At 51.9% G+C, this 134,759-nt stretch overlaps 5 protein-coding genes, 1 non-coding gene and 1 pseudogene across 6 annotated transcripts; 4 read left to right on the forward strand and 3 right to left on the reverse strand.

Annotated features, from left to right (window-relative positions):
• Positions 1 to 17,606: 17,606 nt before the first annotated feature.
• Positions 17,607 to 17,713, forward strand: LOC128057138 (U6 spliceosomal RNA). The gene has a single exon (XR_008200311.1). It is a non-coding gene; the product is annotated as a U6 spliceosomal RNA (small nuclear RNA).
• Positions 17,714 to 18,481: 768 nt separating this feature from the next.
• Positions 18,482 to 20,951, forward strand: CRIP3 (cysteine rich protein 3). The gene is made up of 8 exons (XM_052649312.1): positions 18,482 to 18,524; positions 18,784 to 18,878; positions 19,299 to 19,356; positions 19,452 to 19,583; positions 20,319 to 20,390; positions 20,483 to 20,577; positions 20,666 to 20,723; positions 20,890 to 20,951. Exons 1-8 carry the CDS (start codon positions 18,482 to 18,484, stop codon positions 20,949 to 20,951), a joined length of 615 nt encoding a protein of 204 aa, XP_052505272.1.
• A 1,034-nt stretch (positions 20,952 to 21,985) lies between these two features.
• On the reverse strand, positions 21,986 to 27,613 carry SLC22A7 (solute carrier family 22 member 7). The gene is made up of 10 exons (XM_052649522.1): positions 27,218 to 27,613; positions 26,462 to 26,565; positions 26,191 to 26,345; positions 25,918 to 26,086; positions 24,778 to 24,901; positions 24,336 to 24,445; positions 23,648 to 23,862; positions 23,358 to 23,466; positions 22,432 to 22,638; positions 21,986 to 22,040 (listed from the first exon to the last, which is right to left on the reverse strand). Exons 1-10 carry the CDS (start codon positions 27,611 to 27,613, stop codon positions 21,986 to 21,988), a joined length of 1,644 nt encoding a protein of 547 aa, XP_052505482.1.
• A 6,832-nt stretch (positions 27,614 to 34,445) lies between these two features.
• Positions 34,446 to 69,849, reverse strand: TTBK1 (tau tubulin kinase 1). Its single transcript, XM_052649208.1, has 14 exons — positions 69,742 to 69,849; positions 64,563 to 64,710; positions 64,243 to 64,316; positions 63,908 to 64,048; positions 62,856 to 62,960; positions 62,373 to 62,438; positions 61,864 to 61,956; positions 61,653 to 61,778; positions 60,188 to 60,342; positions 58,825 to 59,056; positions 58,415 to 58,593; positions 55,245 to 55,806; positions 35,484 to 37,027; positions 34,446 to 34,836 (listed from the first exon to the last, which is right to left on the reverse strand). The coding sequence occupies exons 1-14, from the start codon at positions 69,847 to 69,849 to the stop codon at positions 34,446 to 34,448; spliced, it is 3,924 nt and encodes a 1,307-aa protein (XP_052505168.1).
• Positions 69,850 to 84,415: 14,566 nt separating this feature from the next.
• Positions 84,416 to 87,096, forward strand: LOC128055616 (2'-deoxynucleoside 5'-phosphate N-hydrolase 1-like; annotated as a pseudogene).
• Positions 87,097 to 93,896: 6,800 nt separating this feature from the next.
• Positions 93,897 to 96,281, forward strand: LOC128056378 (2'-deoxynucleoside 5'-phosphate N-hydrolase 1-like). The gene is made up of 4 exons (XM_052649140.1): positions 93,897 to 94,090; positions 95,577 to 95,645; positions 95,816 to 95,926; positions 96,102 to 96,281. Exons 1-4 carry the CDS (start codon positions 93,907 to 93,909, stop codon positions 96,248 to 96,250), a joined length of 513 nt encoding a protein of 170 aa, XP_052505100.1. The 5' UTR covers positions 93,897 to 93,906; the 3' UTR covers positions 96,251 to 96,281.
• A 523-nt stretch (positions 96,282 to 96,804) lies between these two features.
• CUL9 (cullin 9) lies at positions 96,805 to 132,837 on the reverse strand. The gene is made up of 40 exons (XM_052648321.1): positions 132,243 to 132,837; positions 131,544 to 131,698; positions 130,698 to 131,210; positions 130,063 to 130,198; positions 129,719 to 129,912; positions 126,833 to 127,238; positions 126,219 to 126,411; positions 122,483 to 122,690; positions 120,477 to 120,673; positions 119,861 to 120,078; positions 118,643 to 118,892; positions 118,441 to 118,546; positions 117,686 to 117,913; positions 117,345 to 117,435; positions 117,051 to 117,222; positions 115,571 to 115,676; positions 115,203 to 115,298; positions 114,826 to 115,001; positions 114,465 to 114,598; positions 113,975 to 114,154; positions 113,683 to 113,792; positions 113,424 to 113,606; positions 113,138 to 113,298; positions 112,668 to 112,896; positions 112,383 to 112,572; positions 106,994 to 107,139; positions 106,738 to 106,867; positions 106,386 to 106,585; positions 105,741 to 105,991; positions 104,427 to 104,772; positions 100,359 to 100,499; positions 100,081 to 100,245; positions 99,771 to 99,934; positions 99,343 to 99,436; positions 98,768 to 98,842; positions 98,537 to 98,647; positions 98,332 to 98,449; positions 97,904 to 98,037; positions 97,169 to 97,242; positions 96,805 to 97,081 (listed from the first exon to the last, which is right to left on the reverse strand). Exons 1-40 carry the CDS (start codon positions 132,835 to 132,837, stop codon positions 96,880 to 96,882), a joined length of 7,578 nt encoding a protein of 2,525 aa, XP_052504281.1. The 3' UTR covers positions 96,805 to 96,879.
• Between the last annotated feature and the right edge of the window lie 1,922 nt (positions 132,838 to 134,759).

Below are 134,759 nucleotides of genomic sequence, written 5' to 3' on the forward strand. Positions count from 1 at the left end.
GGACTTGGGTGGCAGTTCAAGACTTTACCTTCCAGTGCAGGGGGTGTGGGTTTGATCCCTCATTAGGGAGCTAAGATCCCACATGCCTGTGGCTGAAATCCCAAAACATAATCCAGAAGCAGTATTGTAACAAATTCAATAAAGACTTAAAAAATATATTCACAGCTATAGTTTCCCTTTGAGCACTGTTTTCACTGTACTTCATACATTTTGATATATGTTGTGTTTTTATTTTCACTCATCTCAAAGTACTTTATAATTTCTCTTGTGAGTCCTTTGAACTGTTGGTTCTTTAAGAGTGTGCTGTTTAACTTCCACATTTTGTGAGTTTTCCTCCTGTTACTGATTTTCAGCTTTATTCCATTGTGGTTGGAGAAGATACTTTGTATAATTTTAATCTTTTTTTTTTCTTTTTTCTTTTTACTTTATTTTACTTTACAACACTGTATTGGTTTTGCCATACATTGACTTGAATCCACCACGGGTGTACATGCATTCCCAAACATGAACCCCCCTCCCACCTCCCTCCCCCTAACATCTCTCTGGGTCATCCCCGTGCACCAGCCCCAAGCATGCTGTATCCTGCATCGGACATAGACTGGCAGTTCGATTCTTACATGATAGTATACATGTTTCAATGCCGTTCTCCCAAATCATCCCACCCTCTCCCTCTCCCTCTGAGTCCAAAAGTCTGCTATACACATCTGTGTCTTTTTTGCTGTCTTGCATACAGGGTCATCATTGCCATCTTTCTAAATTCCATATATATGTGTTAGTATACTGTATTACTGTTTTTCTCTCTGGCTTACTTCACTCTGTATAATCGGCTCCAGTTTCATCCATCTCATCAGAACTGGTTCAAATGTATTCTTTTTAACGGCTGAGTAATACTCCATTGTGTATATGTACCACAGCTTTCTTATCCATTCATCTGCTGATGGACATCTAGGTTGTTTTCATGTCCTGGTTATTATAAACAGTGCTGCGATGAACATTGGGGTACATGTGTCTCTTTCTATTCTGGTTTCCTCGGTGTGTATGCCCAGCAGTGGGATTGCTGGGTCATAAGGCAGTTCTATTTGCAATTTTTTAAGGAATCTCCACACTGTTCTCCATAGTGGCTGTACTAGTTTGCATTCCCACCAACAGTGTAGGAGGGTTCCCTTTTCTCCACACCCTCTCCAGCATTTATTGCTTGCAGATTTTTTTCTTTTTTTTCTTTGCTTGCAGATTTTTGGATCACAGACATTCTGACTGGTATGAAGTGGTACCTCATTGTGGTTTTGATTTGCATTTCTCTAATAATGAGTGATGTTGAGCATCTTTTCATGTGTTTGTTAGCCATCTGTATGTCTTCTTTGGAGAAATGTCTATTTAGTTCTTTGGCCCATTTTTTGATTGGGTCATTTATTTTTCTGGAATTGAGCTGCATAAGTTGCTTGTATATTTTTGAGATTAGTTGTTTGTCAGTTGCTTCATTTGCTATTATTTTCTCCCATTCAGAAGGCTGTCTTTTCACCTTGCTTATAGTTTCCTTTGTTGTGCAGAAGCTTTTAATTTTAATTAGATCCCATTTGTTTATTTTTGCTTTTATTTCCAAAATTCTGGGAGGTGGATCATAGAGGATCCTGCTGTGATTTATGTCGGAGAGTGTTTTGCCTATGTTCTCCTCTAGGAGTTTTATAGTTTCTGGTCTTACATTTAGATCTTTAACCCATTTTGAGTTTATTTTTGTGTGTGGTGTTAGAAAGTGATCTAGTTTCATTCTTTTACAAGTGTTTGACCAGTTTTCCCAGCACCACTTCTTAAAGAGATTGTCTTTACTCCATTGTATATTCTTGCCTCCTTTGTCAAAGATAAGGTGTCCATATGTGTGTGGATTTATCTCTGGGCTTTCTATTTTGTTCCATTGATCTATATTTCTGTCTTTGTGCCAGTACCATACTGTCTTGATGACTGTGGCTTTGTAGTAGAGCCTGAAGTCAGGCAAGTTGATTCCTCCAGTTCCATTCTTCTTTCTCAAGATTGCTTTGGCTATTCGAGGTTTTTTGTATTTCCATACAAATCTTGAAATTATTTGTTGTAGTTCTGTGAAAAATATCGCTGGTAGCTTGATAGGGATTGCATTGAATTTGTAAATTGCTTTGGGTAGTATACTCATTTTCACTATATTGATTCTTCTGATCCATGAACATGGTATATTTCTCCATCTATTAGTGTCCTCTTTGATTTCTTTCATCAGTCTTTTATAGTTTCCTATATATAGGTCTTTAGTTTCTTTAGGTAGATATATTCCTAAGTATTTTATTCTTTTCATTGCAATGGTGAATGGAATTGTTTCCTTAATTTCTTTTTCTACTTTCTCATTATTAGTGTATAGGAATGCAAGGGATTTCTGTGTGTTGATTTTATATCCTGCAACTTTACTATATTCATTGATTAGCTCTAGTAATTTTCTGGTGGAGTTTTTAGGGTTTTCTATGTAGAGGATCATGTCATCTGCAAACAGTGAGAGTTTTACTTCTTCTTTTCCAATTTGGATTCCTTTTATTTCTTTTTCTGCTCTGATTGCTGTGGCCAAAACTTCCAGAACTATGTTGAATAGTAGTGGTGAAAGTGGGCACCCTTGTCTTGTTCCTGACTTTAGGGGAAATGCTTTCAATTTTTCACCATTGAGGATAATGTTTGCTCTGGGTTTGTCATATATAGCTTTTATTATGTTGAGGTATGTTCCTTCTATTCCTGCTTTCTGGAGAGTTTTTATCATAAATGGATGTTGAATTTTGTCAAAGGCCTTCTCTGCATCTATTGAGATAATCATATGTCTTTTATTTTTCAATTTGTTAATGTGGTGAATTACATTGATTGATTTGAGGATATTGAAGAATCCTTGCATCCCTGGGATAAAGCCCACTTGGTCATGGTGTATGATCTTTTTAATGTGTTGTTGGATTCTGATTGCTAGAATTTTGTTGAGGATTTTTGCATCTATGTTCATCAGTGATATTGGCCTGTAGTTTTCTTTTTTTGTAGTATCTTTGTCAGGTTTTGGTATTAGGGTGATGGTGGCCTCATAGAATGAGTTTGGAAGTTTACCTTCCTCTGCAATTTTCTGGAAGAGTTTCAGTAGGATAGGTGTTAGCTCTTCTCGAAATTTTTGGTAGAATTCAGCTGTGAAGCCGTCTGGACCTGGGCTTTTGTTTGCTGAAAGATTTCTGATTACAGTTTCAGTTTCCGTGCTTGTGATGGGTCTGTTAAGATTTTCTCTTTCTTCCTGGTTCAGTTTTGGAAAATTGTACTTTTCTAAGAATTTGTCCATTTCTTCCACGTTGTCCATTTTATTGGCATATAATTGCTGATAGTAGTCTCTTATGATCCTTTGTATTTCTGTGTTAATTTTAATCTTTTTAAATGTACTGAGACTTGTTTTGTGACCTAACATATAATCTATCCTGGAAAATGTTTTATGTGAGCTTGAGAAGATTGTGTATTCTGCTGTTTTTGGATATTCTGTGTATATCTGTAAGATCTAGTTAATTTAGTATTGTTCAAGTCCTCTATTTCCTTAGTGAACTTCTGTCTAGATGTTCTGTTCATTATTGGAGTATTGGAATCTCCCAGTCTCCCACTATTGTTGTAGAACTGTTTCTCTGTTCAATTGTGTCAATATTTGATTCATATATTTTGGGTTTCTGTTTGACATGTATGCATTTATAGTTTCTATATCATCTTAATGAGCTGACTCTGTCAATGTATAATGACTTTCTTAGCCCTTTAACAATTTTTTATTTTTTAATTTAAAGTCTACTTTTTATTTAAAGTTTAATTTTAACATGGCTACCTCAGCTCTCTTTTGGTTACTATTTGCATGGAATGTCTTCTTCCATCCTTTCAACTTATATGTGTGTTAGGATCTAAAGTGAGTTTAAAGTGAGTCTCTTGTAGACAGCATATAGTTGGATTTTTTTTTCCATCCATCTGCCAGTTCTTGTCTTTTAATTGACGGGTTTAATTTCTTTATATTTAAGGTGATTATTGGTAAGAAAGTACTTATGATATCTTGCTATTTATTTTCTTCTATCTTATGTCTTATCTCGTATCTTTTTCATTCCTCAGTTCCTTCAATACTGAATTTTGTTTAATTTATTTTCAATGTATTGTTTTGATCCTCTCTTTATTTCCTTTTCTATATATATTTTAGATTTCCTCAGTGGTTACTGAGTGGGATTATAATTAACATCTTAAATTTTATAACAGTCTCATTTGAATTGATACCAACTTAGCTTCAATACTGTACAAAAAATTCTTATTTTGCTCCTATATAGCTCCATCTCTCTCCTTATGTTTTGGCACAGATTACATCTTGATATATAATGTGTTGATTAACTAGTTTCATAATTATTGTTTTGTGTGTTTTTCTTTTTAAAATTAACCAATTAATTTTAATTGGAGGCTAATTACTTTACAATATTATAGTGGTTTTTCCATACATTGACATGAATCAGCCTGTGTGTTTGTCTTTTAAATCATATAGAAAACAAGGAGAGTGGTCACAAACCAGATAATACTGGCTTTTATATTTACTATGTTACCTTTCCCAGATTTCTTTCTCCTTTGTATGGCTCTGAGTTATTGAGTTACTGTCTGTTGTCCTTTTATTTCAACCTAAAGACTTCCCTTTAGCATTTCTTGTAGTCTAGCATTGTCTAATAGTGATAAACTCCCTCAGGTTTCACTCTCTAGGAAGGCTTAAGGTTTTAATTTCCTCTTTGTTGTGAAGGATAGTTTTGTTGGATTCTTGGTTGAGAGTTTCTTCTTTTAGCATTTTATGCCACCCCAGTCTTCTGACCTCCATGACTTTTGATGAGAAATCAGCTGTTAATCTTATTGAAGATCCCTTGTACATGATGAGTCACTTCTCTTGTGCTGCTTTCAATATACTCTCTTTGTCTTTTGTCACTTTGATTGTAAAGTGACTTGGTTTGGATCTCTTTGAGTTTGCTCTGTTTGGAGTTTGTTCTACTTCTTGGATGTGTAGATTCATGTCTTTTGATGAATTTGGAGAGTTTTTAACCGTTATTTTTTGCCACTTTTCACTCTCTCCTCTTTCTGTAACTCCCATAATGCATATGTTGGTCTGTTTGTTGGTGTCCTATGCGTCCTTTAGGCTCTGTTTATTTTTCCTAACCATCTTTTCTTTCTGATACTCACATAATTTCAGTAGTTCTCTCTTCCAGTTTACTCATTTCTCTCCTGCCAACTTGAATCTAAAGCTGTTGAACCCCCATAGTGAGTTTTTCATGTCAGCCACTGTACTTTTCAGTTCTAGAATTTTATTTGGTTCTTTTTATATCTTTATATTGATATTTGTTCATTCTCCTGGGGGTTTTTTTGTCCATTATTTTCTTTAGCTCTTTGAGCATATCCAAGACAGTTGGTTGAAAATATTTGCCTAGAAAGTACAGTGTCTGGGCTTCCTTGGTGATGGTTTCTATAAATTTCTTTTTCTCCTATGAATGAACCATATTTTCTTTATTCTTTTTAAACCTTGTGATTTTTTAGTTTAAAACTGGACATTTTGACTGTTATAACTTGTCAGCCTGGGAATCAAATCCCCTTCCCAGGGTTTGCTATTGATTATTGAAGTCTGTAGCCATCATTTGTTTATTGAATTTTCCAAAATGTTTTTAAGACTGTATGTTTGTGTGTCGTCGTTAAATCTCTGTTCCATTATCACAGCAGTCAGTGACCTGATGGAAATTTCTTTAAATGCCTGGAGTGGAAAATCGAATAAAAACAGACTAAAACCCCACCTCTCCTGGTCTTTGCAGACACTGACCTGGGGGGGTGCTAAGTACTTCAGTGCTAAGCCAATTTTCCTAGAACTCTGCCTTAACCTTCACTTTCTGGCTGCATGAAGCCCAAAGTTTAGCTGAACATGCAAGCCTCAGGTCCTCTCAGGTCTTTTCTGAACCTTTATCTGTCCCTGGGCATGTATTTTTCATCCGGAATTTCCCCATACACCTGGTAGCCATCTAGAGTTCTTATTTCCCTGTGTCTTCCTCATCAGTCTTCTCAACTTTTAGATTTGTCTCCTGGTTGTTCCATTCACTGTTTCTTTATCTAGGCAGCCACTGGTAGTATATGTCTTTAAATGGTTTCAGTGAATGTTTTGAAAGCTGCTCCAGCTTGAGGGAAGCAAAACAGGGTCGGCCTTAGCACAGATCCTTCAGGGAACCACCAAACAAGGCAAAATCCACAGCTACAATCTTTTGAGAACAAGGTGCATATTGCCATATTGCTTTCTCCTGGTACTAGCAAGCTATACCAGGAATGTGGACTGCTATCCCAATGGCCACCTCCAAGCTGTGGAATAAGACATGTTAGATAGGTAAGCAAAAATGCTGCAATGCTTTTTTACTGAAATTTTGCAGCTACTTTTTTCATTAAGCACACCACTGGTTGGACTCCATTGTAAAATTTTTATTAGATTCCAAAGTTCTCAAGAAGATGATTCTGTCAGTTTTTGCCAGCTTGATGATAACTTCAGTGGAGGAACTGATTCTTGGAGCTCTCTGCTCTGCCATTTCTGTGACATTACAGTATATTACTTTTTGAGGAACTGTCAATCTGTTTTCCACAGCAGCTGTACCACTTTACATTCCTACCAGAAATGTGAGGTTTAATTTTTTCCACATCTTTCCAACACTTTTTAAAAATACATATTTATTTTTTAATTTTTTAAATCTATTTGTTTATTTTTGTCTATGCTGGGCCTTCATTGCTGTGCATGGGCTTTCTCTAGTTGTGACAAGTGGGAGCTACTCTCTAGTCATGATGTGTGGGCTTCTCATTGCGGTAGCTTCTCTTTTTACAGAGCATTGGCTCTAAGGCGCACAGGCTTCATTAGTTGTGGCACATGGGCTTAGTTACCTCATGGCACATAGAATCTTCCCAGACCAGGGATCAAACCCTTGTTCCTTGCATTGACAGGAGGATTCTTAACCACTGGACCTCCAACACTTGTTACTTTCTGTTTTACTTTTTTAGTTATAGCCATCCTAGTGGGTATGAAGTGGTATCCTTATTGTTTTGATTTGCATTTCTTTAATGATTAATGATGTCAAGCATCTCTTTATGCGCTTATCAGCCATTTGTGTATCTTCTTTGGAGAACTGTCCAAATCCTTAATTAGGACTGTTTTGGTTGTAACAGAAACTGAACTCATACCGCTTAAGAAAAAAGAAAAAAAAATGAATAGATGGTAATTTGTGGTTTGGTAACTAGGAAACCAAATCAGAGTTAGATCCAGGATGTCAAAGGTGTCATTGGGCCTCTTTGTTCCCCATTTCCTCACCTCTGCTTAACTTCTCATTTTCTCTTCACTAAGGGGCAAGTTAAGCCCTGCAGTCTCAAGTTACCATTGTTTTTACAGGCTTCTATGTAGGAAATGAGAGTGTATCTTTCCTTATAGCTCCAAAAAAATCTCAGGGAGGATGTTGATTCATGTGAATTGGGCTACATTTCTATCTTTGAACAATTACTGTGGCCAAGTGGATGAAGTATCCAGACCAAGCCCCAGTCATTAGCTCACCCTGGGAAGGCAGGGTCTACCTTGCTGAGGAATCTAGACTAAGTTGAATTAATGTGCACTAAGGAAAATGAGATTCTCCAAAAGAAATGCTTCTAAGTAGAAAATAAAATGTTCATTTAGTACCTTCTTTGTTTAGCCTTCTTCTTTGTGGCTTTTTATCAAAAGATGGGTGCTCAGGTTTTTATCTCCACTAAGATACTAGTAAATTGCTGCCCTTTTTTGGCTGGTGAGGTGTGGGGTATACGAGATTAGAAGTAAAGACCTTATAGCTCTACATGTTCCAAAAGCTCAGGAGAAGAGGAGAAAGAACCCAATCATTTTGGAGTTGGGAAGAGGGTAGAACTTGGCTTCTGATTCTGTGAACTTGAACTTCATAGAGGAACTGAAAGACTTCTCTATAAAAAGGTAAGCATTTGCATTTGTCGAAATTCATAAGATTAAACTGTTTTAGTCTCATTACAAAGTCTCATGACCTGAAAGGACTATTCTTGTACATTATAAAATAAAATAAAAAATTACCCCCAGACCTTAGTGAGAAGATGAGGAAGTTGCAGATAGTTTCCACCAAGGAGCACTGTCACCATCTATCAGATTTGTAAGTAAGCTGACCACCAAGTTTTACTCCTCTGTTTCCAGTATATGGATATATTTTTCATGCTGCTGATTATTTGGAGGTCATTTTTAAATATACACTTTAAGATGAAATGCACATTCCCAAGTAATACTTGAGAAGCCAAATCCATCTTTGCATGGAAAACCAGCATTTAAAGCTGTTATTGATTTCTTCACAAGTGTATGTTTTGGGCTTCCTTGGTGGCCCAGCAGTAAAGAATCCACCTGCAATGCAGGAGATGCAGGAGACATAAGTTCGATTCATTGGGAAGACCCCCTGGAGGAGGGTATGGCAACCTACTCCAGTATTCTTGCCTGGGAATTCCCTTGGGCAGAGGAGCCTGGTGGGTTACAGTCCACAAGCATATGTTTGAAGGCAGCCATGGTAAAGGGTCAAGAAGTCCTTTCTGACAGTCTTGATTCTGAATTAGTCCAACTGGTGCCACTGAATCACAAAATGTAGTTCTCTCAGTTGCCCTAAGCAGCTAACCACAAGTAGCTAATACAGAGTGCTCTCAACAGGTTCATCTGATGGCAAGTTGATGCTGAGAAACAAAGGAAAAATTGGACAGACTCTTGAAAGCTTCATAAATAATGTTGATTATGCAGCAGCAATTATCTACAAGTGGGAGGATTAGTGTATTTTAAGAAAGTATTTCAGTTTTGTGTGTATGTTTCTATTTTTGTGTGTGTGTGTTTTTTTTTTTTTTCACTTTTCATTTATAAAAAGTACAGCTTTCTAGTTGGAGGGGATATTCAAAACATGGAATGAGAAAGCACAGGGTTATGGGTAATAAAGGTTGAAAAACACAATGATAAAGAGATAAGACTGATTTTTCGATAATATACAGAACTGAGTGAAACCTTTTAAAGGAGTCATTGTAGATACAAATTTTGATAATGCCTTAAAAGTAACAAGCATATGACCATGTACTTGAAAAAGTCTACAATAGTATAAAATAAGTGATTTATAGTTGTAATTGAAACTCATTGCAGCACTAACCTGACATATGATAACATATCAGTAAGGTGCTTTATAGTTTATATAACACTTTCCTGCACTCTCTCCTTTGCCATATATTTAGTGATGGCATAATTGTGCTACCTGCTAATTTGACTTAATTAGTAAGTTCTTGTGAATGACTGTAATTAGAGGGACTGACTTACTGCCCAAGCAAATTTTCAGTTCTCTTTTTACTTTATTAGTTATAATCACAATCAGTTTAAATCGTATTCCATTTTGCATCATACATGCTGATCCTTATGTATATTAAGAAACAACTACTGATTCTTATTCCTTGACAGCTGAACTCCTCTTGCTCCAGGGCTTTTGTTATAACAAAACTTTCAACCCCTACCAGTCCACTGATAACTGCACATATCTCCCACTGATCCTCATCTACTCACACTGGAGGGATACTTGTGTGCAACATTTAACATTCATTCACCAAAAAATATTTATTGAGCACCATGTGCCAGAAATTGAGCAAGACACTGGAAGCATACATAGTCCTGGGTCCTGCCTTCACAGGGTCACAGACTAATGGGGTAGACAGAGCCTAGATTGTGGCAGGAGAGGTGGGCAGAAAGTTGGCAGACTTCTTTTTCCTCATTTGATTCAGCACTCAGGAAGGGAAAACATAGCTATCATAGGTTGCACTCCCTCTACCCTCAGCACAGGATGCTGTAGGAGGGAGTGCCTGGGGCCAATAGCCTGGTACTAAATAGGTGAGGGGGAGAGCTGAGGTTAGGCAGGAATTAGTGAGGTGAAGATATTGGAGAAGCAAGTTCCCAGAAAAGAGGTAGCATTGGCAAAGGCCCTAATGCAGGAAATAACTTGGCAGATTTAAGAAGCTCGTTTAGTATAATTACAGAAATTGAGGCAACAGGAGAAATGGCTTAGAAGACTGGAAAGGTGGAGAATCCTAGAACCAAGTTAAAAATTTTATCTTGAGGGACTTCCCAGGTGAGCCAGTGGTTGAGAATCTGCCTGTCAGTGCAGGGGACACAAGTTTGATCTCTGGTCTAGGAAGATCCCACATACTGCAGGGCACCTGAGCCCATGCACCACAACTACTGAAGCCAGCATGCCTATAGCCTGTGCTGTGCAACAAGAGAAGCCACCACAATGAGAAGCCTGTGCACCACAATGAAGATTATCCCCAATGCCGCAACTACAGAAGCCCTGCACACAGCAACGAAGACCCAATACTGCCAAAAATACATTAATTAAGACAATACTTTATCTTGGTGCTAAGAAGCCATGGAAAAGTTTTAATGACATTTCCCTGCCTCTTGTATCTCAACCCATTAGTTACCTGGATAGGCCCTCTTATCTTCAGGTACAGAGATGCTGTGCAGACAAGTGTAGTATCCTTTCAGACTGAAACACATGGATAGCTTAGCAGAAACCATACTTAGGAGCATCAGGTAGGAAAATATGAACTCAAGAGTCAGATGCATGAAGGTCTATTCATGTATAATGTTGAACACATTTCTTAACCTCTCCAAGCCACTTTCCTTTTCTGTACAGTTGGTAATGTAACATTGAAATCCATTACCACATTGTTGTTAGATCAGAAATAACAAGTACAGTACCTGTGATTGGCATTCCGTAGGTGTTAGCTGCCACTGTTTTAGCAATGCTCCCTTGCTAGCACAAATTTCAAACCCTCTTGGGGAATGGAATCACAAAATAATATATCATCAAATTGTGAAGAAACCTTAAAGATGTCGGTATATGATGCTTGGATTTTTTTGCAACACTGATGAACAGTTGGTTTGTTCTCCAGCATTACTTGTAACATCCAAAGACAGGAAGCTCACTACTGTCCGAAGCAGCCACTCCATGTTTGGCTGTATTAGCAGGTTCTTTTCTTGGACTGAATCCACATCTGCTCCCCTATGACTTCTGTTCAGGGACCTCAGTAGTAGTAACACCTCTCCCCTGTGACAGTCCTCCAGGTGCTGGAGGTCATTATCTCCATTTACCACTCACCTAGAGTTGAAAAGCTTGTTTTTTCACCTAACAACAATGATAAAAGGGTCAATTAATCAAGAAAACAATTACAAAACATATATATACCTAACAATACAGCGTAAAGTGTTAATGGGAGATTTTAATAGTAGCTTACTCCTTGGAAGGAAAGTTATGACCAACCTAGATAACATATTCAAAAGCAGAGACATTACTTTGCCAACAGAGGTCCGTCTAGACAAGGCTATGGTTTTTCCAGTGGTCACGTATGGATGTGAGAGTTGGACTGTGAAGAAAGCTGAGCACCGAAGAATTGATGTTTTTGAACTGTGGTGTTGGAGAAGACTCTTGAGAGTCCCTTGGACTGCAAGGAGATCCAACCAGTCCATTCTAAAGGAGATCAGTCCTGGGTGTTCTTTGGAAGGACTGATGCTAAAGCTGAAACTCCAGTACTTTGTCCACCTCATGCGAAGAGTTGACTCATTGGAAAAGACTCTGATGCTGGGAGGGATTGGGGGCAGGAGGAGAAGGGGATGACAGACGATGAGATGGCTGGATGGCATCACTGACTCGACGGACATGAGTTTGAGTGAACTCCGGGAGTTGGTGATGGACAGAGAGGCCTGGCGTGCTGTGATTCATGGGGTCACAAAGAGTCGGACACAACTGAGTGACTGAACTGACTGACTGAGTAGTTGTTCAGTTGCTTAGTGATGTCCAACTCTGATCCCATGGACTGCAGCATGCCAGGCTTCCCTGTCCTTCACTGTTTCCTGGAGTTTGCTTAAACTGATGTTCCATTGAGTCAGTGATGCCATCCAACCATCTCATCCTCTGTCTTCCCCGTCTCTTGCCTTCAATCTTTCCCAGCATCAAGGTCTTTTCCAGTCAGTCGGCTCTTCCCATCAGGTGGCCAAAGTGTTGGAGTTTCAGCTTCAGCATCAGTCCTTCCAATGAATATGCAAGATTGATTTCCTTTAGGATTGACTGATTTGAGCGCCTTGCAGTCCAAGGGACTCTCAAGAGTTTTATCCAGTGCCACAGTTCAAAAGCATCAGTTCTTCAGCACTCAGCCTTCTTTGTGGTCCAACTCTCACATCTATACATGACTACTGGAAAAGCCATAGCTTTGACTGTATGGATTGTCGGCAAAGTAATGTCTCTGCTTTTTAATATGCTGTCTAGGTTGGTCATAGCTTTTCTTCCAAGGAGCAAGTGTCTTTTAATTTCATGGCGGCAGTCACTGCCCACAGTGATTTTGGAGCCTAAGAAAGTCTGTCACCGTTTCCATTGTTTCCTCATCTATGCCATGAAGTGATGGGACCAGATGCCATGATCTTTGTTTTTTAAACATTGAGTTTTAAGCCAGCCTTTTCACTCTCCTAGTAGTTCAGTTCAGTTCAGTCGCTCAGTCGTGTCCGACTCTTTGAGACCCCATGAATCGCAGCACACCAGGCCTCTCTGTTCATCACCATCTCCCAGAGTGCACTCAGACTCATGTCCATCAAGTCAGTGATGCCATCCAGCCATCTCATCCTCGGTCGTCCCCTTCTCCTCCTGCCCCCAATCCCTCCCAGCATCAGAGTCTTTTCCAATGAGTCAACTCTTCGCATGAGGTGGCCAAAGTCCTGGAGTTTCAGCTTTAGCATCATTCCTTCCAAAGAAATCCCAGGGTTGATCTCCTTTAGAATGGACTGGCTGGATCTCCTTGCAGTCCAAGGGACTCTCAAGAGTCTTCTCTAACACCACAGTTCAAAAGCATCAATTCTTCGGCGCTCAGCCTTCTTCACAGTCCAACTCTCACATCCATACATGACCACAGAAAAAACCATAGCCTTGACTAGACGGACCTTAGTCAGCAAAGTAATGTCTCTGCTTTTGAATATACTATCTAGGTTGGTCATAACTTTTCTTCCAAGGAGTAAGCGTCTTTTAATTTCATGGCTGCAATCACCATCTGCAGTGATTTTGGAGCCCCCCAAAATAAAGTCTGACACTGTTTCCCCATCTATTTCCCATGAAGTGATGGGACTAGATGCCATGATCTTTGTTTTCTGAATGTTGAGCCTTAAGCCAACTTTTTCTCTCTCCTCTTTCACTTTCATCAAGAGGCTTTTGAGTTCCTCTTCACTTTCTGCCATAAGGGTGGTGTCATCTGCATATCTGAGGTTATTGATATTTCTCCTGGCAATCTTGATTCCAGCTGGTATTTCTTCCAGTCCAGCGTTTCTCATGATATACTCTGCATAGAAGTTAAATAAGCAGGGTGACAATATACAGCCTTGGCGTACTCCTTTTCCTATTTGGAACCAGTCTGTTGTTCCATGTCCAGTTCTAACTGTTGCTTCCTGACCTGCATACAGATTTCTCAAGAGGCAGGTTAGGTGGTCTGGTATTCTCATCTCTTTCAGAATTTTCCACAGTTTCTTGTGATCCACACAGTCAAAGGCTTTGGCATAGTCAATAAAGCAGAAATATATGTTTTTCTGGAACTCTCTTGCTTTTTCCACGATCCAGCAGATGTTGGCAATTTGATCTCTGGTTCCTCTGCCTTTTCTAAAACCAGCTTGAACATCAGGGAGTTCACGGTTCACGTATTGCTGAAGCCTAGTAGTAGTGTACTAGTAATAATAACTATCATTTGCTGAATACCCCCACTAAACTTGGTACTATAGATACACTTATAAGGAAGTCTCAACCTGTCAACTGAAGAAAGTTAGAAAAGTAAACAAGTGTAAAACAACATTACAGATACTATGACAGGAATGTGTAGGAAAAAGCAGGGGGCAATTAGGGGAATAGTCATCTTGATAAAAGAGGGGCCTGCCCTTAGATGATACAAACTATACCCTCTCAGTTGAGTAGGTAATACTTAGACTCAACTGGACTTATTTGTGGTATTTGATACAATATTTTAGAGGCTTTAGTCACATAAAGTATTCAAAACAACCGCTGTCAGTAACTGCAAATGCATTCTTACAAGAGATGTTAATTTGCCCTGTTAATATTCTTTACAAAGACTCTTGGGTTAGAGTCAGAATAATGGAAGCCAGGCAAGGAAGAAGAGTGGAATACTGTGATTTGCTGTACCTGTACATGATGGCAAATACTTGGAAAGGAATATTTGAAAATATTTGAAAGACTAGACTTGGCTAGTCTTTCATAAGCACTGAAATAGAAAAGATGAGGCATATTATATTTGTTGTGGCCATTCAATATAGGAAGGCCACAGAAGATGCGGAGCAGTAAAGGACCTGCCCCCTGACTCCTTGCAAGTTGTATGAACACAGCATGGTAGTCACAGTTCAATGCTTGTTTCTCTGTGTGGCGCCCTATACTGGAAGCCAGGGTAAAGATAACCCAACCAGGAGCCTGAGGCATGGGCACAAGGTGATCCAATGCAGGAAGAGGTAGGGAACCTTAAAAAAGGATTATTTGATGTGCCCTGGAAATTCTGAGGACAGATCCTTGGACTGATGAAGTTAGCCTTCCTGAAGGAGGCAGCATGTCCAGGAATAAAACAATGAAGTCCTCCCAAACTCCTAATGGACTTTCTTCAGAAAGCCATAGAGTGCAAAAGGCAGTGAACCTCGAACTGCCTTTTTGAAGAAGAAATACATGAAAGAGGCAGAAACATGACAGTACAATATCAGTGGAGCGTAATTTTTCAAGTTTATTGAATCCTTTCAGAAAACAATTACAAAACTAAGGATCTTGAATATTCCCCCAAACAAGAAACGATGAGAAAGCATAGAAAAGTTTATTTCACAATGTGTAAGTCTTCCACCTGTAGAAGTCACTAAGGAGGGTAAAATAAGTGTTGTTAGAAGCAGAAAATACTCACAGAGACAAATGAGGAAACAGGAGTGTGGAATAGAGTTCAGACACCAGTCATATCCCCATTGCCCAGATGAGGGGACTGAAGTTCAGAGACATTCTCCAACTCCTAAGACACAAATAGAACTCCTTTTCCCCCAACAGGGCAGTTGCAGCCCAGTGATGAATTTAGCACACATGCCCCCTTCAGCCTTTTCTGAACTGACTTGACAAAACAGAAGCATTTACTCCCCAAAACTTTAAATGATATTTCATTAGGGGACTGTCTCCTCAGCTGGGGCCCTGGTGCAAAGTAATCTCTCTTCTGCCCCTCATTTGCCGAACTAATGTTTTTGGTTTTTTTTTTTTTAAGTAGTTCCCTTCAGGCATTATTATTATTAAGACATTATCCACATACCGTAAATGTCACCCTTTTAAAGGTGTCACCCTTTTAAAGGTACACACCTATGATCTTTAGTATATTCACAAGATATCACCACTGTCTAATGCCAGATCATTTTCATTTCCCCATAAGGAGACCTGGTCCTCACTAGTAGATACTTCCAACTGTCCCTCCCCTAAACCCCTGGGAACAACTAATCTGTTTTCTGTCTTTATGGATTTTCCTATTCTGGATGTTTCATATAAATGAAATCATACAATACATGGTGTTATGCATCCAGCTTCTTACCAGTGTTTTTATGGTTCACTCATGTTGTAGCTTGAATCAGTGCTTCATTTCTTTCTATGGCCAAAGAATAGTCTATCACAGATAGTCTATCATAGAGTGTGTTTTGTTTATCCATTCATCAGTTGATGGACTTTGGGTTTTTCCACCTTTTGGCTATTGTGAACAGCAGTTAGTATAGTACTATGAATATTCATGTTCAAGTTTTTGTGTGGACAAATGCTTTTCGTGTTTGTGTAGTCAGTTGCACCTAGGGCTGCGATTGCTGGGTCATATGGTAACTCTGAGTTTAACTTTTTGAAGAATTGCCTATTTTACATTTTATATTCCCATCAACACTGTATGAGGATTCCAATTTTGCCACATCCTCACTAACACTCATTTTTTTTAATGATAGCCATTTAGTAGGTATAAAATAATATCTCCTTGTGGTACTGATTTCATTTCCCTAATGACAGACGATGTAGAGTGTCATTTCATGTGTTGTTAACCTTTGTATATCTTCTTTGGAAAAATGTCTATTCAAAACTTTTCCCAGTTTTTAATTGGGTTGTCTTTTTATCGTTAGGTCATCAGTTCAGTTCAGTTCAGTCGCTCAGTCATGTCTGACTCTTTGTGACCCCATGAATTGCAGCACGCCAGGCCTCCCTGTCCATCACCAACTCCCGGAGTTCATTCAAACTCACATCCATCGAGTCGGTGATGCCATCCAGTCATCTCGTCTGTCATCCCCTTCTCCTCCTGCCCCCAGTCCCTCCCAGCATCAGGGTTTTTTCTAGTGAATCAACTCTTCGCATGAGGTGGCCAAAGTACTGGATTTTCAGCTTCAGCATCATTCCTTCCACAGATCACCCAGGACTGATCTCCTTTAGAATGGACTGGTTGGATCTCTTTGCAGTCCAGGGGACTCTCAAGAGTCTTCTCCAACACCACAGTTCAAAAACATCAATTCTTCAGCACTCAGCCTTCTTCACAGTCCAACTCTCACATCCATACATGACCACAGGAAAAACCATAGCCTTGACTAGACGGACCTCTGTTGGCAAAGTAATGTCTCTGCTTTTGAATATACTATCTAGGTTGGTCATAACTTTTCTTCCAAGGAGTAAGCGTCTTTTAATTTCATGGCTGCAATCACCATCTGCAGTGATTTTGGAGCCCCCCAAAATAAAGTCTGACACTTTCCACTGTTCCTCATCTATTTCCCATGAAGTGATGGGACCAGATGCCATGATCTTCGTTTTCTGAATGTTGAGCCTTAAGCCAACTTTTTCTCTCTCCTCTTTCACTTTCATCAAGAGGCTTTTGAGTTCCTCTTCACTTTCTGCCATAAGGGTGGTGTCATCTGCATATCTGAGGTTATTGATATTTCTCCTGGCAATCTTGATTCCAGCTTGTGCTTCTTCCAGTCCAGCGTTTCTCATGATATACTCTGCATAGAAGTTAAATAAGCAGGGTGACAATATACAGCCTTGACGTACTCCTTTTCCTATTTGGAACCAGTCTGTTAGGTCATAAAAGTCCTTTATTCTGATTACAATATCCTTATCAGATATATGTTTGCAAATACTTACTCTCATTTTGTGGGTTTATATTTCTTTGAAATGTCCTTTGAAGCATTGCTGGACTACTTTTAATACTAAAATAGGAATATGTAGTTGTTCGAAATTATACTTTCAAATTTAATAAGCATTATAATTTTCTGAGCAAACCATGTTTTGACCACGTTTTGGGGCTTCCAAACTAAGAGTTTTGAATTCATTATGGGATCTATCATAATGATAGTTATCACTTTATAGCATTTAGGTGCCAGGTGCTGTTTGAGCACTTTGCACGTATTAACTTATGTAATTCTCACCACAATCCTATGAGGAAGAAATTTATTTCACTACTCATTGTACAGATAAGAATAGAGGCAGGTGCTCACTTTGGCAGCACAAACACTAAAACTGGAACAATACAGAGAAGATTAGTATGGTCCCTGCACAAGGATGACACGCAAATTGGAGAACCCTTCCATATTTTTACAAATTGAAAGAGTAGCATCGAAACATTTACATTACTGTATGTAAAATTAGACAGCCAGTGGAAATTTGCTGTATGAGGCAGGAATTCAAATCCGGTGCTCTGTGATAGCTCAGAGGTGTGGGATGGGGTGGGAGGTTGGAGAGGGAGATTCCAGAGGGAGGGGGCATATGTATACCTACCCGACGGCTGATTCACGGTGATTTATGGCAGCAACCAACACAATATTGTCAAGCAATTATCTTCCAATTTTTTAAAAAAAGAATGGAGGCAGAAGAAAGTTAAGTAATTTGCCTGAAGGAAAGTAAGTTGAGTAATTTGCTCAGCAGAGATGAGCTCCGGATTCCGTTCTTAACCGTCTGCTACTAATGAGGCGAAATTAAACCATTTCAAAGAATGCCTAACTCCTCACATCGGGGAAATAATAGTGTTTTCCTGGCGTCTACACTGTGAAGTTTTCCCCTCTTTACCAACCAGAAACTATTGCCACCTTTCCAGGCGTCCTCGTTACTCCGTCCCCTCCCAGTCTAGCCTCAGGGCCTTCTCTCCTGTCCACTGGTCCGAGACAGTTGTTGGAAGTAAAAGTCGCCTGCGTTCCCCAGGTGGAGTGGGTCTAAATTTCTGCCGGCCGATTGGAACCAAGAAGCAGCTGATTCCGCCCTAAGAGGCTCGGGGCCAAGCCATGGGCGGGGCCAGCAGAGGGGGCGGGAACTGAGCCAAGGCTGACTCGCCTCTGCACTGTGCGGCACCTGCAGCTCAGAGCGGAGCCATGAGCTGGACCTGCCCGCGTTGTCAGCAACCAGTTTTCTTTGGTGAGGCCTGGGTGGGAAAGGGGAGAAGACGGGGCAAGTGAGAGCTACTGGGTTCCCTGAGGACGCAAGGAGCTGGCGACTAGTTCCGGACCTTCTTTCCACCTGTGGGTTGCTGGGCACTCGGGCGGAATGGAGCTGGACTCCCGGAGACACTCCCCTCGCCTCTAGGAGCCAGGGTGGGCGGGAACAAGAGGGGAAAGGAGGGCGCCTTCTGCTTGGCCTGGCTCCCCTCTGCCCGATTCCACCTTGTCCTCCACAGCAGAGAAAGTGAGCTCCCTGGGCAAGAACTGGCACCCATTCTGCCTGAAATGTGAGCACTGCCACAGCGTCCTGTCCCCAGGAGGGCATGCAGAGGTGAGGCCTGGCTAGGGCGCACGGCTCTGTATCTGTCACTATCCCTGAGATACCAGCCCCCGCGCCCCGTTTCAGTCCCATCTGCCCACCAAAGGCAGCTTCAGTAGCCAACTCCCAAGATCACCTACCCAATAGGCACCATACAAGCCAGGATGTGGGGAGCCTGAATTGTGCTGATAGATCCCGAGGCTTTTGTGGGGTAGGGGAGGGAAGCAGCTGCGCTTCCTGACCTGCTCTTTCCCTTTTTCCCTGGCCACTGTGGCAATTCTAGCATGCCAGCTCACCCCTCACTCCTCCCATTCCCTCCAGCCCAGGCCAGTAGACAGCCACACCTGGCAGCTGTCTTGGGGAAAAGCCTGTGGGGCACAGGAGAGGCCCTGTTGAGCCCTAAGCAGTCCTCTTTCCTCTGCTTGTACCTAGCACAACGGAAGGCCGTATTGCCACAAACCATGCTATGGGGCTCTCTTTGGACCCAGAGGTAAGTACCAGTCTGGAAAGGGCCAGGGGATAGCAGAACCCTCTGTGTGCCTGGGAGCTGGAGACTCAAGCCTACCTCCCCTCTTCTCTCTGCAGGGGTGAACATTGGTGGTGTGGGCTCCTATCTCTACAAACCTCCCACTCCCACACCTGCCAGCATCACTCGCCTTAGCCCCAGCAGCTTCAGCCCCCCCAGGCCCAGGACTGGCCTCCCTCAGGGCAAGAAAAGTAAGTGAGATTGGGAGGTGGGGCCAGGTGGCAGTATTCCACCTAGTCCTCCGCTTCACATGCCTACAACTTTGTTCACGGCAAAGTCTTCTCCGTGGCTCCTTTTCTAATATTTCCTCATGTCAGCTACTGGGTAAGAGGTAAATTGGGCAGATGGCATTATCACTCCCACTTTACAGGTGAGGAAACTATGGTCTGTAGAGGGCAAGTGAACTTGTGCAGTCACACAGTTAATCAGAGGCAAAGCTGGCCTAGAACTCAGGCCTCTCCCAGGTCAGGGCCGTGGAAGGAATAACCTAGTGTGAAGGGTCACTGAGATGGGCCAGCCCCTCACATTCTTTCATTTCTCTCCCTCCCTGTTCCTTCATCCCCTGAGTGGACAGTGACACTGTGCTCCCCAACACCTGACACCCCTGCCCTGGCCAGCTCCTGTATCAGCTCAGGTTTCCTGAGGATTGGGTTGCTGACAGAGTTGGGCTGGTGGGCACCTGAGGCCCTGGGAGGATGAGAAGGGAGCAGGTGGTCCCTCCTGCAGACAGGGATGAGGCAGGAGATGGAGTCAGAGGGGACTCAGCTCTGCCTGAGAAAAGCAGGCTCATGTCCATGTGGGTGGGAGGCTGTGGGATGAGCCTGGCTTTTGGAAGAGCACAGTGCCATATACAAGTCAGGGCTGATGGGCCCTGATTAGGCTTGGCTCCCACCTTAGCCCTAGCTGGGGGCCTCTTCCTCTTAAAGGCCCTCCCCACATGAAGACATTCACTGGGGAGACCTCGTTGTGCCCGGGCTGTGAGGAACCCGTCTATTTTGGTAAGTGACAACAGAAGCTGGCGGGGGGAGGTGGTGCCAGGCAAGTGGGCCTCCCTGCTCTGTCCCTGGAACTACCACCTCTCCTCCACCAGCTGAGACAGTGATGTCTTTGGGCAGAAATTGGCACCGACCCTGTCTGAGGTGCCAGCGGTGCCGGAAGACCCTGACTGCTGGGAGTCACGCTGAGGTGAGCAGGGCAGGGGTGGGTGACTATGCTGGGAGGGAGGCTGGAAAAGAGCCAAGCTGAGACGTCTCTCTTTTTCTCTGTGTCCCAGCATGACGGCGCCCCCTACTGCCACATTCCCTGCTATGGCTACCTGTTTGGCCCCAAAGGTGGGCAGCCCCACCCCAGACACTGGGCCTGAAGTATGGCATGTGGGTCTGTGTGGACAATTTCCCCTGTGGTCAAACACACTGCAGGCCCCTCCCAGTTCCCTCCAGCCTTCAGCCCAGCACCCCCCAACCCCAAGGCCCTTGGTAATGGGGTTCTCTCCTTCAGGTGTGAACATTGGTGATGTGGGCTGCTACATCTATGACCCCGTGGAGATAAAATCTAAATGAAATACTCACAGGAAAGGTCACACTAACCCGGGTCTTCCATCAACCCCTCCATGGTCCAGTGGAAGCTACAGAATTTTCTAGTTCCAAGAGAGTGGGAAAAGGTGGGATTCTGGTGGCCTGGGCCTAGGCTCTATGGTAGACCAGAATCTAGACTTTCTCTGCCAGCTCCTCCCTCTCCCATTCCTATCTGGTCAGGGACACAGGCCACCTCACTTGAAGGGTAGCCTCTTGGTCTTTCCAATCGCTTGACCCAGCAAATTCTGTAACTTCAAGGTACTCATAAAATGTGTGTTTATTTTTGCTTCTCCAATAAAATGTTAGCTCCCATGCCTTCAATTCTTCTTTAGACATGAGGCCTAGACAGTGGGTTGCAGGGTGGGGAGTGTAGGGGTGAGGGGGTGCATTAACCTGCAGAGTGCCTGGGAGGTAGCAAAGTCAGCCACAGGAACAAAGAGCTCTGTTCTCCTGGCTCCCTGGCTCTGGCACCCGGCAGCCCCAGCCCCACACAGTGGACAGCATGCCCACCAGACCTACTGGTACCAGAAGTATCATAGGACAGTTATTTAGCACCATGTCTAGAAGAAGCACCTTAGCATCTCATTTGAGCATGAGAGGAGATAGATCCTGTGGTGAGGTCTGCTAAGAGGCTTCATTATCCATTTGAGAGATGACCAGAAAGGTAAAGTCACAAGCCCAAGGTCACCCAGAAGTCAGTGACAAAGCTGGGACCAGAACCCAGGGCCAGACTCAGTGGCTTTTCATCCAGGGCTTATCCCACAGCTCCAGGGGCACCTCTATTTACAAAATCCTCCCAGCCATGAGAGGGGTGCCAGACTTCTCCAGCAGCCCACTGCATTCTGGGAAGCTGCTGTTTTACCGGAGGCCAAATAGTCAGACTGGATGAGAACAGAGAGAGAGCAACTGCAGCCCCAGGCAGAGGGCTCGCTGCCCCCAGCCCCAGTCCCAGGGCCTGCCCTTCTGTTCTCTTAGCCCCTGCTGCAGAACTTCTGTAGAGGGCCTGGCCTCAATACCACTCAGTCTTGGACCTGCTTCATGGGCATCTCTTCCTCCTGAAGACTGGATGGGGCACTGGGGAGGAAGGAGTCATGAGCAATGGTGGGGTTTAGCCTCTCAGCCAACCACCCCAGCCTGCCCCTGAGGGCTGGCCTGGGGCTCCCCCCAGCTCTTGACATGCAAACACATGCACTCCCACAAGTGACTCCCACACATGCCTGACACATCCCTGACATGTAGGCATACTTGAGTGTGTGTACACATCCTCTTCTTCCTGGACACACACACAGGTATGGACTCACGGACACTTTTCTACACACTGCAGGTCATGCTCCCATGCACACTTGCACACATGACTGGATACACATGTGCTAACATGGCTCCCTCTCTGAATCTTAGATGTCAGGGACCTGGGCACCCATACCCACATGCACGTGCTCACACAGACACAGTCCTGTGCACACACCTCTTCCTCTCCACATCTTGGATGGTCTCTGGCAACTGTGCCTGCTTTGTCTCTGGTAGCAGGAGGGCAGTGCAGGCAGCCAGCAGGGCGATCCCCCCATAAGCGAGCTTGGGCAATGACAGCCATACTCCGTCCAGCAAGGCTGCCAGTGGGGCCAAAGACCCCCCTAGCCGGCCCACCAGTGCAGTCAGCCCCATCCCCGTCTGTCTGTTCAGAAAGAGGACGGAGGAGAGGGCTGGTACTTGAAATTACTTGCAGTCATGCCTCACGGGGCTCCCCTTCTGGGCTGGCAGGCCCTGGTGCCCCCTTCTCCCCAGACAGCTAAGAAAACTGGGGCTTCTTTCAGGTGGTCTTCCCACCCACCCCCAAGCCCAGGGGCCCTCGAGCCAGCACCCACAGGAGGATGGGCTCCTGTTCTGATAGTACCAGTCAGGTACTGCAGAAGGAAAATAAAGGTCATTAGAAAGAAGATGGGGAGAGGGTGGTGTGAAAGGAAGAGGTCAGCAGCTGGAACAGATTGCTGTGCTAGAGAAGACAGAGGGTTTTCTGAACATGCCCAGCTGTCTGCCCACTTCCTCTCCACCTGTCAGTAGCTACCTGAAAGAGCCTTATGTCCAGAGACAACCCCTCAAGGGCAGCTTTGCTTAGGCTGTAGTGAGTAGGATGGGATGGGTTGAACAGATGGGGCCTTTTGCGACTGTTTTCTTTTAAAGGAGCCCCAGAGAAGTTGTCTGACTTTGCTCAGGGTCACTCTGTAAAGATTAAATGCCCCACCTCTTCCCAGATTTAGACAAACGCAGAAGGCTCAGATTAGGTCTGTAAGGAATGGATGACAGGGACCGGGGTACGGTGTACGTGTCTAGGATGTTAGTAAGAGATGTGACTAACAAGCCCTCCCTCCAGGTGTCTTGCCTGGGACCCCTCACCTGAGCACGGTAGGGTACAACTCCGACGTGAACAGGTAGGCAGTGGTGAAGGCAGCTTCAGAAAAACCTTTCCCCATCACCGCCAGGGCGGTGCTCCACGACTTCATCTCTGGAGGGAAAGGGGTTCAGGCAGTGAGCCGGCCTTGCCGGATAACCGAGGTTCTCCCAGGATAGGAGGTGCAGTCTCGGGTGAGGGCGGGACTTAACTGGCCTTGAGTCAGGGCTTCCGGGATGGGATGGGGCGGGTTCTCGGCCAGGGGGCGGGGCCTACAGGAATGGGCGGGGCTCACCGGGGGACACCAGTATCCTGAAGCCCAAGGCGAGCGCGGAGCCAAGCAGCGTTCCCGCCATCGTGAGGCGGCGTCCCACGTGGCGCACCGACAGATAGACCAGCAGCTTGGAGGGCAACTCCACGGCCCCGAACACCAGCTGCGTCAGGTATACGTTCAGGCCTAGTCCCGACACGTCCAGGCTCACGCCGTAGTAAGAGAAGTTCACTCCAAACCTGAGAAGGTCGCGATGCCGCTCAGGGGCCCTCCTTCGCGCCCCATTGTCCTCTCAGGAGCCTTAGGCCTTTTAGAGGGACCATCTCTCCCCACCTTCGGAGCCCACTGCCCATGACCTTCCCAGTCCCCATAATCCCTTCTGGTGGCCCAAACGCCCTTACCTAATCTTCACAACAACCCCGTGAGATAGGAACTAATAGCGTCCTGTCGTACAGCAGAGGCACTGAGGCTCAGGGTGCTAAGTGACCTACCTGTCCAAGGGCTCACTAGGAAGCGGCAGAGCTTGCATTTGACCCCACGTATCTCTTGCACCGGCTCCAACCTGACCTTCCAGAGTCCAGTCCCTCCAGAAGCTGACCCTCCTGCCACCCGCAGTTACAGTTTCACTTGTCCCGTGTCCTCTCACACTCAGCACCAGCTGGAGCCCGCCCCTCCCCCACCCCACCTGGCCCAGGTCAGGCTCCCTCCTCACCACACCACCATGCAGCACAGTGAGATGTGTCGCAGCCGTGGTGTCCGGAACAGGTCTAAATACGAGGGTCTTTGGACCGTCCGCTCCGCGGCAGCCACTTTGTTCAGGGACTGGTGGGGGGAGGAGGAGGGTTTATGATGCTGGAGTCGGCTGTGAGGCCTGAGCAAGGTACCTTGTTCTCCCTGGATCTCTATCCTTCTCTGCTGCAGTAGAGGGGGAGGGGATGCAGGTGGGAGCTGAGTAGGGTGGGCCCTGAGCAAAGGGTGTGGCCCACCAGGGCCAGTAGGACATCCTAAAGAGTTTGGGACGTTCTACTGGAGTCCAGGAGCTTTTCTTGCATAGTGTGGACCCCAGGAAGGGGACCCTTGACACAACCTGCTGACCCCCACACTCACACACAAGCATGCACTTGCACACAAACACAACATGCATTCACTCTCACCTCCTGGCTCAGGCTGTCCTCACCCACAGGCCGCCCATTGAGCCTGGCACAGTGGAGCAGGTACCTGTGGGCCTCTTCCACACGGCCCTGGGTCAGAAGCCAGCGGGCAGATTCAGGCACCCACCTGGGGGACAGGAGGAGGCCCTTCAGTCAGAGTCGCCGCCCTAAGCCACATCTCCCTCCTGGGCACACCTGTCTGCCTCCAGGCTCTTCCCCACACAGTACCCTCAGCCTGGAACATGTTCCCTTCCCAAGCCCTCCTCATCTGATGAACTATTCATCTGTTAAGGCCCAATTTCATAGCCACCTCTGCCCACTCTTCTTTGCCGAGGCCTAGGTACCCCACAGCCTGGGATTCCCTGCTCTGCTCAAATGAATTGGTCTCACTCCCAAAACCTCAGCCCCCAGCACTAGCTATCATTTCTCCCACAGGTGGCCAGGAGGGCAGAGGATGAAAGAGAGACAGACACACAGACATACCCAGAGGGATCATCCAAAACCAGTTCACTTGGGGGAGGCAGTGAAGTGGCCACCTCACCCAGCCTCTCACCCTCCTGTCTGGACTCCTGTGCTGGCTTTGCCCCAGCCCCACTCGTCCCGGGCACCAGCCTGTTTGTGCTTCGCTCTGTCTCTCCATCCCCAGCTCCCCTGTCGCTCTGTCTGTGCCTCTAAATCTGCCTTTCAGTCCTGGTCTCTCACTGTCTCTCAGCAGTTCGGCCTCTGTCATTCCATCTCTATCTATATTTTGTTCTCTCTGTCTCTCCTTCACATGCCCAATGCCATCCTCTTTATACCGATGTTTGTCTCTCTTTCTCTTTCTTGGTCACTGACTGTTTCTCTTCATCCCAGTTTCTCTTTCAAATCTCGTCCATGCGTGTGTGTTCAGTCACTCGGCCGTGTCTGACTCTTTGCAACCCCATGGACTGTAGCCCACCAGGCTCCTCTGTACATGGGAATCTCCAGGCAAGAATACTGAAGTGGGTTGCCATTTCCTCCTCCAGGGAATCTTCCTGACCCAGGGATCAAACCCGTGTCTCCTGCATTGGCAGGAGGATTCTTTACCTCTGAGACACCTGGGAAGTGATTCATTCTGTCTCTGGCTTCTGTGTCTCCCACTCCCCAGCTGCCCACAAGTCTCACCAGAGGGTAAGGATGCCTGGGGCACAAGGCAGGGTGACAGTCAGCAGGAGCCATCGCCAATCCCGTATCAGGTAGCCGATCAGTCCCAACAGCATCACACCCCCTGTCCAGAAGGTGCTGCTCAGGACACCTGCCACAGTCCGGTGTCTCACGTCCAGCCACTCCAGTTCTGGGCCAGGGCAGGGGTTGGAGGCAGGAAGACAGTTAGCAAGGGCCAGATGGGCTCAGTCTCACCTTTGACTGTAGGTCCTACCCATTCTTTGCATGCCTTACCCAGTGGCATCACAATGATGGTGAAGCCAGCCAGAGCCATGCCAGTGAGGGTTCGAGTGATGGCAAACATGATGTAGCTGACCGAGGCTGCAGACGCCAGGCCCAGCACCAGGGAGCTCACGTAGGCCACCAGCAGCAGGCGGCGCCGCCCAAACCTGCACAGGGGTCACGCAGGGTCAGCACCCTGTAGACGGGAAGTCCCATACTACAGTTAGTGGAAGACGGTTCCCCACCCCACTCCGCCGTACTGGCCCCCTCTACCTCACCCGACCTGTCAGACAGATATCCGTAGGCCACGGCCCCCACCAGCACACCGGCGAAGAAGAAGGTGGAAGTGGCTTTGTTCAGGCCTTTCTGCTCACACACAAGGTCCCACTGCAGGAACAGGCAGGGAGGGGCCTCCTATGGGCATAGGCCCCTTCCAGCTGGTACCAATCCCTCTTCTCCCAGACCCTGGGGCTTTCTGAGGTCAACTGTGCCATCCTGGTACCTCCATGTAAGATAATAAGTCCCCAACTATTCCCTCCAGCTTGTGGGTAGAAAACTTTGCCCCCCACCCCAGTCCTGCAACCTCAGTTTTTTCCCATGGAAGGCCTTGACTATGACGACAAGAGTTCTGCTCCTTCCCAGACAGACTGTCCCCCACCTCCTCCTCCATCCTCCAGATGAATTACATAAATCCTAGACCTGGGGCCTGGAAAAAAGAAGGGAGAGAAGGAGTCTTCTATTGTTTTTCCACCTCTTAGAACAGAAAAACCCTTCTCAAACCTCTGCCCCAGCTCCCTGGAGCCAACTTACTCCTGCCTTGCCCTAATCACCTCCCAAGTGGTAATAGCAGTTCTTACACAGGGCCTTTACCACAAGCCAGGAACTAAGCTCAGTGCTTTAAAGTTATAGACCCCATCTACAGATTGGTAAATGGTGACTCTCAAAGGTAAAGTAATGTATCTAATGCCCACATGGTAATCACCCAAGGCAATGGCAGACCCATTCACTCACATGTCCCCCAACCTCCCAGCTCGGGTACCTCGGTTGCAATGGTGGAGGAGAATTCCGAGTGGTTGTACTCCCAGCCCTGAGGACAGGACACTGTGGAGGGCTCACCCTCTGGTTGCTCCCCAGGGTCCTGCCCCTCTCCCCACAACGTGCTGTTGGGGAGGGCCTGCGGATGGGTGAAGCGGAGGCAGGCGCTGAGCCTGCCGTCAGGCTCCCGGGGCAGGTGGGCCTCCAGCCATGCATCCTGGTTGCTGAAGTTGTCCGGGGCCCCAGGCAGGGCACAGTGGTGGGATGGCACGGCAGCCAGGAAGATGGGCAAGAGGAAGTGCATGGGCAGCAGCACCCGGGGCAGGGCCAGCAGGGCCACATTCCGCAGCTGGAAGGGCCCAAAGCCGCCCACCTTCTCTAGCAGCTCCTCGAATCCCATGCTGCTTACCCACCAAACTTCTTCTGCGTGGACTCCCTCTATAGTGCCCAGCACAGCTCAAACCACCCACCACTTGAACCCTTGGACTCTGGAGGCGGGAGAGACAGACTGATGAGCAGAAAGCCTTCAGTCAGAATCCAGCCCTCAGGGGCTGGCCCAGGATGGGGCCCTCCCAGGTCTCCAGGGATCCCTGCCTGTCTGGCTTAGTTCCCTGGGGGAGGGGGGAAGAGGGGGGAGGGGCTGCCATCCACTCAGAAGTCACTGACATTGTGGCTCTGTGACTTACATATTGGTGCTCAAGGACCAAGTGGGGTAACCTTGAGCTGCCAGGGGGTAGCTGGGTGTGTGGGAGATGAGGCCCTAGCCCCTTGGTCAGCAGCACTTCCAAGGGTCCCTAAAAGGAGAAGTCCCCTGGAGCACAGTGCCAGCTCTCCCTGGATGCCCTTTGTCCTATGAAGCCTTAGTTCATCTGTGTCTATTTGTAGCCACAGCCTGGCTGGCAGCTCGATATTCAAGACCGAGATCTAGGTCCTAACCAGGTGAAGGGTTCTTCCGGCTGAGAACCCTTCCCGTACACAGGAAGGGAACACGAGGCCTTCCTGTACTCCTACCTGGAGCGTATGTCCCAGGCAGAAACACACCTGAAACCACACCAGACAGTCTGGCTGACCTGGGGATCCCAGACCCATTACCCTTCCATTTTTTCACTCAGGGTCTCTTCCCATACACACAGTCCCATCTGCCTCCCCTCTGACTCTATTTCAGGAGCTTCCCAGATTACCCTGTGGTGAATGGGGGGTGATGGTAGGGAAGGAAGGAGTTTGCCAAGGTCTTGACCTAGTTGCCTGCAGTGAATGCCTAAGACTCAGAATTTGTCTGATCTCCCCCCTCAGTTCTCATTCATGGCCCCTGCCACGAAAGCACAGTGGAAGCCAGCAATGTCAGACTCGTTCTGATCTGATTCTACCAGGTTGGCAAAGCTGGGAGATTGTCACATCGTATTCCAAGGGCTCTAGATTTCTAAGCAAATAAGCTTCTCAAGGGCCTAAGCTGAAAAAACAATTTTCTTTGAAAATCTCTCATTTAATCTAGCCCCCTCTTTGAACAGATAAGGAGAACAATTTGGGAGGCTGAGAACACCTCTGCCTGGGGTCACCAGCCACTGACTCAGCAGCAGAGAGAAGACCTGGACCCCTGACTCTGGCCCCAGTCTTCAACCCAAGCTGCTGAGCTGGAGATGTTCCAGTCTGCGCTAGGCTGGACTCCCTGAGAAAGCTCTGGGGAAAGAGCTACATTGTTGATATGGTGATGCTAGTAGACTTGGGAGTGATTTGGTGGTGATGACGGGTGATAGTAGTATTAACAAGAGCTGTTGAGTCTCTAATGCAACCTCAGCATTTTGTAAGGTAGAAAGATGCCTCTGCCACAGTCCCTGCCCTCACTGAACATGCAGTCTGGCAGGAGGGTTAAAACAAGTGATACAAGCCCCTCCCACTGGCTCCAGTCTCACCCCTCTCAAACCTGCCCCACCCCCTACCCCCACCCCACCCCCCACCCCCCACCCCACCCCCCCCACCCCCGCCCCGACACACCCACTGTAATGAACATTTTAAAACACAGATCCAACAGGGTAATGTCTGTTTAAAACCCTTTATCAGGGACTTCCCTGGTGGTCCAATGGCTAAGACTCCATGTTCCCAAAGAAGGGAGTCCAAGTTCGATCCCTGGTCAGGGAACTAGATTCCATATGCCACAGCTAAGATCCCACAACATGCAACTAAGGGTTCACATGCCACAGCTTAAAGATCCTATGTGTTACAACTAAGACCTGACATAAATAAATAAGTATTAAGGAAATAATCATAGTAGCCAAAAGGTAGAAGCAACCCAAAGTCTATCAGTCGATGAATGTATAAACAAAATGTGGTCTATCCCTACAACAGAATATCATTCAGCCTTAAAAAGGAATGAAGTACTGATAAGATCTAAACATGGGTCAACCTTGGAAACGTGCTGGGTAAGGAAGGCAGTCACAAAGAGCCACGTATGGTGCAATTCCAATGATATGAAATGTCCAAAATAGGCAAATGATACAGACACAGAAAATAGACTAGTGGTTGCCTCGGGCTTGCGGGGTTGGGGAGAAATGGGAGTGATTGCTGATGAGTATGGTGTTTCTTTCTGGAGCTGATGGAAATATTCTAACTTTGATTGTGATGACTGGTTGTACAACTCTATGAATATACTAAAAACAAGGAAGATCTGTATTTTAAGATGTTGGGTGTAAAAATCGTTTTTCAGAATAGTAGGTATAATGTGCTCCTCTATTTATAAGAAATACATATGGAAAGAGTGCTATTATTATAAACCTAAAAGGTCTGAGATGGTACACACCAAGGGGTTCACAAGGATTGCCTCTAGATGGTCAGGTTTGTGGATGGGAGCCTTTTGTGTTTTATTTTACATGCCTTTAGCACTTGCCTGTTTATTACAAACATGACCTGCTTTTGACATTTTTGAACAAGAAGGAAGGTAAAAGCATGTGGGGGTCCCACTGAAAGCTAGTGAATCAGGCCCTAGAGCTCCCTTGCATCATGTCAAAAGAAAGAAACAGGAGATGGTTACACAGGCTCTGGGATGTCAGAGCTGTGGTGGGGTGGTCTTCTCAGAGGGAGAGCAGGACATCAAAGCCTGCGTCCTTTTCCCTCGGATCCCAGGCAGTGCTGGGAGTCTGCCCTGGGACAGAAGTTGTTCATGTATTGTCTAGGTGAAAGATTCACACATACTGAACCTAGGGTCCAAAATGCAGAAAGTATAGCAAGTACACTCCACTGCAGCCTCCCTCCCCCCACCCCCCTGGCCTCCCAAAGCAACCAGAGGCCTCTGACTCATCTAAATAGGTGGACATTACACACACAGTCCTTTTACTAGATACAAAAAGCCCCCTCCTTCATGGCAGAGCTTCACAGCACCCTACAACATCACATGCTCTATTAACAGGCCCCCATTAAATGGACATTTAGATTGTTTCTCAGCGCTTGCTTTTTACAGGTTTACAGTCTCTGATCCAAACAGTTGAAAATCTTTTAGAATTCAGAATACATTTAGAGTTAGAAAGGCAACTCAGTGTATAGTCCATATATTGGGAAACACCCCAATAGGACCTAAGGCAGCATCCCATAACCAAACACATTAATACTTCACTGCAAATATGTATGGTAAGTGGAATTAATAAAGACTATAAATGGTCTTGTCAGGTTTGTATATCAAATGAGTTGATGCTGATCTAATGGGATGTCTGTCTCCCAGTTTTCAGAACTTTCTGGCTTTTGGAATTGTAGATGAGGCTTTGTGGAGCTCAAAGGATGCTGCCATGAATTACTTAGGACATATAATTTGGTGAGTTTACAGGTATATCCTTAAAGATACATTTCTAGGAGTGGAGATGCTGGGTCAGAGGCTCTGTTCATTTGTGATTTTCATAGATTTTGCTAGAATACTGATCATTATTCTTCCTTGTCTATAAGCTGCTGTACTTTCTGGTTTTCCAAACACTTGTGCTTTTGTCTGTAAACTTGGGGGCAATGAAAATTCCCCCTTCCCTCTCTGCACAAAGCTACACTTAGAAGTCTCTTGGAGCCAGGGGAGCAGAGAGAGCCCGAGCTTTGCTATCAGAGACAGCAGGGCCATCCCCTTCCACCCGTGTGACTCTGCGCAAATTACCTGTATGCACCCTGAGCTTCCATGTCCTCTTCTGCAGACAACCAACCTCCAGGACAGTCCCTCCTCACATTCCCACCAGCCTGCTCTCTCCCCGCTGCCTACTCCCAGCCCCAAGGCCTGGGCTTTGTCCTATCCCCCAAAGGAAAAAGAGTCCAGGCCAACAGAAAGAAAGGTCCACAGGCTTTTTAATGGTGTGATGGCTACTTCCCTTCCGAGACCCGATCTAATCATGACAGCGGCTTCCAGGGTGCTGGGGTGGGGATGTACAGGTGCAAGGTGGGCAGAGGCCATGCAGTGACTAGGAGGGGTGGGGGAGGGTGTTACATTCTGTTTGGCATGTAAACATTCTTCAGTGGCTTCCCCAGGGAGGGGAAGGGCAACTCCCTGCCCCTCACCCCATGCTCACCAGGGCGGATTCCCCCTGACCCCACCCCAGCTGAGAAGACTGCACAAGCCAGGCCCCTGTGAGAAGCTGGGAAGGGGGCAGCCCACATATTGGGGGCACAGCTCCTCACCTGCACCCTCTTCGTGCACAGTGCAGCTGGGGAGGGGAGGCATGTTCTGGGGTGAGCAGACCTGCATCTGAGCCAGTGACACAGGCGGTGGCAATGGGGAAATGCTGGAGGGTGTGGTGGTGGTGTAACACTCTTTTATAGAGAAGGGGCTCAGGACTGGGAGGGCTTGGTGGGCAGGAATGGGTGCCCAAGGGGGAGGAGACTGCAGTGGGAGGTGGGGGCACTGGAAGGTGGTGTTTTCCTCTGCCCTAGACCCTTCCGGGGCGGGGAGGGGCAGAGTCAGTACCCTAGCTCCCCCACACACTTGCCCCCTCCTCTCCTCCCCCACCTCGGTGACATTCAATGACGCAGAGGCCTGAGGTCAGTTGGGAGCCCTAGGGAGGTCCGGAATCCCAAGGGCAGACAGGGTTTTGTGTCTCTGCCCAGCTCGAGTGCTGGATGAAGCTAGAGTGTGGGATGGGTTTGGGGCTTTCTCAGGCCGCCCCTTTTTTCCTCCCAACACCAAACCAGGGTGTTGTTGGTCCTGGGGCAGGGGTGAGGCTGGGGGGCCCTACATTCACAGTTCGGTTGGTGGCAAGGAACAGGCCCAGGACCTGGGCACCAGGGGTCATGCCCTGGTCCCCACCTGGCACGAGCTGATTGTCATTCGAAGAAGCTCTAGGTGGGAAGGAGTGGCCCCTCCTCCACCCCCTCTGCTGGACCCAGAGGGCAGTAGAGGCCTTGGGATGGGTCTCGGGTTGACAAAGAGGGCTCTGTCCGTAGAGGTTTCCTGAGTGTTCTGGGAGCTTCTGCGTCAGTGAAGGGTGAACCTTGAAGGCCATCCACCCTGGAGTCCTCCCCTGGGCTGGTCTGCAGAGAAGCCACCACCTCGACATAGAAGCAGCTGCCCAAGCCTGCCAACTCTCCATCAGGGGCTTCAGCTGGCACCACCAGGCTTCTCTCAGGGCCGATTTCCTCACGGGCATCCTTCTAAGTGATGGAGGCTGGATGCTGCCAGACCACTAGGGCAGGCTGGGGCCTTAATTCCTCTTCCCCAGGTTGTCTTGCCCTGCTCTCTGTGACCCAGGGAAGAACAGGGACCATGCCAGGGGACAGAGGCTGTGGGTGCCGAGGATGGAGGAAGAGCGCAGGGGACCTGTCCCAAATGGGCAGGTTGACTATCCCCTCTGCAGCCCCTTGGCCCAGATGTAGGCAGTTGAGGCTGATGATCAGTGGGGATGAGCTATGCAGGAGCCAGACCCAGGAGGAGGCCCCATATCCATTCATGGAGCAGCGCAGGCCTCACCCTCTGCAGGGACTGCTCAGCTGCATGGGCTGGCTTAGAACAAGAGGGGACAGGCTGAAGGGTGAGCTAGAGGCGGAGGGCACTGGGGCTGGACCCATCATAGAAACGTACAGAAGTGAGAAGGGCCTTTCTGCCTCGAGTCCAGGGGCCAGCTGTCTGTCAGTCTGTCTGCCTATTTCTGCTCTCTCCTGTAGGGGAGATGATGGTCTGATCCAGCCCACTCTTCAGCGCCAGGAGGACAGAGAGGGTGATGCAGCCAGAACTGGGTCCCTGAATCTCCAAAGGGCCAGTGCAGAGAAGATGATAACCAGTCATTCTCCACCCCCACTGATTTCAGGAGAGAGAGAAGTTGGCTGAAACTGCAGTAGGCAAGATTGAGGTTAGATGGCAAGAAGGAATTCCTGATGGTGAGGCGTCCTCAGCACTAGATCAGGGGACCACGGGAAGGGGGGAAACGTTTTTTTAAAGCCCCACACCCCCCACCCCCGCAACTTCCCACTGGGAAACTCTTGCCCAGGAAAGCAGCCCCTGCACACTTGGTGGTTCCCACACAAACTTAGGGGAAGGGGGTCGTTGTACCCTAGGGGTGTGAGGGAGCACCCTTCTCCCATCACCTGCCCACTGCTTCCCACAGGGGTGTCAAGGACAGTGCTGACTCTGGGGCAGGTCACACCTGCCCCCTCACACCTGAGTAGACCAATGGCTCCTAGGTTTCACCTCTCCAACTCCAGTCTGGCAGCTGAGAAGAGGCTTTCAACCACCTGAGCTCCCAAGGGATGGTGGGATTAGCCCCTAGTGGGAGGCTGGAGCCTCCATTTCTGGAATTTGAGGCTGCCTTTCCAAAATGGGGGGCAGTGGGAGGGGGGGGGCTTTGGCTGGAAGAGGGTCAGGAGGAGGAAAAGACGCCGCAGGATGTGTAAGCAGAGTTCCCTAGGGGGGCATGGGGAACAGCAGAGGCCTGGTGGGTGAGCAGGGGTCCCCATTAGTGGAGTCCTTGGTGAAAAGTCGCTGAGCCTTCCCCGGGGCGGAGGGTGAGCCTGCCCCACCTGAAGGGCAGCGGGAGGAGAGGCGGGGAAGGGGAAGGGTGGGGAGGTGGGCGCTCCCCCGGGGCCCGGGGCCCCAGTCGGCAGGGCTGGCGGGTGGTCGCTGTGTGTGCTGGCGCGCGTCCTCGCGGGTGCAGGCGGGAAGCTGGGTGCACGGGTGGCGCGCGTCAGGCGCCTAAGGCTGTGCTGGGAGCTGTTTCAGTGTGGCCGGCTGCGGGTGGGGGGCCGGGGTGAGGGTGGGGGGCCGCAGAGAGCCGCGCGCATCATTATCTGGCCCCCGCCCGACTCTCCGCGACCCCCGCCCGGCCTTTGGTTGCTGCGCGCTGAGTCTGGACTTTCCCTCTGGGTCCTTTCTTGGGGCCCCCCAAAGGGGAGGGGGTGCCTTCAGGCTGCGCCCGGGCCTGCGGGGCGCCCCGGGGTGGGGCGGGCCCGGGCCGGGCCTGGTGCGAAGGGGAGGGGCTCTCTTTTCGGGACAAGGACCGGCTCCGCGGGGACGCGCTGGGATGGTGCGCGGAGGAGGCGGGAAGGCCGGGACTGCGCGGGGCTGGGGGCCTGGTGCCGGCGGGGGCTCGCCCGGGGCCCGGGCCTCGGCCGGAGGGCTGTTTGGGACGGAGGTCAGCAGCAATGGCCGTCCCTAGGGGCTTCTGCAGCTGGAGCCTGCGGAAGATGCGGAAGGAGGGCAAAGAAACAAAAAGAGAGACAGTTTCAGAATCTCCCTGGGCACTGAGCCCGAGTCGTGCATCCTCAGAGGTGGTTGAGCCTGAGGATGAGACAGACCTTGGCACAATCAAACCGAGGCAGACAAACTGACGCATGGTGCCCCGTCCTTCAGGACGGCGCCTCTAAGGGCCACCCTCCCCCACCCCGTGCCCCCACCCCCCACCCGGGCTGCTGACAAAAGGGCTTGCTGCATGCTTTCTCTGATGTCTCTGTTTCATCTTTACATTCTACTGTATCATATACGCGTGCTTATATTAATATGGGCCATGTTTTCTCCCAACTGTTCTAGCCTTTACCTTTGAGCCTTAAATGCCCCGTGGCACACCAGAGACTGTGTGTGGACCCCGCTATCCCCCATCAACCTTTCCCAAGCCTGCCTTCTTGACATCCCTCCAGACACTTCCTTGAGCCCAGTGCCAGGGCTGGGACCCAAGTCAGGAGAGAGACTTGGCCGGGGAGGTGTGGCTGAATTACCAGTATCCCTTGCCTCCAGGAAAGCCTCCCCTGGAGGAAGCTTTCTGTGGTCACCCTCTGCCACCCCACCACCACCACCCACCCCCCTGGGACTGGCAGCGGTTTCTCACCTGCTGGTGATGGCTGTGTCAGATGCTGGGGCCGCACCTTGGGGTCTGTCGGGGGGCTGCTGGGCTGTGGCAGGCGTGGGCATGCGGACGCTAATGGGGCGGGGGATCCGGCTCCGGGTGGCAGCTGCCCGCCCGGCTTTCCTGGGCACCGCAGGCTCGGAGGCAGGCGTGTCCTCCTCGGAGCCTGTGCCTGAGAGAGTCTCAGAGGCACGGCGTTGCTCCTCGCTGGAAGAAGACGAGGCCCCAGAGGCCAGGCGCAGTAGCAGGCGGCCCTGCCTCTTTTCCATCACCAGCCGCGCCAGGTCTTGCTGCGGTCGGGCCCGCTTGCCCCACCGCTCTTTGGCCGACAGTGAGCCGGAGGGCTCCGAGCCCGTGTCCTCCTCAGACAGCAGGACAGGGATTCGGCTCCTGGGGCGGGGGCCTGGCACGGCGTGGCGACTAGGAGAGATGGTGGCCAGTTTTTCGGGGCCTGGCTCCAGCAGGGACACGGGAGTGGGCCCATCAGCCAGGGCTGGGCCGTTGGGCAGTGAGTCTGTGGCCACCTCCAAGGGGCTGCTCCCTGGGAGTGCTGACGGGACACAGCTCTCCAGCCCTGACAGGGCAATGCCATTCTCCAGGTGTGCGGAGGCCCCTTCCTCCGCCACCCTCCCATCAGAGGGCACCTCCAGGCCCAGCTCGCCCCCAGAGCTGAGCTCCTCAGACCGGGAGGCTTGTCCACCGGAAGACATGACATTGAGGTGGGTTTTCTCCGCAATGTGCACAAAGGTCCTCTCGACTTTGGTGAAGGGTGAGGAGGTGACTGCCACTCCCCCTGCCCCCATGGCCACCGCTCCTGTCCCCTGCCCTGCCCCAGGCCCGGGGGGCTTGGGCTCGGACTTGAGGACGGAGGACAGGGTGCCTGGCTCCGACACATCCAGCTGGCTGCCAGTGGGCTGGGGCCGCTCCTGCTGTGGGGTGAGGGCGGCCAGAGTGCCCAGGTCGGGGTCAGGGGCCAGGTCAGCAGTGACGGGCGACTTCTTCATGTCACCAGGGGAGACGAGCACCAGCGTTTTGGAGCCCTCCTCAGGCTCCAGGTCCCCGTCAGCCATCGAGGCCCGGCCCCTGGACTCTTTCTGGTCGTCGGCCAGCAGCGTGGAAGGCGCGCCCTCCTGGCTCCGGTCTGTGCTCCTCTCACTGCCCTCGCTGCTGGAGCCGCTGTGTGGCCCCAGAACCTCTCCCAGGGCCACTGCCTCCTCCTCCTCCTCCTCTTCATCTTCCTCCTCCTCCTCCTCCTCTTCTTCTTCCTCCTCTTCCTCCTCCTCCTCCTCCTCCTCCTCCTCCTCCTCCTCTTCTTCCTTCCCATTTGTTTGAGGCTGAGCAGGAGCCAGTGGGACCTGGGGGGGTGTGAGTAGCATGTGCGAGAAGCCTACCCTCCGGACCCTGTTGAGCAGCCGAGCCCTTTCACGGTAATCGGAGAGATCCTTCTTGAAGTCCTGGTAGGGCAGGCTCAGGGGCACAGCTCGTGGGAGACCATTCACCTCAAACGGGGGTGCCACAGAGAATACCTGCAAGGGGCACACACAGGGACCCACTGAGGTCACAGCCCTGCTCCTGGACCTGGCTGCACCCCCAGTCTTGGAGGCTCGCCAGAGTGGGAGTTCCACTAGAGCAGGCACGGAGGCTTGTTTTGTTCATTGTTCCATCCCCGGAGCTTAGGCTGGTCCCTGGGACCTAGTAACTGCTCAATAAATCTCTGATGACTGTTTCCATGCTCCAGGTCCCCTGGAAGTCCCAGGCCTTTATCCCGGTGGCTTTTCCATCTCCCAGTCTCCCCTTTACCCCTACTCCTCTCCTGTATCCCATGTGTACCCTGAAACCCAGAGCCAACTGTAGTTCAGTCAACAGAAGAAAATGACAACTGCAAGCCATCATAGCCACCATGTAGATCAACCCTTCCTTTTGCAGGTGAGGAAACCAGGTCCAGAGAGGAGCAGCAAGTGTCTGGGTTGCCCTCACTGCCTCCTCATAGAGTACAGCTCCTCTGTAGCCAGGGAGTTGGCTGTGGGGCCACCAGAACCTGTCAGGGCAAAGTTTGGGCCATCCTCCACCCCGTGAAGTGCAGGCTGGGTCCCTGGAGCTCCAGCCCCCTTCCCACCTGCCTGTCAGCCAGGAATTTTCCAGCCCTCTGTAGGTGCATTTTGAGTCCACACTTCTCCAGAAAGTCACAGCCAGCCTATGAAAGACAGTTCCTTTTCACTTGATTACTTTTGTCCCTTGGAAGTTTTGGCCATGCGATAGCATGTCCTTAGCTTTCTAGACTCTTACCACATCTCTCCTGAGCCTTCTTCCTTCCAGACTCAAAAGACCTGAGCGTCTTACCAGGGCCTCCGCTGCTATGTCTTCTTGCCAATCACACACATCCCTGGGCACCCACACAGCACCAGGCCCCATCAGGGCTGACATGGCTTTGTTCCTGGGGGGATGGTACCGATGGTATCCAGAACTTTGTTAGCCTTTTGAACACACAGGGCTTCTGTTTTCTGAAACACAGCCCTTGCAGACCCAAAGCCCTGGAAGGGCTCCAACACCTTCAGGGGCCATCCAGACTCAGGGAGTCCTGCCAGGCATTCCTCTTGAACATCTGTGTCTGCTGTCCTATCCCCATGGGCACAGCCCTGTGCTGCCTGGTGGTTCCCCAGCCACGAGCCTGATTTTTTTTTTTCCATTCTGCATTGCCCATCCGTTCTTCCTACAGCTGCCCAAGTGATCTTCCTGAAACTTAAATCGGATCTCATTTCCCACTGTTTCAAACCTGCAGAAACCTGTGGTGGGCCCCACAGTCCTCTGGAGATAGTCCCAACCCTTGGCTCGGCATATGAGCATCCTCTCTCCTCCCCACCCCTCCCTACCTCACCCCACCCCAGCCCAGCCCATGATCTGGCTCCTACCTTCGGCTCTAACCTCACTTTGCTCCCCTGCTTATGTTCTAGCAGTTCTCAAAATGCAGTTTTCTCATACTTCTGATCCTTCCCTAGACAGCTTCCTCTGCCCAGGGGTCCGTCCCTTTCTCTCTACTGACACGACAAATTCCTCTTCTTCTTCCAGCACCCAGCTCAAACAGCTCATTTTCCCTAAAGTTTCTTGTCCACCCACCAAGCAGATTTCACCACTCTCCTTGTTTTCCCACATCCTTCCTTCACAGAACCTTCCACCCTCTATTTGACAGGCACGCCTTTACATGGTTCTCTCTCCTGATAAATGGTGAGCCTCTTAAGGGTTTTTCATTCATTCATGCATGCGTAAAGTCCTTGAATGTCTTATTGTCTTGAGCACTGTGTTAGAGGCTGTAAATTTGTGGATCAACAAGACAGACCTGGTTCTTGTTTTCATGGAGTGTGCAGTCTCTAGATTAGGAAGTGAGATGGGGATAATGCATACTCCACAAAGGCTGTGACCAGAAACAAGGTCATATAAGCAGTGGGTCTGGCTTATAGCAGTGGATTGATAAATGTTAGCTCCCTCCCAACCCCATCCCACCCTCGCCTCCTACCCGCTGCTCTGGCTTACCCTAGTTTGAAGATCATTACCTCCCTCCTCAATCCCAGAAACTCCTGGTTGCCATACCTATGGAGGCAGGGAAAGAATAGGCTCTCCAGCTGAGGTCTCTGTGCTCAGCCCATAGGCAGGTGAGGAGAAGGAATCTGCAAGGCCAAGATTCACGCAAGGCTGTGACTTCTCCCCTCCTTAACTGTCATAACCTTCCTCATGCAAGACAAGATAGTGTCAGACACCAGACAGGACCCCAGCACACTCCGGAGTGTGTTCTGATTATGTGTTTCTCCTGTCTGGCTCAAAACCCACCCACCCAGTACCAGATACATCCTACTCAGCAGGGGTATCCTTCAACCCCACCAAACCACTCTTTCTCAGCAGAATCTCAGCCTATTTTCCTGCCCATCTCTGACTCTTTGGGCATCCCTGTTAGAATGATCTTTGCCCCTGCCATCTGGCCAGTTCTTGGATCTCTCTGGAAAAGCCTCATCCAAAGGATGGATCCTCTGCTCACAGTGCCCACGTTAGATGCTCATAGGTGGAATCCTCTCCCTTTCCATCTCAAAGCCCTCCCCTTCCATTACATGGGAGGGATGAGGGATCCCCACTGGAAATCAGGCATCACTGACAATATCAGACTAGGAAACTGAGGCCTGGAGAGAGGCATCAATAGGCCTGAGTAACAAAGGCACACCAGTCAGGCCAGCCCAGAACTCAGAATTCTTTCCACTGCCTCCTTGGCTTCTCACCGTCCCAGGTGGCGAAACTCAGGACCTTCTGCCCTTCAGCAGAGCCGTGAACCTCAGAGAAGACACAGATTTACCCTAAGGGTCACCCTGGCCTGGGCATGCTTGGTTTTATGTTTCATAGCCCCTTTCCATCTGGCTCCAATTTGGGGAGCACCAGGCCTGGAGGCACCCCTCCTCCTCCTCAGTGAGCAGGAAGCCCTCCCTCACCTTTTCTGGCCTCTCCTGGATGCCCAAGTCCAGTGAGTATTCACCCATTCACCCAGGTGATCCTGTGCCTGTTCAATCAGCCAGCGATCCCTGGACAGCCCTGTGCGATTGGCCCTCCAGGCCTGAGGACACCACGGGAGGGGACAGCAGCAACACTCCCCTGTTCTACCTCAGAGGGAAGAGACAGTGCTGGGTGTCAGCGAGGGAAAGCCAGCGTCCGGGGCAGCTCACACCTTCCTGCTCCCTTCTCAGGGTAGGGACACGGTATGACTTCAATTTGCTTTCTATGGTTCTCCAGCCTGCTTGGCACAGCGGTATTTGAGGATGCTTTTTAAAAATACGGAGCCCCAAGTCCTACTCCGCAGATTCTGCTAGGTCAGAGATAAGGCCCAGAAATCTGTTTCACAGCTCCCTGGTGACTTGGATGGAGTTTGGCCAAAGGCAGATGCGCTGAGGGTGTGGGAGGAGGGGAGGCAGGCCTTTGGGGCTGAGACACTCAGAGAGAATGAAAGCCTCAGCCCTCCCCCTGCATCCGCTGAGCCCCCGAGCAGAGGCATGTGGCCTTGTCAGCTTCAGAGCTCAGCCCAAGTCCATGTTTACTCCAGTCAGCCAGAAAAGTGAACAGAGGCAGACGGACCAGACTCCAAACTGACCCTGCCGCCAGCGAAACCAGGCTCTCTTCAGCCTTGACTCCCCTGCTATTGACACTGGAGACAGGTTACTCCCCACACCCCCCATCCGCACACAGCACCCATTGAGCAAGTCTCTGACCTGGACCCAGGCCAAAGCCCAGACTCATCAGTCCACAGTCCCAAGGTCAAACAAGGCGGGCTGTCCGGGGACAAGAGGACTATGAGCTCTGACACCCCCACCCCACCCTCACTGCCCAGTGGGGAGGGCTTTGTGACTCTCACAGCAGTGCCCCCCCAGCCCCAGAGCAGCTGCCCAGCACATACCTCCCAGCCCCCGCCACAGGAACCCACACTCCCATTGCCAAAACTGCCTAGACTGACAGAGATGAGAGGTCAGCATGGTACCTTCTCTGCTGGACTCTGCCTTTCCCAGTCTTTGCCCCATCTGTCTGGTCTCTACACTCAAACCACATCTGCCAGGCCAAGAGCCCTCCCTCTGCTCTTCACCCTCCATCCAGGGGTGCCACCCACATCCGGCACCCTGGCCCATGGCAGTCATCTGGGTGAAAGGGGTAAGATGACCTGGGAAGACAGCTGCTACCCTAAGTCTCTACAGATCCTCATACACTTGACCCCAGATCTCAGTGCCTGCCCCAGCTGCCCCAGGGCAAGGACCTCTCAATGCCCTGGGGGGTCAAAACCGCAGCTGTAGCTTGCCCTTTCTCGCCCCCACACTTGCTTTAGGCCCCAAGGGGAAACATATTAGTATCTTCCTCTTTGGGCGCTATGGCTGCAGGCCTGTGGGGGTGGGGTGGGGGACAGTGAGACGGTGAGCCCCCTCCCCTTTAACCCCCTCTCTCTGCACTCTCTACAGTCTCTGCCACTCTCTTCTCTGGTCCCACCCTCTCCTTGACCTAGTTCTCCCTCAACAGGCATTCTACCCCTGAGTTCCCTGGGTTCTGCACAATCCAGTCTCTCACTGATTCCCCTCAACAGACCATTCTCCCCCATGCCGGGGCTCCTTCAGATCCCCCATCAGGGCAGGGGACAGGGAGCAGGGGAAGGCTCCCTGAGGTCTCCTCACAGGGTTCTCTGCTATTCTGGCTTCCCGCCCCCACCATGCACTTGGCCATAATTGTCTGATCCACTGAGAACTGATTACCACCTTTCATCTCCCCATCCCCCCTCCAGCAAGCTGGCCATTTCCAGTCAGGACAGAGACCAGAGTCCACCCCCAAAGCCCTCCTCGGGATGAAACGAGACCGCTAGCCAGCCGCAGCAGTAAGTGTTGCTCAAGTCCAACTAGGTTGAAACTTTCTAGGGTTCCCTCCCTCTCCCTACTTTGGCCTGTCTTAGCTGCTGGCTAAGGTAGGAGTGGGGCTGGATCCATTGATCTGAAATTTGCCACCCCCCATCCACCACCCCATCTCTGAGTCAGCAAAAGACTAGCCCCTGGCCTCTGCGCAGTCCTGCGACCCCAGAACTGCGGGGTGGGTGGGTGGGTTAGAAACGAGGAGGAGGAAAGAAAGCAGGCGAGGCGCAGGTTCCTGGAAGGCGTCTTTAATCAGAATTTGGTAGTACACAAGCTCTCCGGATTGTCTGCATCAACATACAGGGACTTTAAAAGGCACAAGATCCCTTGCACAGCGACGCCTGACGGCGGGGCGCCCCCACCCTCGCCCTGTGTGGCCGCGTGCGCGGGGTGCAGAGTCCATGTCCTACCCCCTCCCCCCAACGCCGGCGGCGCCGCTCCTGTGCGTTTCGGTTTCAAGTGTTGGATTTGTACAGTACTCGCAGTCTAGGGGCAGGGGCTCAGTGCATGCGCTTCTACCTGGGCCCTGGGGTGGGGGTGGGGGCCCTGACGCCACTCTGTACACTGAGGACACACCCCGGAGAGAGAAAGAAAAAAAAAGCGTCCCATCTTCGCGTGTGTGTGGTTTTGAAGTTTTTCGTGCATGCTTATGGCTGGCCAGGGTCGGGAAATAGTGCAAGCTTATAATACAGTATTATTGCAGTACAAAATGGGGGGCGGGGAGTTATGATGGGATGGGGAGGCCCAGGAATAAACAGGCTGGATTCGGGACCTCCAGGAGGACCCTCTCGCCAACCCCCTTTCCATCCCTGCCTCCCAACGCTGGAAGGGGGCCCCTGGAGGGAAAAGGCTGCGCTGGGCCCTCGGGCCGAGCTTCCCCCATCCCACCAGTCAAACCTCCCAGCCGGGCAGGGGCCAGCCCTCTCCTCATTCAATACTGATAGCCACAAGGGCCCGCAACCTCTCTCCTCTTCCACCGAAGCCCCTCAAAGTGGCTGGGAGTGGGGGTGAGGAAGGAGTCGACGGAGCAAGTGCAAAGGAAGCAGATGTTGGTCCCTGAGTTTTATTTGCGGGGATGGGGAGAGAGAAGAGCTGGAAGTGGGGGCGTGTTTGGGGACCCCCAGGGCCCTCTGTGGTGTAAGCTGGGTGGGGCAGGAGACACAGAGGCTGGGGCTGGGGCCAAAAGGGGGGTGTTGGGTGGCTCTGAGAGACCTAGGCTCAAAGCTTGGCTCCCCCTCAACTCTGGGCTCTTTGGCATCCAATTGCAAGGCCAATTTATTTGGGGCAGGGACGGGAGGGCGCAAGCCCTGTAGACGGTGAGGTAACAGGAATCCGGTGTGGGCGACCCGGGCTCTTGAAGCCCAGGAATTGGCCAGCTCCCTCTCCCAGCCCTCGTCAGCACCCTGCCCTGGAGCACGGAGGGGCGAGCCTTCACACCCGCCCCGCCCCACCCCGGGCCGGGGACCCGGCGGCCCAGAGCCGGCGGAGGGGAGCCAACTCAACCTTAGCGCGGGTCGGGGCGGGAGGCGGCGGGCGGCTGGGGGGCGAGAACCCGGGGAGGACTTTAGCAGCAGGCAGCTCGGCGGGGCGGGGAGCAGAGGCTGATGCCCGGGGGCGCCCGGGAGGATTACTCTGGCGACGTGACCGGCGTGGCTCGAGCTGGGGGGCTCGGAGGCCGGGCGGTCGCCTGGTCACGCCGCGTAGCAGCTAGTTAAAAAGACTGGAACGTACATTCGTGGTGCAACGGCCGCGGGGGCGGGGACAGAAGGGAATGTAGGGGATGGGGGTCCCAATATAGTGATAAACCTGCCAGAGGGGCCCGGAAACACGATCCTCGTGCTCTCCTGGGCCGGGCCGCTAGTCTGCTGTCTGGAGAGTGCATGAAGTGTGCGCGCAGCTACGGGTGTGCGTGTGTGTGCGTGTGTGTGTGTGTGCGTGCGTGTGTGTGTGTGTGTGTGTGTGTGTGTGTGTAGCAGAGAGAGAGAGCCTGTTAGTCGTGGCAAGGTGAACCCCAGACCCCGCACCCCCACAGCCTGTGCGGGTAAAAGGGAGGGTAGGTGGTGGGATGCACGGCGGAACCAAGTGGAAGCAGAGGTCTCGGAAGGTTTCCATAGTCCTTTGGGCTTCACTGCCCCTCCTCCCCACGGCTTCTCAACTCTTCACTTGAGGGCTGGGGTCGCAGTTCAGGCCCAGGGGCTCCCTAAACTGGGAAGCCCACTGGGTGGTGTGGGAAACCATTGGGGATGTTTGAGGGTTGTGGTCCTCAGTCTAGGAGCCTCTCCCTTAGGGAGAAGGATGCTTTAAAATTTTCAGAGGCTGACCCCACCAGTCCTGGGGGCACCTCTGTCCCTAATAGGAATAATGCAAACTTTGGGGACGTGCCCCCCAACTTAAGGAGAGTGATCTGCCACGCTCCTTGTTACCAAGGACTGCCCATGGGGGTGGGCTGATTCCTGCCCTATGGGGTGGAATCCAGTGGAATTTGGGGGTGGGGTGGGGTGGTGTTCAGGCTTTCCTTAGAGGTCTATGCCTCCATCCTCAGGTACCAAATGAACCCGAGGACAGCAGGGGATATCGCGTTCTCTATGCTTCCATAGCTAGTGACCCCCAGAGCCTCCCTACGCATGGTCCTCCCCTCTGATCACCCAGTATAGACACACTGCCACGGCTCCTCTGCTCACCCAGTGGCCCAGGCCTCCCAACCACTGCCTGGGCAGACAGCACCACCCCTCCCCAGAAAAGAGGACCTGAACAGGGCAGAGGAGAAATAGCAAAGGAGGGTCCTGGGACTCCCCACAAAGAGGAACACAGGTTTTCCTGGGATTGAAGGGACCTGCCCCTCCTGGCTGGGAGAGCAAGGGTTAATGTACCAGCATGGCTCAGAGATTCCACCATTCCTCCTTATGCTGGGCAGGGCCATTCCTTTTTTCTCCACAGCTGGAATTGCAAAGGAGATGGCTGGGATTGGGATGCTAGAGGTTGTGGTGAATGTTGACTGGTTATTGCTGTGACCCAAGCTGCCTTAAGTGGGTGGGGGTCTCTATTCATTACTGAGAATTTACTAGTGCATTTTTCACTGACCGAGGATCCTGTCTTACAGAGAAAAAATACTGGTCCTTTGAGGAGGACCCCACTTAACATGAACAAACCCATTGGCCCACACACACACTTAGGCATACACACCATGAGCTCACTGACATGTACACACAGCACACACCACACATCCCCACTGGTCATGAGCTGCCTGTTCTTAAGAAGCCCACCCAGTTTGTGTTCCTGGGGAAGAACACTGTCCCCATTTGAGTGCTTACAGCTTTGGATAGATGGGAGTAGGGGGATCCTCAGGCTCAGAGAGTTTGCTCAGAGAGGTTGCAAACTGAGTTCAGGGTCTCTGCTTGTAAACCAATTTTGTTTAGCTCACACAGTGATTTTTCTTTAAAAAGTTGTTTTTTTAAAAAAATTAGATGCCAATATTGAAAAATAGCAAGATTTCACGTTAAAGGTGGAAGATACTGGCAACAGTTGGTTGAGCTGAGGATGGTGGGGGTCCCTTTGTTTACCACAGTCCCCACAAGTGCCCGCTCCCTGACACTGCTTGGCTCCTATTGACATGAGTTGAGATGAGTTGGTGACACGCATCTCAAATCTCCACGGTCAGTGGTATGGGTGCCAGTATCTGCCATGCCTGTGAGCCTGACCCCAGGGACCCCAACCGATACCACTGAGGACATGGTTTTGAGCACCTGCTTTCTCACTGGAACTCTTACTCCACCCACCTAATCCCCAGAGCTGCTATAGGCATGCTTGGGGCCATATGGGACTGAGAGGGTGGGGGTCTCTGGAGAGACAGAGTCCAGCCATTTCAACCAACCCCAGAACTCTGGAGTGACCACCCGTCCACCCCCAACTCCATCCCATGCCCAGGTGGGATGGAGAAGGAAGGAGAGTCTGATTCAGAGATAACTTCCTTCTTCCTCAATAGAGCAAGGAAGGGCCAACCAGTAAGGACAGTAAATAATAAACATACAAATACACAGACTGAAACACTTTAAAACTCCTATCAAACAAGTCCTCAGTTATTCGGCATTGGCGGGGGGTTTTAATATGCTTTTGTAAATTATATATTCTGATTAATCCATTTAATGCAGATAATACTGGGATCTACTTCCTAGGCTATTATGAGGATTAAATGAGTTATTTTTGTAAAGTGCTTAGATCACTGCCTGGCACATGATAAGCTCTGTGTGCCAGTAACTGTTAAATAAAATAAATTAATTAATAATTGGAAGCCACCACTACATGCAGGGTGTGACTTTTAAGTACAAAAATAGCCTCTTCCAATACAATAAGGAGTGCTGCTCCTTTTCAAAGCTGACCTTGGGGAGGCTATACGTTTGCCCCAGGCAGGGTATCTTTTCTTGAAACACTCTGGCATCTTCCTTAGGAAACCCTAAAAGAAAAAAGCTTGACAACACTCTGGGCTCACAACTTCCCTACCCAGCCCAGGACCCAGAGACAGGCAACTGGACTCCAAACCACACAGGGATCTGCTGCGCTTCACATGAACTTGCTTCAGCACACGTGGCTTCAAATAGCCTTAGATGTTCTAAAAGTCAGAGCTACCCTCAAAAGGTAATAATACCAAGACCACTTCCTGGTCTTAAGACCACTTCTGGTTAGCTCAGAGCTTTATGGCTTATAAGACAGTTTCTCCTCCACTACGGAGGGCATATAAAAAGATGTCCCGCAAAGGACAAAATGTTTTTGAGTCATGATCTTTAAAGGACACACTCTTTCCCACAGTACTCATTTCTGGGGTGTGTGTGTTTGAAAAACTCAGCTACTTTGGGAATGCTAAACAGGATTCCCCACCTCCAAAACCTTTGGAAACACTGAAGAAGTGAAAGTGAAAGTTGCTCAGCTGTGTCCGACTCTTTGTGATCCCATGGACTGTCCATGGAATTCTCCAAGCCAGAATACTGGAGTGGGTAGCCTTTCCCTTCACCAGGGGATCTTCCCAACCCAGAGATGGAACCCAGGCCTCCTGCATTGCAGGCAGATTCTTTACCAGCTGAGCCACCAGGGAAGCCCCAATACGTGTCTGATGCTAAATCGAGGCTGAAGCTAGTGCCGTCATCTTTGATAGGTCACAAGGCACTTTGGGATCTTAGAGTACCGCAGGGCTCTGGTCATGGTGTGAGAGCTGTGCTCAGGGTCAGGTAGTAGAACCCTCTGAAAGGAAATGCCGGATAACAGAGGGCTTGGTTTCATCTCATCCCAGACAGCGGGGGCCCTGCCCCCACTGCTGCTGATTATGGAGCGGCTGGTGGACAGACTCCCTTTCATTTCAGCCCCTGCCACTTGCCACCCGCCTGCCCGCCCAGAGGAGAGCGGGGAGGGAGGTGGGCAGTGCCAGAAGGCAGGGAGTGGGGCTACTGGCCATCCCACCTCCCAACTTTGTGCTTTGATTTTTCTCTCTTTTCTTCCAGGGTCTACCCTGACCCCTCCTCTGCCTTCTGCCATCACAGGGTGCAGAGCCACCCAAAACAGCCCAGAGGGCAACAGAGTCTTGGACCTGGGGAGGTTCAAAAATGAGCAGTCAGGATGGAGGTGGGTCCCACTTTGGCTTCCATTCCCAAACGGGGAGGGTGCTCGTGGCCCAGCTACCCTTAAGCTATACTTTTGGAGAAAGGAGTGAGGTGGGTTGGGCTTGGCTCACATGGGTGAACCACCTATGAGAACAGTTTGGCTCAGGGCACTGTTCACTGACTGTGGCACCCCTAGTTGGAACCAGAGACAGGAGATGAAGGGAGATAAGTTGGGAGGGAAGCAGACGTCAAGTGAAGAAGGAGGGAGAAAGAGGAGCTGGGATGATAGTAGGTACATAGGAAACTACCAAGCATTACACAGTCATCTTTCTGATCCCCTAAGAGACACACACACTCACACTCATACACACCCACCCACACAGAACTGCAGCACTGGGCAACTTCAGTGGGTGCCATTCACATCAGGGGCTATGTAACTGGCACTCCATAGACTTGTGCAGTGCACAGCCTGAGCATCTATCCATGGCAACCCTGCCACATGCAGACATTCCCATACAAAACCACACTCATGCTCGTAAGTGTACCAGCATACAAGCACACACACAGAGATGACCTTGCTGCAATAAACACTTTGCGGGCCTTCAGGCCTCTTCCTCTCCTCCCCTTCCTGTACTGGCCCTGCCCTACCTGGAGCCATCTTCACCACTGCCTCATTCCCCAGGGGAACAGAGGTACTGGATGACATGAGCAGGAATGAAGACAGAGGACCTTGGGGTCCCTGCAGTGACAGGTTGGGTGCTGAGAAACAGGCAGAAAGAGCAATCTGGCATCCTGATCCCCCTCCCGTCTTCCGATCCCCCTCTGATCAGCCTACCAGGTGTTCTGTCTTCACCAACGCCCCTGGGGACCAAAAAGCTTGGCTGAGCACCCACTGGAAGGGGTCACCCTCTAAGAGGGGCAGTGGTGGGACTGCTGCTGTCTGGAACTTGTCCTGAGCTCACGGGTCTCACCTCATCCTTAACAACCACCCTCTCTGCCACTGCTACTAGGCAGGGTCCATCACCCGAGGCCCCAGCTCGCTTTGAGGGGCAGAACCCAGACCCCTCCCTGTGCATCCCTCCCCAGCTCCTAAGGAGCTGGGCCAGGCAACATATGCCCTGGGGGAGGGGCAGCCTACAGTGGGCTGAGCTCCAGGACTCCTGGGTTGAGATGCAGGAAGGCAGGGCACTGTTCTCCATGACTGTGGCCTGGGAAGGGCTCACTGGGTCACAGGGCCACTTCCTCCCACGTCACTGAGTATAGAGGCACTTTCCCACCAAACCCCAAAGCTGGCTGGCCAGGCCCCTATCTCATACACAGGGCCACACACTTTGCCCTGCCCAGGGAGACAGAGACACAGCACACCAAAAGGGGCCATCTCCTGGCACCCCCCTCCCCAAGGGTGGACCATGCCCAGCCGTGCCAAGAGATCACAGATTAAACAGAATACGCGCCCTCCCAGACTGACTCTGACCCAGCACGCCTCTCCCTGACACCTTGGTTTCCACTGGACTCTGGACCCACTGGTGGCTCCAGCCCAGGGCCCCTGTCCTGTCTCAGAAACTGCACCAACAGCCCCACCCCTCCCTGCACCATTTGGCTGGCACCAAGCAGAGGGAGTCGATGGAAGGGGCGAGGGGTGGGGGGTTACAGTACCTTGGGCCAACGTTATAGGGGCTGTATTGCATGACAGGGAGGGTCGGGGTGTGTGAGTGTGTGATTATTGCCTCCTGGGAAGGAACCACGGTCTCTGCCTGCTCCCCACCCCCCCCACCTGCCCCCTCCAGGAGGGGGGGGGCCCAGCCTAGGTCTTGTGGGTGAAACGGGCCCACACCTGCTGCAGCTGTGACCGCGAGATGCGGAGCACCGAGGGCACGAGTCTGTGGTTGCCGGCGGCCAGGGGCGCGTGGCGCCGGTGGGGCGCCCGCACGGGGCTGCTCTCCGCCGAGCGGCTGCGCTGAATGAGGGAACCGGAGGAGCCGCCGCCGCCAGGGTGAGGGTAATGCTCGGTCTCCAGCGTGGAGGAGGAGAACACGGAGGACGCCAGTCGTCGCAGGGGGCTGTACCGCGGGAGGGAGTGCCCCGAGAGTCTGTCCTCCTCCAACTGAAAGAGACCAAAAGAGTGGAGGGGAAAGAGGTGTCAGGCACAGACTCGATCGACAGCTCCGTCTCGGGGGCCACCCACCGCTGACAGCCCCTGCGGCGCTGGGTCTCGGGCAGGTGGGCAGGGGCGGACCCTCCCGCTCTGCCTCACCCCCTAGGCTCGGCCTCCAACGCCCTTCCCCCGCCGCCTCCTCACACCGCGGTCTCCTCCCGGAGACCTTGCTCACTCACCTTCTTCAGGAAGCCTTCCTGGCTTAGCTCTTGGAGTTCCCTCCGGGCTGGGGAAATCCTGCCCCCTCCCCCTAGAAAGACCGCTCTAAACTGTATTGGCATCTGTGCACCATCTGTCTCCCCAGCTGGACTCTGCGCCCTTCATGAGGTCGAGAGAACACCAGCTAAGTGCCCTCTGTGATGACAACCCTGCCCCCATGCTCAGAGTCTCAGTGACAAGGTGGCAGAAGGGAAGGACTCTTAAGTCCGACTACACGTTTGAATTCCAACTCCCCCACTTAATACCTGGGTGACCTCAAGCAAGTTACTTTACTTCATGCCTCAGCTTTCTCATCTGTAAAATGGGGGTAACTACGGTTTCCTAAGACTCTTCTTATGAGGATTAGGTGTTATAATATGCAAAGCCCTTACAGTAGTGCGGGCCATGGTGTAAATGCTGTGCCATGTGAGCTGTTTATCACTCTCAAGAATGAAGAAAGAGTTTAGAGGACTGGGGGGGTGGAGGAGCCAGTTGAAGTCATTTCTCCCAGGCAGCTTTTCCCTGTCTAAAGCTGAGAGACGTGGCAGGGCTTGGCCGCCTCACCTGGCCACCCATGCCCTCATGCTCTCATGCCCTCAGAGGGAAAAGAGAAAATGGGCTCCGTGTCCCAGGCATGTGGGGACAGAAACGACGACTTGCTGTCATCCGACCTTGCCCATCTTGACCCCAAGCTCTTCCTGGGACTGAGGCCAGTTTACAGAGCTTTAGGTGGCGCAGTGAGGACTTGCTGGGCCAGCGGCTAAAGGGCTGAGGAGGAGGGTGCCCCTGTGGCCACTGAGTGGGGGGTCCAGGGGCCTGGCATGGAAAGGGGGAGAGAATATGCTGGAGGCTCGCCTTACGCTCACTACACTCGCCATGTTTCCCCTCCCGCTTCTTCGTGGCCAAGTCTAGGATCCTTCTGAGCTAGTCCTGTCTGCACGGAAGGTTAGGTGTCCACGGCCCACGTGGCGATACCGAGGGCCAGCGGCACCCACCGCTGCTCACACCCTTCTCAAAGCACATGTGGGGGCTCCAGTTCAGCACCTCAGGCAGAGTTTGGTCAGCTGCCAAAGGGACTTAGTTCCAGCACGTCCTGCCCTTTCAGGCCAGGCACCACTTGTGGCCACCTCCCCATCCTCCGCGCCCAGCTGAAGTGTCACACCTGTGAAGCCACCCCAGCTTCCTGGCAGGCTGGCTCCATTCCAAGCAGACAAGAGTCCACCGTTATGTCTCTGTGGCCCCTTGAGTGTAAACACCGTCTCCACCTTTGCATCCTCACCCTACCCCCTTGCCTGTGAGCCTGATTCATCTTTGTCCCCCAGCCCCTTGCACACGTGGCAGGGAAATGCTCTAGGGGCTGCCAAACAAATGTCCATGTCCTCAGGAAATGTTGACCTGCTGGGTTATCAGCCAGAGACAACTGGTGAGAGAGGGTAAACATCCCTCCCCTAGATCCCACACTCTGTCCACTGCCCTCCCCTCTGGCCTAGCTTTCCCAGCCACTTCTGATTTGCACGGTGAATTCCAGAGAGGAGAAATCAAGGTGTGTGTAAGAAAAAAAAAATTCCAGTGTCATGGTACGCATGCCAAAGAACGACAGATGCTCGAAGACTGCCTGATTCCACGTTACCCTTGTCTTTACTCCCCACGGGGGTAGGTGACAGACGTGCAAGTGTTCCTATCTTTAAGGATTGCTTTTAGGAGGAAGTTCATACATCAGACCCTGAGCAGACGGAGCTGGGACTCGGAGGGGCTTCCTTGCACAAAGGTTGTAGGCTGGGGTCCCTATAGGGACTTCCTGCCTGCCCTGAGCCACTTAATCTAGTTATGTTACAGGATGCGGCGGGGAGTTCCACAAACTGTGATTCCATGTGCAGTCAGGTGTAGAGACCTCACCCAGGTTCAAGACTCTTTCCAGACCAAAAGAAGGAAAAAAAATGCCAGTCCACTCCTCCCTCTTCCCCTGCCCTCGGCGAAGGAAGGGCTAGGCTTCACCCTGCTGCACTGAAATGCCGGACGAAACATGTCCTGCCCCACGTGCTCACACCCAGACACACACAGAGATACCACCACACACACCGACATGCCCACAGGCACACCTGCTGCCATGGCTCAGCCAGCAGGCACATGCAACACAAACACACACGCACACACCACAAAGGCTCTTTTTGACCCTGCACAAACCATCTGCTGTCTCTGGACTGTTTGTTTCTCTCTCTCTCTTTCTTTGTCACGTGGCTTGTGGGTTCTTAGTTCCCCAACCAGAGACAGAACCTGCGCCCCCTGAAGTGGGAGCACAGAGTCTTAACCACTAGACCACCTGGGAAGTCCCAGATTCAGCCTTGTTTTTTTTTTTTTTTTGTCTGCACTGCATGGCTTGTGGGATCTTAGTTCCCTGACCAGGGATCGAACTTGCATCCTTGGCAGTGAACATGTCTAACCACCACCAGGGAAGTCCTTGATCCTCTTAAACACACAGCCCTCAGACTGTGGCTCCAAGCACAGCCCTGGAGCCAGCTGCCTGGATTCAAATCCCACTTCTACCCCTTAGCAGCTGGTGACCCTGGGCTACACATTTAGCTCCTCTGAGCCTCAGTTTCCTCACCCTGTAAACAGGGGTGACCTCTGCACTGTGTCACTGTGAGGGCTACGTGGGAAGAATACAGAAGCTCAGGAGCAGCGCCGCTGTTTATTCTCATTAGAACCATCACTGTGGCGACTACCCCGCCAGCTGGGACACTGTAGACGTCCGGGGTTCTCCACACACCGCATGCTCTACAGACACTCTGAAAGTGCACCCACATGTGTGTGCGCGGACACACGGACATACCCACACACCCAGAAAAGCACACACGCGGCTGTAGAACTCTGCCCAAGCTCGCTTCTGTGCATTGTGGGGAAACCAAGGCCCGCACAACCTAACACCCCATCCAGACCCGCACGACCCCATTGCTCACTGAGACGGGCAGTGCCCATCGTTGTCACCAACAGGACCTGAGCCCAAGACTGACCGTACAGCAGGCCTGTGTCTGCTCCCCCAAATCTCACCCCCTTGGCTGGAATTCCCCAAAGTGAGGCTTACTCCTAGGGGGGCATCTGAAGGTGAGAAAAACCTCCCAGATGGCTCAGCTGCACAACTCTGAGACCCCACGGGCCTACAGTCACCAGGAAGAGACTGGAAAGGCCCAGGTCCTAAACTCAGCCTCCTGACTTTAATTCTGGGCTTTCTCTCCACCCCACACACACCACCGCCATCTGTCCCCCTTCCTAGACTCTGCACCTCCCGAGGGCCCAGCCTGTTGTGTGCCTGATCTCTGATGCCTCTGGTCTCTGACACAGAGGCGCAGTAGGTGTGGAATGATGAGGTGATGAATGAATGAGAGAGGATCAAGGGAGCCCAGGCGGATCCTGCTCCACCTCCTGCTTACCTGGTTCTGGTTCTGATGGGAACAGAGCCCGGTTCAGCAACATAGCCATGCTGCCCAAGCCCTGCCCTGGCTGAGCCTCCAACTCAGGCTGGCTAGGACCTCTCAGGGTACGGGCTCATGGTCCTCATTTTTTGAGCCTCCCGTTTTCCAGTGCCCACGACAAGGCCAGGACATACAGTCTCAGGATCTCAGGTTAGAGACTGTCTCTTCTACACACTGGGATGGGGCCTGAAGACAGTCCTGTCTGGAGCCACCTCCTCCAGGGCACCGGGGTCTCCTGCCCCGGCCTCCTGATCTGAGCACTCAGTGGAACCGGCCCTGCACCTGGCATCTCCCAGAGCCTTCCACGTGCAGGCCCCCACACGGGACAGTCGAGGGGAACGCACGTGGGCCGTGAGCCCTCCAGCATCACTTCCTTGGCTCTCCCCAGTCCTCTGAGGGGACATGGACCCCAGTGAGCACCCAGAGTGAGTGGTGGAGCCACTTCCTGGGTCAGAGGTCAGTCTCTGCACCACACAGAGAAACCCGAGCAGGCCAGGGACCTTCTGCCTGTTCGGACACCCCGTATTTGCAAAAAAATAATAATAACTAGAATACCATGAGACGTGCTGTGGCCCCTCACCCCAGCATTTATGATGCAGCCACCACTAGGCCCCTCTCTGCCCATCCTGTCCTGTCCCTTAGGCCTCCCACACGAGAAGGCACCAGGGCAACCTGACCAGGTCCTCCCAGGGCTCCCAACATGCCGGCCCCTGTGCCCAGTTTAGGGTTCTTCCTGCCCTGGCTCCTTCCCTCCCCATCACTGTCCGACATCCTGGCTCTCAGAGCTCACCCTCAGCACAGAGCCCGCTCTGACCACAGCACACCCCCAGCTGCCCTCGCCCCACTTCAGCAAGCTCCTTCGCGACTCCAGGAGCCCTCTCCCCAGGTGTTCTCGCCCCTTCGTCTCACTCTTTTTCAAGGTGTGAATGTTTCCCAGCTCTGCCTCCACCCTGGGCTCTCCCCACTCCACATAGTCCTCTTGAGTGACGCCACCCACTCCTGCGGACTACGAGATCCCCAGACCCATATCTCTCACTGAGATCTCTTTCCTGAACCCCAGTTCCTCCACAGTGGACATCCCCCAGGTACCATGAGGTCATTGTGTCCAAATCTGAGTTGATGCTCCCTTTGAAACCACTCAGTGACAGTACCACTGCCCACCCAGAACGCCGGTGTCAGCAGCAACTCCCTCGGTCCTCTCCCCAACACCCCCAGGCTCCATCCACTCTGCCCCACATCCAGAGTCCCCACCCTGCTCCACGCCACCAGGGCGCTCTCCTGCTGGCGCCTGCCCTGTGGCCTTGCACCTGCCCTGTGGCCTTGCGCCTGCCCTGTGGCCTTCCTACTGATAGGTTTGTGCCCCTTCGATCCATTTTCCACACAGCAGCCAGAGGAACCCTTCAAAAGTATCAGTGTCATCCTGTCACACCCCTGCTTAAAAGCCTGCCATGCCGTGCCGTGCTACATTGCTTCCACGGTGTTCGACTCTGTGCAACCCCATGAACTGCAGCCTGCCAGGCTCCTCTGTCCTCAGTGGCTCACCAAGCCTTCAGAATCCAGCCCCAAGGCCAAGGCCCTCCCAGACGGGGCCCCGGGACCCAGCTTGCAGCCTCGTCTGCTGCAACAAGCCGATCAGTGTCTGACTGCCACCTTTGGGCCTTTGCACACCCTGTCCCCATGCTCTGGGAGGTCTTTCTCCTGTTTTGTCACTTGGCTGACGCTGCCCTGAAGGCAACACTCAACTTAGAACCCTGCCCCCCACAGCCATGCTTGCAGACCCTTAAACCTGTCTCCCTTTATCACGGCTGCAACCAGTGGGTGCTAGCCGGCAGCCCCCAGGGAGCATATGGGAGCACTCTCAGCTGCACGCCAGGACTGCGGGCATCAGGGGTGGGGATGGGGTGCGAGCCCAGCCTTACCTGTCTCTGTGGGCCCGTGGGATCCGACTCTCTCCGTCGGGGGCGGGGTCCGGAGTGCAGCGGCGAGTGGGAAGGGCTGCCAGGCGTGGGGGGCTGTGATGTCTCTGACCGGCCATCAGCCTGGCTCAGCTGGGGTAGCGGGGGCTGGGCGGGCGTCAGCCGCAGGTCCTCCTCGGCCAGTGTGTGCATGCCACGTCCCCGGGGCCGGACTGCGGGCTCTGGCACTGGCCGCCGCCGCTCCTCGGCCTCCTCGGGCAGCGGCCGCAGCTCCTCGGGCTCCTCGTCCGTGGTGCCCGACGTGCTAGGCTCAGCCCCCGGGGGGAAGTCCTTCAGCTCCGTCTCCTTGTCGATGATGACCCACTCCTTGCTGTCGAAGTCCTCCTCCTCAGCCAGGGGCACCGAGCGGAAGGCGTTGCTCAGGGCCTCCTGTTCCACAGAGGCTGACACATCCATGCGGCCGCTGGCCTGCCGGTCGGCATGGCCTGTGTCCACTGACAGCATCTGGGCCGGCTGCGAGGAGCAGGCTTGGCGCGAGGGTGAGCCAGGCAGATCCATCCGTGACCTGCAAAGCCACCCAATGTGGCGCTCAGTGCCCGGCCTCTCTGGATCCCCAAGGACCCCAAGGTGGAGCCCTATGACTGGGACCTCCTGACTTTGCCCTTCTCCCACCCCAGGCCAGGCTCAGCCACCTCCTGGGCTGCCACCTTCCAACCTCAGTCCTTGCAAAGAGCTCATGCATTCATTCAACATACATTTTTGAATGCTTACTATGTTCCAGGAATCTAAACACGCAGTAAGTAAAATTCTTGGGCTCAAGGAACACTGTCCTCCAGAGCCCTCCCAGAAAGTTGGATCTTCCTAAAGATAATCAGATGCTTGCCCAGCAAGGGCTTCCACTCCACCCAGGCTTGCGCCCGATGTGCCCAAGACAAACACATCCACCTGGCCCTCGAGTGTGCTGATGGTTTTCTGGCCTCTTCTACCATCACCCTTCAGGCCTACCTGGCTGGTTGCACCACCTCCAATAAACACTCCCGTGACCGCCCCCCCCACCAGCCCAGGACAACGTCCGCACGCCTTAGTCTGGCATTCAAGGCCCCTGGCACCCAGGCAGAGGCCCTGTTTCCCATTTCCCCTAGCCAGACCCATCTCAAAGTCACCTGGTCTTTCCTAAAATTTCCACACCTCTGTGCCTTTATAAATGCGACTCTCCCCGCACGGCCTGCCCTTCCACCTTGGGCTGTCCACCCCAGCTCGGTGTCACCTCCTATAGGGAGCTGTTCCCTCCTGCATTGATGTGGGGCTGGTTTGCCCTGGCGGGGGCCTAGTTTGCCCTTCCAGGGCTGCCTGTGTCCCCTCACGTCACAGCACGTGTGTGTTTATGAGTCTGCCTCCCCAGGAGGTGATGAGTTCTGCCAGTCAGGGGCTGGGTCCCCTCTGGCTTTTGCCTCTGGGACACTGATTCTACCTGGGGACATCTCTTTCTTTGTTATCTTAACCTGTGCTGTGAATCTCAGGTGGCTTGCTGAGGTTCTCAACTGGGGTTTACTGGCCCCAAGGTGAGGATATTCCTCAGGAATGCTACACAAGGAAGAACTGTCCTCCCTCACATTCCAGGGTGCCCTGCTGAGAACGGCAGAGAACTCACTCACACTCAGGCTGTGGGCAGGGGGCTGACTGCCATCCTCCTCCCAGCATCGAGCCTGTGAGGGGAGTGGTACAGATCAAAGCCTCCTGTCGGCCTTTCTCAGCATCCTTCTACCCTGGCCTATGTGAGTCCTGCCAACACTAATCTGCACAGCATTTTTATCGATTTGTTCATAAACTTAAAAAAAAAACAAAGGAAGGTCACCGGGTCTTACATTCATACTCCCATTTAAGTGGCTGACGTCACTTAAGAGCATGGCTTGTTTTGATGGACATGAAGGAGAGAGAGGCTCAAGATGGGGTTGCCGGTGGTTGAAGCAAGCAGGGCGGGGCACACCCTGATCCCATCTGCTTCATACACTCTCCTGTTCCCTCGTGCCCCAGAGCCCCCCAACCCTCTGCCCTGCTTGAGATCCTGGCCCTTCCCTTCCAGAAAATCTCCCCTTGACCCTCTCCTCTCCTGAAACAAGGGTTCACTCCAGGTCAGACCAAGGTGCTCTCCAGGACTGTCTTTGCTCAGGGCATCTCCCACCTCCCTCCTCCACTCATCTCCCTTCCAAACTGCCCTTCCTCACTCCTCCCTGTTTCCTGAACCCTCTGGGCGACTGGGAGGAAAATGCGGTCTTCTATCCGGGGATTCAACCTGTGAGAGTGTGTGAGTGTCTGTGGATATAAGTGTGTGTGTGAGAGCTGACGGCTCCCTCTGGACAGGGCCTGCGTCCCCCTGTCCTGGGGTCACCAGAGGGATTGGCACACGGCTGCCCTGTCTCGAGCACCCCAGAGGGGCGCTGTGCCCGTCCCGGAGGTGGAGTGCAGTTTGAGGCAGAATCCAGTTTGGGGCTCTGGATTCTGGGCCTCGGGCAGCGACTCCTTTCCTGGTGTAGAGAAGGCCCCCGCCTCGCTGTAAAGCCCCACCCTAAACCAAGGGAGGTGGGGTCGTCTCTCCACCCGAGGTGGTCTCACCCACCAGATGAGGATCCACCCCTGGTCCCTGGGCCACCGAGCTCCACCAGCCACTCTCATCCCACATCCTAAAGGCTCACCTTGGCTCTCAACACTCCCTCACATCAACCAGGTCCCTCCTCCCTCCCTGACATTCAGACTCCCGAGCCCTGATCCCCAAAGCTTGGTCTGTCTCCTCCTCAAACACCCCCAACACCCGCTGAATCTTCTCCAGGCCCCTCCCCTGGAGCTGGTGGAAGCTTCCCCAGCTGCTCCTCTGTAATTAGTCCCTAGGTAAAAACGTTCTGGAAGCACGCCCACCTACCATCTCAGCCTTCTCCTCCTCCTATGCCTGTCCCCGACCCCACACCCCTTCGTGGCCTAAGCTGGGCCCTCTACACCCCCACCCCTTCTCCAGGGCTGGTCACTGCTAACCAAGTCCCCAATCCCAAGCGTAAATCTCATAACCCTTCCAGGGTCCCCCACCTCTGCCTGGAAATTACCCTTCCTCCAGACCAGCTGTGGGAAGCTGATGGGGGGGTGCCAGGGGCCCCGGACCACACCCCTGGCTCCAGACTCACCTCCTGTCATGCAGCTCCACCCGCCCATCCGCCGTGGACAGCCTCTCGGACTCGGGGCTGTTGACCCTCCGGTAGCGCAGAGAACGGACTGGGGTTGTCGGCGAGTCTGGAGGAGCCCGCACTGGGGAGCTGGGGACCCCCACACCACGGCTCTGCTCCTCCTCCACCACAGCGGGGGTCTGCAGGACAGGGGAGTCCCATGAGCTGATGGGGCGGCTGTGGGGCCGTGGTTTTTTCGGGGTGAAGGAGGGAGTGGGAGGTCCGAGCACTGGGTGCCAGTGATTCTGGGAGGGCGCCAGGCCAAGAAGGCAGGGTGAGCAGGCAGGTGGCTGGGGAGAGGGAGCCACGGGTGAGGAGCAAGGGGGCAGGGGGAGAAGGCCACCCATGTCGCCCTCCCTGCCTGCAGTTACTTTTCCAATGTTGATCCGGAGTTTGTTCCGGTTGACATCCGTCTCCTCCCAGACTTCAGCCTCGGGACCCCCGGGGTGGGGGACAAGGTGGGGGCTGGGACCCAGTCCCTCGGGGGGCCGACCAGGCAGGATCGGGGGTGCATTCTCCTGGTCACTCAGGTGCTCGCCCTGCAACACGTCCTCGGTGTTCTCCCGGAGCAGGTCACCGGGCACTGGTGTCACGTTGACCACCCTGTGGAGGCCAGGAGGGGGCCGTGGGCAAGGCTGGTGGGGGGCTGCCCTCTCCTCTAGCCCTGGAGACCACCCACCACCCTTGGGCGGGGGCACAGGAGAGGTCCGGCAGGTTGGGGGCGTCCATAGGCCCATCTCCATCTCTGGTTCGTACACCCTCTGGGACCATAGTACCCTCAGGTGGCTCCAGTGGGCAGAGGCTTGGAGGCGGGCTACAGCACCACCTGTTTATTTAGGAGATTCGCTGCTTCGTGGCCCTGCCAGCTCCCTACTGCAGTTTGCTGGCCTGATTCCTCGAGACTAGGCGTATATGCCTGCTAAGTTGCGTCAGTCATGTCTGACTCCATACGACCCCATGGACTGTAACCCACCAGGCTCCTCGGTCCATGGGATTCTCCAGGCAAGAATACAGGAGTGGGGAGCCATTTCCTTCTCCAGGGGATCTTCCCGACCCAGGGATAAAACCCGCGGGCAGGCGAGTTTCTTTACCACTAGCACCACCTGGGAAGCCCTAGAGATTAGGAAATGGGTCCAAAGAAAGAATCACTTTGGAGTTCCTCGAGCAACGTCGTCACAGAACTGGCACCACGTGTGCCGGCAAGTCCTGTCGAGTCTCTCTAGCAGGTCCCCTGGCTCACTCCTGGGACGGTGGGGCAGGGGAGACCTTCTCACTCTGGCCCCTCCCTGGGCCACTCAGTCTCTGTGCTTTTCACCTGGATCTGAGTTCGCCAACTCATCGATTACAAACATCCTCAACTCAACTGAGAGCATTTTGAGGTCAGGGGCTATTAAATTTCTTTTCTGAGCCCTACAGGGACTCAGAGCTGGGGCTCAAGACCTGGCCATGTGTGATCACCAAACTGTGGGCCCCAGGGGAACTTCACTCAGGGACCCTGCTCCCCAGAAAGGTCAAGAACTCCAAATAAGGATGTCCATTGCAGCCCCAGATTGAAGGTGGAGATGTGGTGGGACTTCCTGGGATTCAAGAGCCCCGCTTCTGAGCACCGAGAACAGGAGAGACAGCCAGGTGGTGTCCGGGTAGGAAGAGGAGGAGAGGGCTGGCTTCCCACGTGACACCTAGGGGCAGGGGTCGTCTGCCCCCCACAGGGCCATCGCCCCTCCCGAGACTCACCCAAACATGGCTGCCGTCTGCCGGGTGTTCTGCTGGGGCGGGGTGGAGGTGCTCGTGGACAGGAGGGCGTCATTGCCCGCCTTCTCCCAGTCAAAGGCCTCATTCTCGGCAATGCCCCGCTCCTTCATGCTGTTCTCAAACACTGACATGATCAACTGCAGGGGGCGGGGGTGGTGGGAGGACAGAGCGGTGACCCCGGGGGCTAGCCAGGAGGTGGGGGGCAGGTGCTGGGGTTGCAGAGGGGAAGACAGAGGCCTTCCAGGACAGGGAGGGGCCAAGAGGGGGCATTGGAAGGAGAAGGGCACATTGATTTTAAATGAAAACATGCACACGATATGCAAATCAGCATGCAAATTATCGTCTGGACTTCAGCTCCCCCCTGGCTGGACTCGAGCCCTTGGAGATGCGTCCGGCTCATTCCTGTCCCCCGCCTCCTCCATCACCACCGGCTCCGCGGACACAGCAGCAGCAGCAGTTTCCCAAACCCACCACCTGGGGTCATACCTCTGCACAGAAAGCTTTGTCTGCCTGCAGTGCCCAACCCACCGCTCTCTCCCATCTGAAGCCTTCCCTGATTCCCTCGCCCACACAGCCTCAGTCTGAACTGTTCACAGGCCTACCTGCCGCCTCTACATTTCTAGCAGCCAGCCACAGAGCTCAGCACAGGGTGTGCTGGAAGCTGTGTGGTCTGAGGGACCCCATGAGGCTCAGTTAGGACTAAGGGGCATGGTCTCCCGACTACCCGAGTAAGGGATCTCTGCCAACAACCAGGTCTCTGGGTTTAGGAGGTGGCAGTCCCCCAGACGTTCCCGCTCTGATTTAGCTCTTTCTCCAGACAGTTCTGTCTGCTAGCGGGACCCTTTACTGTGGGCCCACTATGGTCCTGACACTATCCGTGCTCCTGAGGGGTGTGGCCATGCCTGGCACATGGCAGGTCCTGGCAGAACACTGTTTCACCCATTCTTTGATCAGGGTCAGCAGGTCCCATAGGAGTGTGGTGAGGGCACCTTGGAAAGAGCCCTGGACTTGAAGGCAAGTGTGCCTGAGCCCTGCCCTGCTCCTCACCAGGCAACCAGGCCTCAGTTTCCTCATCTGTGAAATGGGGACAATCATCCCACTTGGTCTCCTACAGAGTTTCGTTGTGAAGTCCTCGACAGCACTTGGTTTCATTAATGATTAAGTGCTGGAATAATAACATGAAGAACACGCAATGTCTCCAAAGGCTTGTTTTAAAGCTTAAATGAATTAAGTGAGGAAAAGTGCTGAGAGCAGGGTGAGCTCTTGATAAATCGGAACTGTGACTGCTGTTTACAAGAGCAGAGAACAGTTTCTTTCGTGCAGTTGGAAGAGCAGGGGAGGTGCTCGGGACGTAGCCGGCAGGGGCGTGGGGCCTCAGCAGGATAGATGGTGCTGGAGACGGCCACCCACAGAGAAGGGGGTGCAGGAGCAGGCGGCAGGCTCCCACCTGGTAATCAGGCTTCGTGAAGTAGTCGAGGCTGGCAATGTGGTCCAGGAAGAGGTGGAACTCGGAGGGCATGTGCTTCAGCAGCATCCGGTGCTCATACTTCTCCTTGATCATCCCTACCTGCTCCTGGAGGCAGGAGGGCACCGGCAGATGGAGCCCCAGCTGCCCTCCATGTCCTCACCACCCCCAGGCCCAGCTGTACTGGTCTTACCTTGTCCTTGATCTTCCTCCAAGGCAGCTGACCCACTGCAAACTCCACCAGCATGTAGAAAAGGGACCACAGGTCATCGTGGCGGCCCATCTCCTGGGGGTGGGGGTGCGGAGCAGGGTCACCCACAGCTCTCAGGTTCTTCTCTGGGAGTGGGGGCTGACCCTTCACTGAGGGACCCCAGTCAGGGTGCCTGTGGGCAGAGCTAGGGTCTCCCTGAAGCCATGGCTCCACTCCTGACCCACCAACACACAGGATCCCTCAGTCAAAAGTTCTGTGTGAGTTTTCTCATACTCCAGAGATTCGTGGTAGGGACAGAGAGGAGGGGATCCCCCAAGTAAGGAAGAAGGTGACGTCAAGAGGAGACACCAGGGGAGCCCTCCTCCAGGGTCTCTGGAGGGGCAGTGTCCAGCCCCTGCCTCGGGCTCCTCTCCACCCCAACAGCTGCACACCCCACCCGTGACCTGTGCCTGTACTGTCTTACCTTCCCTAGTCCCAGCCCAGCCACTCACCCGGTTCTTGTGGGCATTGACCGAGGCATAGCGAACAGTCCCCCGAAACCCGGCCACATTCCGAGGCTGCAGAGGGGAGGACACCACCAGGAATGTCACCCGCTGTCCCTGACCATGGCCACATCTCAACCCTGCTTACCAAGCCTCCTCAGCCTACTCTAGCCCTGCCAGCCTCCCCCTCCACCCCAACCCCATCCCCATTCCGGATCACGTGGGTCAAGAGCAACCTGACCCACAAGCCCAGTCTTAAACCTGCCTCCTGTCCCTGCTTGATGCCCCTGCTCGTCTGCCCTTGACCGGAGTGGGCAGACAGACCACAGGGCGCAGAAGCACGGGGGAGAGGGAACAGGCTGCATGTGGATTCAGCGCTGAGCGACACTGAGGCCAGGCCTGTCTAGGCAGCTTCAGGAAAGGCTGGTGAAGGGCCCCCAGATCAGGGGCTGAGGTGAGGACGCCAGGATTCCGGTGAGCGGCGGTACTCACAGGCCGGACGTCCCCCGTGGTGTTGGTGTACTGCCGGGCCAGCCCGAAATCCAACATGTAGCACTTTCGGTAGGTGGAGGGCAGCCTGCCCATGGCAAAGTTTGACTGGGGGAAGACAGCAGCTGTGAGGCCACCTGTGGGCTCCAAGCCCACCTGGCCCACCTCAGGAGACACCAGAAACAGCTCTGGTGAGGGCCCCTCCACCCCTCCTCACACTCACATGAGAGTAAAACATCACCGTGTGCAGCAAGTCACGGACCCTCGTCTGAGGGGCAGGTGTGATCATCCTCATTTTAGAGAGGAGGAAACTGAGGGCCAGCTGGGGGCTTCTCCCAGACCACACAGCAGGAGGTGGCCCAGCCGAGGCCCGCCTGGCTCGGGACCCCCAGAACTCCCGGCAGGACCATGTGGCCCAGTGCAGCCGTCCTGCTTGGTGGCACCAGGCGGCCAGCATTGTCCTTGCTGTGTGACTTTGGGCCATTCAACCAATCTTTCTGGGCCTGTTTTCACTTTTTAAAAAAAATTTGTAATTTATTTATTTGGGCCTTAGTTGCAGCGTGTGGAATCTAGTTCCCTGCCCAGGGATCAAACCAGGGCCCCCTGAACTGAGAGTGGAGAGTCTTAGCCACTGGACCACCAGGCAAGTCCCTCACCACTTTAAATGAGAGGTTTTTCCCCAGCACCAAGATCCAAGATGTCACAAAATTAGCTACTTGGAATCTCTTCCCAAACCCTAGCCCCTAGGTCCTCTTCCTCAGTCCCTCCATCTTTCCCCAACCCCTTCACTTTTCCAGGTTCAAGTACTATTCAGGTCAGGGGTGAGAAAAGGGAAGAGGACCGAAGAGAGGGGATGCCACGGGCATGGCCAAGGGTGGGCAGAGGTGCTCCTGGGAGGCAGCGGGGACGAGGAGGCGGTGCTGGAGATGGAGAGCAGGAGGAGGAGACAGGCAGAAGAAGCTGTCCCCACCCCAACCCCTGCTCTGGAGAAGCAACAGGGGGCCCAGGAAAGGGGAGAAGGTGGGGGGAGCTTCGGAGGCGGGGAGCACCCTCACCGGCTTGATGTCGCGGTGCAGGAAGCCCACAGAGTGGATGGCCTCGATGGACTCCAGGATCTGCTTGCCCAGCCGCAGCGTGGTGCTCAGCGTGAAGGTGCCCCGCGGCTGACTGCGGCGCAGGTCAGCCAGGTTCCGGCCCTGCGGTGAGGGTGGGGCCCTGCTCAGCTGCCGTCCAGCGGTCCACCGCCAGCGTGGCGCTCCGCCCAGCCTCGCCACCCTGCCAAGGCTTGTGCCCACTCGCCGCTCCTCCGGAGTCCGCAGGCTGCATCCTACCCCGGCGTCCCCACCAGATCTCTTGGGGGAGGGAGGGAGGCCGGGCTGCGGGGGCTCACCTGCAGCTGCATCACAACGTAGTTGAACTTCTCGTTCCGGCCGCAGCCAATGAACCTGCACACGTGGTCTTTCCCTGAGGGGCACAGACAGGGGTCTCCCAACTCCCACTCCGTTTTCCCTACTTCCAGCCCTGAGGTGGGCTCCTGAGGAGCTCTTGATTCCTGGTCCCCCAGCCCTGGGCCCTGGCCACTTCTCCCACCTCCCCCTGCACCTTAAGCCCGTCGTGGTTCTTGGACTCGGGTCCCATAGCCCCTCACCCATCACCTACCAGCCCTGGGCTCCATCACTCCTCCCCTCCCCGCCTGTCCTGGACCCACACCTTGCAGCTTTTTGAGCACGGCCACCTCCATCTTGAGGACCTGCTTGGGTTGCTGGGCCGACTCCACCTTGAGAGCCACATTCTCCCTGGTCAGCAGGTCCATGGCCTCGTAGATCTCACCAAAGCCCCCGCCCCCGATCTTTTTGAGCTACAGAGACAGGGGAGAGGGGAAGAAGGGGCACGGGGATCAGGCTGAGTAGCTCTCCACCCAACCCACTGCTGGCTCACATCCTTCAGTGTCCTTGGAGGAGAGGATCCCCCACCCACCAATGCTCCCCCCTCCTCTCCTAGTGCCAGAGACAGACAGCTCAGCAACTCCTCCCCCCAACACACACACACAGGGCCACACGTCACATGGGCAGGGGGGAAAGTTATGAGACCTGAGACTCCACAGAGATATGGAGACAAACCCAGGCAGGGTTCTGAAGAGATAATGGGCTGTTGTGAGCCATTTAAAGGACATAAATACCATGCTCTCCCCATCCCCCACTTCGACTGAGCAGCCGCCATCCAGAAGCAAAGCTGATTTCCAGAACCTCGCAGTTTCAGGTGGGTCCCCCAGGGAGGCCAGCCCTTTCTGGGGTTGGCAGTCTCCTGAAAGATGACACCAGGGGCAGAGAGCATCTCGAGGAGAGTGTCTGGAGGGGCGGGTACTCAGCAAAGGGTGTTCTCTGCCCACGTCACTCCTGAGGCCCGAGGGCAGATGCCCAAAACCAGGGTGAGTCTCCTCTCCCAGGGAACATGGCGGGGATGGAAGTTTGGAGAAAATCTGTGTGTTCCCAGGGAGCACTGCAGTGGATCTCTGACCCTCTGGGCCCCCCTCCTCCAGCATCCCCAGGCAGGGAGTGAGAAAAGACAGAGGGGAGAACTGTGAGAGAGGAAGAATTGGCCAGGGGAGATGAGCAAAGCTGAGTTAGAGGGCAGGATTAAAGATCATTTCAAGTCAGGGGCCCAGGGCTCTTGGAGAGTGAGGATGCTGCTGGCAAAGATGGGGGAACAGGGGAGAAGGTGCTGAGTTCTAAGTGGGGACTTGTTTGGTTTAAGAAAGATGCACACGTTTCTGCCATCTTTCCTTGCCACCAAAATGATGTGCATGAAGGTTCTGGCTGGTCTCTGGTTCTGGTTCTGCTCTCAAGAGCATCAACAATGACAAAAAGAGAAGCAGATGCCAGGTTCTTATCAGGCTATGCTCTAGAGTCATCATCCAGTTTCCAACTGTGATGGTGAAGCATGGTTACAGTGGTGAGCTTGAAATCATCAGTGCTCACAGAGCTGGCAAAATTGTTGTGAATGTCATAGGTAGGTTAGACAAGTGTAGGGGGACCAGCCCCAGATTTGAGGAGCAACTCAAAGATCTAGAAAAATGGCAGAATAACCTGTTCCCACTCCATCAGTGTGGTCTCATTGTACTGATAACCCCAGCTGGCATCATGAAATGTGAGGAAGCAAGACAAAAAAACACAGGAGGGAAAATCCTGAGATTCTTTTTCTAGGGTTGTAACACATCCAGGCAAATAAAATGCCTCACTAGGAAAAAAGAAAGAAAGAAAGCTGTACAGTTCCATTCTCACCTCCCAAGGAAGTCCATCCATCATGAATAGCCTGCTCTCTTTCTGAGCCCTTACTCCTGTCCTGTTGGCTTGTAACTGGCTTGTAACACAACAGCCGCAGCTGGGCTTCCTGACTCTGAGCCTCCCGCATCTCCGAACCCTCCCCCTGTAGCATTTACTCAGCACTCACATGCCCAATAAATGTTTAATGGTGGTTGAAACATGGGAACGGCGGAGGAAAGGGGGCAGGGCAGAGCTGAGGACTGGGAGTTCCCAGCGGGTCACAGTGGTAAACACTCTAGAAAGAGAGAGGAGGATGCCCGGAAGATTGAAAAGACAAGTGGAAAGCTGGTTGGGTTCTTCGTGCCCAAGAAAGAGGGTGGAGGAAGAACAGGGAGACACCAGGGTCCCTCTCTGCTTGAGATAAAAGGTAAGGTCAGGCTTCTAGAAGAATTTTGAACAGGAGGAAACAGAGGCCGGCTCAAGCGAATCCATGGCAGGTCTTCTGGGTAACGTTAAACTCAGGGGAGAGTCTAGTATCTTCTAGATTCCTTTATGGTTTTCTTTGTGGCAATATGGAGAAAAGGGCAAGGGAGAGGGTACAACCACCACCCTTCTGTTCTGTCTGCTCCTGACTTACAGATTTCATCTCAGCTCATCCCCAGAGGCTCTCGACAACTCACAGGAGCTGTCATTTTGCACAAAAGGAAAACTAAGGCGCAGAGAGTTAAGTACCTTGCCCCAGTTCGCACTGCTAGTAAGTAGCAAAGCCAGGTTTCATTTAAATCCAGGCAATGGTAAATAACTCGCTTACCAATGCAAGAGACCCAGGTTTGATCCCTGGGTCAGGAAGGTCCCATGGAGGAGGACATGGCAACCCACTCCAGTATTCTTGCCTGGAGAATCCCATGAACAGAGGAGCCTGTCGGGCTACGGTCCATAGGATCGCCAAGAGTCAGACACGACTGAAGAGACTTAGCACATGCAATCTAATGCAGAACCCATGCTCTTAACTGCAATTTTGTAGGAGCTGTTGACCATACTGGCATTAACAGTATGAGTGCTGAGATTCAAGCCCAGATTTGCCAGGTTCCAAAATGCTTGCTAGAGATGGTAAGGAGGGCTCGGGGCACCCAAGACATTTCTGACATCTACTCCCAAATTTCCCAGGACACCAAAGGGTATTTCTCTACCACCTCCACTTCCAAACAGTGTTTCTCCTCTCTTAGTTCCCTACTCACCCCTACCCACCCATTACAGAACCTCTGGGGGCAGGAGAGTACACCGGGCACAGAGGCTAGTTCCCTAATAATACTTTTAGAAGGCCATGAAAATGTTCTAATTTCTTTTAAAGTCAGAAGGGGAATAAATAAACTTTTAGATAAAATTTTTGTTATATAATATTAATTTATTCCTTATTATAGCAGTGCAATCACACAATTGCAATTTTTAGTACTTTTTTATTTTTGAAGAGGCCAGTGGAGGCAAAACTGACCGCCCAAGCCCCACAAAAGTCACAGAACAGCTTTGCCCACGCCCAGTAACAGGAACATTCTCACAACTAGACCCTGCTCCTTCCCTCCCACATTTTTTCAGGAGCCCCTCCACTGCTGAAGGACCTCGATACAATAGGACCAGCATTCACTTAGGAAAAAGGAAACCTGGTTTCTTGGGCCAGCTCTGGGTGACCCACAATGAGTTTCTGCTTTTCTCCTTCTGTAAAATGAGTGGGACTATAATAGGTCACAATTATCCCTTGGCTCTGTGATCTTGATTCTTGGAGAGGCTAATTCTTGGGAAATGAATGGCATAGCTCTGTGACTGTTGCACCAGCAGTCAGATAGACCTGGTTTCACCAGCCAGTCATGGGAACCTGGCAAGTTAGCTCATCTTTGTGTCTCAGTTTCCATACCTGTGAAATGGGAATAATAATGGTATCTATCCCATAGGTTGTTGAGGTCAGGCATGTAAGGGACTTTACACATTGCCTGGCCACAGTACGTGCTCAAAATAAATGCTAAGTTTTTATTGTTATTATAGTTGTTTATTCTGATTCTGAGAGGCACCCCTCAAGAAGAAAGCTGTCATTTTTAAATACTCCACCTAGTGTCATGGACCCTCCTTTTCTCCTGGCATAGACCATCTGGGCAGCTTGTTCTTGGTTCCTGAGCTGTGCCTCACTCCTGGCCCTCATGGAGACTGGCTGAGGGGGTGCATCTGGCACCCCACGCTCTCTATTTCTCCAGGGTCCAGGGACAGAGTGAGGGGAAAGAGAGTTCACCTTGGCAAAGACTAAGGGCTTGCTCCCTGTCCACAGACCCGACCTCCACCACTTCTTTCCCCACTCATCTCCCACCCCCTCCCTCAAAAAGCACAGGAAAGTTCTAACCCAAACTCATTATGCTGGTGAACACCCTCTTCTTCTCACGTCTTCAGTGCAAAAGTCCTCCTGCCCCCAATCTGCCAGAAACTACCCTGAGCAGGACCTGCTGGGGCTGGGGTCTTGGAGGAACACGCCTCACTTTGTCAGACCCTCATTCCTTTGATTCCTGCCCTGGATCCTCCTCTCCTGATTTCTGTCCCCTCCCTTTCCCTCTCAAGAAGCCCCGTCTGGGACACAGACAGCCCATTCCCTTGTTCTCTGGCTTCCCTAGCTCCCTTCTCACCCCCTGCTCCGAGTCCCAGGGACTCCTCTGGCAACTCGTTGCAGCTTTTGCCCTTCTCCCTGGGCCACTGGCAAACCAGCCCACGGGCGTTGTTGCCATGGTAACCTGCAGGGCAATCGGGCCACCCCACTCTCCTTTCAACCCTGCACCTCTGGTGAGTTGAGCCCCCACCCTCTGTCCCGTGGTTAGGACTGTGCTTCCACTGCCGAGGGGCAAAGTTCGATCCCTCGTTGGGGAACTAAGATTCCCGCGTTACCAACAACAACAACAAATCAGTATTTCTACAGTAGGTCCCATTCAGCATACACTGCACTGCCTTTGCCTCGCCCCTCACGCGTCTCCCTCCCATCCGAGGCCGAAAGCCCTGAGGAGGCTCAGACTACAATTCCCAGCAGGCCGAGCAGCCTGAAGTCCTGGGCTGGAGGAGCAAGGCACGCTGGGAGATGGAGTCTCGGCATGTTGCACCTGCCGCAGGAAGCCGTGAGGGGAGGAGGGTGGATGGAGAAGATGGAGTGCGGATGCGGTGGGAGCCGCCTGCAGGGCCTCTTTCCCCGAACCCAGGCTTTTCTGTCCTCTGCGGAAGAGGAGGGGCTCACTCACTGCCCTTCTCCAAGGTCCAACAGAGAAAGAGCCCCCTCCCCCACCCCCGCCCTCTTCCCCTCCCTGAGCTCTGCAGCTCCCGCTCCGACATCCAACCAAGAGTTGTTTCAGGCTGGGCCCAACCAACGTGACCTAGCGGGGAAAGGGGTGAGAGACGGCGGGGTTGGAGAGGGGGCACCGGGAGAAAGCGATGGTCCACAAGTGTAGGCAAAAGAACGACCTGCAAGCCATGTGCAAACGAGCTCAGGGGCACCTCCCTCTTAGGGTAGGGCCGCCGCAGGCACCTGTTTTAACGGGACTCCAAGCCCTCCCCTTCCATCCTCCCCGCTCCCCTCCCTCTGCCTCGCCGGGTCACTCACTCACCACCTTCCAGCGATCCTTGACCACGTAGTTGGCCGGCAGGATGTCGGCCTGCTCCCCTCCCCCACTCATGTTGGTTTCGTCCTTAAGAGCGGCCGCTAGGCACTGCATTCGCCAGCCGGAGGGAGGGGTGTCCGCAGGGCCTGCCCTGAGGGGGCCATCTACCTGGGGAGTGGGGAGGGATTGTGAGGGAGGCGGGCTAGGACCCGGGACCCACTTGCAGATATGGAAGAGGCGACTTCCGTTCTCCTGGCTGGCATCCTTCCCTGGCCCACTGGGTAGATGCTCCAGGGGTCACTGGGGGAAGCATTGTGTAAAAACCCAGGTAGAAGTCCACAGATGCCGTTGAAGGGGAAAGAGATGCAAACTGTAGACTGGAGATGTGAAAGCCAGCAATGGGGACACATATGATGGGGAAAGGAGAGGAAAATGATGTGTGAATAGGCTGTGGGGAAAGCGTTTCCCAAAGAGACAGATGCTGACGAACGTGGGGAAGACTTGCTAACTGAAGAGGACACAAGACTGGGATGGGTGCTTGAGCAGGGAGACCCGAGCCAAAAAGGACCAGCTTGGGGATCCGATCTGTGGTCCCCACACCCACACATTTTCCATGCCGCGCCGTGTCCGGGAAACTGTGCATCTGAGGCTCATTGAAAGGGGAGACTTGCTGACCAAAGGGTGACCCAGGGAAGACCCACCCCACAATGACAGGGTGCCCTAATCGACCGTGGGAGAGGTGATCATCTGAAAATGAGGTGCTACCCAACAGCCCCTTGAGGATGGTGCTGAGTGAGGAGGCTGCCACCATTCTCAGAGCTGAGCCCAAACCATGGTCACGGACACGGGGGGTGAGAAGCAAGGATGTGAGCAATGGGGTGGACATCAGGCGATGGACTCAGATGTGGATTTTAGAGGTAAGGAGCCCTGTGGCCACTCAGAGGGAGAGAGGGAGCTAAACTGGGGGGAAGTGAGGAGAGTGGGGAAGTGGAAGCAGCCTAAGAGAAGGCAGGAGAATGCTGGGCGACAGGAGGTCTGGATGGACAGTGGACAAGAGAGCCTCTGCCCACACCTTTCTGTGTCAGCTCAGGAAGGAACACAGCTCTTGTCACCTTTGGATAGGTAGAAGCTGGATATCAGGAGGAGTGGGAAAGCCAGCCAGTGTTACCCAGGGAAATGTCACTGGTGCGCATGTGTGTGTCTGTGTGTGTACCTTCTGTGTGAGTGTGTTTATGTCCTTGTGTGTCTTTCTGTGTGTGTGTCTATGTGTCTTTGCGTACATCTGTATCCATGTGTACTTATATATGCTTTGGTGTCTGCCAGTGGGTGAGGTGCCTCTGTGTAGACAGGGGCCAAAAGAGATGGCTTTTTGAGATCTCTGCCAACCCAGTACAGGAATGGATCTTTTCCTCTCTTCTTTCCCTCTACACTTTTCATAAGCACATGGCTCTGCCCTCCCAGGGACCCTGGACAGTCACAGATGGAAGGAAGTTCCTCAGGCTGGGTCTGGTGGGGGATGTGGAGAGGAGGAAAGTGCCTAGGATACCTATGGATGGGGCAGGAACTCCATGAGTCTCAGTTCACTTGGGATGAACTCATTGCCCAGGGCTCCTGTGTCTGGCCATCCAGGCAGCGTGGAATAGTGAAGGTGGGGAAACCATCTTCAACAGGTCATGGTGTGCCATGAGGGATCTACAGGGGGAGGAACATTGCCACTCTTTTTCTGCCAAATGACTCAGCTGACTGTTTCCTCCAATCCACGCAACTTCAGAGTGTCAGGACTGTGGGGATATCGAATAGGCTTCTGCCTTCCTTCTGCCAAGTGGCAAATGGGGCATCAGTTATTCAGAGGGCAATGGGGGCAATGGCAGGAGGGGGAGGGATGGGGCAATCTGGAATAAAGGTGGAGGAGACAGGTGGAGGGCAAGATTGAAGACGCAATTGAACCAGGAGGGAGGGAGCCTTAAGGAACTAAGCAGGGTGACCTCAGGTGGGCCCTCCGAGTCCTGTGATGGTGGATTCTACAGACTGAAGAGGATGATGTGAGTCCTGATCCCATTCTATAGATGGGCAGGCAAAGAAGGAACAGGTGAGATGGGAAAAGGTGGAGTGGAGGCAAGTGGATAAATGAGGGTTCCCTGCCTCTCCCTGCCTGCCAGCCTCCCCTCTCTGCTTCAGAGGACTGCACTCAGCCCAGGCTAAGGTGGGATGACCCAACACAAGGAACTGGCCTGCCCCATGATTGCCCCCTCAGGACCCTTTAGTGTATAGAGGCATACATGTGTTGTGAGAGAGGGCTTGTGGAGGAGGTTTTATGAGTATCTGTCAGCGACTGTGTGTGTATGAGCGAGTGGGACCAATGATGTGTGTGTGTGGTGGGGGGTGTACCCAGGTGGCTGGGAGCTCATCATGGCATATGCACATATAGGTGTTGATGTGCACCTGTGCAAGGTGTAAGCCAGGTGTGCGTAGGAATGTGGGAGCCCAGGTAGAGAGAAGTGTAGGAGATCGGTGAGGAGTAATGGGAACAGGTGCAGAGAGGTGTGGAAGGGGGCAGAGGGGAACGGAAGGGACAAGGGGAGACAGGATCAGAGGGGGTACACCGGATAGAGACAGGTGAAGGATAAGCATGACAGGTGAGGAGGGGACAGGACTATGAGAGGGGCTCCCGGGCACAGTTGAGGGGTGAGGAAGTAGGTAAGGAGGCTGCTGGGAGGAACGGAGGGACTGGGGACAAGGGAGAGGGGTCATGGAGACAGCGGAGAGGACTGTCAGGAGTGCCAGGAGAGTGAAGCCGTAGGGACCGTGACTGGCAGAGCAGCGGGGGGCAGCACCCCGGGAGCACAGGCTGGAGAGCGTGGGTAAGTGCGGGCGGCGGGGCGCCGTTCCAGGCCTCGGGATGCGGCCCAGGCTGTGTAGGCCAACGTCCCAGCTCGGGTGGAGACGGAGACAGAGCCGGCACAGGGAGGGGGAGCTGGAGAAGGCTGCACTGGGAGCTGAGCCAGGCCGAGGCCCGATGGGTCCCCAGAAGGAGCCCCCTCCCCGACCCCCGCCCGGCCCGCCGGCCGCGCCCCGCCCCGCCTCGCCTCGCCTCGCCTCACCTGCTCTGTGCCCGCTGCGGCTGCGGCTGCGGCGGCGGAGGCAGCGGCTCGGGGCGGCGCATCCCCCGGGGCCGGGGCGGAGCGGGGACGAGGGCGGCTCAGTGCGGCGCTGGGTGGCCCGCTCCCTCGGGCGGCGGTGGCGGCGGCCTCCCGACCGGGACCATCCCGGCCCGGTCCGGCCCGGCCCCGATCCTTCTCGGGCGACAGCGGCGGCAGCAGCAGAGCGGGGAGCTGCCCACAATGCACTGCGCCGCCAGCATCAGCACCAGCCCTGACATCACCTCCTCACCGCCCCGGGCTCTTACATCATCGTCCTTGCTCTGACATCACATTCCACTCTGCTCCTTTCTCCGCTGCTGCGACTCTACGACTCTCTCTCGGATCGAACTGCTCCGACTCCTAAGTTTCTGCTCACTGGCCTCTGCCATTCACTTGACCTCCACCCCCCCAGTAGTGCCGTCACTCTTTACCTGTCCCCACAAACCTCACCTGTCCCCGTCACCCTTTATCTTCTCCACTCCCAGAGTGTCCCTATCACTCCTCACTTGTTTCCATCAGCCTCAACTGATTCTCCCACAACGTCTTCCATACATTCATATTACTTTCCTCTAAATTCATTTCCCCTCACCTGTACCCATCCTCTCATAAGTCCCCTCCCCTTTTCTTCTAACACCATCCCTTACCTATAACTCTTACCTCCCTACCTCCTGGCTCAACCCGGACCTTTCTTTCTTTGGCCCTTTCTCCCATCTGTTGACAAACTCTCTTTGTTTTTTTCACCAAATGGGATGAACACTCCTTACTGTGACATAAAACATTCTCCACAATATGAGCCCAGAGAAGCTATTAATACCCTTCTGGACATATTGGGTTACTCAACATTCCCTGAGCATACTTTGCATTTTGTTTCTCTCAGTTCCCTTCCTTCCATCCCTCTTGTCCTCAACAAATGCACACTAATTTCAACAATCATGATGACAGCAATAATAATAGTAGCGATTTACTCCTGCCAGACGCTGTTCTGAGTTTCCACGTGTTGATTCATTTAACCTTCATAACAACCCTTTGAGGTAGCATACTATTGTTATGCCCACTTTATTTTATATATTAGCTTTAATTAATTAATTAGTCTGTGTTGGGTCTTTGTTGCTACACAGGCTTTTTCTAGTTGCAGCAAGCAGGGGCTACTCTCTAGTTGCGATATGCCGGCTTCTCACTGCTACAGCTTCTCTTGTTTGTAGAGCAGGGGCTCTAAAGCGAGCGGGCTTCAGTAGTTGTGCCACATGGGCTTAGTTGCCCTAGCATGTGGGATCTTCCCAGACCAGGGATCGAACCAGTGTCCCCTGCATTGGCAGGAGGATTCTTAACCACAGGATCACTAGGGCAGTCCTTAAATTACTCTTTATTGGAGTATAGTTGCTTTAAAATGTTGTGTTTGTTTCTTCTGTATAGCAAAGTGAATCAGCTGTAATTTACAAATATATGGTCTCTTTTTCTGGATTTCCTTCCCATTTAGGTCACCACAGAGCACTGAGTAGAATTCCCTGTGTTATACAGTAGGTTCTCATGAGTTATTTATTTTATACATAGTGTCAATAGTGTATACATGTCAATCTCAATCTCCCAGTTCATCCTTTCCCACCTGTGTTCTCTAGGTCTGTGTCATTATGCCCATTTTATAGATGAGGAAACTAAGATGCAAAGAGGTGGAGTAATTTGCCTTGAGTTACACAACCACAGCTAACAAGTGGCAGAGCTGAAATTCAAACCCTGGTTGCAGGCTCTGTGCCCCTAACCTCCATGCTGGGAAGAAGGGTCACTGAATCTGCAAGAGTAATCATAGGAGGCTTCTTGGAGGAGGTGCACTCAACTGTAATTTGAAGAATATGTAGGGATTTCTCAACTGATGAGTGGGGCCAGGGCAAAGGGTGGGAGGGACTTCCAGGCTGAGAAGACAGCATGTGGTGCGCTGGGGGTGACCTCGTGGCAGGTCATGAATGAAGGGCTTTGTGTGCTGAGCTAAGGAGAGTGTTTCCTCTCCATTTAGGTTTTGAAAGCTGGACAACTGATGAGCCATCCAGGTCCCCCTTCAGAATCCAGGGACTCACTTCCCTGGCTGCCTGCGGTGCTGAAGACCAGCTCTCCCCGCTCACTCCCTCTACAGAACTGCCCTTGACCAAGAGAGTTGCCATGCCCAAGATCACGTGCCCTTCTGGGGGACATCCCATAGCCGGTCAACGATAGAGCTGTAAGTACAAAGGCTTGGCCCCCTCACCCCACCTCAGGGCAGCTCGGAAGGGACATCCCATTTATAAACCACCCCCATAGGATGAGGCAAGGCATCTGTTGAGGCTGCGTCAAAGCTCAGCGTCTCCTCTGCCCAGTGCTTCTTCCTTCACCCCTCCTCAGATGGTGAGCTCAGAGCCCTTCCCATAAGCCTGCTGCATGAGCATCCCTGCCCCAGACTCAGTGTCCAGGAGGCCCAGACCTTTTGAGAAGAAATCACTGAAGAATTTTAAGCAGAGATAAGACACAGTTTGATCAGAGTATTAGGTTAGAATTCTAGGTTGACTTTTTTTCTTTTTAAGGGTTTTACATTTTTTATTAAAAAAACTTTTTTTTTTTTTTTTTGCTGTGCTGCATCTTAGATCTTAGTTCCCTGACCAGGGATCGAACCTGCGGCCCCTGCAGTGGCGGTGTGAAGTCTTAATCACTGGGCCACCAGGGAAGTCCGAGCTTTATTAGTATTTTAGAGCGTTGCTGTGCTGTCTTCTAGCTCGCATTGCTTCTGATGCAAGGTCTGCAGTTTCCTTATCTTTGCTGTTCTGTGTGTAATGTTTTTTACCCTGGCTTGTTTCACAAGCTTCTCTTGATCACTGGTTTTAAGCTATTTGATGATGTACCTTGGTGTCGTTCCTTGCACTTGGAGTTTGTTGAGCTTCTTGTAAGTGTGGATTTATAGCTTTCATCAAGTTTGGAAAATTTTTGGCCATGATTTACTCAAATATTTTTTCTGCTCTTCTCTTTCCTTCAGGGACTGCAATATCCTGTCTACTAGGCTGCTTGAAGTTGTCCTGCAGCTCACTGATGCTTTGTTCATTTTTTTCTCAGTCTTTTTTCTCACTGTGTTTCATTTTGGATAGCTTCCATCATTATTTACTCAAGTTTCTTAATCTTTGCTTTTGTGGCATCTAATCTGGTTCGAATCCCATCCAATGTATTTTTTTAACTGTAGTTTTTAATCTCTAGAAGTTCCATCTGGGCCTTTTAAATTTTTTTCCTATGTTTAATTTTCCTTCTAACTTCTTAAACATATAGAATAGTTTTAATAACTCTTTTAATGTACTTGTGTACAAATTTATTATCTGATAAATTTCTGAATCCATTTCAGTTGATGTTTCTCTGCACCGTAGGTCATATTTTCCTGCTCCTTTCCATTCCAAATATTGCTTCCCATTAGCCAAATATTGCTAATTTTACCTTGTGGGGTCCTGGATATTTTTGTGCTTCAGTATATATTGTTGAGCTTTGTTCTGGGGTGCAATTAATTTACCTAATTTGATCCATTCGAGGCTTATGGTTTACGTCTTTGTTAGGAGGGAAGTGAGCAGCGTCTAGTGTGGGCCTAATCTTCCCCACTACTGAGGTAGACCCTTTGGTATCATCTACCCAGTGCATCATGTATCACGAAGCTTTCCATGCCAGCTGGAGGGAAAGGCACGATATCTAGCTTGTGTGAGCTCTGAAGTTTGTTCGGTCTGCTCCTTTCAGATGGTTCTTTTCCCACCTCAGATCGTTTGCTCACAACGTGTGCTGATCAGTCCTCAGCTGACTTTCATGGAGAACCCTCTGAAAGTCCAGGACTCTCTCCTATCCTGTGCTCTGTCCTGCAGACTAGCTGCCTTGGACTCCCTGGGCTCCCCTCTCTGTTTCCTCCACTCAAGGATCCATGCTTAGCCTGGATCCCTCCTGCTTGCAGCCTAGAAACCCTGCAGGCAGTCCTCCACCTGGCTTATTTCCGTCTTTCAGGAATCACTGTCCTAGGCTGCCTGATGGCTAATGTTCAGCCAGCATTGTTCTATGTATCCCCTCGTGTTTTTTCGGCTTACTTCACCGATGGGTCAGATGGTAAAGACTTTGCCTGCAATGCAGGAGACCAGGGTTCGATCCCTGGGTCAGGAAGAGCCCCTGGAGAAAGGAAATGGCTACCCACTGCAGTATTCTTGCCTGGAGAATACCATGAACAGAACAGCCTGATGGGCTACAAAAGTCCATGGGGTTGCAAAGAGTCAGACACAACTGAGCAGCTAACACTTTCACTTTTCAACATACTGCGAAGGGAACCATCAACAAGATGAAAAGGCAATCTACAAAGTGGGAGAAAATATTGCAAATCATATATCTGATAAGGGGCTAATATCTACAAAATACACAGAATTCATACAACTTTTAAAAGTCCAACTTAAAAAGGGGTAGAGGAGACTTCCCTGGTGGTCCAGTGGTTAAAATCCACCTGCCAATGCAGGGTACACAGGTTCGATCCCTGGTCCCAGAAGATTCCACATGCTGCGGGACAGCTAAACCCATGTGCCACAACTACTATGCCCAAGTGCCCGAGAGTCTGTGCTCTGCAACAAAAGAAGCCACAGCAAGAAGCCTCTGGACTGCAAGAAGAATAGCCCCAATGCCCCGCAACTAAAGAAAACCCGTGTGCAGTAATGAAGACCCAGTGCAGCCAACTAATTAATTGAATTGAAAATATTTTTTAAAAGTGGGCAGGGAATTTGAATAGACACTTTTCCAAAGAAGACATGTAAATGGCCAACATGTATGTGAAAAGGTGCCTAACATGTCGAGGAACAATTAAGCCTGTCCACAGCAACTATTGAACCTGTGCTCTAGAACCTGGGAGCTGCAACTGCTGAGCCCATGTGCCACAGCTGTTGAAGCCTGCTCACCTAGAGCCCATGCTCTGCAACAGCAAAAGCCACGGCAACCAGAAGCCCAATCACAGCAACTAGAGAGTAGCCCCTGATTGCCACCAACTCAGGGAAATGTAAATCAAAACCACAATGAGATGCTACCTCACACTTGGCAGGATGGGTGTTATCAAAAAGACAAGAGGGAGTTCCCTGGCAGTCCAGTGGTTAGAACTCTGAACTTTCACTGCCATGGACCTGGGATTAGTCCCTGGACAGGATGTGCAGTACAGACCAAAAAATAATTAATTAAAAGACAAGAAATAACAAGTGTTGGTGAGGATATGAAGAAAAGGGAACCCTTGTGAACTGTTGGTAAAGATTGTGTGTGTGTACAATGGAATATTATTCAACCATGGAAAAAGAAATCCAGCCAGTCCCAGCAACATGGATGGAATTTGAAGGCATTAAACTGAGTGAACTAAGTCAGACAGAATAGTACAAATACTGTATCATGTCACTTATACGTGACATCTGAAAAAAAAAAAAGACATCATAGACATGGAGAAAAGATTGGTAGTTACCAGAAGTGGGGGGATTCCCTGATGGCTCAGACAGTAAAGAGTCTGCCTGCAATTCGGGAGACCTGAGTTTGATCCCTGGGTCTGGAATATCTCCTGGAGAAGGAAATGGCAACCCACTTCAGTATTTTTGCCTGGAAAATCCCATGGACGGAGGAGCCTGGTGGGCCACAGTCCAAAGCATCGCAGAGTCAGACACGACTGAGCAACTTCACTTTCACTTTCAGAGTGGGGTGTGGTGGTGGGTGAAGTGAGTTGAGGTGGTCAAAAGGTAGAAACTTCCAGTAATAAGATGACTAAGTCCTGGTAATGGTGACTGTCGTTAACAAACTGTATTATATACTTGAAATTTGCTAAAGTTGGACATTATTTTGCTGACAAAGGTCCATATAATCAAAGCTATGGTTTTTTCAGCGGTCATGTATGGATATAAGAGTTGGACCTTAAAGAAAGCTGAGTGCTGAAGAACTGATGCATTTGAACTGTGGTGTTGGAGAAGACTCTTGAGAGTCCCTTGGACTGCAAGATCAAACCAGTCAATCCTAAAGGGAATCAGTCCTGAATATTCATTGGAAGGATTGATGCTGAAACTGAAACTCCAATACTTTGGCCACCTGATGTGAAGAACTGACTCATTGGAAAAGACCCTGATACTGGGAAAAACTAAAGGCAGGAAGAGAAGGCAATGACAGAGGACGAGGTGATTGGATGGCATTACCGAGTCAATGGACACCAGTTTGAGCAAGCGCTGAGAGTTGGTGATGGACAGGGAAGCCTGGCGTGCTGCAGTCCATGGGGTCACAAAGAGTCGGACATGACTGAACAACTGAACTGAACTGAACAGGATAGATCTTAAAAGCTCTCAACACAAATACATTTGTGACTATGTGTGGTAATGGGCATGAACTAAACTTATTGTGGTGATCATTTCAAAATACACAGGTGTATCATATCATTATATACCTGAAACTAACAAAATGTAACATGTCAATTATCTCTCAACTTAAAAGCCCACTTAAGGGGCTTCCCTGGCGGCTCAGGCATGAAGGATCTGCCTGAGAGCGCAGGAGATGTGGATTTGATCCTTGATCTGGGAAGATCCCACATGCTGAGGAGCAATTAAGCCCATGCACAGCAACTATTGAGCCGTGCTCTAGAACCTGGGAGCTGCAACTACTGAGCCCATGTCCCATGGCTGCTGAAGCCTGCTCACCTAGAGCCCATGCTCCATAACAGAAGCCACAGCAACCAGAAGTCTGAGCACCACAACTGGAGAATAGCCCCTGATTGCTGCAACTAGAGGGAAGCCCGAGAAACAATAAAGACCCAGCACAGCCAAAAATATATAAATTAATGGAATTATAAAACAAAGAAAATGAAAAGCAGGAAGAAGCTACAAGCCTTCTTCAGTTACTGAAATATTTAAAAAATAATCCACTTAAGAGAAGCATAACAAACAAAAGAAGCACGGTGGTTGGGGGGGGCGGTGGCAGGGAAGTATACTAAATATAAAGGACAAAAGAAGATAATAGGGAAAGCTTCCAAACCTGTAAGTAATCACAATAAATAAGAATGGATGAAGTTCATTAATTAACAGACCATCAGCTTTTTAAAAATGTAAATATAGGCTGCTTACTAAAGATGCATTTGGAATACAGAAAGGTTGAACAAAAGGTGTAAAAATATATGAGTCCAAAAGAATTTTATAAAGTGGGTCAAACTTTATAAGGACAAAAAAGGATACCACTCAGAACTTGTATTCACCTACTAGTCTCAGAATACAAAATAAAAATAGTTAAAATTATAGGAAAAAAAATTTTAATTCACTATCAAAGGGAGGATTTGACAAAATTACCCCAATAATTGATACTTGTTAGCAAGCAAGATCCAACTAGTCCATCCTAAAGGAAATCAGTCCTGAATATTCATTGGAAGGACCGATGCTGAAGCTGAAACTCCAGTACTCTGGCCACCTGATACGAAGAACTGACTCATTTGAAAAGACCCTGATGCTGGGAAAGATTGAAGGTGGGAGGAGAAGGGGACGACAGAGGATGAGATGGTTGGATGGCATCACTGATTTGATGGATATGAGTTTGAGCAAGCTCTGGGAGTTGGCAACAGGGAGGACAGGGAGGCCTGGCATGCTGCAATCCATGGGGTTGCAAAGACTCGGACATGACTGAGTGACTGAACTGAACTGAGCAAGCCATTTGTTATAGTTTTAGTTTTCAAATGTTCTATATCCTTACTAATTTTTTTTCCATTTGATTTATCAATTACTGGTGTAATTCTGTTAAATTCTCCCTGCAGCCAACTCCCACTCCCAGCCCAGCCCTCCATAGTCTGCTTTCTGTTTCTCTAAACACGCCCCTTCCGGACATTTCATCTAACTGCAGTCATGCACTGGGTACTCTTCTGTTCCTGATACTAGGACATAAGTTGGATACACTGACCTGCACACCACCCTGGCTCCCCGCTCCCGTCACTTAGTGCCCCATCCCTCCAACTCAGGCCTCTGCACTGAGCCGAGGATCTGAGCGGCCAGCCGTGGCTGGCTCTGCATCCTGACCACCTCAGCTGTGGGCAAAGATTCAATCGCAGGGCCTTGTTTCCCATCTGGAGAAACAGACAAAATACCCCTCTCCTCTTTCTCCTTCAGCCTGAGGTGGAACAGGGATGCCAGGCCCCTCGGAAGTGTGGGTCCTAAGGAGATGGAGGCTGGCTTCTTTGCTTGAAGACACAGAGGCGGAAGCAAGATGCTTTGTGTCTCTACGTGCATGTGCTCCTCCTGGGAGGCGAGAACCGCAGACAGTGTGACTGAGGGTGAGGAGGGTGAGGAGGGTGCCCTCAAGGTCTCTGGCCCCTGGGGCCCGCCTCCTAAGGGTGCGTGTGTGACTGTGTGCGAGAAGGTGCCGGGAGCGCTGGTGCACAACTGTGCACACATTTCCCCATGGTCTTATCTTAAGCACTGAGCCCATCAGAGGACACAGGTAGTCTAAGATTTCTTTGCCTTCTCTTTGTGTCCTTGGATTAAAAAAAAAAATGATAATTGTGTCTCATTACTTTTGAAATTATTGTCCTAAGTTTGTGTAATTTTCATTGGAAAATGAAAATTGTTCTTAGAAGTGAGACACGATGTGTTTGCCTGGCTCCCTGCAGATCCTGCTTCCATCAGATTAGCTTAGGGCTGAGCAGATTACAAAGTGCTACCAAACACAGCTGCTCGTTTCATCCTCTCAGTCATTCAACAAACATCTGATGAGTGTTTCCTACAGCCTAGGCACAGCTCTAGAAGATGGGGATATAGCAGTCAGCAGAGAAGAATGTCTGCCTTCTTGGGGACTTACCTTCTACTGGGTGGAGAAAGACAGGCAACAAAATTAATCAATTGTATGGTAGTGAGAAGAGACCAGGCAGAGGAGGGTGGCGGGGATGGGAGGCTGCCACATTGAAGAGGGTGCTCAGGAAGGTCACCTGAGCAGACTTGAAGGAGGAGAGGGAATGACCAGGGACCGCTCTGGGAGGAAAGGGCTCCTGCCTGCTCAGGCACCTCAGTCATGTGCAACTCTATGCAACCCCATGGACTATAGCCCACCAGGCTCCTCAGTCCATGGGATTCTCCAGGCAAGAATACTGGAGTGCCCTCCTCCAGGACATCTTCCTGACCCAGGGATTGAAGTTGTGTTTTTCAAGTCTCCTGCATCAACAGATGGGTTCTTTACCACTAGCACCACCTGGGAAGCCTGAAAAGGGCTCCAGAGGACAGCCAATGCTGAGGATCTGAGGCAAGAACATGCCCAGCTTGAGGAAGAGGCAGCGAGGCTGCGGAACAGACGCTGAGGCTCAAGGAGCTGGGATGACAGAGGTGAGAGAGGCGCCAGGTCCTGGGGGCTGCTGAGCCCCTGAGGGGGTTGGGGTTTTACTCCAAGTGAGATGGGAGCCTTTGGAGGTTTGGCCGAAGAGGGTCATGACCTAACTTCTGGGTTTACAGGTCCCCCTGCTGGAGACCACACTGTGTAGCAGGAAAGGGGGTGGACTGTAGGGAGGTTGAGAGAGGTGGTGGAGGCTTGGAGGAGGGGGCGGCAGTGGAGGTGGAGGGTGTGTTCCCCTCCAGGACCTTATTGGGTTTTCCAGGGCCAGACCCCTCTCCCAAATCCTCTGCTTTAGCTCCTCTGTGAAGTACCTACTACTGCACAATTGCAATCATTTCACACGCTAGCAAAGTAATGCTCAAAATTCTCCAAGCTAGGCTTCAACAGTACGTGAACCAAGAACTTCCAGATGTTCAAGCCTGATTTAGAAAAGGCAGAGAGGAACCAGAGATTAAATTGCCAACATCCGTTGGATCATAGAAAAAGCAAGAAAATTCCAGAAAAGCATCTTCTTCTGTTTCATTCACTACATTAAAGCCTTTGACTGTGTGGATCACAACTCTGCAAAATTTGTAAAGAGATGGGAATCCCAGACCACCTTATCTGCCTCCTGAGAAACCTGTATGCAGATCAAGAAGCAACAGTTAGAACTGAACATGGAACAATGGACTGGTTCAAAATTGGGCAAGGAGTACATCAAGGCTGTATATTTTCACCCTGCTTATTTAACTTATATGCAGAGTACATCATGCAAAATGCCAGACTGGATGAAGCACAAACTGGAATCAATACTGCAGGAGAAATATCAATAACCTCAGGTATGCAGATGACACTACCCTTATGGCAGAAAGTAAAGAGGAACTGAAGAGCCTCTTTATGAAAGTGAAAGAGAGTGAAAAAGCTGGCTTAAAACTCAACATTCAAAAAACTAAGGTCATGGCATCTGGTCCCATCACTTCATGGCAAATAGATGGTGAAACAATGGAAACAGTGACAGACTTTATTTTCTTGGACTCCAAAATCACTGCAGATGGTGACTACAGTCATGAAATTAAAAGACACTTACTCCTTGGAAGAAAAGCTATGACTAAGCTAGACAGCATATTAAAAAGCAAAGACAAAACTTTGCCAACAAAGGTCTGTATAGTCAAAGCTATGATTTTTCCAGTAGTCATGTATGGATGTGAGAGTTGGACCATAAAGAAGGCTGAGCACTGAAGAACTGATGTTTTTCAACTGTGATGTTTGAGAAGACCCTTGAGAGTCCCTTGGACAGCAAGGAGATCAAACCAGTCAATCCTAAAAAAGGAAATCAGTCCTGAATATTCATTGGAAGGACTGATGCTGAAGCTCCAATACTTTGACCACCTGATGTGAAGAGCCGACTCCTGAGAAAAGACTCTGATGGCGGGAAAGACTGAAGGCAGGAGGAGAAGGGGACAACAGAGGACGAGATGGTGGGATGGCATTACCGACTCCATGGACATGAATTTGAGCAAGCTCTGGGAGATGGTGAAGGACAGGGAGGCCTGGCGTGCTGCAGTCTATGGGGTTCCAAAGACTGAGCGACTGAACAACCACCACCCAAGCCAGACCCCTCTCCCAAATCCTCTGCTTTAGCTCCTCTCTGAAGTACCTAGATAATAGTATCTAGGTACTTGGCAGATGCTCAAGCCACCACCCACCAAATGGAAGAAATTAACTACCTGATGACCATGAGCACGTGGCCCACAGACCTACTGGAACCTTAACCCCTGACACAGGGCTCTGTTACCTCAGCATCAACCAATCAGACAACTGTGCAGGAACATACCATACCCTGGGACTCCCGGCCCTCACCTGGCCTTAAAAATGCACTCTTGTACCCCAGCAGGGAGTTTGGGTGTTTTGAGCCCCCTGTCCTGAATTCCCTGCTTTTGGGGCCTGGCAGTAATCTCTACTCTTTCCTTCACCCACAACCCTGTGTCGGCAGAGGGGCTTTACTGGGAAACCGGGAGCTGACCCAAGGCTGGCTGCTCCACAGGCTGGCTTCAAAGTTTGGAGATATTTGGAAGAGAGAACCGGTAGGAGTTGCTGATGGATTGGGTATAGGAGCTGATGAAAAGGGAAGAGTAAAAATTGACTCCAAGGTTTGGGACCTGAGGAGCTCGGAGGAAGGAGCTGCTTTTGGCAGAGACGGGGGATCCTGGGGGCGGCAAGGGGCCATGAGTGAGGAGGCAAGGACCCCCGCCTTCTGCCTGGCGGTGTTAAAGAAGCCCGGGAGGCGCTGGGTCCCCAGACGTGCATATCCTTGCCGTCAACAGTTCACAGGTGTGGACCCTCGGGAAGGAAGGCTCCGCAGGACGGGTGGGTGGGGCCGGGGCGCTGGTAGCCCGCGGGCGCCCCCGGGCGCGGAGAGGGGCGCGCGGCGGCTGGAGCGCCGGGAACCAGCCCGCAGGCACTGTTCTTCTGATGGACCATCCGCGGCGGACGCGAGGACAGGGAGCCGGACGTAGGGATCGTGTCCCGGCTGCTGCGCTTCGGGGCGGTTCTTTCTGAGCAGTGGAGGCTGCTGAGCAGGATGTGAGCGGTGAGGCTGCCAGGGCGCGGGCGGCGGGGAAGGCGAGGGCGGCTCTGGCCCCTCGACAGAAACTGCGCTCAGTCGGTGCCGCTGGGCTCGCCCACCGGCGGGGAAGCTCCGGGCGGGGTCCTACCTGAGAAGGAACTGCGGCCAGGGATCAGACCGCGTGCGTCCGACCCGGGAGCCCACTCCCCGCATTGTTACTATCTTGACCTTTTGGGTCCTTCGTGGAGAACTGCTTGGGCTCCTTCCGGAGGCTTTTGTAGGAGCAGGATGGGAGGGGGCCGCGCTGACCTCTTCTCTCTCACCTAGCACAGAGCTTCCCTTTCACGTAGAGGTATCCTTGACCCGACAGACCCCAGGTCCTGAGAACACCGTCTGTCTCAGATCCCCTGATCAGACTGTTGCCAGTGCCTCCTGCTCCTGCGGCGAGGTAGTCCCGATCCTGTCTGGTTTTCTACTTCGGAAAGGGTGCCAGAACTCTCGCACTTCTCAGAAAACCTCAGGGGTGTGTCCCCCTTTTCCCTCCCATGGGCAGAGCCAGGATCTGTAGGATCCAATGCAGTTCTCAGAGACCTTTTTATTTGAATTTGATTTTTGACTGCCCTGGGTCTTCATTGCTGCGCACGGGCTTCTCATTGCAGTGACCTCTTTTGTTGAGGAACCTGGGTTTGGTAGTTGTGGCCTGTGGGCTTAGTTGCTCCACGACGGGCATGTGGAATCTTCTCTGTTCAGGGATGGAATCCATGTACTCTGCCTTGGCAGGTAGATTCTTAACGACTGGGTCACCAGGGAAGTCCCTGGGGCATCCTCTTTAAAATGATGCATCACGAAGTTGCTGGTGCTTTGGGAAGGGCCTGTGCTCAACAGTGTTCTGAGGGAGCTTGTTGAAAATGCAGATTCTGGGATAAAACCTTTGAGTCCATTTTTAATAAGCTCTCCAGTTATTCTGCTCTGCTCTGGGGCATGTGACCCTCATGTTCCCAGTGGGTGACATCGAATCAAGCTGGAAAGCTGGGATCCCTTTGACCCAAGGATCTCCCCTGCCTTCACACCACCTCCCACTGGTTACACTTTGCTTTCAGGCAGTGATTCTCAAACTCGCCTGGGTATGAGAATCACCTGGAGAGCTCAGTCAGTGATCCAGGCTCATCGATACCTGGGTCTTTGTAATTGATCTAGTTCTCAGGTGGTTCTCACCCCCACCAAAGCCTGAGAGCCTGTGGGGCCCTAGGTTCCTTGCGCGGGCCAGCTTCTTGCTCCTCCTGCCTGTCCCCACCAGGGATGTGATTCCTCCTCCTCTCCACCTCTGATCACTGACCCGCAGTGAGTCCCTCCATCTCACCTGTACCGCTCCTGTCGTTGGTCACATTCCACCCCCCTGCACAGGACTGCATTTTCCTTGCAGGCTCTTCCATTTCCTTAGTTCACAGAAGCCTAGTGTTGGGTGGGCCCTTGGAGGCCATCTCTCTGTCCCCTCCCCTTCCCTGAGCAGTGTGAGCCTGGGGGTATCTAGGGCAGAGGAGAGGAACTGAAGCCCAGGGTGGGCCCCTGACCAGCTTTCCCTCAACCATAGGAGAAGAGGCTGCTGGAGGCGACAAGCTCATCCATGATCGGGACCTGGCCTGGCTGCAGCAGGCAGATGGTGAGTGGTCCCCCGTCCTGCCTGCGTACTCCCCTGGGGTCCTAGATTCCCTGGACCTGCCTGGTTCCCCGCCTCCAAGGGACTCCCTAAGTTCCCTTCTCACCACAGCCAGACTGTTGTGTGTCCTTCACAAGCCCGAGGGTGAGCCTTTCTTCCCAGTGGTTGTGGCAGAAGTGACCCAGCCCTCTCTGGGGGTAGGCTATGAGCTGGGCCGGGCAGTGGCCCTCCACAAACCAGTCCTGTGCCTGTGTCGCCCAAAATCTGGCCGAGGTGAGCATCCCCAGCCCTGGCCTCATTTCCCAGCTCTTTGAGGCCCCTGTCCTCCTCTCCTTCCTTGGGGGGCTCTGAGCACAGTGCCCACCCCAGAAAGGGATGGGAAAGGGAAGGGCAACAGGCAATGTGGGAGCAGAGTGTGGGAGGCAAGGAGGAGTGTGGGGGGGAGGGGGAAATGTTGGACGGGGAGGGGTGTTGGGGGGAGGAGAACTGTGGGAGGAGGAGGGGGAGTGTTGGGGGGAGTGGCGGGGGGAGCCACCTCCACCGGCCTCCTCCTTCCTAGTGCTCTCAGCCATGACCTGGGAGCGGCCGATGGCTCCAGGTTCCAGGTGTGTGACTAGCCGGAGGCAGAGGCGAAGGTGGTGGTTCTTCCCAAGTTGGGTGCCTCTCCTCACCCAACTGTTTGACACCACCCCAGTTTATGAAATTCTCCTGAACCCAGACTTGCTCTAGTACCTTTCCTGCCTCTTAGCCCCAGTACAGACACACGGTCTGTTTTCAATTCTAGCTTTATGTCTGTGTGAGTGTGGAGGTGGGTGCACGTCAGAAATAATCTTCTTAGCACCCTGCTTCACTTCAATATGTAGAGCCCCTTAAAGGTCTGCAGGCCCCCAAGGGAAGGATACTTCACAACGCCCTCAAGCTCCCCCCAGGAACATTCATGTGTTTGGAGGAAGCTGGTCTTGGGGGATGCCATTCCTCTGTCACTGATGCTGTACTGGACACCTAAGTATCCACTGATGGATGAATACATAAAGGAAATGTGTATGTGTATATAGTGCGTATGTATACACACACACACACACACACACACACACACACACACTGGAATATTGTTCAGCCATAAAAAGGAACTCTTGCCCACTGCAACCACATGAGAAAATGATGTAAGGAAAATAAATCAGACAGAAAAACACAAATACTCTATCATATCACATGTGAGATTTTTTTTTTTTTAAATGACCTCAGATACAGAGAACAGATGGTTGTTTGCAGAAGTGAGGGGTGGAGGTTGAAATAGGTTGAGGTGGTCAAAAGGTACAAACTTCCTAATAAGATAATTAAGTCCTAGGGAAGTAATATACAGCATGGTGAATATAGTTAACAATACTGCATTCTATATTTGAACGTTGCAAGAGAGTAGATCTTAGTTTTCAACAAAAGAAAATAATTTATTGTGTGGTGATGGATGTTAACTACACTTTCTGTGGTGGTCATCTCAAAATACACACATGTATCATATTATACTGCATACCTGAAACTAATGTTATATGTCAGTTGTATCCAGTATTTTAAAAAATCTGCATAAGACAAAGCATGGCAAATAAAAAATAGGAAAAGGCATAGTAAGTAAAAGCACAAAAGGGACAGTGGGAAACACTTCCAAACATGTATGTAATCAAAATAAATGATGACATTTCATTGAGTAAAAAGAGCATTGACACTTTAGTAAGCAGCTTATTACCTGCATTTTTACAGACACACTTGGAATATAGAAAGGTTGAAATGAAAGACAAAAATATGAGCCCAGAAGGATTTATTAGGAATAAAAGTAGATCACATGAGGACCAAAAGTGTACCACCAAGAACACATAGGAATTCTGAACTTGTACTCGTCTACTAGTCTCAGAATACAAAGTAAATATAGTTGAAATTAAAAGAAAAAAATCCACTGCCAACAGGATAGTTACATCAGTAATTGATGGGCAAAAAATAGTAAGAATATAGAAGATTTGAAAAAAAAAAACGTAAATAGCAAGCTTGATCTGATGTGTACGTGGGTATAGACTTCTATATGTATTATATAAATACTGTATTATGTATTGTATCTATTTTAGATTTAGATATTATCATATATAGATACTAATATAAATAGATGTTATATATGATAGTATATATGTATATCTGTAATACATGTTAAAATATGGATCTGAAATAGATATAACAAAATTTAAGGCTGGATAAAACTGGATAGTGGCTACAAAGGTATTTGATATACTATTCTTCATACTTTTCTCAGACTTGCTATGTTTTGTAATAAATTTTAAAATTCTTAATTATTCCTAAGAAAATACAAACTTGAGTCCTAAGGCTGAGTTTCCTCTTTTGGCCTCTGTAGATTCCTGACACAGGGAAGCAGAGGACTAGGACTCCAGATGCTCTTCACTTTCATAAAACTGTCCTCGTGAATGACGTCACCAGCAAGAAAACATCCTAGCCACAGGGATGGGGAGGAACTCAGACTAAGAATGTACCTGAGTTAGGTGGGTATGGTGTAGATTAGGGCAGAGAATCTCAGCCCTGCTTCCTCTCCAACATATCTGAAAAAGGAAAGTCACCTATGGAAAAACAAACAAAATCCAGGGAAGGTACATCTGGTCCCTGTGGCTTCTTCTTGGCCGGAGGTGATGTGTGATCCAGGTGTTAAAGCTGGAGCGTGAGGTTGAACCTGAAGAGATCCTGCACGTACTTAACTTCTGCTTTCTCTGAATCTCTGCACCCTTCACATGTCCCTCCATAACATTCATTTGACTTCTCTTCTTGAGTTAACTCTGGTCCTTCCCAAGCCAAATGGAGTCTCAGGTCTCAGACTCCTCTTCACCCCTGTTTTATAGCTGCTCTAGTGCCCACGGAGTGTCTCACATAGAACACATGCTTTAAAAATGTATCCCCACAGCTATAGATTTAGAGAGATTTAAGAGGCATATAAACAATGAGTAAGGTGAAACCACATGACTAGGGATGCGCATTTGGGTGATAACTTCCTGTGTTTCTTTATGGTTTTATGTCCTTTTTTTTGGTCCTTCCTGTAAAAGTAAGGGCAGCGGTTCATTTGGAGGGAGTAAGGAGGCCATGATTATAATTGAACCCATGCAAGTTTCTGGGTGGCTGAAGATTTCTCTCTTGATGTGCATGAGTGGTGGTTACAGAGTATTTTATGAGTGTTTTTTTTTTTTAATTATTGTTTTATTTTTGGCCGTGTTGTATCTCTGTTGCTGTGCTGGCTTTTGCTATCGTTCTAGAAAGTCAAAGGTGCTTTCTTGCTGGCGCTTGGGCTTCTCATTGCGGTGGCTTCTCTTGTCAGGAGCACGGGCTCTGGGGCACGCGGGCTTCAGCAGCTGTGGCTCCCCGGCTCCAGAGCACAGGCTCAGCAGTCGTGGTGCACAGGCTCAGTGGGGTGTGTGGGATCTTCCTGGAACAGAGATCGAACCCACGACTCCTGCATCGGCAGGCCAATTTTTAACCACTGGACCACCAGGGGAGTCCTGTTTTATTTTAAATATTTGTTTATTTGGCTGTGCTGGGTCTCAGTTGCAGCATGTGAGATCTTAGTTCCTTGCCCATGATCGAATCCGGGCCCCTGCAGTGGGAGCAAAGTCTTAACCACCAGACCACTGGGAAGTGTCTAAAGAGGATTTTATTAGACTTCAGTTGTTAAGGTGGTTTTCTCAGGTGAGTTTTACATTATAATAACATTTTTATTGGTGTATTCAATGAACAAATGAATGAATGGTTCTGGGCATTGAGCATGGTGGTTGCTAACATCAAAATAGAGACATCCAGATACTCTGTGCCCCATGGTGGGAGCACACACCACCACCTGTGAGGTAGTCTTGCCTCAGATTGAACCTGAATCTGATTACACCTCTAGATCCAACTCCAGTTTATAGCATCGAGGAACGTTTTAAATGTTAGTACAGAAATATCATCAGCAAACTCCAGGCTGCAGAAACCTCTACAGGACAAATGAGGGGAAGAGAGAAGATGTGCAGGGGGAACCTGTTGATCAAAACAGACTTAAAAGGCATGTCAGCCAGTCACAATACGTGGACTTGATGTGGCTCATTTTAAATAAATTGTAAACAAATATTTATAACATTTCTAAGACAAATTGAAAATTTGAACATTGATGAATTATTTGATGACAGTAAGAAAGTCTTACAAAGTTTTTCAACCCTGATATTTTTACTTTTTTTTTGTATTTTTATTATGATTTTTAAAAATATCTTTTAGAGACACATATTAAAATATTTACAAATGGGGACTTCTTTGGTGGTCCAGTGGTTAGGACTCTGCACGTCCCCTGCATGGGAGCACAGGTTTGATCCTTGACTGGGGAACTAAGATCCCACATGCCATGTGACATGGCCTATATATATATATATATATTTACAAATGTAATAATATGATCTTGAATTTGTATCACAACAGTACAGTGAGGAAGTTGAATATGCATATACATGAAACAAGACATAAATTGATCATGAACTAATTGTTGAATCTCATTATACTATTTTCAGTACTTCCTTATTGCCTTTTTAAAAATTATTGCCTTTTTAAAAACAGCTTTATGAGGAATAACTTATATCAGTAAAATCTGCCAGTTGTGAGTATACAGTTTAATGTAAACTTGTAGGGTTGTGCAGTCATCCTTACAGTCCAGTTTTAGAACATTTCCATCACCACAGAAGGTTTCCTTGGCCCTACCCTGCAGTCAGTGCCTGCTCCCAGTCCCAGCTGGGACGACTCCTTAGTCTGCTTTCTGTTTCTCTAAACACGCCCCTTCCGGACATTTCATCTAACTGCAGTCATGCACTGGGTACTCTTCTGTTCCTGATACTAGGACATAAGTTGGATACACTAACCTGCACACCACCCTGGCTCCCCGCTCCCGTCACTTAGTGCCCCATCCCTCCAACTCAGGCCTCTGCACTGAGCCGAGGATCTGAGCGGCCAGCCGTGGCTGGCTCTGCATCCTGACCACCTCAGCTGTGGGCAAAGATTCAATCGCAGGGCCTTGTTTCCCACCTGGAGAAACAGACAAAATACCCCTCTCCTCTTTCTCCTTCAGCCTGAGGTGGAACAGGGATGCCAGGCCCCTCGGAAGTGTGGGTCCTAAGGAGATGGAGGCTGGCTTCTTTTCTTGAAGACACAGAGGCGGAAGCAAGATGCTTTGTGTCTCTACATGCATGTGCTCCTCCTGGGAGGCGGGAACCGCAGACAGTGTGACTGAGGGTGAGGAGGGTGAGGAGGGTGCCCTCAAGGTCTCTGGCCCCTGGGGCCCGCCTCCTAAGGGTGCGTGTGTGACCGTGTGCGAGAAGGTGCCGGGAGCGCTGGTGCACAGCTGTGCACACGTTTCCCCATGGTCTTATCTTAAGCACTGAGCCCATCAGAGGCCAGAGGTAGCCTAAGATTTCCTTTCCTTTTCTTTGTGTATTTTTTAAAGTATTTTTTAAAAAATATTCTTTATTGTGTCTTTTTAGAGATTTATTTATTTGGCTCTGCTGAGTCTTAGTTGTGACATGCAGGATCTTTCCTGCAGCATGCGGGATCTTTAGGCATGTGGGATCTAGTTCCGTGACCAGGGGTCAAACCCAGGCCCCTCGTGTTGGAAGAACCTTAACCACTGGACCACCAGGAGAGTCCCTGTGTCTTTGCCTTTTAAAAAATGGTTACTGTGTCCGCTCTGTGACTCTATGTATGGGTATTTCACAGAATGGAGGAATTCAGAGGAAACCATCAGTGATGCTCTCCTCTGAGAAATAAGACTAGAGTCTCACTTTCCACCGGGTACTCTCTCATTCCTTTTGAAATTTTTGTCTTGAATTTGTGTAATTTTCATTAGAAAAATGAAGATTGTTATTAGCAGTGAGCGATGGTGTGTTTGCCTGGTTCCCTGCAGACCCTGCTTCCATCAGATTGCCTTAGGGCTGAGCAGATTACAAAGTGCTACCAAATGCACCTGCTCATTTAATCTGCTCATTCGTTCAACAAATATCTAATGAGTGTTTCCTAGAGGCCAGGCACAGCTCTAGAAGCTGGGGATACAGCAGTAAGCAAAACAGAAAAATGCCTGCCCTCCCAGGGACTTACATTCCACTGACCGTAGAAAGACATGCAACAGAAGTAATCAATTATATGGTAGTGAGATGGACAGGGAAGCCTGGTGTGCTGCAGCTCATGGGGTTGCAAAGAGTCAGACATGACTGAGCGTCAGAACTGAAAGGAAAAAAGACCAGGCAGAAGAGGGTAATGGGGATGCGAGGCTGCCACATTGAAGAGGGTATCAGGGAAGGAAACCTGAACAGACTTAGAGGAGGAGAGGGAATGACCCGGGGGCGCTTGGAAGAAAAGGGCTCCAGAGGACAGCAAATGCCGAGGATCTGAGGCAAGAACATGCCCAGCTTGAGGAAGAGGCAGCGAGGCTGCGGAACAGACGCTGAGGCTCAAGGAGCTGGGATGACAGAGGTGAGAGAGGCGCCAGGTCCTGGGGGGCTGCTGAGCCCCTGAGGGGGTTGGGGTTTTACCCCATGTGAGATGGGAGCCTTTGGAGGTTTGGCCGAAGAGGGTCATGACCTAACTATTGGGTTTACAGGTCCCCCTGCTGGAGACCACACTGTGTAGCAGGAAAGGGGGTGGACTGTGGGGAGGCTGAGAGAGGTGGTGGAGGCTTGGAGGAGGGGGCGGCAGTGGAGGTGGTGGGTGTGTTTCCCACCCATCCAGGACTTTATGGGGTCCTCTCAGGCCAGACCGACCCCTCTCACATATCCTCTGCTGTAGGTTCTCTATGAAGTACCCAGATAATAGTGTCTGCCCGCTTTCTGAGTTGTTTTGCAGAAGCGCAAACCACCACCAAATGGAAGAAATTAGCAACCTGAAGACCAAGAACACGTGGCCCACAGACCCATAAGTACTTTAATCCCTGTGACATCACCCTTAGACTCCCCTTTAAAATGGTTTCCTGGATCCCACTGGGAAGTTTAAGTATTTTGAGCACCCTGCCCTGAATTTCCTGTTTGGCGCCTGCATTAATCACAGCCCTTTTCTTCACTGCAACCCCGTGTCTGCACTGGCACTGGGTTGCGACCCAAGGTTGGGTCCCCAGCAGATGGGTTTCAGAGTTTTTAAATATTTGGAAGGGAGAAACCACAGGAGTTGCCCGCGGACTGCACGTAGGGTTTGATGCAAAGAGAAGAGTCAAAATGACTCCAAGGTTTGGGACCTGAGCTGGGAGAATGGAGCTGCCTGTGGCAAAGGTGGGGAGGAGTGGATGAGGTGGGGAGTTAAGTCCAGGAGGCGCTGAGTTCCTACAGGTGGGTACGGTTGACGTTTCCTTTCACAGACGTGGACACTCGGAACCAGACCCCGTGAGGCGGGGACGGGTCACGTGCAGGGGGCGGGGCCAAGGGGAGCGGGCGGGGCCTGCGGCGGCCGGGATGGCGGCGGCGGCGGCTGGAACCCTGGAGCACGGGGAGCCGGGGTGTCTCTCCCTTTACTTCTGCGGGAGTATCCGCGGCGGACGCGAGGACCGGGAACTGTACGTGCGCATCGTGTCTCGCCTGCGGCGCTTCGGGGTGGTGCTCACCGAGCATGTGGCGGCCGCCGAGCTGGACGAGAGCGGTGAGGAAGGCGGAGTTTGTGGCGCGGGCGGCCGGGAGGGCGCAGGCAGAGGCCCCTCTGCCCGAAAAGAACTGCGGCGCGGGGCTCAGACCGCGTGCGTCCGACTTGGGAGCCCACGGCCCGGATTCAGTTACTCTCTTGACCTTTGGGTCTTTCGTGGAGAACTTCTTGGACGCCTCCCGGCTTTTGTAGGAGCAGGATGGGAGGAGGCCGCGCTAGCCTCTTCTCTCCCACCCAGCACGGAGCTTTCCTTTGACATTGGAGGTATCAGCCCTCCTTGACCCGACAGACCCCAGGTCCCGCGAACACCGTCTCTCAGGCCCTCTGATCCTCTTGCTCCTGCGGAGAGGTAGTCCCGGATCCTGGCTGGTTTTCTACTTCGGAAATAACGCCAAAACTCTCACACTTCTCATAAAAACCTCAAGTATGTCCCGCTTTTCCCTCCCATGGGCAGAACCGGGATCTGTAGGACCCAATGCAGTTCTCAGAGACCTCTTTATTTGAATTTGATTTTTGACTGCCCTGGGTCTTCATTGCTGCGCACGGGCTTCTCATTGCAGTGACCTCTTTTGTTGAGGAGCCTGGGTTTGGTAGTTGTGGCCTGTGGGCTTAGTTGCTCCAGGACGGGCATGTGGAGTCTCCTCTGTTCAGGGATGGAATCCACATACTCTGCCTTGGCAGGTGGATTCTTAACGACTGGGTCACCAGGGAAGTCCCTGGGGCATCCTCTTTAAAATGATGCATCACGAAGTTGCTGGTGCTTTGGGAAGGGCCTGTGCTCAACAGTGTTCTGAGGGAGCTTGTTGAAAATGCAGATTCTGGGATAAAACCTTTGAGTCCATTTTTAATGAGCTCTCCAGTTATTCTGCTCTGGGGTGTGTGACCCTTATGCTCCCAGTGGGTGACATCGAATCAAGCTGGAAAGCTGGGATCCCTTTGACCCAAGGATCTCCCCTGCCTTCACACCACCTCCCACTGGTTACACTTTGCTTTCAGGCAGTGATTCTCAAACTCCCCTGGGTATGAGAATCACCTGGAGAGCTCAGTCAGTGATCCAGGCTCATCGATACCTGGGTCTTTGTAGTTGATCTGGTTCTCAGGTGGTTCTCACCCCCACCAAAGCCCGAGAGTCTGTGGGGCCCTAGGTTCCTTGCGCGGGCCAGCCTCTTGCTCCTCCTGCCTGTCCCCACCAGGGATGTGATTCCTCCTCCTCTCCACCTCTGATCACTGACCCGCAGTGAGTCCCTCCATCTCACCTGTACCACTCCTGTCGTTGGTCACATTCCACCCCCCTGCACAGGACTGCATTTTCCTTGCAGGCTCTTCCATTTCCTTAATTCATAGAAGCCTAGTGTTGGGTGGGCCCTTGGAGCCATCTCTCTGTCCCCTCCCCTTCCCTGAGCAAGGTGGGCCTGAGGGTGTCTAGGGCAGAGGAGAAGAACTGAAGCCCAGGGTGGGCCCCTGACCAGCTTTCCCTCAACCACAGGGGAAGAGGCTGCTGGAGGCGACAAGCTCATCCATGATCGGGACCTGGCCTGGCTGCAGCAGGCAGATGGTGAGTGGTCCCCCGTCCTGCCTGCGAACTCCCCTGGGGTCCTAGATTCCCTGGACCTGCCTGGTTCCCCACCTCCAAGGGACTCCCTAAGTTCCCTTCTCACCACAGCCAGACTGTGTCGTGTATCCTTCACAAACCTGAGGGTGAGCCTTGGTCTCCTTTCTTCCCAGTGGTTGTGGCAGAAGTGACCCAGCCCTCTCTGGGGGTAGGCTATGAGCTGGGCCGGGCAGTGGCCCTCCACAAACCAGTCCTGTGCCTGTTTCGCCCAAAATCTGGCCGAGGTGAGCATCCCCATCCCTGGCCTCCTTTCCCAGCTCTGAGGTCCCTGCCCTCTTCTCCTTCCTTGGGGGCCTCTGAGCGCAGTGCCCACCCCAGAAAGGGAACGGCAATGGGCACTGTGGGGGGGCAGTGTGGAAGTGGCAGGGGAGCCACCTTCACCCCCATCCTTCTTGCCAGTGCTCTCAGCCATGATCCGGGGAGCAGCCGATGGCTCCAAGTTCCAGGTGTGGGACTACGAGGAAGCAGAGGTGGAGGCCCTGCTAGATCGATACTTTGAGGCATATCATCCTAAGCAGGTGGCTGCCTCTCCTGACCCAACTCCTTGACTTCACCGCAGTTTTTATTAAATTCTCCTGACCCCAGACTTGGCTCCTGGCTCTTAGCCCCAATACTGATTCATGGCATGTATACAATTCTGACATTATGTCACACTGTGGGTAGAGGAAGGTCCAGTTCTCAATAATATCCTATATCCTAACACCCCCCTCAACTTCAAGATGTACAGACCTTTAAAGGTCCACAGGCCCCCAAGAGGAAGAGACTTTCTAACATGCTCAAGCTCCCTGCAGGAACATTCAGGAGTTTGGATGAAGCTGATTTTGGCGGGGGGGTGACCATTCCTTCCTGTCCCTGTGCTAGGTCCGAGGCTTGTGGGCTGAGTACCACGGACATTTATTTCCCTTTATCAATGTAAGTCACAGCGGTCTGCTGTGGGCTTTGAGGATGATGCCTAGAGAAAAGAGCAGGGGAGGAGGAGGATTGGCTGTGTGTGATGGCAGGGGGAGCTGAAGTGGCCCTTTGAGGAAACTGATCTGCTTCCAGAGAAGTATATGAAAAAAAAAGTTTATTCACTGAACAGAAGATGGTGCCACAGGCACCTGCCACTGTGTGCGGGGACAGTGGTGCGCACCTGACCCGGGACCCCGGGCTCTGGTGGCCTCTGCGTCCTGCCCCCTCAGTCGTAGCCCTCATCATCATCCTCGTCGTCGTCCTCGTCGCCGAAGAAGAAAGTCTCTCGGTCCAGGTTCTCAGACTCTTCATCGTAGGAGAAGCTGTCATTGTCCAGCTCCTCCTCAAACTCGTCCTGCTGCCACTCGGGCACCTCGTCCTCGTCTTCCTCCTCCTCCTCCTCCTCCAGTCCTGAGGAGCCCTGGGGCCTGGGAGAGCGCACACTCAACCTCAGGGCCATGTCGCCTCCCACGCCCCCTCCTACGCCCCCCTGCACCGGGGTCCCCTCCACTCACTGACTGCCGGGCACGTTGGGTCCTTTCGCCTCCCGGGACTCAGAGGATGGACTCTGGAGACCAACCCGGAAATCCTGGCAAGGAGATGGGAGGATGTGGGGAGCAGCGGAGTAGAGGACGCTGGGCCCTGGCACCCAGCCTTCCTTCACCCGGATCCCCCAGGCCCAAGAGCCACCTGGCCTGCCAGGAATGCTCCCCCCACCAACCCCAGCACCGTGCTTCGCGAGCCATTGACTGCGTAACATGACAGGTAGTCTCCAGCGACCCAGGATACGGCGGTGAGGCACCACGTACCCTTACCTTGGTGGGTTCATGCCTTTTCTGCCCAAGTTACATACCAGTCCGTAAGCTCCCTGAGGGCGGGATTCCTAATTCAGACTCAACATCAGTGTATTGGAGCCGGAAAGAACCTCAGCTCCTTTACTCTGGTGGGTCCCTGCCCTTTGGCCCCCAACTCCTAGGATTCTAAATCCATATCTGGGAAGAATCTTCTGAAAAAGTTCCCCAAGTGAGTTCTGGAGAGCAAGCACCTGGCCAGATACCCTTAACTTGGGCTAACTGCCTCCTTCATTTTGTAGGAAAGGCCAGGTGGCCGAGGGGCAGGGCTGGGAGGTGGGATACAGACTGGGTCCGTGTGCCGTGGAATCCTTTCCATCAGGATCCCCCCAGGGCACCGGAGGCTGTGGCAGGCGGTGCTGAGTGAGGGCAGGAAGGCTGGGTCGGGTGGGTGGCTACCTGGGTGGAGTGCTGCAGGATGGCCAGCAGCCGCTCCTGGATCCGCCGCAGCAGCTCCAGGCCGGTGTTGAGGTGCTCCGCCCGCAGGAGGCGCAGCGAGGAGGCCAGGTCTCTGCAGTGCAGCAGCGTCTCCTCTGCAGAGGGGGCAGGGCGCGGGGCTCCCTCCCTTCTTCCCTTCCTCCCACAGACGCCTACCATGCGCTCCCCACATCTACCAGGGCTCACAGCCTAGAGGTGGGGACACGTCATAATCAAAGCAAAGGTCGGGTGGGGGTGTGCACCATGGACCTGCGGGGTGGAACTTGAAGATGGTAACAAGGCTACGAGGCACAGGAAGCTCCAGGGGCCAGAATGAAGGTGGGCGGCTGGGGCCAGGTTGCCCACCCATCTTTACGTTGGGGGTAGGTGCCAGGGGGATGGGGGCTCACCCAGGAGGATCTGCAGGGCATTGGTGTGCAGCTCCAGGGCCTCGATCTGCTGCTCCACGATGTCCATGTGCTCTGTGTCCTGGTTGTAGAAGCTGTACACGCAGGCGTAGGCCAGCACCTGCGGGCCCCAGCAGGCTCCTGCTGAGGCCACCTCCCACCCTCCCCCTCTTCCCGCCCACCCTCTGCCCAGCCCACCCCACACAACCTTTCGTGCTTGCTCGAGACCCCGGCAGGCATCACTGAGGAAGGTGAAGGATTTGGGTGGGGGCACCTCGTGGATGGCAGACACGCGGTTCCGCAAGTTCACAGCAAAGTCCTGTGCAGAGAGGTGGCTGTCAGCACCAGCGGGCACAGCCCCACCCCTCAGAAGAGCGCCTGGCCATCCAGCCCAGCCCTCTAACCTCCTTGGCCACCCCACTGTCCCCTCCCTGCTCACCCGGGCCTGGTGATGGAAAGTACACCTCTCGTTGTAGTCCTGGAAGCGCTTCTCCTGGCGCGCGGCTTTGCTTACCTGGTGAAGACACATCAAAGAGGGCTGTTGTTAGGTGATTGGCAGGACAAAATGAGGTTGGTTATTCCTCAGACCAGCCACCATTCATGGAGGCCTGCTGCTGCTCTACCCAGATTTCTTCATTCATTTCTCGTAACTGTGAGATGAGGGTGCTGAGGCCTGGCAGGTTGACTACACAGTGAAGCCAGGCCCTGACTCAGAGTCCTTGCTCCGCTCTGCCCTGGGCCTCCTGGGAGCGCCCAGCCCACCACAGCCTCTCTGTAGCGCCGCCCCCCCGGTGTGGGACAGCGAACTCGGGTGGAAGATCTCTGTGCACAGACCTCCCAGGACGGAGCTCCCAGCACCTGCAGGCCCTGGGGCCTTCAGTCTTCTCTCCATTGAGCCTTGTTCCACCTCTCTGGCTGCTTGGGACATGGAGCTGTCTGCACCCAGCCCCAGAAACAGCATCCCACCCTGCCCTCCCTGGGGCCTCTGCCCGCCTCTGGGCACCAGCCCCTTACCATGGCGGAGCAGTTGTAATAGTCTTTGTGATTTGGCTTCCAGGACTTGAGGCAGCGCCAGCAGAATCCATGATTGCATTTGGCACAGGTCATGCTGTGGAGGAGGCTAGCTGGTCAGGGTTCCTGCCTCTGGCCAGGGCTCCACCAGGAATACCCAGGGCCTGGACACACCGCTGGCCCTTCCCATGCCCTCTTAAGTCTTAACCTCACTAATCCCTACTAACCACATCCTGGCTTCCAAATCCGCCCATACATGCAGGCTTAAAAGTGGGGGAACACTGGAATCACTGGAGGGTGCAAGGAGGTAGCTGAGGACCTCCCTGTGGTTCTTGAGCTTTCTGGTCCGTCCACTGCCCCTTACTTCTGCCAGGTCTCCCACCCTCTCCCAAGCCTCCAACCCTGCCGCTGCCCACAGTACCCCCTCTTACTGCAGACACCCCTCGTTCTTCTCAATGGGAGCCTGACAGCTGGGGCAGCGCTTGGAGATGAGCTTCGTCAAATGCTTGCTCTGGGCCTCCACGCTCATGCCGTCGTAGTAGCCGCCGTCATCTACCCACTGAGACATGTGGCCACAGCTGGCAGGGTAGTGTGCCTAGGGGAGGAGGGGGCGGCGAGGGCACAGCTGAGTCCTCATTACAGATGGGTTGGTGCGGGCAGGACAGGGCAGGGTGCTTGGGGTCAGGGGGCAGTGAGGGGTGTGGACCCCAGCAATGGGGCAGAGCCAGGGTGGGCCCCCACCTCAGGGAAGCTACAGCTGAAGCAGGAGGCCCAGCCACACTTGGAGCAGGCGGTCCCGCAGCCCAGGCCTTGGCGGCAGAGGATGCGGTCGCAGCCCTGGGGGTTGGTGCACCAGGTCAGGTTGGCGCAGCTCTCCACGTAGCCACGCAGGAGGGCCTTCTCGTACTGTGGGGATGCAGGGGCCGTGCGGTGAGTGCCTGGCTCTCCGACACCACACCTCCGGGCCCCCCGCTCCCTAGGGCTGTGCCCTGGAGCCTCTTGAGGCCAGAGTAAGGTACCTTGGAGATGACCTCTGGCGAGGAGACAATGGCACGGATGAAGGCCCCCGTGGGCTGGGCCGGGCACTCAGCAATGGGGCAGGTGCAGTTCAGCACAAGGTTCTGCTCAATGCGCGTCGTCAGATACTCATTCCAGCAAGACTGGGAGGGACACGGGAGCAGCCGCTCAGGGACAGCACAGGAGCAGGAACCCTCCCCGACATGGGCAAGGCCAGAGACAGACCTGCTGCTCCGTCAGCCTCAACACTGACCCTAACCTTTCTGGCCTCCAGGGGTTTTCCTGATTGGCCCCAATTACAGTTCACTTTGAGGTGTGCAGACCAAAATGGTAATTAAAGTTATTGTTGGGGTGGGTGTGAATAGATGGGTAAAGAGAATCAAGAAAAAGAAGATTCAAGTTCTGAGAAAGACTTGGAGACAGCAAGAAAGCCAGAGAGAAAGAAGGCCTGGGGGGCTGGCCAGGGCCCACTGTGCTGTAGCTGTGCCCTCATTTGGCTCAACTTCTTACCTCAGTCCTGTCTCTATGCCCCTGCCTCCCCAGACTCAGATGCCTCCAGTGCACCTGTAAATTCTGATCAGCCCCCCTACCCCCCATCACCAGTGCTGGAGCTGACACAACTCATAAATCCTCCTACTATCATGTCACTGCCATACCCAACCCAAGCCATCATTCCCTCCCCCAACACCAGCCCTCATCATCCCCTCCCCCCAACACCAGCCCTCATCATTCCCTCCCCCCAACATCAGCCCTCATCATCCCCTCCCCCCAACATCAGCCCTCATCATCCCCTCCCCCAACACCAGCCCTCATCATCCCCTCCCCCAACACCAGCCCTCATCATCCCCTCCCCCAACACCAGCCCTCATCATCCCCTCCCAACACCAGCCCTCATCCCCTCCCCCCCAACACCAGCCCTCATCATCCCCTCCCCCCCAACACCAGCCCTCATCATCCCCTCCCCAACATCAGCCCCCATCATTCCCTCCCCCAACACCAGCCCTCATCATCCCCTCCCCCCAACATCAGCCCTCATCATCCCCTCCCCCCCAACACCAGCCCTCATCATCCCCTCCCCCAACACCAGCCCTCATCATCCCCTCCCAACACCAGCCCTCATCCCCTCCCCCCCAACACCAGCCCTCATCATCCCCTCCCCCCCAACACCAGCCCTCATCATCCCCTCCCCAACATCAGCCCTCATCATTCCCTCCCCCAACACCAGCCCTCATCATCCCCTCCCCCCAACATCAGCCCTCATCATCCCCTCCCCCCCAACACCAGCCCTCATCATCCCCTCCTCCCCAATGTCAGCCTTCATCCCCTCCCCCTCAACGTCAGCCCCCCTCATCTCTTCCCCCGACAGCCCCCTTCATCCCCTCCCCCAACGTCAGCCATCATCCCGTCCCCCTCAACATCAGCCCTCATCATCCCCTGCCCCCCTCAACATCAGCAGCCCTCATCATCTCCTCCCACTCAACGTCAGCCCCCTTCATCCCCTCCTCCAACATCAGCCATCATCCCATCCCCCTCATGACAGCCCTCATCATCCCCTCCCGCTCAATGTCAGCCCTCATCATCCCCTGCCCCCCTCAACATCAGCAGCCCTCATCCCCTCCCCCCAACATCAGCCCTCATCATCCCCTCCCCCTCAATATCAGCCCTCATCCCCTCCCCCCCAACATCAGCCCTCATCATCCCCTCCCCTCTCAACTGTTCCCTCATCCCTCCTGAAGACACCAACTACGTCATGAGCACCTGAGCCTCCAAAAGACTCCATTAAGGACCCTCTCCCTCACAATGCCTACCCCCGAGCTTCCCCAAATGATGGATCCAAGCCCCAGGAGAGTCCCCAGGTGGCTACATGAGGACTTTCCATGATAAATAAGTGCTTTACTGAACTATTTTCACTCAAGTACTAAACAAAACCAACCCCTTCCTATAGTAAAACAAGCCCAGATAAGCTGGGAAGTAGAATGCAAAATCCTTTTCCGAATTCAGACCCCCAGGCCGAGGGCAGGCACACAGGCCCTCGGGGCCCCTGATAGCTGTGGGGTGGGAGCACTGCCCTGCAGGACAACGGCCAGGTCTCAGTTTGGAGCCTGCACCATGCCCGCGAGGAGCCTCTCTGCTTGGGGCTTACCCTTGGCCTCCACTGACCCCACTGCCCAGCCACAGGGAATGCCGTCTCCCGCCTGGACTCCCCTCCTGCCCTCGGCCACTCGAGCCTCACCCCGGGAAGCTGTCTCCCACTGCTCCAGGCCCCAAGTCAGTGGCTCCTGCACGCCGCCACTGGCTCCTCTGCTGGGATGGATTCAGCCTGCTTTGCTGAGTCCCGTTTCCCAGCTCCCTGTCTCTGTCTCTACAGGGTTGGGGTGCCCCACGCTCAGTGCCTTGGGCCTGCTCCTCTCCCCCTGGGTGATGCCGGCCAGGCTTCTGCACTTATTTCCAAATCGAAAAATCCACTGTCCACTTGCTAGTCCCACACAGGTGCCCAACAAAGCAGCTCAAACTTTACTTGACCAAAACGGATGGAATTTCCCCTCAAAAATCTGCCCTGCACCCCAACCCCAGTCCTAACATTTCCCCCAACTCCTCCTGCCAGATGCTCGGGTCAAAACCGCAGGAGCTGTCTTGATGCCCTTGTCCTCAGCCACACCCTTGTCAGCTCTACCCCACACGTGTCCCGATCTGTCCACCCCTTCACCGTCCCTAGGCTCAGCGGCCAGCACCTCTTGCCTCTTTGTACAAGTCTCTGAGTCAGTGTCCCTGCCTCCACTCTTGTTCCGTCCAAGCCTTTTCTCCACACCAAGTGATCTTTTCAAAACTGGAAATCAGATCTTATTGCATCTCTGCTCAAAACCCACCAGGGCTTCCCATAAAGGCCCTTGTCTGCCAACCCAACTCAGCTAGGCCCCTGTCCACCTCCCAAATCTCTCCTTCCGCTGTCCCACCACTGTGCTCACCTTCTTCACAGAACTATTCCAGGAATTAAACGAGACAATGTTTGTAAGACAGCACAGTGGCCCAGAATGAGGCCCCCATAAGTATTAATTAGCTGTGGTTATTATTAGCTCTCGGGTCCTTGTCTGCCGGGGTCTCCCCACTCCCTCACGCAGCACCCAGCGCCGTGCACACAGGAAGTCCATGATAAGCATTAGTTGAACAAAAAAGTGGAAGTGTAAAGGGAATCATTAAGAACCTGGGAACAGGGGGGCAGAGGCAACTATGTGAGAAGAGTAACTTGAAGCTGAGCAAAAGGGAAGGAGAAAAAGTACAGGTACACACGCATGCAAACGCACACGGCCCCGGTCACCCACCACTGGGGCGGCGCTGCTGAGAGAGGCGGCTAGAATTCATGGCAACAAGGGCGTTCATCCTGCTAAGTGGATGGGTGTGGGCTCTGGTCCTACAAGCTGAGAGGCAGGGGCAGGGGAGGCAGGCACTCAGCACCTGGCTTCCTGCCTCGGCCCCTCGCCACCTCAAGGGTGGCCCCTCCCCAGCTACAGCCTTCTCCGCTCAGCTTCACGGCAGCCTGACTTCCCGTACTTCCCTCTGCTTTTGTGCTGTTTTTTGTTTTAAAATTTTATATTAAGTGAACGTGTACAGATAAAAGAAGTGATGACATTTTGGAATTAAAGAACCTTCGGTGGTGATAAGGAAAGCATAAACCATAGTCATCACCAAGTTCCGAACACTTCTCATTTATAAAGTGCTTTGATTCTATACATGTGTATGTATTATCTATCGTTCTCAAATTTGGCTGAACACTAGAATCCCCTGAGGAGCTCTTGTTTCACCTCTGGAGATTCTCATTTAATTGGTCTCAGGCATACTTTGAGCACTGGGATTTTTAAAAAGTTCCCAGTGATCACAGTATGCAGCAAAGACACATACCACCAGATGCTAACAACCACCCTGCAGAGTGTCAAAGCACCACTTACCGATGACAAAACCAGCTTAAGAGGGACTAAGAGACTCATCCAACATCACCCAGGACCGGAAGCGGCCTTGCGGGGCTGGAGACCAGGAGCTCCCGAGCTGTGGTGCTGGGGGGAGGAGAGCCTCACCTTGCAGCAGGAGTGCTGGCAGCAGAGGGCGGGCAGGTCGTGGTCGGGCGCCAGGGGGCTGACGCACACGGGGCAGTGGTCGGGGCGTGCGGGCGCGGCCTGGGCCTGGGGCACGCGCAGCCCGGCTGCCAGCAGCAGCGGCTCCGGGTCATCGCTGTAGCTCTGCAGCAGCTGCTCGGCGCCCCAGTGGGCATGAGCCAGGAGGTGCTGCGCCACGTCGGGCTCCAGGTTCAGCGTCTCCTGCACCTGCCGCACCGTCTGCTCCATCAACCCTTCCACCTCCCGGGGGCTCATGGTGCGGCCCGCAGGCAGCTGGAGGGAAGCCAGGGCAGCCACGGCTTCTGGGCTTGAGGGAGAGAGGGGTTGGTGGTCAGTGTCACTGCCCTGCTTATCTAACCCGCTGGCTGGACCCCACCCTGGCCCCCTGGTCCTGACTTGGTGCATCTCCGTCCACACTTGCTGAACCAGCCTGAGGATCACCACCCTACCGTCGGAACACAGCCCCCACAGAGCGTTTGTATGTGGGGTGGGGCTGGCGGTCACAGTGACTGAAGCACTGCTGGAATCTAGTGGGCAGGGGTCACGGTGCTAACTGACCTGCAGTGGATACGACAATCACACTGCAGGTCCCTCCCCAAATTCTCCCAGCGTGTCTAGTGAGAGAAAGCCTACAGCCTCATTCCTCAACGTGTGGTCTGTGGACCAGCAGCCTAAGTGTCACAAGGAGCTCTAGTGAATTTGAGAATGTGTGCAAATGGAAGCTTGAGAAAGATGACTCTAGAAAACTCGCATTTACACACAGATGAACAGCAGGCATAAAAGCAGAACAACTCCTGGTGAACTGGAACTGAGGTAAAGAGCTTTAGGGTGCCAGCTAGCTAGCGGAATCCTATGGCAAAATCCTCTGGAGAACAGACTTCCTGAAAACTATTCATAGAATTTGTATATTTCACTAAGCAGAGTGCATAGTTAGTACTCAATATGTGTCTTTCCAGTATTTCAGTTCTGCTTAGAATGAAAGACATCCAGAAAGTAGTTTATGAGTCTTGGACTCCTACCTAAGGGCTGGCTTTAGGAGTCTGGGGACAGCAAGGCCCCTTCCTGGGAAGCAAGCAAAGGGGGTGATGACGCCGGGAGTGGGGATGAGGACTAATCTCTCTCATCAGGGACGGGGAAAATGGTGCCAGACAAAGAAAGAAATGACGTTTTTGTTCTGGCAGCCTGGCTTTGGCACTATGACCCCTCCTGTGTCACTGCGGTGCCATCCGTCCTGGGGGGCCCTGCAGCAGGGGGCACAGGGTTAGGGGTGGCTACCTCATCTTGGAGGTCTCAGAGGTCTGGCTGCCAAAGAAGGGGATCTCTGCCTGGCCCCGGCAGGGCCCTGAGGGCTCCGGGCTGGCGTACATGAGGATCTGGGGCCAGTCATCCCGCCGTTCCACATAGCCCTGGCCCAGGAGGTGAAGAATGCAAGAGAGGACATCCGTGCTGGTACAGGCCACACCCCCGGCAATGGTGCGGCCCAGGCTTCCAGGGGGATTTGGACCCTTGTGCCAGGCCTCCAGAACCTGGATGGGAGGTGGGGAAACAGGTGGGCTGCGGTTACCCAGAGCAGCCAGCCTCTGGCTCTGCCACTTACTAGCTGCGTGACTATGGATCAGTTACTAACTCATGCCTCATTTTTCTTATCTGTTGAACGGGGATAATAATAGTAGAAATACCACCAACAACAATCTCATATTTCTGTGTAGATCAAATGACTTAATCATGGAAACTCTTTAGAACAGAGCCTGGCACACAGTCAGCACTCATGTCTGGTCTCCACCTTTTAACTTCCCATCAGGAATAGAAAACCCAGATGGGAATGTCACCCACCTTCCCCGTGATGACCCCTGCCTCCCACCCCACCCCCAAGCACGACTCCCTCCCCCTCCCCCCACCATCAGGGTCCCCTGTGCCTACCAGACAAACCAGCTGGTCAATGTGGACGCCCTTCTCCCCATGGGCTTTGAGAATACGGACAAGAAGACAGCTCAGGAGGTTCCTCTTCTGCTCCAGGGTCCGGCCTTCATCCTTCTCCACGTTCAGGTATGTCTGGGGAGGCAGCAGCCACAGGGCCTCCCCACGGGGCTGGAGCCCAGGCTCCCGGAGACGCAGCACACCTGGAACCCACTCCCAGTCAGCGCCCAAAGAGGGTAAGGGCCAGAAGAGTGAGGGCAAAGGGGACTCCATTCTCATCCCCTGTATCTCCCCCACCCGGAGAGCCCGCCCCTGGGAGCAGAGGCTCAGCCCAGCCCCACTACCTCAGACCTACCCCTAGGTGGGAAGTCCTGGCCCTCCTGCAGGGTCAAAGGGCCGCTGTCTGAGGTGAGGGGCAGGAGGGCCTGGAGCAGCAGCTCAGGGCTGAGGCCAGAGCTCTTCAGCAAAGCCTCTACTGACACCTCCTGGGCGGGAGAAACAGGGCCAGTCAGGAGCAGACAGTCGAGGCAAAGGAAACAAAGGGACAGAAGGTGGGACAGACAGAGTTGAGGAAAACAGTGACAGACAGACAGGCCGAGGAGCTGAGGCACCTCTGTCTGGTTGAAATGCAGCAGCAGCCACATCTGCACGGTGGACACATGCAGCGTCTGGTCCCCGAACTGCAGCTCCGCCCGGCCCAGCCACGTCCACTGCAGTCGCCGGTGTGGCCCCACATCCAAGACCGGATGGTTCTGACCTGGGAGAGTGTCGAAGGCAGAAGTGGACACAGCAGGGGAAACGAGGGGTCAGGGCTGAGGCGAGCGTGTAGCACTCGCCAGGCTCCGCTAGTCTCTGTGGGGAGCAGGGCCCAGCACTCACACACACACAGACACACACACGCCTCATCTAGTGTCCCGAGCACAGCCCCTCTGTGTCTGCCACAGGGGTCTGGGAGCCCTGTGCCCAGCCCTGTGCTGGATGAGCTCCACAGCGGAAACACCAGAGAGGAGAGCCGGGCTTTGCTCCCAGGGAACTTGACAGTTTTAGAGATCTGCTAGGCTGAGTCTTTGCTGCCCACTGTGAGCCTGGGGTGTTTGCTCAGACTAGAAAGCAAGGATGCTGTCACAGGAGAGGGTATCAAAAGGAACCAGACTGGGAGGTGCTCTCTGGCCCAAGATGGGACAATGTGAACATCAAAAAAAAAAAAAAACCACACCTGTGATGGAGTGAAAAACATGAAATATTTTAAAAGCCATGAGTTCATAATGATATCTTTTATTTTTCAAAGACCTCACGGGTCATCTTTGGATGAAGCTAGAGAACCAATACATTATTTTGAAAAGTGGTTAAAAAAAGAGACAGGAAAAGAGAATCAAGCCTTTCCTGTATAGGGCCTTCAAGGTAACCAAAAAGGTGATGAGAGGAAGGTTCCCTCTATAGACAGAGCCTTCTGGCTAACACATGGAGAGAGGATGACGAGAGTAGAATGTCACTAGCTCCTAACCCTAATGGTAAAGAGAATGAATGTCTAGCGAACAGCTGATGGGAAATTCTATATAATGTATAGATTGGACAGACAATGCTGAAATCCACTGTAACATCACACAGAAAGACAACCTCCTGAAGGAAGTACACGATACCACCTATGACATGTCCTTGCCTGAGAAAATCAACCCAGAATCTAAATAAGCTCCCACATCTGAACACCTGAATATCAGTCTTCAGGAAGGAGGCGACAGAGGACCATGCTAGAGGACACTAGGGAGACACAGGCCAGCCTGTGGACAGCTCTGGACAACCAGCCAGCCCTCCACAAACCACTGTAAGAGGGCAGGGAAACTGAGGCAGGGATCATACACCGAGGGAGATGAGAGACAGAACTCATCAAACACAAAACGCGGGCTTCATTCGGATCCTCGATAGGCCAAAAAAACCCCACAAAAAACGCTAAAAAGCTCAAGATAATTAGGGAAACATGAATACTGACTGCATATCTGATAATATTAGGAACTACTACTAACTTCTATAAGTTTGATAATTATAGAATCCTGGCTTTTAAAAGGAGTCTTTATCTGAGGGGTAGGGAAAGTGGGTGGGGCACAGATGAAGCAAAATCGGCCATGAACTGATATGTGTCGATATACTGTGTATTCTGCCTGCCTTCTGGAATGTCAAAATTTCTCACAATAAAAAGATTTTCTAAATGAAGATGAAAATAAACCTTTCTAAAATAAAAACTGATAAAAGTTTTCTAGCAATATTTCATCAATTAAGAAACTTCTAAATAATGTACTTTAGGAGGAAAACTGAATTCAGAAAGAAGGATCAAGGCACAAAAGGAATGGTGGCTAAAGCAACTGGTATGATGGCGAATCCAAACTGAAAAAAACAATAACAATAATCACCAGCTGGGAGAGAAACAAAGGTGCAAGATGGGGATCAGACTGGAATTAAGATTTTCTGTAGTCCTTCCATTTTTCAGGGAGATGGGAGGTGACATTAACAAGTTAAACTTACATTAAAAATATAAGAGCAATCAACTACAGAAACAGAATGCATAACTTCCAAAACTGATAGAGACAAAAAGGAATTTTTAAAAAATCCAAAATAACAGAATGCACAAAAACGCTGGGCAGAATCACATCTGTTAGTGTTCTACTGAACCTTCTTGCTTTAACTCTATGTTCTACATACTCCTGTATATATCAAATAACTAAAATTTAAAATTATAAGTAAACCAAAAATAAAGTCAAATGTCATTACTTATAATAACTAGACAAAAATTGATCATTCAAAAAGAGAGATTTTAGGTTGATTAGAAAACAGGTCCTAGATATTAATATTTTAAATAAAGACATGTCTAAAATATAAAAGGAAGTCAAAGTTAAAAGTACAATGAGGGAATTCCCTGGAGGTCCAGTAGTTAGGACTCACTGATTTCACTGCCAGGGCCCCGTTCAATCCCTGGCTGGGGAACTAAGACCCTGCAAGCCACAAGGGTGGCTAAAAAAAAAAATCATAAAATGCTACTAGGGGAAATTCTGATGACACTAGAATACTGGCATGCTTTAAAGTACACTGCCAACAGACTGCTTATTAATAGTAGCAAGGGAAAAAATATTAACTGTACAGTGGAAAAATCAAACCACCTCTTGACCTGGCTATCAAAATTAACATTACAAACAAGGAGCGGATGGTAATCCTGTGCTTCCACGTATAATATCCTGAGAAGATATAACATCACTTAGTACTCTGGCCAGGAATGTGTAACTCGAATCCAGAAATACATAAGCTTAAAAGGAAGAATTAGGAAATTTTAAAGGATTATATCGCCTTTAAAATTGTGTCAATATCATAAAAGACAAAGAAAGCCTGTGGAACTGCTCCAGATTAAAGGAGACTAGAGATGCGACAAGTAAACGCACAGGTGCTCCTGAACCAGATCCTCCCCGGGACTGAAAAAAAAAAAAAAAGACATTATGGAGTAATTGACAAAACTGGAATATGGAAACTAGATTAAAAGTATTATATGAATGTTAACTATTTGAAAGTAATAAATGGAGTGCTGGTTCCATAAAAGAACTTTTTATTCTTAGGAAATGTATATTATTTAGGGGCAAAGAGCCAACATATAACCGATGGTTCATGAAAAAAGTATATATACATATACATTTATAGACATGTATATGTACACAAAGAGCAAATTAAAAAAGCAAACGGAGCACAATGTTAACAACAGGTAAACTTGGATGAAGAGTTTATGAGGACTTCCCTGATGGTCCAGTGATTGAGAATCTGCCTGTCAATGCAGAGAACACGGGTTCAATCCCTTGTCTGGGAAGATTCCATTTGCCTTGGGGCAAATAAGCCGTAACTACTGAGCCCACGCGTGGCAACTCCTGAAGCCCTCGTGCCTAGAGCCTTTGCTTCACAATGAGAAAAGCCACCACAATGAGTAGCCTGCATACCGAAACTAGGAGCAGACCCTACTCACTGCAACTAGAGAAAGCCCATGCACAGCAGCAAAGATCCCGTGCAGCCTAAAATGAACAAATTTAAAAAGAAAAGAGTTTACCAGTGCTCTTTATATTATTCTTACAATTTTTTTTCTGTAAATTTAAAATTATTTCCAAACTAAACAATTTTCAAGTAAAAGGACAACTGAATTTTATACTTAAAATGGCTACAATGGCAAAGTATGGTAGTCATATTTTACCACAATTAAAGAGACCTAAAATAATGATCAAGCCAAAAGAAAATAGTGAAAGGATAGAAATAGACATACTAGAAAGATACCAATCAAAGAAAGCTGGTATACCATTAATACCAGATAAAACCAGACCTTAAGAGAAAAAACTTCACTAGAAAGAAAGATGGTCATTTCATCACAATAAGGCTTAACTGACCATGAAGACTCTAAATCTACACAGTCCACTATGTGGTAGCCACTCACCACATGTGGCTATTTAACCTTAAACTCTAAAGTACATAAAATTAACTACTGAGTTCCTCAGTCACACTAGCCCCATTTCAAGTGCTCAATAGACATGAATGGCTGTCATTTTTGACAGCACAGAAAAGAACTTTTCCATCATTGCAGAGAGTTCAATTATATTGCTATATAAAGTTCTATCTATTATTATCTACTGTTAAATGATTTTAACCTTGAATCTGATAACATAGTCAAAAAAAATATATAAAGTAAAACTGACATGACTGGAAGTTTAAAACTTCACTATTGTAATGGTAAATTTTAGCATACTTCTCTAAGTAATAAATCAAGCAAACAAAAATGAGTAAGGATAGAGATTTGCACAACACAGTTAACAAGGTCAATGTAGAGGAATAAACAGAATCCTATATCCAACGGTTGAAGAATACACATTCTTCTTCATCACACACAGAACACTTATAAAATCTGATCACCTACTAGGCCATGAAATAAGTCTCACTAAATGCAAAGATTCAGAATCACAGAAATCACCTTCTTTGGCCACAGGGAATGAAGGTTAAAATTTAAACCAAAAGATGACTAAGCAAAAAAAAAAAAAAAAAAACAAGTTTGAAAACTTAAAAATATATAATATACTTCCGGAAAACTAATAAACCAAAGAAATAAAATGGAAATTAGAAAGTTCTTAGAACTAAACAATAATCAAGTACTACATGATAAAAACTTATGTGACAAAAAAAACAAAAACAAAAACTTCTGTGACATCCCAAATATCCATAATTCATGCAGTGGAACGTGAATCAGCAATGCAAAAGAACAAAGTTAATGATGTAACTGGCAACCTGAAAAACTCCCACAGATATTACGTCCAGTGAGAGAAATCAGACACTGCAGAATACATACTCTATGATTCCATCTGTATGATGTTTAAATTAAAGGCGGAAACCTACGATGATAAAAGGGAGAATAGTAATCTCTCCTGCAAGAAGATACTGACTAGAAAGGGGACATGAAGGAGGAAGCCTTCTGTTGTGCTGGCAATGTTCTATATCTTGATCGGGTTAGGGGGGCTGCTTACAGGAGGGCATATGGATATAAATTTCATTAAGCTATAATTAAGATTTGTGTACTTCATTGACTACTAACTCTACCTCAATTAAAAAAAAAAAACTCTTCAAAACAAAACAAAAACCAGGAACTTACTGAATGCAGCTAAAGCAATGTCGATAGGAAATGAACAGCCTTAAATACTTTCATTTGAAAACCAGAAGTCTGAAAAGACTAAAAATTAAATAAGCATACAACTTGAAGTTAGAAAAGGAAAAACAGAGCAAGTTCATACAAAGTTGAAGAAAATCAGAGAGAAATTAATGAAGATCTAACCCACACTTCTCCACCATTCCTTCCCTAGCGATGCTTCTATCTAGAGACCACTTTGCTTCCTATCTACGCATTCCTGTCCAAAGATCCTCTCTCCTCCTCCTCCTCTCTGAGATGCCACCCCAAATCTCACCCCAATCTCCAACTGCCTGTCCCTATCTCCTCACTCTGGTTGTAGAAACTGGAGAAGCGGTCAAGGGCATCACAGAATTCTGTGGGAAGGCACTTTCTGGGATGGTACAGGTAGCAGAGAGGGGAGACCGGCCAGCAGCGTGGTGACAGGACCAGTACAGAGACTGTTGGACTTGGATCTTCGATAAAGAGCTCTTTCTCGGCCTCCTCTTCCTCCTCTTCCTCCTGAGAGACAGAAGGATTCCAAGGGCTCTTGGGCTCCCTTCTTCGGTCCACGTTCTCCTGCTCACCTATTCTCCCACTCTTTCCCTTGCTCTTACCTCCTCTTCTTCCAGGCCCTGTTCCTCCTCGTCCTCCTGCTCCAAGAACAGCTTGTCCAGCTGCTGGAGCTGGTATACGTGGAACTGGCGCTGCAGCTCCTCGGAGGTGCTCAGGCTCCGCAACATCTGCTGGGGAAGGCGGTTGGGGAAACAAAGGCCGATCTGCTCCAGCACAGCCCCCTCCAGCCAGCTCGAGCCCAAGCTCAGGAGACGGTCCGCCATGTAGTGCCTGCAGCGTGCACAGCCCAGCCGAGCCTCAATGTGGGCGCTCGGCAGGGCCTCCCACTCCAGAACATAGGACCCCCTGTTGCAGCCTGCCTCATCCTCCCCGTCCCCAGGGCCACGGCCATCTCTGCATCTTAACCTCACCTCCCCACTGCACCTCCCTTGCCTTCCCTCTAAGACTCAGGTCTCCCCCGACCCTCAGACTCTAGGCCTCACACACCCTGCGTCTCCAGATTCGCACTCACTGGTAGAAGTGCTCAAAAGTCGTGGCGAGCTCCAGGCCAGAGAGGACCATGATGGGCTCCAGGTGCCACTGGAGCCGCCCCAGCACTTCCACTCCAGGGGTTCCCCCCGTCAGGCCACCCTGGATCTGCTGGTCAAGGTGCCGGGCAAACTGCTCACTCATCTGGGGGCAACGGAAAGGGCAGGAGCAAACCATGATGAGGGAGCAGAGTTTCGGGGGTCGGGGGAGGAAGGAGATGAAAGGGCAGAGCAGAAGGGGCCAGGGAGGCTGCTGGGCCCAGCACTCACGTGGGCAGCAGTGAGGAAAGACTGCTGCAGCAAGGCGCCAGAGAAGCCGCTGCGCAGGGCCAGCGTGAAGGCCGCCCGGGGCCCGAAGAGCTCCAAGCCTGCCCTCTGCAGGCACTCGTAGAGTTTACAGTAGCGGGGCACGAAGTCCGGGGCCCTCCAGGCTGCAGCCAGGAATGTGCTGACCTGCGGAGATGGGAAATCGCAGCCCAGGGACCGCCCAGCAGCCTCGGCCTGCCCCGACCTCAGCCCCGCTGCCTACCTGCTCCTGTACCACACTCAGCCAGCACTGCGTTATGTTCCTCAGGCTGCTGCTTGGAAGAACGGGGGAAGGCCCAGGGCTCCGGTCCCGACCCTTACTGCTCTTGCTGGCTGTGGACACAGAGGGCAAAGGAACATGCTCATCTCAGCCGCTGGGTGAGTCCCAGCATCCGGGGAACTCAGCCCCGGGAAGGCCCGTGGCAAAGCAGAAAGGAGGAATGAAACCCAGGAGAGAGGAACCAGATAGCACCGCCGCCCGATTCCTCATTCAGCCAGCCACGGCTGGGACTCACGGGGCCGGGCAGGTGGCTCAGGAGAAGGTCCGGGAGGAGGCTCCACGTGCACCAGCAAGTGGCAAAGGCGACGCACACGAGAGGCAAAGGACGCGGCTCGACCCCGGGGATTCCGAGAGCTCTCCCTCTGCTCCAAGTACTGATCCAGCAGCCACCCCAGGGAGCTCACACCTTCCGCATCTACAAGAAGACAGGTCAGGAACAGGCCTCCATGGGGGACGGAATGGAGAACCCAGGAGAAGCAGAGGGGAGAAGCGACTGCACGGAAAGGATATGGGGGCGGCAGGGCCCTCGTCCTCCCCTCACCAAGGGCTGCTTCCGCTGGAGTCTGGGGACGTGGGGACAGGGTCGGGTGGGGCGGAGAGGACACTGAGGTGACAGGCCTTCAGGGACAGGGACAGGAACCAAGAGAGCCAAGAGCGTTAACCCAGATCAGCCCTGGGGATGACTTCAAGGAGCAGGTTAGTGGGGCCGGGGTGGGGGCAGTTACCCGGGCAGGTGATGTTCTGCACCAGGGGGCTGACCAGGGCCTCCCAGCAGGTCTTGCCCAGTGCCTGGGCGGCCTCTTCATCAGGGAGGAAGCGATCTGCAAAATTCTGCTCGTGACGCAAAACCCTGTTCAGTCTGGGGACAAACAACGTCTGGTCAAGGATTAAAAACATCCCCAGGCCTCCATCCACGTGCGCTCCACTCTCAATTGCCCTGGATGAGCTGGTCCCTCACCTTGCCCCCCACCACACACTTCTGGCCTCTGCTCGGCTCCCTCCTCCGGCTGCTGCTTGATCCTTCAAACTCCGCTCCCCTCCTCCCGCTAATAACCGTATCTCCTTGGCTGCACCCTGCCCACCTACCTGGGACAGAGCTGGAGGAGGCGCTTGCGGTCCTCCGCAATGTCCCGGCTCCAGGCTTGGGCCCGAATGGTGTAGAAGAGACACGTACGGCGACACAGCTGCTCTCGGAACAGCGGCCAGAAAGTGGGCTTGGGGCCGAGGACCTCCACACCCCGAACCCGGGTGTCAATGCCGCCCTGCAAGGCACAGTTCTCACCCCCTCAGCTCCCTGGAGGCACTCCCGCCTCTCTGGAACTCAGCAGGCTCCTGGGCCACACACGGCAAGCAGACAGAGGACGACCCTTGACCTAAGCCTGGCCCCGAACACTGGAGAACCAGCCGCTAGGGAGAGCCTTTGCTTCCTCCTGGACCCCATGCCCCCTAGTCCCCCAGCCCACCTGCTGGCAGCGCTTTATGCGGATCTGGATGACGGGCCAGACACGGCTCAGGTTCTCCAGGAGGACCACCCGGCTGGCGGAGGGCATCACGTTCACCTGGCGGGGTGGGGAGAAGAGGTAGACAGGAGTGGAGCCAGAAGACTTGACAGCAGCCGAATTTGTGAGGGTGTGCGCCCCTCACCTCTCCCATCCCGCGCCCGTGGATCTATGTACCTCCACAGCCCTGACTCCACTCTCGCAGCTTATAGAGCAGTGCCTGCCCAGGAGGAAGGGATGTGGGAGCTCCACAGGCACTGGGTCCACCCGATAAGGCCCCTGGGACCAACAGGAGGATGGCAAGGAAGGGGGAGCGGGCACGGGGTCCCCACCGTATTGAGCTCCGTGTTGATGCAGCTGGCGCTGTCACCCCCAAACACCACCACCCGGGCTGGCATGTAACTCGAGTCCTCACTGGCCACCAGAAGAGTCAGCTGCCTGGGAGAGGAGAAAGGACTGAGTCAGAACCAAGGGCCCTGATCTTGGTGCAAAACGACTTCTGCCCACTACATCCTCTTCAGAATCCTGTCCTCTGCTTAAGCGTTGGTCTTCCCTAGGCTCTCTGCTCTTCCCTTAACCTTCCCCCAAAGCGATTTCACTTAAACCCATGGTTTCAGCTGAAAGTTAATACCCGAAGCACTCCAAATTCACGTCTCTACCCTAGACCGCTCTCCTGAGCTTGTATGCCACGCATCCAACAGACAGGTCCATGCCGCGCCCACAGGCACCTCCAGATCTACGTGCCCACACAGGTGGGTCATCTGTCCACAGAAACCTGCTCCTCTTCCCACTTTTCTCCTGGGAAAGAGAACTGGCACCCATCCAGCTATCCAACTAGGAAACGTGACGTCTCCCTCATGGTTCCCCTCATCCAGCCAGCGGGGGGTACCGCAGACCACCTCTCAAGCTCTCCTTTTCCACCGCCTCCTCGCTGTCTATTCCCGTTCCCGCCGCCTCTCTGAACGTTCATCACTCAGTAAACCTTCCAACTCTGTCCCGGCCTGCCAGCCAAATTCACATAACTGCCAAAGTTCTCTAAATAAAAAAACCTACTTCTGTCTTTTCCCCTCTTAAAATCCTTCAGTGGCTCCTCAAATTTCAGAATAAAACTCAACTGATTCCGCCTCCTTTTCCAGCGTCCTCTCCTACCACTTCACTACACAGACCCTTCATCCCGGCCAAGCACAATTACCTCAAGTCCCCCCCGGTACATCATTGTTTCTTGCTTCCATTCTGCACAGATGCTGTCCGTGTATCTGCTGGCCTCTCTCTACCTGGTCAATTTCTACCACAAACTTAACCCATTCAGCCCCTCTGTCTGCAGCCTCCTCCGAGATCTCAGTTGGCATCAGGATCCTCTGCACCTGTCAACTATCACTTTTTTCTTACTCACTCTTGCTGATTTTCCAGCCTGGCTCCCCAGTAAGACTGTCAGATCCCCGCAGACAGGCCCCTTATCTCAGTGTTGGTGAGGCTCCAGGCCCTGGCAGGGCACCTGGCACAGAGCACACAACAAACCAACGCCCACACGGGGAGTGGGTGAGCTGCTGCTCTACCTCCATCAGAACACAGGGCAGTGAAGTGTGTCTGGTGGAGGGAGCAGGCTCGGGCAGAGAAGGGAGGTCTACACTGTACTCAGGGAGATCAGGCCGACACGTGTGTCTGTTCACTTCACAAAACGGGTGTGAGGTCCCTCAGGCACAGGGCGTCTAAGTCGGGGTCGTGTGTATGTAGGTAATTCTTTGAGGACGTATACTGAGGTGTATCAGAATATTCGTGTGTGTGGACACGTGGACACGGGCGTGCTCATACCTCACAAGAACGCCGCGGTGCATGTGGAGGGTGATGAAGTGGGAGCCGGTGCTGCCGTTGGACTCCCAGTAGGTCTTGGGGTTGCGGTCCGTCAGCTTGCTGGCCCGGTGCGGGTTGGACGACACCTCCACCTTCTCCCAGCACTTGTCCTCCTTCACCTCCACGCTGGAGCCTGCAGGCCCGCAGGAAGCCTGGTGAGTTGAGAGAGAAGGCAGGAAGGGGACGAGGGAGCAGGAAGGGAGAGGAGGCAGAGGCTGGGGTGGCCACAGGAGGAAGCAGATGGGGGGCACGAACCCTGGCAGAGGTGCCTGAGGAACACGTCGAAGAAGGGGATGTTGATGGGGCGGTGGGTTCGTCTGTGTTCTTCAATCTGGCCCAGCACCATCTGCAGCCGGGACATGGAGAGAAAGGGTGTGGGGAGAGGTCAGGGACACGGAGACACACGTGGAGAAAGAGTCACGAGGCGACAGAGCACTCAACCCCTTTCTCCAGAATCCTGGCAGAACAGAACCACGTGCGGCAAGGGCTGGGGAGCAAGGGCCCTAGATCCGCCACCACTTGTGCCAAAGAGGGACACCGTGAGGCCCCTTCGCCCGCCTCCCGCCTCCCTCAGCCTGGACCCGCATGCTGCTCGCCTGAACGCAGCCCGCCAGGATGCTGGAGGTGAGGTTACTGTAGAGCTGGGCGTGCTTCTCACATTCCGTCACCAGGTCCCGCAGCTCACAGGCCAGCAGCAGCTGAGCCGAGTGCTTCTCCAGGACCTTGGTGAGGGCGTCTTTGGCTCCCAGGCAGCAGAGCACTACTGCGTAGTCCTTGTGCGTGGAGGCCAGGCGATACAGGAAGCATAGCAGCTCCTGAACAATCTGGCCCAGAGATGCCAAGGTTAACATAGGGACGCAAAGGGCAGGCTGAGGGTGGCCTTAGATGTGGGGGTGCGGTGGCTGAGATTTCAGAGAACTTGAGAGCAGAGTACCAAAGACAGGCTGGCACAGAAAGCTGGGGTGAGGACCCGGGGATGAGGGGCACAGCTTGGGCACAGCTCCCCAGGCTTCCTCCTGCCAGGACCAGCCTATCTCGGGCAACAGCTGGCAATGGCCAGCTGAGGTGCCTGAGCCTTGCCCCACGGGGCACACCCTCCTGCAAAGGTGGAGAGCAAGGACTGCATGAACTGGGGAATGTGGGCTCCTCCCAAACCCAGAATCTAAAATTCAGGCGCAGCGAGAAGGCCTCTGTTCTGGGGACCCTCAGATGGCACTGGCCTCCTTCCTCCACTCCCTCCCAGTATCCCGGCCCATACAGGCTGGCTGTGCTGTGCCCCTCCGGGGCCTTACCAGGCAGCTGGTGCCCCCGGGCTGCCTTGCCCTGCCCACCCTGGCCAGGGCTCGGGTACCTCAGAGTCACTGCCGGGGCCATTCAGACAGTTGAGGCAGGGCTCCAAGACCTCGTGCCAGGGGAGGACCATGGCCTCAGTGTGATCCAGCAGCTGGGTCATGACCCTGACGAGGGGTGGCGACAAGTGAAGCCCCTACAGTTGGCCAGCTGCCCTTGCCCCTGACACACAAGTGGCCCCCCACCCCACCCCAGCCTCTCACCTCAGCGCCGTCAGCAGCAGGGTTTTATTGGGCCCGGGGGCATCCAGAGTCCACAGGAACAGGAGGAAGGGCTGGCTCTCCTGCTGGAGGCGCTTGAGGAGGGGCCTCACAGCGCCCCCCAGGCCACCTTCTCGGCACAGCACGCGCTCCAAGTCCAGGAGGAGTTCTGCAGACGGGCCCCCCACCAGGGATCGGATCAGCAGCTCAGGGTTCCCCTCCTGGCCCTGGGCGCTGGGGGTCTCTGGCTCTGCTGCCCAGACATGGGAGGGAAAAAAATGGGTATGAAAGAGAGTCACACAAGCTGGTCAGACTGAGATGCACAGATGCAGAAAACCACCCCCAAACTCCCCCCAGCCCCGCTGTGAGGACATTTACTGTTTCTACTCGGCAGTGGCGGACTTCTTTTTCTGGCCCCAAATATGTAAGTTTGTTGTTGTTCAATCACTAAGTCACGTCCTACTCTCTGCGACCCCATGGACTGCAGTCTGCCAGGCTTCCCTGTCCTTCACCAACTCCCAGAGTTTGCTCAAACTCACATCCATTGAGTTGGTGGACTAAATATACATCTGGCTGTATCCGAAAAAAAAAAAAAAAATCAGTATGGCAAACGCTGTCAAGTTAAACAGCACAGTTTTAATTCATATGGTCCCACTACTCTGATTACTAAATGAGAGCTGTGCTACTATACAAGCCAACAAATACTAGCTATTATAGTCAGGTCCCCTATACCACCAAGCACGGTGGCTTCAGAAGTACAGACTAAAAGACACAGTGCCTATTTTGATATGCCCCCATACTTCTAGGTTTCACTTATGCGTTGAATACAGAGCCTTTCTTCCCTACGGTATCGATATTTCACATTCTAAGTCACAAACTTCTGTACCATAAGTTACAATTCCTCTACAGAAGGCCTCTCTAGAAGTCATTTCAACCAACCCTGCAGTGACCAGGAAGAGTGGACTGCACTCAGCTCAGACAGATGGGAGCCCCTTTTATGTTTATACAAAGATGACCAATCTCCCTGCACCTATTCTAAACGTCCCCTCTCCTCGTGGTCAGGAAGTCCTACTTGAGACCTAACTTGAGCACAAAAACCCTCATTAATTTCCTGAAGCGTCATCATGTCATTTTATCAAGGAACTAGGATGTAAACCTGAGCCCTCCTGGCTGCGGGTGGAGACCAGCTCCTCAGCACACCCACTACCTCCACGACGGTACCTGAGTGCTCGGGGCTGCCAGGCGGCTTCGAGTAGCGATTGAGAAGCATCATGAGGATGGTGCGGGTGGTGGGCATGGGTTCTGTCCCCGGTGCTATGCCCGAGTGTCTAAACAAGGTGTCTCTCAGCTCGCGGGTGATGATCTGGTCTCCCAGCGTGTGGTGGTTGCACAAAAGCAGGTTGAGCAGGAGGAGGCCGTTTCTCACCGCAGAGGAGCACCTGGGAGGAGGGAGGTGTCCCCGGAAGAAATTGAAAGAGAATGAATGCGATAGAAGCAGGGGGGTGGCACAGAGGGAGGAGCCCTGCAGTTGGGGACAGAGGGGTTTCAGGGGTCCCTCTGAGGCCAGACACCTGGCCTCTTGACCTCAGGTCACTCCTCCCAACCCCAAGAAAGAAGGACAGGGGTCTTTGATCTCTGGAACCTCCCTACCCTCAACCACTTGGCCTCTCTTCTAGCCACCCGGAAAGGGCCAGGACATTTCATCCAGAGATGGGTGGGAAGGGAGGGGACAATGGAAAGGGAGCTTCTGCACAAGGGAACACAAGAGCCCGGGGCAGGGGAGCGGCAGGGCGTGGGGCTTAACAGGAGTCTGGCATTCAGGAGGGGAGGTCCTGACCCCTCTGTGTTCAGCATCAGGATCACAGCAGCAGGGAGAGTGAGGAGCAGGCTCTCGGAGTCCGGGCGGGTGGCTGAGTCAATGCTGGCGAAGATCTCCCTGGTCATCTGGGCGTCAAACAAAGGATGAACAGAATCTTGGCCGGTGACAAATGTGGGGATCTCCGAGGAGCTGGCAATGGCCAGCATCTTCAGCGCCTGAGTAGGGGGTGTGGAGACAGAGTCAGGAGTGGGCACGGCCTCTGTGCAGAAGAGGAGAGAGAGCCGGGCTGCATTCTAGACCTCATACTCTGGGGCAATTGAGCTGTTTGCAAATAGAAATGAAAGAGGCAGTGATGGGACATAAAAGGCTTAAAAAAAAAAAAGGAAGAAAAGAAAGCCAACCAGAAAACCCAAGGCTCCGGGGTAACATGAGCCTGCAGCTTCTCTCTGCCAGGACCAAGGCTCAACGTGTGCAGGGGCGGGTGGCCACCCATCTGCAGCGTCCCCTCCGGACAGAGCCCTTTCACAGCCTCAACGTGTATTCAAGACTTTGCTTGAAGCTGTCTTTCGTCTCACTCGGCCACTTCTCCCTTTGAAAAACCTCTCCCTCGAGTTGAGTTCTGTAACTTCTTGTCCTCCCAGTCATCCTACCTTTCTGGAGTTCCTCTAATGCCTGATCCCAACCACAGAAGCTCTGAGTCGCCCTTCTCAAACTCTGCACCCCACCCCACCCCACGCAACCTTGGCCTCTGCCCTGCTGCTGCTACCACCTGGATGCCAACACTCCCACCCCCATCCCCAGGCCAACAAAGCCAGTATCCAGCCTGCCTGGATGAGGCTACTTGGTTTGCCTCACAGGCAGAGTGAGGCTGAAATTACAGGAAAAGATACTTGGAATGTGCAAACATGTTGGCTGGTTCTCAGAGAACCTGAAATTAGGATGAACACTAAACCATCAGAGTGGAGAAGGTCTTGGCTGGTGAAAGGGCTGACTCTGGAGAGGAAACCTCGTTGGGATGGAGGAAAGAACTTACTCCTCAGGACAATCCCCTGGTGAGGGCTGGACCCATCAAGCAAATGCTACCTTGTAATGAGGTTTTCTCCCTTTGGCTACATTACCCTCCCCACTCCAAGCTGAATTCTGGACACCTTAAGTTATAAACAAAATGATGCAATTCTGTTATAGGGCAAGAGTTTGAGTTTAGAAGCATTTGGTCACGCACTTTGAAAGGATCAGGAAATTCTTTGAACAGACTGGCCTGGACTAGGAATGCCTGGCTGCTCTGGGGAGAAGCAGCAGCAGGCTGGCCCCATAAAGGAAGGACCTGTCGGCCTCCCCCAGGCACAGACTGCCTCAAGAGCACCCGCGCGCCAGTTCACTGCACTGCTGGCATCCATGCTCAGAACTGCTCTGGACAAGGCCTGCCTGTCCCCTCAGGGAGCCTCAGGTTGAACGGAGCACACACTGCCCGGACCTCCCCACCAGCCTGACCCTCTGTCTGCAGTGCTCAGGAAGCCGACTCTCCCTCCCCGAGCGAGGGCCGCCTCTCCCTGCTCCCTGGGCCTGGGGCTGGCCAGGCTGCAATGCAATGCTGGCTTGGCTTTACCCACACCTGGTGAGGAGGCATCTTCTGTGTTCCGGGACCACTCAGATAAAATGGCTAAAAATTACTGTCACATCTAAAAAATTTGCCTTTAATCAGACACTTGGTTGTTAATAAAAAGCCCTGAAAAAGTCAACATACCTAAAAACCCAACCTTTCTCTGTACATCTCTTCCTCTTTCAGAGTTCCCCACTCCATCCACCCCTGCTGTTCACCTTTAAACCTGGGAGTCATTCTCAGAAACACCTTTCTCCCTGCCTCCACAGAGGTGTTTTGTCTCCTGGACTCCCCAGCTGGATCTCCTCCATCCCAATGTCTCCTTCTTGTCCGAATGACCAGAGAACCTCCTCAAGACCAGCAGAGCCCACCCCTGAGCTGCCCACCCTGGCCATCAGTCGACCGCCGGGCCCGGCCCACTCACTGCCAGCCCCGCCTGCTGCACCAGGACGGAGGTCTTGTATTCTTGCATGCAGACCAGCACGGCGTAGATGCCGCCTTCCCTGGCAAAGAGCGGGCGCCACTCGTGCTTGGTCATGAGCAGGTAAAGAAGCCGTAGGGCCAGCACCACCACCATCTTCTCTCCCACCTGGTTGGTCAGCAGCTCCACCAGCGTCTTCACCAGCTTCTCCCTGAGAGAGGAGAGACGTCGGGGTTTCCCATCCCAAGAGTCTCACCTGACTGCCCGTCCAAGCCTGTCCACAAAGATCCAGTCCGTCCCCCCACCCCCTCCATCCTGCTGCCTGCTCCTCTGCAGTCTGTCCGTCTCAGGCTCTTCTCCTCATTGAGCAGGCAATATGGCAAAAGGGTGATGAGCTCTGGCTCATCCTTTCAAATGAGTCTATAAATTCACCGCAATGTTAAATCAAAATGCCCAAAAGGTATTATTTTTTTAAGGGCAGGGCTTCCCTGGTGGCTCAGTGGTAAAGAATCTCCCTGCCAACAGCATGAGACCCAGGTTTGATCCCTGACCTGGGACGATCCCACAGGTCACGGAGCAACTGAGCCCGTGAGTCACAACTATTGAACCCACGTTCTAGAACCTGGGAGCTGCAACTACTGAAGCCCGTGCAGCCCAAAACGTGTGCTCCACAAAGAGAAGCCTCTGCAATGAGAACCCCATGCACATCTGGAGAGGAGCTCCTGCTGGCCACAGACAAAAGCCTGCACAGCAACTAAGACCCAGCACAGCCAAAATAAACAAATAAAATGCCCTTACCAAGAGAAAAAGGTTTCAACTGGTCTACAAAAGATCTTAAAGAAAAAAATGATAAGCCGACAAGTGCATAAGAGTACGGTAGCCTGCAGGGTACTCTTGCCCTCAGCCTTATGCTGACAAAGACTCTGTACTGAAATATTTTTGTTTCTATTATGAATAAGCTATTTCATTATTGTTGCACACCAGATGATGCATCCCGATGTAAAATATAACTAAAATCATGATGGAAAAAAAACTCGACAGATTTAGGCACAGAAAGAGAAAATAAAATAGGCAAGAATAGTCAAGGACTGGTTGGAAAGAAATAACTGTAGACTTCCCTACTACTTATCAAAATAAAAACTTATAATAATTAATTAAAACTCTGGAAATACAGGGTAGCCAAACAGATGAACAGATGAGAAGAGCGGTAAGGGCAGCATCTCAGACAGTAAGGACTGCAAGGACCATGTAAAACGTGAGGCAGAGATATGTGGCTATCCATCTGAGAAAAGGAAGGCTGGAGCTCGCTTCACTCCACTTGCAAAAATAGACGACAAACAGATTTTAAAATATATGTGAAAAGTAAAGTCACAGATATTTTTAGGAAGTATAGGAAATATTTTTATAGTCCCAGAATGGAACAGACCCTCTTTAAACCTAGGAACCATTAAAAATATGTTGAGAAAGATAGCTGCATGAAAATCTAAAAGGTCAACATAATAAAAGATACTAGCCACCAATTTAAGACCCTGGGCACTTAAGCTACAGAAAGGGTCAGGTGAAAACGCAGATCTGAAGGCAAGGGAAGCGGTGCCTGCAGAATCCCTGGGTTACAGTGAGCGTCTCAAGAGGAAAAAAGCTGGACTAACATTTTTCTCCCTTGGACAGAGATGGTGAAGTTGGTCTGGGAACTAGGAAGGAATGGAGGACAAAAAGACAAATCGTGAGAAATAATGCAAACAAAAGTACTGAGAAGGTTCTGTGTTTATTCCTGCCTTTTGTGTTGGACAACAGGATTTGTTCTGGGGTTTCAAGGCCTGGAGGTGCAGGGATCCTGGGGCCCACAGAGCCATAACCCCACCAAGTTCCGACGGGGACCAGCGGCCAGAGCTCTAATGGTCCCCCCCCATGTAGAGCTGCTTTCTGTCTTCTCCCATGGGCCTTACGATGACTACAATGTGAACCAAATGTATTTTAAACATATATCCCCCTCTCTGGAGCCCTGATTTACTGTAAACAAGTTAATATACAGAGGTGATGCACACGAATAAACAAAGAAATACGTAAGGATGTTTACTAAAATGTTAACAGTGACTATCCCTGCATAGAGGCTTTTCAGATGATCGTTATTCTCATAACTTTCATTTTCTTATAGGGATCATATATATTATTTTATATTCAGAAAATAAATATGATTATAGAAGAGACAATATTTGGAACAGCAATAATGAATTACCATCCAGAATGTCTGCAAATCAATAAAAAAAGACAAAGACCCAATAAGAAAATGGGCAAAGGATAAGAATATTTATAGCAGAATACAAGAAGTGCATGCAAATATGCCTATCTTCTCAAGAAATTAAAGACAAAAAGATACCAATCACTTTAAAATGTTGTCAATCTGATAGATTTTTGAAAATGATAATAGCCAGTGCTGGCAGATGTGAAGAAAGATAGATCCCTTAGAACACTATATGTGAGAGAACAGACGTGTAGTTGCCAAACGGGGGAGGAGGGTGGGAGAGGGATGGACAGGGAGTTTGGGAGTAGCAGCTGCAAGCTATTATATATAGGATGGTTAAACAACAGAGTCCTGCTGTATAGCACAGGGAACCATATTCAGTATCCTCAAATAAAAGATAATGGGAAAGAATATGAAAAAGAATATACAAACGAGTCACTATGCTGTACATCAGAAATTCACATAACATTGTAAATCAACTATATGCTTCAAGAAAGTAAAATTTTACAAACTCAGGCTACATTTGATTTTGAGTATAATCATATTGCAGAGTCCAAGGCAGCAGGGAGAACAAGGCAGCACCACGCGGACGGACATACCGCATGCAGACACACTGCGTGCAGGCAGACAGCTGCAGAAACAGACAGAGTGTGATCACATATACTAAAACTCAAATGCACAAAACACACTAGCAAATATAAGCCTCTAGAAGGTCTGAAGGATACGTGCTTGGATGTGTGACCACAGCAGTAAAAAGGGACTTTGACTTTTCATTCTCTGGATCTTTTAAAAAAGGAACGCAATGGTGTACTATTTGTAACTAACAAGTATTTTTTAAAAATTTTAGGGGACTTCCCCGGTGGTCCAGTGGTTAAGAATTTGCCTTGCAATGCAGGGAATGTGGGTTCAATCCCTGGTCGGAGAACTAAGATCCCACACGCCAAGGGGCTTTAAGCCTGCAAACCACAACTAGAGAGACCATGCCCCGCACATGAAAGATCCTGCATGATGCAACGAAGACCCTGAGTGACACAACTGAGATCTGATGGGGCCAAATTAATTCATTAATTATTTCTTAATTTAATAGGAAGAAAGTAGCGAGGGAGGAAAAAAAAAATACTCAAAAGCCAAAAGGACCTCGATTTGAATCCTGATTCTACTACCTGTCATACTGGGCGAGTTACTTAAATTCTCTAAGCCTCAGTCCCTGATCCACACGGTGGATAAGAATAGCATCAGGTTTTCCTCTGGAGATGGGAGGATTTAAAGAGAGAATGCTTATAAAACTTTAAGCACAAGGGCCTGGAACAGAACAAGTGCTCCCAGAATATTAACCATCATACAGTCCACCTTCCTGCTCAGTTATGCCTCAAGCTGGCCCTTCTTTCCCCCAGCCTTTCTAACTCTTGATCTCCTAGCTCCTTCCCTCCCTACCACTATCCTCCCCCAGCTGACAGCTTACACCGTAACCCCCACTTCCCTGCCCAGGGTTCTAACCTCAGGAATCTGTCAGGATGGACCAGAGGGTGGTCTCGCTCTGTGACCTCCTCCACGGCCTGGGAGAGAGCGCAGAGCGCTGAGAGCTGCAGGCTGGTGTCCACGCTGGAGATCTGCACAGTGGCCACGACCGCTGCCACGTACTGGTCCAAGGAGCTGCGTGGCCCAGGACCCCGCAAGGCTCTAATCATTTCTGAAAGTTGTGAGGGAAAGGCGGCGGCTTAATAAAAAAAACTGCGGCATCTTCACCTTGGAACCCTCTAACGGTCAAGCCCAATTATCCTACTGACATTTGAACACCCTGTTCACTACTGTAGCTTGCATCCAGAACGTTCCCAACTCTGTGTGAGGGATTTAATAGTCAGGCAATGAAGATGACGATACTCTAGAAAACGGACCCTCCTTTTCCAGGGACACTGAAGGAAGGCAGCAGTGACAGACTGTACATAATCAAGGTCCAAGGAAGGAAAATGGATGCAAGCTCCCAACGCACCTTCTCACTCAGAAGTGATCTCGCGCCACAGCGTGCCCTCCCCACTGACCACCCACTTCTCTGGGGGGCACCCAGGACTTGCTCCCACCTCTCTGCCCTCCCCTCCCAGCACCTGACTCACCACTGGCTGCCTCCTTCATCCCGGAGGGGAGAGCCATCCCCTCAGTCACCAGAAGCTGGTTGAACAGCTGTGAATCGCTCTGTGCCATGGGCAGCTCGGTTTTTCCCTTGACCAGCTCCGCCTCTGCCTTGGGGGGCTCAGCCTTCACTTTGGGGGACTCAGTCTCCTCCTCTGAGAAGGCAGCCTCTGATTTCGACTCCTCTTCAGGATCTGGGGTACTGGAGTGATTTTGTGAAGATGACGAGCCACTCAGAGCATCGGGCTGCAGCCTGTACTTGGTGTAGATCTGGGAGTTGAGCAGGTCGCTGAGGGTGCTGCCCTCAAACCGATCCCTGAGAACCTGTAGTAGACTCTCTGCCATGGTCACGGGCACAGAGATTTCACCCAGGGCCTTCTTACCCAGGCTCTGCCAACAGAAAGGCATGTACTTCAGGAAGGAGCAGACACCAAGGGCCTGGGGACAGTAACAGGAGGTGGGCCACCTCCCACTGGGGCCTTGCACACTTCCTGCCTCCTAGACCCTCCCAGCTTCTGCCTTATCCCCAGGGAAGGATTCCTCAGCTCTCTAACCTCTAAGCTCTCTAACCTCACTCCACCCTCCCCTAGGCAGTTCAGTTCAGTTCAGTCGCTCAGTCATGCCGACTCTTTGCGACCCCATGAATCGCAGCACGCCAGGCCTCCCTGTCCATCACCAACTCCCAGAGTTCACTCAGACTCACGTCCATCGAGTCAGTGATGCCATCCAACCATCTCATCCTCTGTCGTCCCCTTCTCCTCCTGCCCCTAATCCCTCCCAGCATCAGAGTATTCTCCAATGAGTCAACTCTTCGCATGAGGTGGCCAAAGTACTGGAGTTTCAGCTTTAGCATCATTCCTTCCAAAGAAATCCCAGGGCTGATCTCCTTCAGAATGGACTGGTTGGACTGAAGGAAGGCAGCAGTGACAGACTGTACATAATCAAGGTCCAAGGAAGGAAAATGGATGCAAGCTCCCAACGCACCTTCTCACTCAGAAGTGATCTCGCGCCACAGCGTGCCCTCCCCACTGACCACCCACTTCTCTGGGGGGCACCCAGGACTTGCTCCCACCTCTCTGCCCTCCACTCCCAGCACCTGACTCACCACTGAGAGTCCAAGGGACTCTCAAGAGTCTTCTCCAACACCACAGTTCAAAAACATCAATTCTTCGGTGCTCAGCCTTCTTCACAGTCCAACTCTCACATCCATACATGACCACAGGAAAAACCATAGCCTTGACTAGACAGACCTTAGTTGGCAATGTAATGTCTCTGCTTTTGAATATACTATCTAGGTTGGTCATAACTTTTCTTCCAAAGAGTAAGCGTCTTTTAATTTCATGGCTGCAGTCACCATCTGCAGTGATTTTGGAGCCCCCCCAAATAAAGTCTTACACTGTTTCCACTGTTTCCCCATCTATTTCCCATGAAGTGATGGGACCGGATGCCATGATCTTCGTTTTCTGAATGTTGAGCTTTAAGCCAACATTTTCACTCTCCTCTTTCACTTTCATCAAGAGGCTTTTTAGCTCCTCTTCACTTTCTGCCATAAGGGTGGTGTCATCTGCATATCTGAGGTTATTGATATTTCTCCCGGCAATCTTGATTCCAGCTTGTGTTTCTTCCAGTCCAGCATTTCTCATGATGTACTCTGCACAGAAGTTAAATAAGCAGGGTGACAATATACAGCCTTGACGTACTCCTTTTCCTATTTGGAACCCGTCTGTTGTTCCATGTCCAGTTCTAACTGTTGCTTCCTGACCTGCATATAGGTTTCTCAAGAGGCAGGTCAGGTGGTCTGGTATTCCCATCTCTCTCAGAATTTTCCACAGTTGATTGTGATCCACACAGTCAAAGGCTTTGGCATAGTCAATAAAGCAGAAATAGATGTTTTTCTGGAACTCTTGCTTTTTCCATGATCCAGCGGATGTTGGCAATTTGATCTCTGGTTCCTCTGCCTTTTCTAAAACCAGCTTGAACATCTAGAAGTTCACGGTTCACGTATTGCTGAAGCCTGACTTGGAGAATTTTGAGCATTACTTTACTAGCATGTGAGATGAGTGCAATTGTGCGGTAGTTTGAGCATTCTTTGGCATTGCCTTTCTTTGGGATTGGAATGAAAACTGACCTTTTCCAGTCCTGTGGCCACTGTTGAGTTTTCCAAATTTGCTGGCATATTGAGTGCAGCACTTTCACAGCATCATCTTTCAGGATTTGAAATAGCTCCACTGGAATGCCATCACCTCCACTAGCTTTGTTTGTAGTGATGCTTTCTAAGGCCCACTTGACTTCACATTCCAGGATGTCTGGCTCTAGGTGAGTGATCACACCATCATGATTATCCGGGTCGTGAAGATCTTTTTTGTACAGTTCTTCTGTGTATTCTTGCCACCTCGTCTTAATATCTTCTGCTTCTGTTAGGTCCATACCATTTCTGTCCTTTATCGAGCCCATCTTTGCATGAAATGTTCCCTTGGTATTTCTAATTTTCTTGTAGAGATCTCTAGTCTTTCCCACTCTGTTCTTTTCCTCTATTTCTTTGCACTGATCATTGAAGAAGGCTTTCTTCTCTCTTCTTGCTATTCTTTGGAACTCTGCATTCAGATGCTTATATCTTTCCTTTTCTCCTTTGCTTTTCGCTTCTCTTCTTTTCACAGCTATTTGTAAGGCCTCCCCAGACAGCCATTTTGCTTTTTTGCATTTCTTTTCAATGGGGATGGTCTTGATCCCTGTCTCCTATACAATGTCACGAACCTCAGTCCATAGTTCATCAGGCACTCTGTCTATCAGATCTAGGCCCTTTCAGAATCCCAACTCTAACCCCACCCCAAACCCGCCCCCCCCCCCAAGGCATCTCCCGTCTGTAATACCTCATCCAGGTTCTCCCGAAGACTCTGGTAAATTGACTGCTGCTCACATATGTCCAACTTCCTGATGAAGAAGAGTAGCTCCCACCACTCAGCCTGGGTCAGGTAGCCCAGTCTCTCGTTCTTCTGAGGCTCGGGCTGGAGGTATGGCAAAGAGTAGAGCCCGTCCACCGGCTTCCAGTCCCAGGAGGGGAGTGCTGGGGAGATAGGCACCAGGGGCCTCAGCCTCCGCCGGGGGACTGAACGGGTTTCTGAATGTCTGGGGCAGCTCCTGGTCCTGAGAGGGCTGCATGCCGCCTGTTCCTCCTCTGTTCAGACACTGTGTCCTCGTCCCCTCCCTGGCTCACCTGTGCCCGGCACGGCAGCCCCCACCCCCTCCTCTGCAGCTGCTGAAGCCGTGTCCTCGGCAGTCTCCTCGGGACCCAGGATCTCCAGCATGTGCCAGTGCACCCAGTAGGTGCGGCCCGTCGACCTCCAGAAGACCTGGTGCGGAGGAAGGGAGGCAGAAGATGAGAGAGGGCTCAGCCCTGAGAACCCCGAGCTGCGCAAACTGGAGAGGATGGCCAGATCTAGACTCGGGGCGTGGAGCCCTCGGGGGCACACCAGCTAGGCCTGGGAAACCTCTAGCACACAAGGCCCCCTTCCCCGACCAAGGCATGCCCCGCTTCTCCTCTCCTCCTAACCTGGAAGGCCTCTGCTCCCACGCTCCCTCTGAGCCCACTCCACTGCTGCGGGTGGGGATATCTGGATGTATCAGTTCTGCCTCCCGATTAAGGGAGTTTCTCCTTGACCTCACAGCCTACCCACTCCTGCCAGATTCTCCCAGCCCTCCAACAGCCCCCTCTCTCTCACTGATCCTCTTGAAAACATTCCAGTTCTCTGGGGGTTTTCTCCCTGGGTGGCCTGCCAGAGCCCCCAGCATGAAGCGTGAAGCCCCAGTGATGCCCCACGCAGACAGACCCCCAGCGGTGGCCCTGCTCACCTGCACAGGGGGCACGCCATTGTTGCTCTGCCGGAACTCGCCCTCATCGCCCGCGCTGATCTCCTCGTAGTCATCCAGCATCCGCACTCGCATGCCCGGCTGCAGGGTCTGCTGCACGTACTCACCGTAGCCACTAAGGCTGGAGAATTCAGCGCGCTGGCGGAAGGCCCGCCCTTGCCTCCTTGGGGTCGCAACAATGGTGGGGAGTAAAAGGCTGGGGCCTGAAATGCTGGGCTGAAAGATGGACCGGGTCGGCCGGGGTGGCAACGTGCCCTGTTGGCTGAGGTTCTGGGCCCAGCCCATGCTCCGCACCAGCTCCGAGATAAGGTTGCCCACAGCCATACTGAACTCCAGCTCCCGCTGCCCCCGGCTCTTCTCTCGGCCCAAATCCTCCCTTGAGGTTGGGGAGCCTTGGTCTCCGGCCCCCTGCTCTGGACTGTTATTCAGCTGATCCAGCAGGGAAGTGACACACAGGTAGCGTTTCACCAGGGAGAAGAGCAGTTTTCCTGGGATCTGGAGGACACAGTCCATGGTGTAACTTCCTCTTCTCCCAGCTCCCGCCCCTCTCCTTTCCCTCGACATCAGCCTCTTCAGCAAAAGATAAAGGCCTCATCCCCACACCTGCAGTTCCCAAACTGTGACTGACATAAGAAACACCCAAGGAATGCCTTAAAACACAGACTCTTGGGTTCTCATCTCAGAGACGCTGAGCGGGGAGGATAATATGAACCTTCATTTTAGTAGGTTCCCCAGGTGGCCCTGGCGCTGGTGCAGTCCTGAACCACATTTTCAGAAATCATCCCCTGGCCCTTGTACACAGCCTTTCCCCCACAGCTGCAAGGGTACCTGAGGCAGGTGAATGCCCTCAAAGGCCATGCAATGCTCCTCGGAAGACGTGGTCTCTGCGAACAGTTCCAGCAAAGTATAGCGGCTGTCAAAATCCATGTGCTGCTCGATGCCGTCTTGTTGGCTCAGCGACAGAAGGACGTGAGCCCGACTCCCTGTAATGCACACCGGATCCAGATCTTCTCCTCAATCCCCACTACGCCTCTCCACATCGCCTGTCCCCAAACTGTCTATCCTAGACCCCAGAGGTTTTCAAACTTGTGGCTGAGACTCCCAGGAAGAGATACATTTCACATAGTCACCTGACATGAAGGTACACTGTGTGAAACTGAAACATACACTTCATACTACAAGACTTACACTAAGTGCTCTGAGCTGATGCTTAACATTTAAAAAAAATGCTGGTTATAACCCATGAAAGTGATTTTACAACCAACTAACAAATCTCCAACCAGAACACATAAACTTATTCCCGTTTCCTCTCTGCCTGAGAACAGACAGCTAAATAAGGTGCTATCATTCTATCCTGTTTCTGCACGTGTGATGGCTTATTAATCTACATTTTCCCTTTGCAATGAAATTGATGTCTACCAAATACTAGGTGCTCTTCCAGAGCTGGGAAACCCCTCCTCTTCCTGTTCTTACTCCTGTGGCCCCATCCTCTCCAGGGGCTCCCTTCTTCCCATGGCTGTCTCTCACCAGCATCGTGGGCTGCTAGGGCCTGCAACATCTTGCCGGCACTCCGACGGATCTGAGGCTCAGGGTTGCACAGCATGTGCATGAGTAGGTCCAGGGCGCCCGTCTCCCTGAAGACCCCGGTGAGGGGCCCGATGCTGGCATAGGCGCTAAGCACGTGGATGGTGTGGAGCACAGCGGCTGTGAGGCTCGAGGTCCCACCTTCTGCCAGCTGCCGGGCAGCCCTGCGCACCAGTGCTCGCACGTCTGCCTCCATCTCTCCCATGGCCACGTCATCCAGACTGCCTGGGTCTCGGGGAAAGCTTGCTGAACCCCCAGCTGTCTCGTGCTGAGGTCCCTTAGATAACGCCCGCTCCCCTAACAGCATGGGGCAGCTGGCATAGACCTCGGGGGCTGACAGCCACATGAGGATGTGCTCTGCCTTGCCCTCCTCCACACCCGCTCTGCCCACTTCCCCACACTTCAGGACACTCCATCGGATCAGGTATTCAGGATGCCCATCCTGTCCAGGCCGCTGTCGAAGAAGCTCTTCGGGATATGCCTGCAGCCGGGGCCCCAAGGGCACCATGAGGTCCCCAGTGCGCCGTTCTCCCACCATCCTGACTTCCTGGGACACACAGGAGAGACAGAGGCACTGTGGGAAAGAGAAAAACCTACGTGAAGGGGGTGGAACCTTGAGGTGCAGACAGGGTGAGGGGTGACTGGTAGCCTGCACGGAATTTGGAGGCCAAAGAGAAAAGGCCAAGGATAGGATGGAATAAATAACCTAAATACACTTTGGGATTTGTAACAAGGAGAACAGAGTGAAAAACAGTGATAGAAGGAAATGAAAAGGTTTCCAAAATGGAAGAAATTACAAGAGAGGAAGAGAATAGAAAGCAAGATAAGAAAAAGAGCTGATGGTTAATCAGCACAATTTGGGCAGAACAGGAGGGTGGCTGAGGGGTACAGATCAGGACTTAGAAGGATGACATGGGTGAGCAGACAGGACAGTAACCTGTGAGATAGTGGGGTCAGAACAAGTCAGGAAAGTCAGGATGGGGAAGGGGCAAGACAGGGAGCATAAATGACAGATTAAAGCGGGAATGTGGGTATAAAGGAGTGGGTCATGGCAGATATTAAGAAGAGAGACTAAAGGAGGCAGATGACTGGATGACAAAAAGGTATGAGAACATTGGGAAAGGGAGAGGGGACTAGGGATCCAAATAAAATTATGGGAGGAAAAAAACCAAGTCCCACCCTGCCCTTATGCTGCATGTATGGTTAAGGGTCTAAGTTAAGTAGATCTAGATGGAGGTAATAATCATGGAGTTGAAGGGTAGGGAATGAGGTCAGGAGACAGTAGAGGTATTAAGAGAGGCAATACAGTACAGATTCAGATAAATGAGACTCTGAATTCTGGCTCCTTCACTTCTTATATGCATACTTTTGGACAAGTCAATCTCTAAGCCTCAGTTTTCTCCTCTGCAAGATAGTAATATTTAAACCCAACTTACAAAATTGTCATAAACACTTACTAAGATCACATATATAAAGCATTCAGAACAGCCTCTATCATACAGTGAGAGTGCTCAGTAAACAGAATCTAATACTACTATTCTTAGTGAGGGAGAAGGTAGGAGCCATCCCCAGGTAAGTAGAACGCTAATGTGTCAGAATAAGATTATAAGTAGGTGCGGAGTGACGGCTATGTTAGTGATCAGGGAAAGATATGAAGCAGTGTGGGGGCAACAGGGAATGGTGAGGATAAGAACGGACAGCAAACCCAAATGAAGAAATGGTGATCAGAGAAGGGGTCATGTTGGGGTACAGGGACAGAGGATGAGAGGAGAAGAAAGGCGTGCAGAGGAGGGGAAAGACGGATGTGGCTCTCGAAGGGGGTAGGGGTCCGGATAGCATGCGGGGGGTTGGGGGGAGGGCAAGACAGGGAGGTAACCAAGTGATGTGCGATGGACAACTGATGAGCGGGATGAAGTAACACAATCGGAAAAGCCTAAATGGGGGGAGAGGAAGGGCTGGAGAACAGGAGCAATAAACTGAGATGCGGAGGCGAGGTCTTGGTTGCGGGGATGAGACAGCAGGTAGGCGTAGGTGGCAAGTCAGGCCCGAGCTTGCCAGCCAGCAGGGGCGGCGCGGGAGGCCCGCACCCGCCGCGAGAACGGGCTTGGGGGGCGGAAGAGGTGGGGGGGGCGCGGTCGGAGGAGGCTGACCGGACCGACTGGACCGAGCGAATCTCGGCAAGACCTGGCTCCTGTCGTCAGCGCCACGGAGAGTGGGCAAGGAACCGGGGAAGGGACGGGGCAGGGGCGGGGAGGGCGCAGAACTCTCCTCTCACCTCCCGGCTCCCGGCTCGGCCCTCGCTGGGGCCCGGCGCCGGTCCCGCAGTGCTGGCCCCGCCTCCTCCGCGGCTCCCTTCCGGGTCACGCCGCCAGTGCGCGCACGGCCGGGCGGCTACGGGTCCCACCGCGGCCCACAGCCGAGCGCGGCGGCGGCACCGTGCGCCAGCGGAGCATGCGTGCT

The sequence above is a fragment of the Budorcas taxicolor genome, chromosome 11 (genome assembly GCF_023091745.1).
Source record: "Budorcas taxicolor isolate Tak-1 chromosome 11, Takin1.1, whole genome shotgun sequence".
NCBI lineage: Eukaryota > Metazoa > Chordata > Mammalia > Artiodactyla > Bovidae > Budorcas > Budorcas taxicolor.

Excerpts from the sequence above, each read along its gene's own strand:
- CRIP3 (XM_052649312.1), top strand. The coding sequence starts at position 18,482 with ATGAGCTGGACCTGCCCGCGTTGTCAGCAACCAGTTTTCTTTG. Across the intron at positions 18,879-19,298 it reads CCCCAGGAGGGCATGCAGAG|CACAACGGAAGGCCGTATTG; the intron begins GTGAGGCCTGGC and ends GCTTGTACCTAG. Across the intron at positions 20,724-20,889 it reads CTACCTGTTTGGCCCCAAAG|GTGTGAACATTGGTGATGTG; the intron begins GTGGGCAGCCCC and ends TCTCTCCTTCAG.
- CUL9 (XM_052648321.1), bottom strand. The coding sequence starts at position 132,837 with ATGGTGGGAGAACGGCGCACTGGGGACCTCATGGTGCCCTTGGGGCCC. Across the intron at positions 113,793-113,974 it reads TGAGCCACCTGCCCGGCCCC|CCAGCAAGAGCAGTAAGGGT; the intron begins GTGAGTCCCAGC and ends CTGTGTCCACAG. Across the intron at positions 113,607-113,682 it reads TGAGTGTGGTACAGGAGCAG|GTCAGCACATTCCTGGCTGC; the intron begins GTAGGCAGCGGG and ends CCATCTCCGCAG.
- TTBK1 (XM_052649208.1), bottom strand. The coding sequence starts at position 69,849 with ATGCAGTGCCTAGCGGCCGCTCTTAAGGACGAAACCAACATGAGTGGG. Across the intron at positions 64,049-64,242 it reads ACGTTGTGATGCAGCTGCAG|GGCCGGAACCTGGCTGACCT; the intron begins GTGAGCCCCCGC and ends CCCTCACCGCAG. Across the intron at positions 58,594-58,824 it reads TCCGGATCAACATTGGAAAA|ACCCCCGCTGTGGTGGAGGA; the intron begins GTAACTGCAGGC and ends CCTGTCCTGCAG.
- LOC128056378 (XM_052649140.1), top strand. The coding sequence starts at position 93,907 with ATGGCGGCGGCGGCGGCTGGAACCCTGGAGCACGGGGAGCCGGGGTGT. Across the intron at positions 95,646-95,815 it reads CTGGCTGCAGCAGGCAGATG|TGGTTGTGGCAGAAGTGACC; the intron begins GTGAGTGGTCCC and ends CTTTCTTCCCAG. Across the intron at positions 95,927-96,101 it reads TCGCCCAAAATCTGGCCGAG|TGCTCTCAGCCATGATCCGG; the intron begins GTGAGCATCCCC and ends CCTTCTTGCCAG.
- SLC22A7 (XM_052649522.1), bottom strand. The coding sequence starts at position 27,613 with ATGGGATTCGAGGAGCTGCTAGAGAAGGTGGGCGGCTTTGGGCCCTTC. Across the intron at positions 26,566-27,217 it reads CCTCCACCATTGCAACCGAG|TGGGACCTTGTGTGTGAGCA; the intron begins GTACCCGAGCTG and ends CTGTTCCTGCAG. Across the intron at positions 26,346-26,461 it reads TACGGATATCTGTCTGACAG|GTTTGGGCGGCGCCGCCTGC; the intron begins GTCGGGTGAGGT and ends ACCCCTGTGCAG.